The sequence below is a fragment of the Phacochoerus africanus genome, chromosome 5 (genome assembly GCF_016906955.1).
Source record: "Phacochoerus africanus isolate WHEZ1 chromosome 5, ROS_Pafr_v1, whole genome shotgun sequence".
In the NCBI taxonomy this organism is placed as follows: Eukaryota; Metazoa; Chordata; class Mammalia; order Artiodactyla; family Suidae; genus Phacochoerus; species Phacochoerus africanus.
Window position 1 is genome coordinate 62,401,837 of NC_062548.1, and position 144,179 is coordinate 62,546,015.

At 42.1% G+C, this 144,179-nt stretch overlaps 2 protein-coding genes across 3 annotated transcripts; one reads left to right on the plus strand and one right to left on the minus strand.

The window, feature by feature from the left end:
- Positions 1-14,443: 14,443 nt before the first annotated feature.
- Positions 14,444-22,601, plus strand: CD8A (CD8 subunit alpha). 2 transcript variants are annotated; one of them, XM_047781581.1, is made up of 7 exons: positions 14,444-14,796; positions 15,402-15,782; positions 15,892-16,254; positions 16,829-16,936; positions 17,112-17,222; positions 18,494-18,524; positions 21,255-22,601. In XM_047781581.1, the coding sequence occupies exons 2-7, from the start codon at positions 15,734-15,736 to the stop codon at positions 21,304-21,306; spliced, it is 714 nt and encodes a 237-aa protein (XP_047637537.1). In that variant the 5' UTR covers positions 14,444-14,796; positions 15,402-15,733; the 3' UTR covers positions 21,307-22,601. The 2 variants fall into 2 exon arrangements, with proteins under 2 accessions (XP_047637537.1, XP_047637538.1); XM_047781582.1 differs by lacking the exon at positions 14,444-14,796 and having other exon boundaries at positions 15,197-15,782; positions 17,115-17,222.
- Positions 22,602-30,874: 8,273 nt separating this feature from the next.
- RMND5A (required for meiotic nuclear division 5 homolog A) lies at positions 30,875-89,929 on the minus strand. The gene is made up of 10 exons (XM_047781583.1): positions 89,496-89,929; positions 69,850-69,992; positions 54,215-54,349; positions 52,406-52,506; positions 42,641-42,807; positions 41,465-41,630; positions 39,011-39,113; positions 37,135-37,289; positions 35,539-35,626; positions 30,875-34,966 (listed from the first exon to the last, which is right to left on the minus strand). The coding sequence occupies exons 1-9, from the start codon at positions 89,635-89,637 to the stop codon at positions 35,563-35,565; spliced, it is 1,176 nt and encodes a 391-aa protein (XP_047637539.1). The 5' UTR covers positions 89,638-89,929; the 3' UTR covers positions 30,875-34,966; positions 35,539-35,562.
- Positions 89,930-144,179: the final 54,250 nt, after the last annotated feature.

The following is a 144,179-nucleotide window of genomic DNA, read 5'->3' on the forward strand; positions in this document are numbered from 1 at the left end:
GGGCTCCCTTTTCTCCAAACACCCTCAGCAACTCTTGTTATATCCTATCTTTTTTATAATAGCCATTCTAACAGATGTGGGTGATATCTCATTATGGTTTTGATTTGTATTTCCCTAATAATAGTAATGCTGATCATCTTCTCATGTACATATTAGCCATTTGTGTATCTTCTTTGGAAAGGTACCCATTCAGTTCCTCTGCCTATTTTTTAATAGGATTGTTCAATTTTTTTGCTCTTGAGTTGTACGAGTTCTTTATTATTTATTTATTTTTTTATTTTTGTCTTTTTGCTTTTTCTAGGGCCGCTCCTGCTGCACATGGAGGTTCCCAGGCTAGGGGTCTAATCAAAGCTATAGCTGCCGGCCTACGCCAGAGCCACAGCAATGCAGGATCCGAGCCACATCTGCAACCTACACCACAGCTCACGGCAACCTCATCGTTCCTAGTCGGATTCATCAACACTGAGCCACGACAGGAACTCCCTCTATATTTTTTGTCTATTGACTCCTTATCAGAGATATGATTTCCCTGGATATTTTTATTTTATTTTATTTTATTTATTTATTGCTTTTTAGGGCCACACCTGTGGCATATGGAAGTTCCCTGGTTCCCTGGCTAGGGGTCAAATTAGAGCTACCCCTGCTGGCCTACGCCACAGCCACAGCAATGCCAGATCCAAGCCAAGTCTGTGACCTACACCACAGCTCAAGGCAACATCAGATCTTTAACCCACTGAGTAAGGCCAGGGATCGAATCTGTGTCATCATGGTTACTAGTTGGGGTCATTACCGCTGAGCCACAATGGGCACTCCTGCCTAAAGTTATATTAAAAACAACCATCAATTGAAAATTCAATGGACTCCAAAAGCATAAATACAAGCCACATTCTCAGACCATAGAACAAGAAAATTAAAGCAAATGGGGATCAACCTATTTACTTAAAAAAAGGGTAACTTTTAGGAGTTCCGGTCTTAGCGCAGTGGTTAACGAATCTGACTCGGAACCACGAGGTTGTGGGTTCGATCCCTGGCCTTGCTCAGTGGGTTAAGGATCCGGCGTTGCTGTGAGCTGTGGTGTAGGTTGCAGATGCGGCTCGGATCCTGCATTGCTGTGGCTCTGGCATAGGCCGGCAGCTACAGCTCCGATTAGACCTCTAGCCTGGGATCTCCATATGCCGTGAGAGTGGACCTAAGAAAAGGCAAAAAAAGACAAAAAAAAAAAAAAAGAAAGAAAGAATCTAACTGCAGTGGCTCTGGCTCCTGCAGAGTCTCAGGTTCAGCCCCCAGCCCAGCACAGAGGGTTAAAGAATCTACTGCCTAATGTTGAACATCAGATTCAGTCCCTGGCCTGGAAACTTCCATATGCCACAGTGGTGGCCATAAAATTAAAAAAATAAAACAAACAAAAAATTATAGTTGAAATTACATACCATTTAGATACCACCACATCATAATGAAAAAGTAGACATAACCTAAATGTCCAACTAAATGAGCAAAATATAACAAAATATTATGCAGATGTCAAGTGAGACTCGTGAAGAACATATCATAAGAGAAATGCATGTGAGAATTTATAAAAGCAACCTGGAAACCTGAATAAGAAATAATGGTGACAATGAAAAATTAAATGCATAAGTATAGGATTCAAGACAAAAAAAATACTACAAATGCACCAAAATGTTAAGAGATATTATAGTTCCATATTGGCTCTATGAGAGATTATGTTTTCTTTTCTATTTCCCAAATTTTTTAACCTGAAAAACAGGTAGGGAGTTCCCATTGTGGCTCGGTGTGTTAAAAACCCAACTGGTATCCACGAAGATGCGGGTTGGATCCCTGGCTTCGCTCAGTGGGTTAAGAATCCAGCGTTTTGGTTATCTGTGGGCTGGGTTGCAGACGTGACTCCCATCCCGCCTTGCTGTGGCTGTGGCTCCTAATTGGAGCCCTGGGAACTTCCATATGCCAGCAGGTATGGCCATAAAAACAAACAAACAAAAGCAAAACTTCTTTAGGTTAAGTAATTTTTGTTTAATTTTTATTTTATATTGGAGCATAGTTGAGTTACAATATTGTGTTAGTTTGAGGTGTGCAGCAAAATGATTCAGTAACACATATACATGTATCCATTATTTTTCAGATTATTTTTCCATATAGGTTATTACAGACTATGGAGACGTGTTCCCCATGCTATTTTTAGGTAAATATTGATTGTACACATCTGAGGCAGAGAGGAATTTAGGCATTTTCTAAAGTCACAAATTCAGGTGCGGGGCAGCAGTTGGGGGAGGGGGGCCGAGGCATTCACTGCGGTCCACACCACCCCGGCCCCCTACCTCCACTGCTGTGTTTAATCAGCCCAGGCCTCATGTGAACAACCAGAAATGGTGATTCACATCATCCCAGAAGAAACTGCCTAGGCCTACTTACTTGCTAGTGGCTGACAGCAGGGCAGACACGTTTTGACCAAGGGGCTCTGGTTCTGAGCACCGCCAGGGTCAGTGAAGGGCTGGGCCTTCCGGGAAAACTAAAACCAAGAGCAGAATGAAATCGGTGAATGTGAAAAGGGAACTTCAGAGAAGTCCTATCGCCTGGAACCTCCCACCTCAGTCCCAGGCTTTCCCTTCTCCCAGACCCGCCGGTCCGAGGCCAAACCTCTGCCGGGACCTTTCTCTGCACAGCGACCTCCGCGGAGACCAGGGGCCGGCCGCTGCATCTGCACCCAGGACCTCCCAAGACCCCCGACCCCCGTGCACTTCCTGCTCGGTGTTCGTCTCCCCCTTCCCCCTGGGCCCAGGGCCCCCTCTAGGGGCTGCAGGTCTGGATGAGCGAGCGGGAGGACCCCGCCTGCCTGCCCTCCGCTCCCGGGCCCATCAGACTGCGACCGGGTTAGCTCCGGGCCCAGGATCTCCAGTCCCATCCCTTTTCATTTTCCTTTGAGGGAAGAAAGTTGGGAGAACGCACAGCCTGGCCCAAAGAAGAGAGGTTCTCAAACTGGGGACTGGTACCCACCATGAAAGGGTTGACATTCTATTTCTACCGAAGATGCATTGCACAGAGGGCTTAGGACAAATTGGTAGAGATTGAGGAACTGGGGGAGGTTAGGGGTCTAACTGAGACATCTCCTGGCCCTTTCTGGGACCTGAAATTTCATCTTTAACCAGTCTTTTGGTCCCCTGTCAAATGCAAATCCTGCCCTCCATCCTCCTCCACTCCATCCCCCTACATCCTTGGGTCGCCAAAGAAAAGAGGAGTTCTAGGGGCCTGGAATAGGACTCTGGGGAGTCGCGAGTCGGGATGGAGATCCTGAGAAAGCCGAGGCCCAAAGCCACAGCCAGGGAAGAGCTAGGTGGAGTCGTTGAAGAGCGCAGGTGGACGGCTGGCTGAGAGGGAAGGAGCACCAGCTTCAGTTTTGCACGTCAGCTGGGCGAGGGCGCGGACTGAATTCAGAATTGCTCCCTACCCACCCAACCCCCTGGCCCCAAAGAGGCCAAAGCTAGAACAACATCGCCCCCTGCTGTTGGATTTGATTTAAGTCTCAGTCCCCACCGACCTCCGGAGTTACTTCCAGTAAGATAAGCACCCTTCTTGGGCCTCTGATTTTCTTTCCCTGTGAAGTAAATGTGTTGGACTGGATCTTCTCTGAGCTCACTTCCAGGTCCGGATCCCTCTTTTTTCCCCAACCAGGCCCAACCAGGGGCCATCAGGGTGCTTTTTTCATCTCTCCTTCCTCCACCCCACCCCACCCCACCCCACCCCAAATGGTCCTGCACACCCACCATGGGTTCCCAGTTTCTGCCCCTGTGTTGCACGCTGAGCTCTCATGTGGGTAGCTGCATAAAGCCAGGACTTGCCCCTCGTTTGGAGCTACTGTTTTTTAGGGTTAAGAGTGGGAAATGTGCTGACTGCCTGTGATCAGGGCTGGCTGTACCCAGAAAATTCCTGTGAGAAATGGTGGGCTCGAATTCAGGCTTTGGATCCACCGGCATGGTATTTTAGACCTCTTCCAAGTCTGGCCCAGAGAACTGTACAGATCGAGTGACTGCGAGGGAAGGGAGCTCGTGAACAGAGTCCCACCTCGTTTCCAGCATCATCTCTGCCTCAACAGCCCTGCTGGGTGCTGTCTTCCCCAGACACACGGAGCGGCTTCTGGCCATCGTGTCTTTGCCACGCTGTCTGGCTGTCTGCCTTCAGCCAGGCTCCCCATCCAACAGCCTGGCTCCCACCACTCCTGCGTCTTTGCCTCCAGAAAGACTGAGTCTAGGCACAGCCGGCTCTAGTCGCCCTGGTCGCCCCACCCAACCCCCACTGGCTGGCAGGAGGCTGGTCTCCTCTGCGCCTGTCCGTGGCTGCACCCACCACATCCTGGCACCCTCATTGCGGTATCATGTGTTCCCTTGTCTGTCCGCGTTGCTGAGCAGGCATCCGTGCCCAGAACGGCAGCAGACCAAGAAGCTTGACAGCAGCTGCAAACCCTAGTGGCACCCCCCCTCCCCCTGTAGCCCCTCTCCACTGCACAACCACGTATGTGGGGAGGTGGGGGGTGTCTCTACCGTTCAAGTAAAATGACTGGGGACTGGGGCGGGGCGGGGCGGGGGTGAGATCCTCTTTCATGCCTCTGGTTCTAAGCATATCAGACATATTCCTGAAGGGCAGTTTATCCCAGTGTCTGGGGTGTGGAGGAAGCAGCTCATTTCTTCTGGTTTAATTGAGAAATCCTCCAACCCTTTTCATTCCGCCTCCATCAAAGGAGGGGGAGGAGCGGGAGAAGGAGTTAGAGGATTTGTTCTAGAGGAAGGATGGGAAAAGACTTTGGCTTCCCTCCTCTTCTTTTCTTTCCATCCCTAGCTTGGGCTTTTCTCCCTTCCTCTGTCCAGGTGCACACCTCCCTCCTCCTCCTCTTCCCAGAGGAAAACACTGCTATAAAGTGGGTACCATCTACCGGGGGTTGGAGGCTTTGGGGCCCGCCCTCGGGTTCTGGTGGTTAGCTGTGGAAACAGTCACTCTCTGCTCTTGCGATGTTTCCATTGTTGCTGTCCTCAGCTTCCACAGCTCACCCCAGCAGGTAACCAAAGAGAACAATTCAGATCCCCTCGGAAAGTTGGGGGCCGGGGGAGGGGGGGATGCGGGGCTGCCCACTGGCCAAGTCATAGTTTGTAAAATATGAGCTGAAAAGCATTATGGGCCAATTGAGATTACTTCATATATGCTCCATCAGCACTCAAATAAAAGAAGTACCTGTGTCAAAAGAAAAATTTCCACTGACTTTTCAAAGTTTCTATTTTGGGTAAACTGTTTCCAAGACAAGACAACAAATTGTCTCACCAAAAAAGAAGAAAGAGGGGGAGGCAGAGGAGGGGGAGGGGAAAGAGAGGAGACTTTTGATAGTTTATTTTGCTTCCCCAATTTTTTTTGGCAGAGCCTTAACTATGAATACTGTTGGACTCGGGACAATCTGTGAACGGACAGAGCCGAAGCCTCCTTTGGTTTTTGAAATTACTAATGAATAACTAGTTGGAAAGAAATCAAGTTCTTTAAGCACCAACAAAATTTATACTTTAAATGATGCGAGTCCTGGAAGGCTGGGACAGCCCCTGGTGTGTGGAAGTTAAACATTGTTGACACTAAAATAAGGGAAAGAGGAGTTCCCACTGTGGCGAGCAGGGGATTAAAGATCTGGTGTTGTCATCCAAGTAGCTCAGGTTGCTACAGTGGCGCAAGTATGATCCATGATTTGAGAACTTCCACATGCTGCAGGCGCAATCAAAAAGCAAAACAGGAGTTCCCTTCGTGGTGCAGTGGTTAACGAATCTGACTAGGAACCATGAGGTTGTGGGTTCTATCCTTGGCCTTGCTCAGTGGGTTAAGGATCTGGCATTGCCGTGAGCTGTGGTGTAAGTCAAAGACATAGACATGGCCTAGATCTGGCGTTGCTGTGGCTCTGGTGTAGGCTGGCGGCTACAGCTCCGATTCGACCCCTAGCCTGGGAACCTCCATATGCCGCAGGAGTGGCCCAAGAAATGGCAAAAAGACAAAAAAAAAAAAAAGCAAAAGAGAACCAAAAAAAAAAAAAGGAAAGAAAGCAAATAGGTGCTTTTCAGAAAAGGCTGAATGGCCAATATCTGACAAAATGTACAATCCCAACCTTGTTTAGGGAGATGCAGGTTTAAACAGCAATAAGATACCAACTCACACCTATCTAATCCGCAGAACTGAAAAGACTGGCAAAGCCCAGAATTATAAAGCATGTGGGTATAAATGGAACCACATTCACAGCCGGTGTGGGTATAAGCAGGTACCATTGCTTTGGAGTAAAAATTGCCAACAGCTCTGGGGGTAAAAGAAGCTGATGCTTCAGGTTATCCTTCCCCTCAAGGTCAACATCCTCCTTAGGTCTTTCCTCGTCCAGGTTGACACCCTAGGAGAAAATCTTGTACTCAAAGGACTTTAGGGAATTTATGTATGTGGATGTCCTCTGTAGTGTCGTTTACAATGACAAAAACTAGAAACAGCCAAAAGGTCCATCAACAAAAGACTAGAGAAATAAACAGTGGCATTGTCATCAAATCTTATTTCTTTTGTATCCCTCCCGTCCACCAAGCATGAAAGACTATGTAATCCACTTATTCATTTTAAAAAATTTTGTAGTTTCCTTATGGCACAGCAGGTTAAGAATCTGGTCCTGTCACTGCAACAGCTTGGGTCACCACTGCGGCACTGGTTTTATCCCTGGCCCAGAAACTTCTGTATGCCATGGGCAAAGCCAAAAAAAAAAAAAAAAGGCTTTAAATTTTGTTTTCATCAGAACTTTGTAGCTAAAGGTTTACCTCATTTGATTCATGAAAAATAAAAATATTTCCAACTAGGAGTTCCCCTTGTGGCTCAGCGGTTAATGAATCTGACTAGGAACCATGAGGTTGCGGGTTCTATCCTTGGCCTTGCTCAGTGGGTTAAGGATCTGGCATTGCCGTGAGCTGTGGTGTAAGTCAAAGACATAGACATGGCCTAGATCTGGCATTGCTGTGGCTATGGGGTAGGCCAGCAGCTACAGCTCTGATTAGACCCCTAGCCTGGGAACCTCCATATGAAGTGAGAGCGGCCCTAGAAAAAGGCAAAAAAAGGCAAAGAGAAAAAAAAAAATTTGCCAGCTAATCTCATTGGCAAAGGCTTCAGTGTCAAACCAATTAGCAAATCAGGCTTACTTTCTGTTAAAAAAAAAAAAAAAGCCTGAATCCTTTTGCAGTCCTAACAAACATGTTAATATGCATCCCTTAATTACAGTCTCGCTTCTGAATGCCAGCTCAATACCAGAGAGATGGGTAGAGTGGTAAGGCCCAGGTGAGGCCATGAGAAGCTCTTCTCATGCATTTCTCCCAGATGCCCTCTTTGCCAGCATCTCCTGGACATTTCTCAGGAGAAACGCATGGTTTTGAAAATTTCTAAATGAATGGACATTGAAAAATTTGGGGGTATTTCCTTTTTTTTTTTTGTCTTTTTAGGGCCGAACCCTCAGCATATGGAGGTTCCCAGGCCATGGGTCAAATCAGAGCTACAACTGCTGGCCTATGCCACAGCCACAGCAACGAGGGATCTGAGCCGAATCTGTGAAATACACCATAACTCACTGCAATGCCAGATCCTTAACCCATTGAGCGAGGTTAGGGTTTCTGCTGAGCCATGACGGGAACTCCCCTGCCATTTTGTTCTAGAGCAGGAAAAGAGCACTTATGAAAGGAGAAGGAAATTCAGTGTGAAGACTAGCCAAAGGCATTTGTTCTTGGGCAGATCTGGACCAATGGGGTTTGAGGATTGGTGAAAAAAAAACTCTTAACATGATGTGTATCCTTAAGGACAATCTCCACGTCCCCCCAAAGGTATCTAGACTCTGGTTTGAGAACTACAGAACTGTGGTATATTCACCAGATTATTATTATATTATACTAGGTAGATTATTATTATACAACACTTAAGAAAAATGAATTAAATTTATGTCTCAGCATAACTCAGACATATAATATTTCTCTGTATTGAAGTATTCTCAAAAATAATATATATAGCTAATACATGTATACATATATGGTGAAGGTATTAAAACAGAGAGGGGCAAATCAAAAGTAACAGGATAGAAAAAGATAGTATTCAAACAGAAAACATAAAAAAGCCAGAGTGGCTATATGAATATCAAACTAGACTTCAAAATAAGGTATTACTGGAGTCCTCTGATGGCTTACCAGTTAAGGATCCAGCACTGTCACTGCTGTTGCACAGGTTCCATCCCTGGCCTGGGAATTTTCACATGCTACAGGTGCAGCCAAAAAAAAAAAAAAAAAAACCCTCAAGACAAGGTATCAATATTTTATAATAACTTTTATGGGAAAAAATCTGAAAAAGAATAGATACGTGTATATGTAAAACTGAATCACTTTTCTGTACACATGAAACTAATACAACATTATAAATCAACTACACTTCAATCAAATCTTCTAGAAATAAAAAAATAAAATAATAACTACCTTTCTACATTACAAAAAAAAAAACAACAAAACAAAAAGTATCACCAGAGATAGAGATATTTTGTGATGATAAAAAGGTCAATCAATCAAGAAGACCAAATAATCCTAAACGTTTATATACCTAATAACAAAGCTTTAGAATACACAAGGCAAAAAATGGACAAAGTTAAAGGGAGAAAGGGAAAAATCCAGGATTGTGGTTGGAACATAACATCCTTCTTTAATAACTGATAAACAAAAACCCAAATTTTGCTTCTAGGGAAGGAGGCAGGGTGTTTGGACATGGTACAGTTGTATCTGTCACCTTCATCTGAAGCAAATATGACAAAATGCTAGCAGTTATTAGTTCTTTGTTTTTTCCCCCCCAGGGCCACACCCAAAGCATATGGAAGTTCCCAGGCTAGGGGTCAAATTGGAACCACAGCAGATGGCCTACACCACAACTTACAGCAACGTCGGATCCTTAATCCACGGAGCAGGGGCCCTGGGATTGAACCCGAGTCCTCATGGATACTAGTCAGGTTCTCTTCCACTGAGAGAGCCACAGCAGGAACTCCCTAACCCTTGTAGTTCTGAAGGGTGTTTTCTGAGGAGCATATGGGTGTTTTATATTATTTACTCTATTTTTCTATGTTCAAATGCTTTTATAACATTTTTTTAAAAACAGTGACTAGAAGAAACATTTAAGTGACTAAACAATAAATGAAGTTCAGACATCAACATCACCACATCCAACATCACTCCCACTCCTTCCCCCACCCACCCTAGCCTCCCTCCTTACCTGTGAGTCTTCCTCATCTTACCCCCGGTGACTGAGAAACACGTGGGCGTGGGTGTCCTTATGTGAGCCAGGCACTGATCACAGGCGTAATTACAATCTCTTCCTGCCTCAGGCCTGCAGTCCCAAATTTGAGTGCCCTTGCATAATTCCCTTAGAACCCAAACCTGCACCAGCCATCTCTCCATAAAGGCTTTCCACCTTCTCAAGCCCCATCTCGAAGTTCCTACACCACCTCAATTATTGCCAATATTTTCTTCCCTCTCCTTAAATATGAGCCTTCCTTGAAGGTTCAATATCCTCTCCTGCTTCTCTCTTCCACTCTACCTCTCTTTGCAGTCAGACCCTCTCCCAACTTAAATTACTCCTCCCTTGCAGCCACTGCTTCCCCAGCTCTGGCCCCTCCCTTGAACTCAAATCCTGGCTCTTCAGTTGCATTCAAGAGGCGCCTGTTTGAATGTTCTTGACCTTAAAGATCTGTAGCAAGTTGACCCAACCCAACTTTATAGCAAGCTCGCATCTGTGCCAAGAAGGGAGAATGACATAGCATCAACTCGAGTTGTCATCAGACGTGTGGGTTTTTCCCAACACAGATCAGCTTCTTACTCTCTCTGCCCCATCCGAGCTGTGATTAAGGCTCCCCCAAACATATTTCAAACATTATTCTAGATTCTCCTGGCATCCTGGGATGCCTTTCTCTCTTTGCTCTTAAAGTCTTGTGGTTCATCTTGATCTATGCAGAGATGGACATATTTTTATTTATCCTATTTGGCATTCTGGGAGCACTTTTTTTTTTTTTCCTCATGGAAATATTTAACAGAATTTTTTTTTTTTTTTTTGCTTTTTAGGGCCACACCCTTGGCATATGGAGGTTCCCAGGCTAGGGGTCTAATTGGAGCTATAGCTGCCACCGGCCTACACCAGAGCCACAGCAGCGCCAGATCTGAGCCACGTCTCCATCTTTGACCTACACCACAGCTCACGGCAATGCCAGATCCTTAACCCTCTGAGCGAGGTCAGGGATCGAACCCGCAACCTCAAGGTTCCTACTCAGATTTCTTTCTGCTGCACCATGATGGGAATTCCTCCTCTTGGAATTTTAGTAGCCTCTGACTTTCTAGGCCCATAGTCATAACCAATCCATGTTCTGATAGCTCTGGGTTCCTATCCAGTGGTGACACAGGGAATCAGGTAGCTCCAGTGTCTGGTCTGCCCTTCCATCACTGTAGGGGAGCAGCCCCATATGAGCCATGGCCATGGAGAGGCACACAGATTTCTCCCGGTGTTTCTCCAAGAGAAATCCTGAACCAAGCCCCTGTTTCAAGCAGAAAGCCTGGCTCCAGCCTCTCTCCATAAATGAACCACCTTGGGACTCTGTTAGCTGAAGGAGTCAAAGCCTCAGTGCCTCTGCTCCAAAAAAGGATACTCAAGATACAAACCCAAGAACAGCCCCAAAATCTGGCCCCTGGTTTCATCCCTGGTTCCCCATCTACATCCAGAATGATATTCATCTTACTTTTTTTTTTTTTGTCTTTCCTAGGGCCGCACTCTCAGCATATGGAGGTTCCCAGGCTAGGGGTCTAATCAGAGCTATATCCACTGGCCTACACCACAGCCACAGCAAGGCCAGATCCAAGCCACATCTGCAACCTACACCACAGCTCACGGCAACCTTAACCCGCTGAGCAAGGTCAGGGATGGAACATGCAACCTCATGATTCCTAGTTGGATTTGTTAACCACTGAGCCACGACAAGAACTCCCTCACCTTACTTTTGAATGCACTTCTCTTCTCCCCTTCTTCTTTGTCCTTCTTTTACTTTCAACCACACCATGATTACATATGAAAAAAGTGGTATCAGCACCATCTTGATCAGAAGTCAAATGCCCCATTCTAACCAACTTCTCTCCAAATTTCTTACTTTATCTACAAACCAGCCACTTTGTAAAGCCTTTCCTGATCACTCTTACCTTAAGTGAACTATTTCTACCTCCTCTGGTCTGCTCCACTCTGCTTTTGCTTGCATTTAGCTTTTATCAAACAAGGTTCTTGAAGACCAGGTGCATGCCATGGCCTGTTAGGCACCACAATATAAAAATGAACAAGACAAGTTCAGCTGCCATCCTGAAACCTTCCACCTCATAGTGGGGGCCCTCCTCTCATTTCTTCAGGGTCTTCCCACTTTGAATTCTACAGTTGGTACACCTCACGCTCTTGCTGCTTGATTCTAGAGACACGTCATCCTTAAAAATAAGGAGCTTGGGAGTTCCCGCTGGGGCTCAGCAGTTGTCAACCCAATTAGTATCTTTGAGAATGCGGGGTCAATCCCTGGCCTCACTCATCCGGCATTGCCATGAACTGTGGTGTAGGTTCAAGACATAGCTTGGATCCTGCTGTGTTGTGGCTGTGGAATAGGCCAGCTGCTGCCTGGGAACTTCCATGTGCCTCAGGTCTAGCCCTAAAAAGCCAAAAAAAAAAAAAAAAACCAAAAAAATGAAATAAAAATAAGGAGCTTGGAGTTCCCTGCTGGCCTAGCAGGTTAAGGTTCTGGTGTTGTCACTGCTGTGGCTCTGGTCACTACTGTGGCTCGGGTTTGATCCCTGACCCTGGAAATTCTGAGTGCTTCAGGCCAAAAAGAACAAAAAAGAAAAAAATTTAATAAGAAGCTTATTTGACAGCATGCTGCTGTTCCCATTTCTTCATGCTGCTCCATGTGAAGGCCACAGTGTAGCAGAGTGTGGGAGCTTACCTGGCAGAACTATGCACACCTGTCCAGACAGCAAAGAGCATCCCCAGAACTTGCACAACTGCATCTGTTCTCCTGTCTGCTGCAGGGCGGATGTCGTTGTGGTTACATTGAAAATCCACCAGTTCTGTGAAAAATATCATTGGGGTCACAAAGCCTCCTTGGTGGGTTTGACATGTTGTCTTGACATCCCCTCAACCCTCTGCCATGCTCTGCACAAAGGGGTTGCCACCCCCATGGCTGACACTTTTCTTAGCTGCAAGGCTGGAAGACCTCCAAGCCAGCTGCAGCTCACTTCCAGGAGATGGGGATAGGATGATTCTCTTTTCAAGCATTGCACCCCAGAATCTGACCATCATTGTTCTTAGGGACCTGGTTCCCAAGATCCAAATGTCTGCAGGTTGACTCTGGTTCTTCTTCCATGGGCCGGGTGACATTCATGGCTGGTCATCCTCTTCACCACCCTCCTGATTGCATCCTTTGGTCAGAAGGGCCATTTAGGAGTTCCCGCTGTGGTACAATGGGATTGGTGGTGTCTCTGGAGCATTGAAACGAAGGGTCGATCCCTGGCCCAGCACAGTGGGTTAAGGATCCTGAGTTGATGCAGCTCAGATCTGATCCCTGGTCCAGGAATGCCATATGTTGCCAGGTGGCCAAAGATAAATAAATAAATAAATAAATATTTAAATAAATAAAATAAAGAAGGGCCATTTAACACTCTTCTTGCAGTGGGAACAGAAACAAAACAAAATGGGAAGCAATCCAACATGAGATTGCCTTCTCGGTGACCTATCTGGGGTTGGCTGTTTCCTTGTCACCCCCATTTATGTGAGTTAAGGCATAGCGCTATGTCTACACAGCCAGACACAGATACACACACACATACACACACATATCGATATGCCAGGGCATCATTACAACGGGTTTTCCTTCCCCAGCCTCCCTCATCTTCCATTTGGAAATGTTGCATGTACACATGCTGAATCCTCAATGATACAGATGGATCGTATTGACTACAGCCTTACTGGAAATTGCAAAAATTCAGATACTGCTTAAATGACTATTAATAGGAAAACTCAGTTATGAAATGCCCATAAAAAATGCCGCCCTTTACACTATCCTGACAAAACTCTACTTAAAAGAGACACGTGCACCCGCATGTTCATTGCAGCACTATTCACAATAGCCAGGACATGGAAACAACCCAAATGTCCATCGACAGATGATTGGATTCGGAAGAGGTGGTATATATACACAATGGAATACTACTCAGCCATAAAAAAGAATGACATAATGCCATTTGCAGCAACATGGATGGAACTAGAGAATCTCATACTGAGTTAAATGAGCCAGAAAGACAAAGACAAATACCATATGATATCACTTATAACTGGAATCTAATATCCAGCACAAATGAACATCTCCTCGGAAAAGAAAATCATGGACTTGGAGAAGAGACTTGTGGCTGCCTGATGGGAGGGGGAGGGAGTGGGAGGGATCGGGAGCTTGGGCTTATCAGACACAACTTAGAATAGATTTACAAGGAGATCCTGCTGAATAGCATTGAGAACTTTGTCTAGATACTCATGTTGCAACAGAAGAAAGGCTGGGGGAAAAATGTAATTGTAATGTATACATGTAAGGATAACCTGACCCCCTTGCTGTACAGTGGGAAAATTAAAAAAAAAATGCCACCCTTTAGAAGTACGCAGCAGCTCTACATGTGATGACATGAAAAGCTTTCTCTCTTCCATCATTAGATAAGAAAGGCAAGTTTCAAAAAAAAACATGTGCATAGTACAACCACGTGTCTAAAGTGATGTATTTACACTTAGATTAAATCTGAGAGACACACTTAATTGTAACACACATAACTGTTTTTCTCTAGAGAATGGAAGACGGTGAGGAGAATTGAGACAGGGAAATTTCCCCCATTCTCTTTTTTGTATTGTCTGAAGTTCTTCAGAATACATAGCTTATGTAACTTAAAACATACTTTAAAAAACATTTCTAGAAGTTCCCTGGTGGCCTAGGAGTTAAAGGATCTGGCATTGTCACTACTGTGGCTTGGGTCACAGCAATGGCAAAGGTTCAATCCCTGGTCTGGAAATTTCTACATGTCATGGTGTAGCCATTAAAAAATTAAAATAAAAAAATTCTAAATATAAAATGTTAAATGGCCCATGTTAAATTAAAGTAAGCAACTTAGACACTTCGGGTGGGTAGGGTGGGGCAGGGCATTGAAGTCAAAGTGAAAAAAAAAAAACAAAACCAAAAACCCAAAGCCCATCCAACACTGAAGTTTGGATCCCACAAGGGTGGTGCTGTTCTGCATACAGAGCTCAGCCCAAGCTGTGTTTGTGACATGTGGCATCTGGGGGGTGTCTGGGACACAGTCCTTGTGGGGCAGAACTGGGGCAGGCACGTGGAGCAGATAATGCCAGGTGGCGTGTCTCTAGAATCAAGTCCCAGCAGCGTGAGGTGTGCCCACTGTGGGATTCAAAGAGGGAAGACCCAGAAGAAATGAGAGAAGGGCACCCGCTATGGGGTGGAAGATTTCAGGATGGTGTCAGACAACAAGGAAGGGGTCACATGTGTGCCAGGGTGGGACCAGGAGAACTGTGTCCACCCAAGCTAGGGATACAGAGGAACAAGGTCAAAGGCCCACAGTGAAGGAACTGGTCCTGGGGCTCAAACAGAACAGACGGTACAACAAAAGCAAGAGGAGCCCAGAGTTTGGATCATCTCAAACGCTGTCATGGGTAAATGGGAAAGACCAGGGCAGGGAACTGGGCAGAAGCTGGGAGGAACCAGCACCCAAAGGCTCTGAAACAAGCCAGGGTTGAGCTTCCAAGCAGTCCTGAAGGTCATGAGTGGCTGAGGGAGTGAACCCATCAGATCCCCTTTAGGAAAATAATGTTCACAGCAGGGTGGCTAGGGGGTTGGCCAGGAGAGGGACAGGTGTAGAGGCTGCTGCAGTGGCCTCAGGATGGAAGGAGGCTGTGTGAAGGGGCTCAGCTGCTGGGGAACAGCCTGAAGGGTGTGGGCAGCAGAAAACTGCAAGCTAGGTGTAAGGCTTGAGTGGCTGCTGCCTGGTGGAAGTTGCCCTTCTGTAGAAGGGAGAAGGTCCTCCCTCCGTGAGCACCCCGGACTTCCCTGCCCCAGTCCCCGAGAAGTGAGCGAGTCACTAACTCTTCTTCTCAGCCCTCAGGGCCGGGTTTGTAGACCCAAGGTCCCAAAGGTGTCCGCGCTAGGGCCAATTCGGGTGAGGGCAAAGGAAAGGGACACTTCTCTCTCCTTTCCTGCTCACTCTCCCTCACTTCTTTCAGTCTCTCATCTCTGTCCTCCATCTCTGTCACACCCATAGGAGAGCTATTCCGAAGGGCATTTCCAAGCCCTTTTCCTGGTCCTCAAACCCACAGTCCTCCACCGTCCCCAGCTTCCCGGCAAGGCTGCTTCGACGGTCCCCATTCACCGACCCCAGCCCCCTCTCTGGGCTGAAAGGTGACAACGACGAATAGGAGGGCGACTCTCATATCAGCAAGGCTTGAGGTGACATCACATCCTCCGAACGAGAAACCGAGAAACCGGGCTCGGTGGCCGGCCGAAGGGCGCAACTTCCCCCGTCGACGTCCTACTAGCTCTTGCGCGCCTTCGGGCTTCGAGCTTCCAGCGGAGCCGCGCCGCGGGGAGCGCGCCATGGCCTCGCTGGTGACCGCTCTGCTCCTGCCGCTGGTCCTGCAGCTCCGTGAGTTTGCGACCCTCGATGGGGGCAGGGGAGGGGCTGGTGGGGGGCGCAGGGCTCCAGGCTCAGCCTCGCTGCTTGCTCCCCCGCCCACCCCACCTCCCCCCCGCAGATCCCGCCAAGGTCCTCGGGTCGAGCTTGTTCCGGACGTCGCCGGAGATGGTGCAGGCTAGCCTGGGAGAGACTGTGAAGCTCCGCTGCGAGGTGATGCACTCCAACACACTGACAAGCTGTTCCTGGCTCTACCAGAAGCCGGGGGCTGCCTCCAAGCCCATCTTCCTCATGTACCTCTCCAAAACCCGGAATAAGACAGCCGAGGGGCTGGACACTCGTTACATCTCTGGTTACAAGGCCAATGACAACTTCTACCTCATCCTGCACCGCTTCCGCGAGGAGGACCAAGGCTACTATTTCTGCTCGTTCCTGAGCAACTCGGTTTTGTATTTCAGCAACTTCATGTCCGTCTTCTTGCCAGGTCCGGGAACTGCCTACAGGCACGGCACCTCTCTAATGTGGGGTTAGGGGCTTACGTCTGAGTCCGTTTTTCACTCGAACGGTCGGCTTTCCAGCTTCTTAGCGCCCCTGGGGGCAACTAAGATATTGTTCCCATTTCACAGACGAGGAAATTGAAGCTAGGGTGAAGCTGGGTAGGAACCGAAGATGGCTTTTTAGGTCCTCGTGATCTGGGCTCGAGTTCGGGTGCTTGTGTGATCCTGGACAAGTTATTTAAATTTTCTAAGTCTCCCTTTGCTTGTCAGTAAAATGCAGGTATCACCCCAAGCCCACGAGTTTCTGGTGGGGCTTTGGAGAAAGGCTGGGCGGAGGGGAGCGGGCTCCTGCGTTCGCGTCTGAGGCGCCGGGTGCGCTTCGCAGAGCAGGTCTCACCCCACCTTCCCAGCCCTGAGCGCAGAGCTCGCGCGGGCGGCGGTCTACGGCTCTTTCCCTGGAAAATCTGGAAGAGGTGCCGGCTGGGCAAAGGCGCGCGCAGCGGTAGGAAGGGTTCGCGCGCACCGCCTCAATCCTGCCTCCAACCACTGTTGCTCCCGCAGCAAAGCCCACCAAGACGCCGACGACGCCACCACCCAAGCGGACTCCCACCAAAGCGTCGCACGCCGTGTCTGTGGCCCCAGAGGTGTGCCGGCCCTCGGGCAGCGCAGGTGAGGCGGGCGCGGGAATAGCCCTAGCCAGGGGCTACCCTGATCCTGGCGGAACAGCCCAGGGCAGCCGAAGCGGTGGGGAAACCGAGAGCGGGAGAAGGACGTGCCTGCGCGGGCGGGGTGGGGTAGGGGATCCCGGCCCCCTCCTCAATGTTGGCTTCTTCTGTGTCGTCAGTAGACCCGAGGAAGTTGGACTTCGCCTGTGATGTGTACATCTGGGCGCCCCTGGCTGGGACCTCCGGCATCCTTCTCCTGTCACTGGTCATCACCGTCATCTGCCACCGCCGTGAGTCCTAGGGAATCCGTGGCGGGGAGGGTCTGCCCGACTCCCGCTCTTTGCGCGGTTTGTTCAGGACCGCCCTTATGGGGAGTTGGGCTTGGGATTTCTGGGACTCTGAGCTGCACTGCAGGGCAGGACCTGGCCTTTTTCTTTTTCTTTTTTTTTTTTTTTTCTTTCTTCCTCCTCAGAGAACGCGGGAAAACCTTTTCGCGCTGCTCCTTCCACTCTCCTCTAGGCTTTTAGAAAGACAGAGCCCTAGTCCAGGAGCGACAGCTGCGGGGGGTGGGGTGTTCCATGGGCAAAACCCGCATCTAGCGCACAGGTCTGGGTTTATTACCAACATTCGGGCCCGGGGACGGGGGAAGGAAAGAGAGGGTCGCTGTGGGACCGGTGCCCAGGAGAGCTGGGTCAAAATCAAGACAGGCAGTGGTTTATCATTCCTCCCTTTCCCGAGAGCCCCACCCTCACCCCGCTTTGGATTCCACACAGGTGTCTGTACTAAGCCACTGCTCACTCACATCTTTATTTGCAAAGTTTTTAAAATTGATGCGAAAATTTAAATCACTTTGCTGTACACCTGAAACTGACGTAGTAGTGTACATTGACTGTACTTCATTTTTATCATTTATTATTTATTTATTTAGTCTTTTTAAGGTTGCACCCTCACCTATGAAGGTTCCCAGGCTAGGGGTTGAATGGGAGATGTAGCTGCCGGCCTACACCACAGCCACCACAATGCTGGATCCTTAACTCACTAAGGCAGGCCAGGGATGGAACCTGCATCTTCACAGATACTAGTCAGACTGGTTTTTGCTGAGAACTTCTGTAGCTATTTCTTTGTAATATAATCTTCTTTACTGTGTCAATCATTACCATGCACTAATGTCATTTTACAGGCTTACCTTATTATGATAAATCTTTTTTTATAATGTCAATGTAGTTATTGTTTGCTTTAAATAAAAGAGTCACAGCTTCACCAGGGGGGAAAAAGAGTTATAATCCTAAATAAATAGGAAGGAGTCCCCATTGTGGCTCAGTGGGTTAAGAACCTGACTAGTTCCATGAGGATGAGGGTGTGACCCCTGGCCTCGCTCACTGGGTTAAGATCCTGCATTGCCACAAGCCTGGGAATTGATCCCTGGCCAGGAAACCTCCATACACTGCAGGTGCAGCCCTAAAAAAAAATAACATAAATAGGTAAAGTGAAAGAGAAAGTATGTTGGGGACTATTGGCCATGGTGAGGCAGTCCATTTACTTCTTCTTTCTCCTTATCCAGGGAACAGAAGACGTGTCTGCAAATGTCCCAGGTGAGTCTCCAATAACCCCTGGGCCTGCTCATCCAGGCAGCCTTGGACAAAGGTCCTGGCTTCCCAGGCAGCAGATGGTGGGAACCTTCCCCAGAGAGTGGCTATGGCAGTGGAGTCTGGGCCAGGGGGTCAGCATGACGCCTGAGGGAGAAGCAGAAGGCTGCCTCTGAGGAGAAAATGGAGGCCCAGGTTAGGCTGAACGGGAGAAGCAGGGTGACTTTAGGAAAAGTTGTCTTATTTGGCCTAGGGCCAGAAAACCCATCTGAAGAATTTTCCCAATTCATCCTAGCTCCTCAAAAGATCTGAGGTCTCTTTATCTGGTCTCTTCCAGCTGGGTTTTGCTGTTGTTGTCTTAGGGCTGCACCCGCACCCGCGGCATATGGACGTTCCCAGGCTAGGGTCAATTCGGAGCTGTAGCCGCTGGCCTACACCATAGCCACAGCAATGCCAGATCCTTAACCCACTGAGCAAGGCCAGGGATTGAACCCGAATCCTCTTGGACACTAGTCAGAATCGTTGTCACTGCACCATAACGGGCACTCCTATTGTTTTCTTAAGAAAATTTTCTCGGTCTGGCTTTTTTTTTTTTTTTTGAGAGAGAGAGAGGCAACCAACTTTATCACCTGAACCAAAGAAATAATGGCCTCAATGCCTAATTTCCTTGTGGCAGTTCAGGGCCTTGACTCGCTGCCAAGGACTGGAGTGGAAGACAGGAGGACCAGAGGTAGGGGCGCTTAGCTCTCTGGCAAGTTCAAGTGACTTTTTCCATCTGATTCCAGCCCATGATCATGCAGAAATGGTCAGGAAACAAACAATAAAAACAGGATCTGGAAGACAGTCCTCAGTCTCCTCTCTCCTTGGAGCTCAGACAGAGGCAGCCCTGCACTAACGCCTAACGACAACCATCCCCACCCCCACCCTAGCCAGCCTAGCACTGTGATGGGAGTTACTCAGGATCTTGCTTATCCTTGAAAAACCCCATGGGGGAGAGATCATGGTGCCATCTCACAGCTCACTGGCTCAGAAATCAGGAAACCTACCCAAGGTGGCAAGACACGATTACACTCCAGTTATCAATAATAATAATAGCCATTTGATGAAATCTAAAGTGTACCAATTACTTGCAAACTGTAAAGCAGTTATTGTGACCATCATTTTACAGATGAGGAAACTGAGGTCTAGGACATTTAGTGACTAGTCCAAGGCCATACTGCTAGCAACCTACAGAGCTGCAACTTCTATCCAAACCCTGGGTTCCTTCCTGTGGTCGGGGACTGGGGCAGGAGCGGGTGAAGGAGAATCAACTGTATTCATCTGTTCCTTTCAGTAGATGAAAATATTTAAAGTTCCATCCCTGGGGTTTGCATTTCACAATCCCTGAGAGTCCTCTGTGGGAACCCAAGTTCAGTGTCTCATACATCATTATTTTTAAACAGTGAAAATGTAAGAATTTCCAGTGCATATGCTAGAGATGATATATCAAAGGAATAAAGACTATTCCTATTTTATTTATTTATTTATTTATTTATTTATTTTTATTTATTTTTTTTTGGCTGAGCTGGTGGTCTGTGGAAATTCCCCAGGCCAGGGATTAAACTCACACCGCAGCAGCAACCCAAGCTTCTGCAGTGACGATGCTGGGTCTTTAACCCACTGCACCACCAGGAACTCCCAGAGATAAAGACTCTTTAAAAGCAGAGAAGGATTTTTAGCAACTTCAGTATCTGGAGTATAGTTGGGGCTTCTGGAGAAGTGTCCCTTTTCTTTATCTTTTCTGACAATCCTGACTTTGAAATGAATAACCGAGACTAAAACCCTCCCCTGAAATACAAAGCTCTGCAGATTAAAAATTAGAGGAATTAGCCCACCTGAGTTAATGTACTCAGTGATGATCCAGGGCTGTTCAGCTTCAACAAAGAGGTTTTAGAGGGTGGCATGTGTAGACATGACACTCACAATGAATCAGCCCATTTAAGAGGTGTTAGCCTAGTCCTGAATTAACACATTTTTAGTGTGATATCAAATTTGGGTTGTCAAAGGGACTCTTAAGCAAAGTAGCTCTGCTTGGCTGATGGTGGTAGTTCGTTCACATCCTCCCCATGACTGTGAGCCTCCCGAGGGCTGAGAATCAGGTCAGCAGAAGGCTTTGAGCTTCTCTCACCTCCATGGAGACCTTGACAAAGACTCCAAGAAGCTAGATTAACCAGGTCCAGATCCTGGTTCCACCACCTCCTAGTTATATGACCTTGGGCATGTTCTCTAACCTCGCCAGTGGCTACCATTTGGGTTGCCATGAGGGTGAAATAAGATGGCACACTGGAGTTCCAGCTGTGGCTCAGCAGGTTATGAACCCAACTTGCATCCACAAGAATTTGGGTTCGATCCCTGGCCTCGTTCAGTGGGTTAAGGATCCAGCATTGTCGTGAGCTGTGGTGTAGGTTGCAGACATGGCTCTGATCCTGTATTGCTGTGGCTCTGGCGTGTGCAGGCAACTGAATTTGACCCCTAGCCTGGGAACTTCCATATGCTCCAGGTGCGGCTCTAAAAAGAAAAAAAAAAAAGATGGCACAGCCAAGGGCATGTTGCTGAGGTCATTCACCCAGTCCCATGCTGGTGCCCCAGGAACCCATCCTTGGAGCCCATGCAAGCTGGGAGGCTGGGGTTAGGGCGGGGTGGACATGCATCGCACTGCAGGGGCTCTTGCTGCAATGACGGTCGCCTCTCTTCCAGGCCCATGGTCAGACAGGGAGGCAAGGCCAGCCCTTCAGAGAGATTCGTCTAACATGGCAACATGCCCCACGAAGCAGCCACTACAAGACCTCAAACTGAGACCTCTCCGGGCAGGAGAGCAAGGGTCCTTTCCTTTCCGTTTCCCCAGCCTTCCTTCCTTCCTTAAGTATTCTTCTCATTATTATTATTTCCATGGGGGTGGGGTGGGAAGGGTGACTTTTTCTTTAGGTGTTTACTTTAATTGACACAAAACGAGACTCTATCACGTCTTTGGTACACCGCAGGGGTTCGAACACCGTTGTGTTCACACACACGACGGTGAAGGGTGGGCAGGCCAGAGCTACCACAAGCTGTGTTCTCAGAACCAGGCTGTGAGAGCTGGTGGGGGGTGGGGAGGCCCTCGGCACCCACTCAGCCCAAACCTCTCCCCCTGCCCCCCATTTTACAAAGGAGTGAGGCTGAGGCCCAGAGATGGCTGGGGAGTGGCTGGATCAGAGCCCCAGCAAGGCTCCAGGCTCATCCTCCACAGCATTTGGGCCTCTCTTCCAGGGGACTCTGTCTCAGCTGGGGAGCTGTGTCTCCCACCTCAAGGAAACAAGATTTGCTTGGGCACCTGTGATAGACTCTGCACTGTGCCCAGAGCTCCGGGGAGGCAATGCAGTAAGTCAAGGGAACGTGACAGAGTTCTACGGTGCAGTTGAACAGGATCAGATATATTTTTTTTAATAATCCAGCATGAAGTTATATAGATAACAGGAATTCCTCAAATAGAGTGGAACGGCTGAACTGAATCCTGGAAAGTGAACAACATGACCTCTAAAGGAAATCCAATGCAAAAAATCCCTAAGTGGAGACACAGTGGCTCTCCCAGAGGACCCATGAAAGAGGGGAAGCCGCCCTTTGCAAATATGATTTGAGCATCGCGAATGTCGAACGGAGGTCGGCCCTCTCTAAATGTGAGATCTGATATTTGAACGTGCTCCTCAGATCATTGATGGTTTCTTATGGTTTGTAAACGCAGAATTATGACCGAGTAGCTGGCCTCCCCTGGACCAGCAGCTGTGGATATGGGGCAGACTCTGATGAGGAGGCTAGGAGCCCAGACTGCTGCCCTCTACGCGCATTTCCTCTCTTAACCATGTTGTACAAGAAATGCGTGCTCGCTGGAAGAAAAAACTAAATAATAAGAATCACCCATAATTCTTTACTTCTGGTATAACTCATTGTTAATATTATGGTGTACATTCTTCCTGATTATTTTCTATGCACATATATAAAATGTATACTTTTTAAAAATGGAATTGTACTATGCTTTTAGAAGTAGTTTTAATAAACATTTCTGCTATATTTTTAATGGCAAGATCGCATTCCATTTTTGGTTGCGCCATAACTATGACTCAACATTTGATTGTTTCCAATTTTCCACTACAATAATAACAAATACTTCTAAAAGACTGCACACATTTTTAGGATAAATACCTAAAATCACCAGGTCACTGCCGCCTTTCACCTTGGACTCCCCATTTTCTCATCAATCAAAACCGATTTGTCTCTTCCTGTATCATGTTCCTTTCCTTTTCTTTCTTGGTAACAGATGAGCTGATACTCAGCTCAGCGTAAATCACAAAATCTTCATTTTGTTGTTCAGGAAAAATATACATACTGAACAGTGTGGTAATCGTTAGGCTTACGTACAGCACCAAGCCTTACCATGAACACTCAGAGAGCCAGCCTCAGGTCAGAAATAGAACTTTCCCTGCCCTCCAGAAACTGCCTTCCATGACAACTTTAATTGCTAGAAACTATCTACTTTTAGAGGAGTTCCCCCTGTAGCCCAGCAGGTTAAGGATCTGGTGTGTCTCTGTGCTGGGGTGGGTTTGATCCCCAGCTTGGGAACTTCCGTAAGCCTTGGGTACAGCACTTAAAATATATATATATATACTTTTAGAGAACAAAAGTCAAGAGGAAAATGTGGGAGTTCCATTGCTCAGCAGTAAGGAACCCAACGTGTATCCATGAGGACTCGGGTTTGATTCCTGGCCTCACTCAGTGGGTCAAGGATCCAGTATTGCTGTGGCTATGGTGTAGGCCGGCAGCTGCAGCTCTGATTTGACCCCTAGCCTGGGGACTTCCAGATGCTGCAGGTGCGGCCCTAAAAAAAAGAAAAAAAAAAAAAAAAGAGGGACTTGTATCCCAAGAGTGGGAAAGCAGACGTGAAACCTGAGGAAATTCCTTTGCTACAGAATCTGGCTCTTGCCCCCTCCTCCCCAACCTATGAAGCTAAACAGAACAGTGGGTGAGGGTGACATCCCAGGGACCAAGGTCCAGCTTGGAGCAGTGTCAAGCTCTGGGCTGTCTCTGGGTTCCCTGGAAAAGGTGAGGAGAAGCATCCAGCCAAGGGTTCTCCTTGTGAGGATGGTGAAGCACCAGTCTCAGAGAATCTGAGTCAGGGGTGAAGCCAGGAAAAGGGCATTTCCTCTCCAACCTGCAGCTCAGGTGGCGAGCAGCTGGGGAGAGCACACAGGAGGCTCCAGAGGAGGTTTAGAGGGTTGAATTGTTAAATTTTTTTCATACCCTATACAAAAGGATTCCACTTAACCACAAATAAAATGGTAAATAATAATTTGGAGATTAAAACTATCAACATAGGGAGAAAAAACATTCATCAGCCTGACCCTCAAGACCAGGAAGAAAACAGAAAGCCTATCTGCGGTCCATGAGGCTTAAGGCACACTGGGGTGGGCTGCAAATCTAGGCTCAGGGCTTGCCAGAAACCACAGACCTCCAAACCTCTTGTTCTATGCAGACGGAAGGAGCGCCCACAGCACAAAGCTGGAGGCCTCAGGTTCGAACAGCAAAATTTTACTTGTCAGTCCCTAGCCCGAAGCACTTTTTTTTTTTTTTCTATTTTTCTTTTTTTAGGTCTGCACCTGTTGCATATGGAAGTTCCTGGGCTAGGGGTCAAATCGGGGCTGCAAGTGCTGGCCTTCACCACAGCCACAGCTACGCCAGATCCCCATTGCCTCTGTGACCTATACCACAACTTGTGGCAACGCCAGACACTTGACCCACTGAGTGAGGCCAGGGACTGAACCCACATCCTCATGGACACTAGGTTGGGTTCTTAACCTGCTGAGCCACAATGGGAAATCCAAGCACTGCAGGTTTTTTGTTTGATTTTTAAATTTTCCTGTGTGAAAGAGGCTCACAATACATTTTTGGACCCTGAAAAACAGGAAGTAGAGAAACAACTTCTGTATTAGGCAGTAAACTTGATTATCAGCTGGCTGGAATCCAGCCTCAGTGTGGTTCATTTAACCAACATACATTCACTGAACAAAAATATATCCTACTTGTGGAAGGAAAAAGATAAATTGGCTGTTTCTTTCTCCAGCTTTTAAACTGCTTGTAAGACAGCCCATCCTGTGCATGGAAATCCCTTGTGATTCTTCAACTATTGGGTCAGAGAGAATTCTCCCCCCATTTTTTTTTTTATAACAAGAAGGTGCCCCTCTCTCCTGCCCTGGGTCTGCATGCAAATCCTCCCTGCACAGGATATTCAAGACTCAGGGGCAGGCCCTCCTTAACCCACTCTGAAAAGTAGGCTTGAGCAGTGCTTCTGCACCAAAGGGAACTGACTGAGGCCACCATGGCCTGAGATTAGGTTAAGTGCAGTGGCTAGGAAAGCGGCTTCCTGGCTCTGCTACTTATTAACTGTGTGTTTTCCAGCAAGTGACCTCTCAACACCTCAGAGTAACAAATACATGTACGTTGAAAAAATGAACTTGCACTGAATTTCTCAAAATTAATGTAGTACCAATTACATTCTGAGTACAGCCACTCATTCTCATTCTTCCAGTTTCTATTCCCAAAAAGGATACATGGCAACAATTCCTGATGTATCCACGTGCTACATATACCTAGGGTCTCAGCCCCAGTGTGCGGGGGACCACAGCCCCTCAGATACATGTCACAAGAGCTCTGTCCCAGACAGATGCATCCTCTGCACTGTGAGCTGAAGGTCTCTGGAGGCTGGCACCACCCCGTGTTTCAGGTAGGGCTTATCCACTGTCCTAGAGAGCTTTACCATCCTTGGAACCATTGGATGTGGCCAGCAGAGCAGGAAAGGCATGTGCTTTATCACTGGTCTCTTTTCAGCAAATTCCAACTGTTATTCCACTTTACAGATGAGTAAACTCAGGCACATACAGGACATTTCCATCAGTTGCCCAAGATCATACGACTATAATCTGGTGGGATCAGGTCTCAATCCACAGCATAAAATTCTTAACAGCTCTGCTATATTGAATATTTTATAATCTGTTTTTAACCTTAAAGTTAAGCAAATACAGGCCTCAGAAATATTGTGGATTTGGTTCCAGACCACCACAATAAAGCAAGTCATGAAAATTTTCTGGTTTCTCAGTGCATATAAAACTTATGTTTACGCTATACTGAAGTCTACTATGTGTACAATAGCTTCGTGTCTAAAAAATGTACATGGCTTAATTAAAAAACATTTTTTTTAGGGCCACACCTGAGGCATACGGAAATTCCTGGGCTAGGTAGGGGTCAAATCAGAGGTGCAGCTGCCATCCCACACCACAGCCACAGCCAGGGCAATGCAAGATCTGAGCCGCATCTGCAAGTTACACTGCAGCTTGTGGAAACAATGGATCCTTAACACACTAAGAGAGGCCAGGGATTGAACCTGCATCCTCAAGGACACTATGTCAGGTTCTTAACCTGCTGAGCCACAACTGGAACTCCTGAAAATTTTATTGCTAAAAATGTTAACCATCACTTGCACTTTCAGCACGTCGCAGCAATAACATCAAAGGCTACTGCTCACAGACCACCAAAACAAGTATAATAATGAAAAAGCTTTGAAATATTATGAGAATGACCAAAATGTGACAGAGACACAAAGTGAAAAAATGCTGTTGGAAAAAAATAGCACCCATAGATTTTGCTCCACGCATGGTTGCCGCAAACCTTCCATTTATAGAAAACACAGTATCGGAGTTCCCGTCGTGGCTCAGTGGTTAACGAATCCGACTAGGAACCATGAGGTTGCGGGTATGATCCCTGGCCTTGCTCAGTGGGTTAAGGATCCGGCGTTGCCGTGAGCTGTGGTGAAGATTGCAGACGCGGCTCGGATCCCGCGTTGCTGTGGCTCTGGCGTAGGCTGGTGGCTACAGCTCCAATTAGACCCCTAACCTGGGAACCTCCACATGCCGAGGGAGCAGCCCAAGAAAATGGCAAAAAGACACACACACACACACACACACACACAAAGAAAGAAAGAAAACACAGTATCTATGAAGGTCAATAAAGCCAAGCGCAATAAAACAAGGTCTGCCTGTAGAGCACCTAAAAATTCTCTCAGCCCAAAGCCTCTCTTGGTGGCATAGCAGGTTAAGGACCTAGTGTTGTCGCTGCTGTGGCTCTATTCACTGCTGTGGCACTGGTTTGATTGCTGGCTCCAAAACTTCCTGATGCTGCGGGTGTGGCCCAAAAAAATTTCTCTAAAAGTCTATAAGCACCTCAAAACCAAATTTATTTTTTTAACTATGCAGCCACAGATAGAAAACGAAGGTCACCACCTGCTCTGAAATGCGACAGATGGGAAGAAGAATGTTCCAGAACAAAAGTAGAACAGTCTCTGAAGTCAGAGTGAGGTTCCTGCTTCTACCATGAATACCACGCCGAGGGGCCAAGAAATGCAGCTCCGGGAGACATTTCAGTGACAGCTGACTCATTTGTCTGAGATGAGATGAGCAAGGGAAAGGCTGCACTGACTACTGGTGCTGATGACTTCATTCCATTCTGTGAATGAAATTTTACCCGTTTCCTGCCTGAGATGCACAGATAAGTGTGGCAGAGGCTGCAAGTTGCTGTCCGAACAGCCATTCTCCCCTTCTTGCTTCCCAACGGAACCTTGATTTTATGACAGGTGCAATGTGCCTGGCCCAAAGACTGCATTTCCCAGGCATCCTTGTAGCCAAGTGTGGCTAGTAAAGACTTCGAAGGGGCTAACTCAGCAGGAAGCTTTTGCTCTTTCCACCCCCCTTCCTCCTCCTTCCTGCCTGGAACAGAACGTGATCAGGGGTAAAACTGAGGCCACAGGTCCAGGATGTGAAGCCGAATGACAGAAGCCTGGGTCCCCGGATGACATGAAGCCTCCACACAAACCCCTGGACTGCCTACTGCACCCGTGCAGCTAACCAATACACACTAGCAAAGACCTGGGTCCTCAGCCCCAATTTCTAGAACCACCTCTCAAAGCTCTCGAGGCAATTTAGTAAATTGCTATGAGATTCCTCTGTAGGGCTGATGAGCACACTCATCTAAAATAACTAAAAGCAGACTTCCCGTCATGGTTCAGTGGTTAATGAATCCAACTAGTATCCATGAGGAGTTGGGTTCGATCCCTGGCCTTGCTCAGTGGGTTAAGCATCCAGTGTTGCCCTGAACTATGGTGTAGATCACAGATTCAGCTTGGACCCCGAGTTGCTGTGGCAGTGGTGTAGGTCGGCAGCTGCAGTGCCAATTCAACCCCTAACCTGGGAACCTCCATATGCTGTAGGTGCGGCCCTAAAAAGAAAAAAAGACGAAAAGTAAAACAGCTAAAAGCAACACAGTCTTGTGTTGAGAATGAAAGGAAACCTAAAATGCACCTCTAATATGTTCAGAAGGGGAAAGCTCCCAAAACAGTCATGAACGCCAACAAACAAGGTGTTATCCTTTTAAGGTACATTTTTGCTTTAGAGGGGAAATGACACCAAAGTCCCTTGTTTGAAGGCAGCCCTTGATCAGTGGCTGAATGCAGTCTTCAAATGGAATAAAAAGACCAACGCTGACAGGAAATTGGCAGAGTATCACACAACCCACATGGTGTAGGAGACCAACTGTGGAGAGCAGGAGGTCAGAAGCTCACCTAGAAAAAGGAGACAATGGAAAGACGTGGGAACTCCTTTCAGAACCAGAGCAAGGAGCACCATCACTTGAGAGACAAGAACACCTCAGCGGGTCTCCGTAAAAGTACTGTGTGTGGCCTAAAAAACTTCACCTTGCTGTATTTTCATTACATTCCTGCCTCAGAGCACCCTGAGAGTAGATTTTTTTTTTTTTTGACTTTTTATGGCCACACCCGTGGCATATGGATGTTCCCAGGCTAGGGGTTGAATTGGAGCTACAGCCGCCAGCCTATGCCACAGCCACAGCAAAGCGGGATCCAAGCCATGTCTGCAACCTACACCACAGCTCATGGCAATGCCAGATCCTTAACCCACCGAGCGATGCCAGGGATTGAACCCGCAACCTCATGGTGATTAGGCGGATTCGTTTCTGCTGTGCCACAACGGGATCACCGAGTGTAAAGTCTCTCTTGTTCACCACTCTACCCGTGGGACTCAGGGCTCAATAAAAATTAAAAGTTCTCAATTACCTACTCTACTGGCCTGTCCCCTCTCCCAACCACTTTTTATCCCATTGTGGCCAGAGTGGTCTTAAAACACAATTCATTTGCATCTCCCCCTTCCCCTCCCCTCCCATCACTCTCCAGTAATTAGGTCACGGGTGGGCATTAACCTCACTATAATTTTGGTAATTTTTTACTTTTCTGTATCCACCAACAGTCTATAAGGTCCAGGAGGCCAGGACCCTGCTCCTTCCCAGTGCCTGGCACTTAAAAATTCCATGAATGGTTGAAGGGGGCATATCCTGCTACGTTAAATACCTTTTGCTTTTATCATGCACACATATGCTTAAATTATTAACTAGCATGAAGCACTTTGCACTTTTTTGCACAGGCAAAATTCCCTCACACCCAGGAGCCTATGCTTTATTATATTTGCTAGACGATGCACAGGAGTGTAACACTTCGGGGCAAGAAGTTTTTTGGAAAAAGAAAAAAAACCTTTCTATCGTGTGTATATTGACAGAAATTCCAATATAGCTTTGTGAATGGATTATTCTATCACTGTCCCTTAATGCAAACAGTTTTTGTTTTGTTTTTTGCTTTTTTAGGGCTGTACCCTTGGCATACGGAAATTCCCAGGTGGATCGGAGCTGCAGCTGCTGGCCTACACCACAGCCACAGCCTCAGCAACGCAAAATATGAGCCACATCTGCGAACTACACTGCAGCTCAGGGCAACACCAGATCCTTTAATCCACTGGGTGAGGCCAGGGACTGAACCCGAATCCTTGCGGATACTAATCAGGCTGGTTACTGCTGAGCCACAACAGGAATTCCAATGCAAGCTGTTTTTAAACTGTTCATCTCAACTCATCAGCAAGTCATAAAACCAACTGTCTTGATGAGCATGAACCAAATAATCGAAAGTATCAGTATCAGAGTACAACACATAGGCATTGGTTTGTAAAACTTGTTTCAGAATTAGATACTTTATGTGCATAAAGGGTAATATTCTTACTGGATACCAGGAAAAAAAAGGAAAGCATGCCATCTGCGAAGCGCTGTTTCTATTTGTTGGGATGTTGTTTACCATCAAGTCTCTACTAGGGGGCAAGGGGCATCAAGCGGTTTATTTGAAGGTGCATTTTCAGTCTTTATTTTGCCATTACAGAATTCCATTATTTTACTTCTTTCGTGTTTTCTATCTTTTCCCATTTTGGGTGGAAAATGCATCTTGCCACTCTGCAAATGTAACAAACCTCAATTACCTGGATGCCTAAAGAAATACACCGATTAAAAAAAAAAAGTACACTAACAGAGTTCAAAGCACACTAAATTTAACTTTTCTTGATGACTCAGGACTTAGTCATTGGGGGTAAATTCCGTTCAGTATCCGAGAGATCCTTATCTGCCACATTTAAGAGGGAAGGTACTTCATAAAATAAGGAAGCATCCAAGAGGCTCCTTGGGAGGGAAGCCAGTTTTCTCAGGAGCACATAGGTGTTGCTTCAGAGGCCTAAGAGTCTGCATTTCTCACAAGCTCTCAGGTGATGCTGATGCTGGCTAGAGACCACGCTGTGATTCTGGAGAGCCCCAGATGCTGCAAGGATAAGCGGTGATGCCAGGCCTCGTCTACAACCCCTGGACGAATGGCTCCAGATGTGGCTAGTGGGACCCACAGTGAGGACCCATGGGTAGGAAACATTCTAAAACCTCCGGTAAGAGTGAATCTCTCTGAAAATATACCAAAACAGCACAAACGGATCCTTGGTCTCTACCACCTTAGCTTGTTGTGGAATAAGACAACCCATCCCCCGTTCCTCCTTGGCAGAGCTGAGTATACACACCCCACTGCACCAGCAGCCTGGGCAGAGCTGTCTCGGGGGCCCCTCCTCCCAGTCACACACTATTCACTTCGTCAGAGAGTCCCCGCCATCCTCAGGGTGAGCATAAGGGGCGGGAACCGGTAAACATTAACCCAACTCCCCCCCCCTTAAAATCTGGGGACGGTGCCCACCTACCTCTGCTTCTCATCCTACTGGTGACACAGGAACAGGATGAGATGGTGACAGATATTTTCTTACCTTCTTTACATGCAGACCCTTGGCAAATGCAGACGGCCACGTTCTCTTAACTCCACATTCCCTCCCCTCATACCTCTGGCACCTGTCACATTTATACAGACGGGTTCCACAAAACACTTTTCAAATGTGCATTTCTTTAATTTTTAAAAATATACACAGGAGAAGCCATGTGTTTTACATAGGAATACACACATTAACAAAGCATTTCTTATAGTTTTCCAAAACTCTATTATATCAGTCTGAAATTTATAAATTAAATACATCAGAACCTTTTAAGTTAAAATGAAATCCCTGAAACTACTGGATATGCTAGATTTTTCTCAAGATCAAATGAACAGAGAATGTGAATATGGTTTGTGTTAAATAAGGTTTATTGTTAGCTTTATTGCCTATAGTCTATAAGATGCAACTTTTATTGTGCCTTTGCAAACAGGGTACATTTCTTAAAAAACTGATCAAAATTTTCCATACATATAGCTCTATATGATAGATTACAGTGCAACACTATTGTTACATAATTATAGAAATACTATAGAACCCAAGAGCACAGGGTAAGCAAAAGAAATACAATCCTGAGCCATCTGAACAAGATGATTTGATGAATTCTTTTAAGTTTAGAAAACATGGATGGGGAAAAAAAATACATGCACACTGCAGTCTTGAGCAAAATACATTAAAGACCTGTTCCTTGCTAGACACAGGTGGGGGTTAAAGGGTGAATTTCAGACCCATGCACACTCACTCACGCTGCCGTTTTCTTCTCCTGCTTCCCTCCCATCCCCAGTACATTCACTCCCACCCCTTCCCCAAAGATCAGGCACTACGTCCTAGTGAACCCCCCCATCTGCCTTGCTGGAGAATAGTAAGTGACTGTTAAAATAAGAGTGTAGGTCATCAACCATAACATGAAACGAAGCATGTGCTCAAAGCCAATGCCAGCTGCTTCTGCCTCTTTGGAAGTCAATGAAGCAGACACTTGCTACAGTTTAAAACTGCAGAGGAAAATGTTTTGAAAATGAACTTGTTTCTCTCCCTGTGTCGTGACGTAAAATCGACAGTGGGAAAAACTCACCCTAAAACTAATCTGCCTCATCTGCTATTAAAATACATCTGTCATTCTATTTTTGGTATCTATTCAATTATAGTTTAATAAGAACAGTTCATGAAGCTTGTACTTTCCCAAGGTAAACACCACTGTGCTAAACCAAACCTGCCACGGCCGGACAGGCTTATGAAGCACCATCCCTTCCGTGTATCACGCAAGTGTGCTCACATCCCCTCAAGACCACAGCCTTCTAGTGTTACCGAAGGTCATGTACGTAGAGTTAAGTAATGAAAGGTATTTGGTTTGTGTTTTCACCTTACACGTTCTGGCGATGAAATGAACCAAACATGCCTCCAGGCCTTCCCTGAAAAGAACCTGAGTCACTGACTAAGCAGACTGACCAGCCTGACGGTCAATCTACTTCATCAGAGGTTGAGCTGGAAAACCAGAGGGCTAACGTCTACCAGCAGCTTGTCTCGTGCAGATAAACCAAGAGTTCTTGGTTTCTGCAGTATTTACTGTCCCAGAGGCTAAAGCCTCTGAGGCGGAAATAACTCACGGCGTAAGACACACTGAACTTAAACTGCACACCCCGCGGGACTACCTGGAGAGAAAAAAGGATCCTCGTTCCCCACATAAAGTGGTGTGGGTTTTAGTGTCTCTGTACACATCAGCTGCTTCAGAAAAAAAAAAAAAAATCAAAAGATTGACTTCATTAACTTTCTTAGTTTCAATTAAATGCTCATACACTCACAAAATACACACCCTATGAAGATGAGGTGGCTCTTTTCTTCAAAATTTTAAAAATTAAGAGGCACCAATACCCGTTCATTTATGGATTAGAAATGTCAAATAATCACCACTAAAACAACAGAAATGGCATCATCTGTGACAATCACAGAAAGGAGAAGAAAGACTGAAAGACAATCTTAGCCACCGTGCTTCAGACTGTACTGGGAAGCACAGATGCTCTTAAAGTCAGAATCTAAGGATCTGATACGGTTTCATGGGTTTAAGCGCAGTCCCTTGGCCTTTGTCCACAGCTGATAAGTGGACATGGTTTCCTAACTGGAAATTTAAGGAACCACTCTGAAATTCTGTTTTCAACATACAGTTACGACTGTATAAATCTTTTGCTCTCTCACAAGCTTTTGCAAGAGGGCAGAGTGTGGCACAACGCCTCCTTCCACACTGCAGACTTGCAGCCTCAGCACTGATGCGGTCCTAACACCACCGGCAAAGGTATTTCTAGGGTAGAAAGGACAGCATGCTGAATTTCAGCATCTTTGGTTAAGGTCTGGCCTCTTCAAAGCCACCTGTCTCCTTCACATTCAGTCACCAGTGAATCTGAAGTTCATGCATTTAAAGAAGGTCGCAAGATAACATGTGCCTGTTAAACTGTCACATCAGTAGAGTTTCAAATTGGTGGCCCTACCCCTACCCTTGCCCAGTGAGACCACAGAGACCTGGCAAAGGAAGCTGTAAAGTCAAATGCTTCAGGTAAAGTATGTTCTTTCTAAGGTTTCATGAACTGCACAGAAAACCGTCAACAGGATTCCCAACACCGGGAGAGGGACAGAGCAGAGCTCTCTCAGGCTTCTGTCCTTGAAGGTGGCCCGAGCCAGCTATGTGAAGTGTCTGGCCACCAAAAGCATTTACCACCAGTCTAGAGCAATGTCTATACTGTTCGAACCTTACATAAAGCCTAAATGTTGTGTAGGTGTTTGAGGTGAAAAGGTAAGAACAAGTTGTGATTAAAACTAAATCTGGCCTAATGAAAAAAAAAAAAAAGAAAAAAGGTGGGTGGGGGGGGAAGATCACACTCTGGGTTTTAATACAAAGGAAAAAATATATAATAAACCGGTCTTATATCCTCAACCAGAGCGCTGCCTGGAATTTTCTACCTTCTCCTTCTGGAGTCCAAGGAGCTTCTCTGCTCTCTTTCTTCAGTGAATTAGTGGGGAGAGGATTCTACCAGGAAAGGGGAATCACGGGGCAGAAGTCACTGGGCAGCCAAGCCAGAGATGGGGCAGAGTGAGCGCTCTGAGCCAGGCCCATCACCCCCTAGCTAAGCCCCATGGCACACGGGAACCTCAGCAGAGGCCTGATCACACACCGCCACCAAACAGTCCCCCCTCCTTCACCAAAAGACGCCCGCTCTCCCAGGTCAATATCTCGGGCTAAACCATCCAGGCCTGTCCATCAGAGCAGATGGTTTCCAAATGACTTAGCACCAAGTCTGTTATCTCCCTGCCCGGCAAACCAAGTCAGTCCACAGTTTGAAATGCCAAGTGTCCCATTTCTCTTTGCTTCAGTGTACTCTTCTTTCTTCATTTTCTCATGGAAGGTTCCTGGATTTGATATTCAGTTTCATGTCAGATGAAATCGAGTAGTAAAGTATTTGGTGATTTCCATAAGACAGGCTTCTCAAACTGAAGTAACTTCATGGGTTTAAGTCAGAATTATGTCCACAGGAGTCTTTTTCCATGCAGTTCGTGATACAGAGAAAGACTCGTACACATGGCTGTTTTTGGACAGTGCATTACATGAAGGTACCTCACAAGAGAAAAGACCATTATCTGTATCCATTAGAATAATATACAGATTCACAGTCAATGAGATGATACACTTTGCAGAAAAGAGGCATTGAACAGTATATTATTCAAATACAAAAAGGGCAATAAACATATTCTGCACTACAGAAAATCCGCTAGCTTCTATCTTCAAGGACTGAAAGCGATGAGTCTGGAAACTGCGTCTTAGGACTGGAACATGCTTCTTCCCTTCCAGATACACAATGTTTGATGCTGGTGCACATATACACACGCGCACACACAACACTGTGTCTGTAGTGATATACAAATGCAGGAGACAGCAAGTCCTGAAGGCAGATTTCAGAGAAGAGGGGCCACCAAGACCAAGAGAGCAAACAGCCACTGAAGAACATTCTAACTTCGGAATTTGTTTTATTGAACACACTTTTAAAACGAGCACCTCTTGGCAAGAAAAGCAAAGAAACAACGGTACTGCTTCCACTCTGTTCTAGTGGAAGCCTTCTCACGCCGACCTGCTAATAAATTTGTGATGGAATTTTTTAACGGGCAGCCCACTGGGGCTACAGGCAGAGCACAGATGCAGGTCTGCTGACTTCTCGGCGAGAGCTGGAGCAAAGGAAAACATCAGAAAGCAAATGTAGAATCTATCACAGCTTTCTTTCATAAGCCAAAAAAAAAAAAACCACAAAAACAAAAAAAAAAAAACCTGGCAAATTCGTTTCAGAACCACATTTCAGTTTTTCAAACTTTTTTTCTGAAGAATTTTCATTTAATTATGTATACGTAACAGGAAATAAAACCTTTCACAAACATCCTCAAGGCTTACAGTTACCAAGAAAATGACAAAAAGTAAAAGCAGGAGAAATATTAAACACATGGCGGGGAGGTCAATTTCTGTTTCTGCTCTTAAAAAGTAAAAAAATCACCATATAATTAAGTACAAAAACCTGCATTGAATGACAACTGCTGGTGTATTTACTTGATCAGAAATGAAGACCAAGAATATAATAAAGCCCTATGATAATATTTATCTGGAGCACACTCCCCTCCGTGTGTACACACTAAAATGTTGGCAAAGTTTCTGGAGCATTAGCTTATATAAACATGGGAGTCCTTGGTTAGCTGCATTAAATGGTACGTTCTCTTCTGAAATGCGCCCTCGATTCAGTTTCACTTACAAATTGCAAACTAGAGTTATTTCTTCAGAAAAATATCTGTTTGGCATCTCCTGGACTTTGTTCCATTGGGCAATATGGACATTTTAATCTAAAGACAAGAAAGAAAACATCGAATCAAGGAATAGGATCAGTACCGAGCATTCAATTTTCATCTAGGTATAGCAAACCTTTAACAATTACACACACACACACACACACGTGTCTGTTTTTTCCTTCAAGCGTAAAAAGTGTGCTTTCCCTTAATGTAACAGCCAAGTTTGAATGGTCACAAACACACACTGTCCAAGCAAAACTCTAAACTGAAAGGCTCTTTTTCAGTGAACGAGTGAAAATTATTTTGTGAACAAAACAAAGACAACTGTTCTGAAAATTGCTTTGGGGGTTTCAAAACTAAATCCAATTTTTCTTGTCCAAGGCTTAGCTTGCACCTATCTCGAAAAGACTTTCAGATGCATCGGTGTCACAAGCCACACCCATGCAGTAAATGTGACACCAGCTGCTAAGCCGACAGGGCATGCAGCCTATGTGCCCCATCGTGGCACACGATGCCCTGGAGTGGCGCACAGAACCAGCATGGTCTGAACCAAGATCAAGCCTGGAGCCTAGGCACCCCACCCCCTGCACCCCCTGGGTGCTTTAGTACATGCCAGTTCCTCCTCTCAAAATAAAGACTTCGCCATAAGGGATGTGAAATGAACTCCAATGTGAAACTGTCTCGCTGTCTAAGGTAGAAATGGCGGGGGGAGTTAAAGCTCTTTTTTTAGGGCTACACCTACAGCATATGGAAGTTCCCCAGGCTAGGGGTCAAATTGGAGTTGCAGCTGCTGGCCTACACCACAGCCATGGCCACAGCAATGTGCAATCTGAGCCACATCTGCGACCTACACCACAGCTCAGGGCAACGCCAGATCCTTAACCCACTGAGCGAGGCTAGGTCAGTCCAATACTGCAGAGCCATGACAGAACTCCTACAAATAAGGTTTTAAAACTGTTTTGTAAAAGTTGGGTTCCTTACATATAAAAATCATAAATGTATATACGCTGTGAAGTAGTCATTCCAATTCTACAAATTTATAAATCACATATCGGTAAGGTAATTCACTTTACATTAACAAAAATTAAATGTTCATCATCAGGGAACTGGCTATGTAAATTGTATTTCATATGGCAGAACACTCTGCAGCTTTAAAAAAGAACGGGGGCTCTTTCTATATCACAAAGAGGACCTTCAAGATGTATCACAAAGTTAAAATCAAACAAAAACCAAAAAAAAAAAAAGATGTGTCACTAAGTGACAAATGCAAAGTTCAGAAGAGTATATATAGTACGTTACCATCTGTGTAAGTGGCAGGGGAGGGGCTGGGATGACAATGTACCATTCACCCAAAAAGTTAAGAGTTAAAGACCATGCTTATAAATCTAATCAATAAATCCATGAACAAATTTAAGACTGACAAAAGATATACCGCCCACTATGCTAAATGAATAGTTAAATATATTTTTAAATTCTAGCTATATTTATTTATCCTTATTACTTATCTTCTAAGTTCCAAAGAGTATTCTTTTAAACTCATATTTAAAAAGTCAGACACTTACTTGCTACCATTAAACATTTTATTCAGGGCATCTCTTGATATAATATGACCACAGACCAATTTCATGGGTGGATTGTTATCTGTTGTTTGCTGACGAAGAATAGGACAGGCAAATATCGAGTGATACCAGCACTTTTTACCAAGGTCCACTTCAATCTGTTATTTTTTTCAAAAAAGTTAAAAAGCTCAAGTTATATTTCAGAAAACCATCTGCAGGTTAATAATGCATTCTGTAGCAAAGAACATTCATTAAGCCTACTTATCTGAAGGTAACTTTTAAACTCTTCTAAACTAGATGGATGGTCTCAGGGATTCAAAGTAGTAGCTCATAATTCTAAGCTAACCCTCACAATTATCTGAAATAACACTCCATAACAACCAAATTCTGATGTCTTAGAGCAAGAGTCAAAAGCAAGGCAGTGCCCTAGAAGTCACACACTAGAAAACTCAGGATGCGTGGGAGAGTAAATCCGCCAGAAATCCCGACTGTTTTTAGGACACACTTAGCAAGGTGATGCAATTCAGTGTGATAATTCCTTTAAAGGCAGACAAAACATCGTGGGCCTCAGATCTGTTTTCTGTGGAACTGTCCAGAGAAATCACCTGAAACAAGGGCTTTCAACTAAAGTTCAGCAGGACAAGTCACAACCCATCCATCTGAGCCCACCGCACTTGTATCACCTCTCTTTGCAGTGAACAAAAGCTGTGAAATCATCTTAGCAAAGAGGTTAGCACGTTACAGACGCCATGATGTCAGTTCATTATTTTTCCTTCTAAATCTAAGATGGCTATTAATATGAAAGACTGTCACCCAGACTCTTTTCTATGAGTGCTATTCATTGCTTGCATGAGCAGCAGCCACACAGGGCACTGCCTGTGTCCTGACCTCTCTCAGGACTGGGAACACACCTGCGCCTTTAATTATAACAGATCTCTGAGAAGCTGGGGCAACGTGACAGTTACCAGCTGGAAGAACAAGGTAACTACAGACAAAGCTGCTCACAGGGTGGTAGAAAAAAGCAAAAAGCCAAATGCGAATTAGCCTTTCAGGGTCGGTGACACAGCTGTGACAAGAACAGTAATTCCCATTAAACTGTCAGAGGCCCAGTGCAAACACACACATGATGACCTCTGACCTCTGTTATTCCATGTCATGACTACTACTTGATGACCTACTACACGTCCCATACTATTATTCTAAGCAAACCTCTATCATCTCTAGCATTTAACAGCCCCATAAAGAGAAGGATGGTCCCCATTTTAGAGATGGACAAACTACTGCTTTGACAAGTTAGAGCTAGCAAGTGACTGGAGCAGATATTTAAAACCATGGCCCGTTCCTCTACAACAGTGGATGCGCAGCACTGGGGGTTACTGATGACCGCAGGTGTCACTGGGGTGACCTTTGACAGCTACATACTTATTTTAATTGGTATTAGAAACATAAAACTGGCACAAGCCCAAGAGCTCATAAATATCAATGTCTAAGACAAACTAAATCCAATCAAGTTGACTCATCACTTTTAGATTTTAAAAAATTAATGTTACGAGTGTGATTTACCAATTGCGCCGTGGAACATACCACGTGCTCCAGTATACACCACCCTCCTCTCTTCTAATACTCTCCTCTTCCGAGGTTTCCTTTCCTCTGATGCCTGTCACTCTAAGTCTGAAAGGTGAGAAAACTCCAGTACCTCCAGAATGTCCTAGCTGCCCACTTCCACTGTTTAGTCATGTCTACATGGACATAAAAGAATCCCTGCCGTATGGTTACAATAATGCTCCCTGAGGAAAAGGCAAGACAGACATTTTAAATCCTTAACATCTATTTTCTTCTAACGACAGGAGAGGTAATAACCAATAGAAATGGAACTCACGGGTAGTTCATCTTTCTGGTTCCAAACTCCAGTGCACTGCCTCTGTTCAATCACAGCTTTGATATTAATTAAAGCTGGCAGTGCCACACAACCTGCAGAGAAACTGGGAGGACAGGAGAGGAAATGTTAATGCTAGGCCAGGCGTCAGGAAGCTTGGTCCCAGGACAAGACAATTCTTCCAGATTCCGTGCTGGGTGTAGAGGGCCCTGGTCACTGGACTCAGAGCATCACAAAGCCCCCTATTTTGCTAAACGAGAGCACATCCGTGTGCACACACGCATGTTTACAAAACACAGTTTACAAAACCACTAGACTGAATAAGCTCTGTTTACCAGTCATTAGTGGCCTTCGACATTCATGCTACTCTGACACATTTTCTTGCCCAGTTCTTTCCACACCCAGATCACCTCTGTCCAGGGCAGAAGCACACACTGCTCAGCTCTGCAAATGCTGGCTGTCAACTCTCCCTGTAGGACTGTCCTCAGCTGAAGACAGAGACCTGACGGGGGTCACGTTCGATGAATGCTCCACACGAGGACACAACTCCAGAGGCTACCACAGCTGCAGAGCTCCCTGGGGTGGCCTGAGGCCTTCGATGACTCATCACAGTCCAACCTGTCCCTCTGCCTGACCTGTAATCCTGGCGCTCGTTAGAGTTAAGGGCACCGGTCTGTCTCCATGTGCAGATGGGCTGCACCTTATTCACCTCTCTGTCCTTCATAATGCCTAAGGCGCAGCAGAGATTCAAAACACTTGAGGAATTAAATGAACACTGGAAAAGTTATTTCTTAAAATGGGGTTTTTTTGTTTCGTTTTTTTGCTTGTAGGGCTGCACTGCAGCACATGGAAGTTCCTAGACTAGGAGTCTAATCACAATGACTACTGCTGGCCTATGCCAGAGCCACAGCAACGCCAGATCCAAGCTGTGTCTGCGACCTACACCACAGCTCATGGCAAGGCCAGATCCTTAACCCACTGAGTGTGGCCGGGACAGAACCCACATCCTCATGGATCCCAGTCAGGTTCGTTAACCAATGAGCTACAACGGGAACTCCTTAAAATAGGTTCTTAAACTTTTTGATTTCAGGACCTCTTTACAGGCTTAAATATAAGGATCTCAAAGAGCATGTGTTTTTGTGGGTTGTATCTATCATTATTTATTGTACTAGAAATTAAAACGGAGAAATCCTTAAAATATTAACGCACTTAAAAATCATCAAATCATGTTATCATAAATAACATTCTCACAAAATACAAGTCTCTTTTCCAAACCAAAATTAGACGAGTGGCAATGTAAACATTTTCACAAATCTTTCTAATGTCTCCCTTAACAGAAGTCAGGTGGATTCTTACACCTTCCTCTGCATTCAACCCCCTGCAATGTCATCTTTTGGCTGAAGTGTAAGTGACAAAAATCTAGCCTCACACACATATGCAGTGTTTTAATCGCCTTTCCAGATAACTGTGGATATTGTTCTTTAATGCCTCACCAAAACTCAACAAGAAGCAGTTTTTCAAAGGTTATGTGCAAAGTGGAATCTGAGTCTTGCCACTGGAGTTCTGTACCCTGCTCCACTAAAACCCAACAGTCTTGTTCTCTGAATGAGCCTTTTACCCATGCGTGATCTTCTAAGATCACAATGATCTCCCAAGTGGTAGCACATTTCATTACATAATATAAAATCCAAGTTCCTTATTACCACCATCAATCTCATCAGAAATGTTCTAAAGCACTGGGAAGCTGCCCAGCTCACAGAGGCAGGGGGCCCACATTTTCCCAAAGTCTATTTTAGCTTAAAATCTTGAATGTATCACTATGGCAAAAGATACTACCAGTTGCCTTCCCAACGTGACAGGCTTATTACTTTACTCATCTGACAAAAACCTGAATGTGAATAACTAGAGTCTGTCTTTTAGTGGTTTTTCAAGTGAAACCTATGTTCCAGGGAAAAAAGCAACTATTTTTTTAGCTCATAACCCAAACATCATACAGATGCTTTTCTTGAGACAGTGTCCATGCTGCCTCAGGATATGGCGTGAAGCTTAAGGGCTTCATCTGAACTTCCAATTTGGGCAGAGTATTCAAAAGATGTGTATTCAAAGGCAGAGTAAAACTAAAACATCTGCAAGTGTGTGGGGGTGAGGAGCACAGCAAGCTCCTGTGGGGGTTGGGACCACCGCCCCCATCTGCTGAGGCTGAAGCAGTTTAACCCACAGCGTGAGCACAGCGGAGAAGGCTCTCAGAGACCCTCGAAGGATCAGAGACCACACTGGTAGCTGCTGCTCTAAAGCTCTGTAATACCAACTGTGACAATCTCTTGAAATACCAACTATACTTTTCCTCGGAAAAACAAATGTTCTACCAGCTTTAAACATCAAGAACTAGACAACAAATTAAGCAGAAATGACCAGTGCGGTGCATATTTCAAGAACGGACAGGGCCAAGCTCCATACCTGACGCTGAGTGGGGACTCCACAGAGAGCCCCAGAAGGGCACAGGCATCCCGTGTGAAGATGTCACAGATGTCAGCCCACTGGTTTGCGTCAAGCAGGTGAACATACGGTGAGTTCTCAATCCCTTGTCTCAGGTACACGAGGCTTCCCATCAAAACCTGAATGTCTAAACAAAAGCAGCAGCAATTTGGGGGCGTGAATGTTCACCTAAAATACAACCTTCGAGTAATACACTGAAAAAGGCAAGAATTCCCCCAGCTGACATGGCCTAAAATTACTTATCAGTAACACCTTTTAAAATTCTGGGGGGGGGTTCTTGGAGTTCCTGTCGTGGCTCAGTGGTTAACGAATCCAACTAGGAACGATGAGGTTGCGGGTTCGACCCCTGGCCTCGCTCAGTGGGTTAAGGATCCAACGCTGCTGTGAGCTGTGGTATAGGTTGCAGACGTGGCTCAGATCCCGAGTTGCTCTGGCGTAGGCTGGCAGCTACAGCTCCAATTTGACCCCTAGCCTAGGAATCTCCATATGCCACGGAAGCGGCCCTAGAAATGGCAAAAAAAAAAAAAAAAAAAATCTGGGGGGGTTCTTGCTGTGGCACAGTGGGTTAAGAATCTAACGGCAGTGGCTCAGGTCAGCGCAAATGTGTGGGTTTGATCCCTGGCCCAGCGCAGTGGGTTAAAAGATCCTGCATAGCTACAGCTCAGATTCAACCCCTGGCCCAGGAACTTCCATATGCCATGGGTGCAGCCATAAAGAAAAAATTCTGGTCCTTAAGCTTGGTTTCTATTAAAGAAACAGCAGAGAGAAAAAGAAGAAGAAAAGGAAAGCACTAAATACTGAACCTATAATTATTTTATTTTTATACACACAGCACAGTATAATTACCTTTATCTACAGGAGTAACAATTATGTCATAAAGGGGGCCATCACATATCTTTGGCTGTTAAACCAGCCAGTGCTCCCACCCTGACACTTGGGGTTAAATTACTGTCACCCTGCTGCACCTTTAGACACTCTGTGTGACAGTAACAGCAGCATGGGGGCAGGAGGACAAGCAGGGACTTCAGTTGTTTTAGTTTATTAGCAAATATACAGTAGATCTACTTAAGATAAACAAATTCCAGTGGTGGCTATAGGCCTGTTTCAAACATTAAAAACATCTGACTCCAAACTCACCTTTTTGATGATTTAGGGCAAATGGCTGAAAATTTTTAGCATATTGTAATGCCTCTCGCTGATTTGTAGTGCCTCCCATTAACAAGCTAATAAAGTACAGTCTGTGTAGCTTAAACTCCAAGGAGCTGTTCTGGGCTATGAGCATTTCTCGGTTTGATACTGCCCATCTAGAAAAAAGCAAAAAAGATTTTAACAATAATTAAGAGCACAGACATGTGTGTTAAAAATGGTTTGAAACCTCACACATACCAAAAAAAAAAAAAAAAAAAAAACAAAAAGGGCCTAGGCTGCCATCTTGTGGAAGTTGGTGGTATCATCAATTCCCAGGCCCAGAGACTTGTAAAGAAACAAACTACACTTAAAGACACTCTTTAACCAGTGAAAAATCATTAAGTTAGATGATAATTACGTATTTAATAAGGCTTTACACCAAGACAAGATGGATTCTGACACATCTGGAACTGCACAAGGCTACACTCTGAAGCGAACATCAGCCATGAGACTAGTCTATTCCTGTTAAACTGGCATGTTTATAAGTGAGTCACAAGATTCTGAAGGGAAACCAGCTATCTTTAAACTTTCACTGGTGTGAGACTTGGTGCTACTTGCTTTGAGGTTAAAAACAGTAAACTCAGGTATTTACCCTTAAGGTGCTTTCAGACTATCAGAAGGATAAAGCTATATAAACACCATATAGCATATCATAAAAAGATTTGTACAAACAGTGCCAATGAGGGAAATACGCAGTTTTGAATGATCCAAAGCACAGTGACGCAGGCCTCAACAGCACAAATGATAGGAATAACCAATCCTGAGCTGGGACTACCAGTTAAAAAGGTGAGCACTAAAGCAGAAGTCTATCAGCCAGCTGTTAAAAGTCAGATTTGTAAGCAAGTGGTAAGAAGCACTGCTTGGAGTTCCTGTTGTGACTCAGCGGGTAATAATCCCAACTAATATCCATGACAACGTAAGTTCAATCCCTGGCCTCGCTCAGTGGGTTAAGGATCAGTGCTGCCATGAGCTGTGGTGTAGGCTGCAGATGTGGCCCAGATCTGGTGTTGCTATGGCTGTGGCACAGGCTGGCGGCTACAGCTCCAATTCCACCCCTAGCCTGGGAACCTCCATAAGCCACAGGTGCAGCCCTAAAAAGACAAAAAAAAAAAAAAAAAAGAACTGCTTTATTTCTCTACACATATTAATGTGTAGAAGATGTTAGTATCACATTCTTCTTTAATCTGATCTTATAAATATTCCCCACTGAATTCAACTCACCAAGGACCCCTCCGAACCTGAACTACTGATTTCCTCCATGGACTCTTACAAGTAAAATGCTTCAGGTTACTCACAATGAACTGGCTGGCTGGTGGGATAAGACTTTACAGAGCTGCACTTTCACTGGATCCTACCCTTCCCTAAAGAGGCCTGCACACCCTTATGAGTATTCTAATCAACTTGTTGATGTATCCACATCTTGGAATCAAGTCACGAAGCATCTCTGACCTCAAAATCAAAGTGATTTCTAAAAATACTAATCACTTGGACCTTAGACATTATTTACTAACATTTAAATAAGCCTGGGACCCGTACCTGGCACTAATTTAATGATGCTGTTCAGCTGGTAAATCCTTCTGACACCAGCAAAGGGCCTCCAGGGGCTGTCTTGTATGCATGCCCAACAGCAGCCACCAGCACCAAAAGCACTGTGCTTGTGGCAGTCTCCGGTCTGCCAGGTACCTTCCTGACTTCCAGATCCAGAAGTGTCTTTAAATCAGGCCACTTACATATACACACACATATGTATCTATAAAATAGAGATGTAACAAGAACCTACACTGTATAGCACAGAGAAATCTACTCAATACTGTGTAACAACCTATGTGGGAAAAGCATGTGAAAAGGATGGGATATATGTGTACCTATATGTAGAACTGAGTAACTCTGCCGTACACCTGAACTAACACAACTTTCTAAATCAACTATACTCCAATAAAATTTAATAAATAAATAAATCAGGTTACTCACCATTACCCCCTTCTCACTCATTTGCATGAGTATGTTTTCCCACTAACAAGTAAGAAGAGGTGGTGAGCTTTTTCTTTTTTGTTTCTGACATGAGGTATGTGTGTGTGTGTGTGTGTATCAGTTTTCAAGAGTTAAAGAAGGGAATTAACAGAGAGTAGCCACAAATTTTAGTAAATGATGAGAGCCAACAGAAAAGGGCGAAGTCCATAAGTGGGCAATTCACAGAACAAGAAAAAAAATCTATTTCATTTTTAAAGGCGATGTTCATGATAAAATGTTAAAGGCGGGGGGGAAGGTGTGAAAACAAAAATTTTCCTTCCAGTCATCAGAATTCTTAACAGCAATGATTCCAGGAAAGGGGGATTTCATGCATCAACTGCTGTGGTGTGGGCTACGATCAATCAGAACAGGGCACCAACTGTTAGAGCAGCACCAACCAAGAGGATGCACCAAGGAAGAGCAATTAGCCCAGATGACAGTGATTTTTAAGAACACTGACCTATATGAGTTCCCGTCGTGGTGCAGTGGTTAACGAATCCGACTAGGAACCATGAGGTTGCGGGTTTGATCCCTGGCCTTGCTCAGTGGGTTAAGGATCCAGCGTTGTCGTGAGCTGTGGTGTAGGTTGCAGACTCGGCTCGGATCCCAAGTTGCTGTGGCATGGGGTAGGCCAGCGGCTACAGCTCCGATTCGATCCCTAGCCTGGGAACCTCCATGTGCCATGGAAGCGGCCCTAGCAAAAAGGCAAAAAGACCAAAAAAAAAAAAAAAGAACACTGACCTATAATGGCATATATTACTGTCATACCTAAAAAGCTTAATAACTTTTAAAGCTACTGCAAAAGTAAACAAAATTTCTTAACTTTCCTTTCTCATCAATGAGCTAACAGTAACTGCAAATTACTTTTCCTAAAAGTAATTCAAGCTATGAATATGAGTTCACAGCTTTCCAAGTTATATATATATATTTACCTTGATTTTTAACTTAAAGAGTCATTTATTTAAACAACGTAATTCCTAATTTACTACTTGAATTTATGTTTACTACAATCAGCAAGCTAAATGTAAACATTCAGTTAACTTCACCATGGTTTTTAAAAGAAACTCTGCTCCCAATTTCCAATGTGGGCCACAAGAGAACGAACTGATGGCTTTGGAAACTTGTTTAAAGAAACACTGTAGAAAGACCAAAAAAATGACACCCAGTAAGGTCACCTATGTCACAATTCTCTTTGTTCACTACCACGACTACATTCTCCTAAAGAAATCTTCTGGACCTCTTCGATAAAAAGGCCCCAAACAACACTACTTACGCAGGTGACTAAGTTAGAGGCAACCCACGTCTAGGCAATTATCTCACAGAAACAGGAAGCATTAATTATCCTCACTGTCAGGCCTCCAAAAAGACTTGGCCCTAACAATGCTCCATATTTAGAGTTTCCATATTATTCCAAAAATAATTAAAATAAGATTCCACTTTCATAGTTAGCTGTTCTTTCTTCCCCAGAAACCTGACAGCATCAGTCTGTTTCTCCCTCTGCTCTCACCATTTTGCCAGTCTGAGCTGGTGTCTGTTTCTGGTTAACAGTGAATAAAAATGCCTCCTGCCAGTTCCTACAGCACACTCCACCACAAGCTTTCCAGCATTTTTTTTTTTTTTGAGAGTTATAAATATCTTGTTTTTTTAATCTATCTTAGGGCTATCTTTCTTGTGGTTAAAAGCTGAAGTTCACAGGTATGGACTTGGCTAAACATTATTGGTGACCAAACCAAGTGCTTAAAAAATCCAGACTGGGAGTTCCCGTTGTGGTAATGAACAGGATTCAGGGGTAATGAACCTGACTAGTATCCACGAGGACGTAGGTTCAATCCCTGCCCTGGCTCAGTGGGTTAAGGATCCAGTGTTGCCATGAGCTGTGATGTAGGTTGCAGATGCGGCTCGGATCTGGTAATGCTGTGGCTGTGGTGAAGGCCAGCAGCTGTACTTCTAATTCAACCCCTAGCCTGGGAACTTCCAGTTGCCACGGGTACAGCTCTAAAAAGAAAAGAAAAAAAAAAAAACATCCAGACTGGCAAAAGTCAAAGTGCAGAAAATAAAAAATTTTTTTAAAAAAGAAGAACCCTATAACTTTGCTTTGGATAGCTAACATTTCATTTCTGATATATTTTTGAGTGGTAATTTCTCAGATAGGAGTTGAGTCCATTGCTAGAGCTACTAGCATTTTACTCATCTCAGAGCTGGGGTGAGTATCTGTCCTTCTTAGATGCCATTTAATAAATCACACAAACAACAGCCTTTACGCCTCAGCTTCACAGGGTCTCAGGAAGGCAGAGCTCAGTATGTGGCCAAACAACAACACATGACAAGTGGCCACCATGTCAAACAGCGCAGTTCCACAGATTAGTGACCTTTTACTGCTGGTTTCCCACCCACAAAACCAAGGGTTTTATAGCCTAAATTAGTAACAGGTCAGCATTTTATAAGAACAAATTCCAGAGTCCCCTTTAGCTCCCCCTCCTGGCCTAGTTTAGCTCCTTATTCTCTTATTTTATTTATTTTTTTTAGGGCTGCACCCGAAGCATATGGAGGTTCCAGGGTAGGGGTCGAATCGGAGCTGTAGCCGCCGGCCTACACCACAGCCACAGCAACGCCAGATCCGAGCCGAATCTGCAACCTACACCACAGCTCACGGCAACGCCAGATCCTTAACCCACTGAGTAAGGCCAGGGATCGAACCCACAACCTCATGGTTCCCAGTCAGATTTGTTTCCACTGCACCACATTGGGAACTCCCTTAATCTTTTAAATGCTTCATCTCAGGAATAATTTGTTTCAATTTTCCCTTTTCAATTTTTTTAATGGCCACACCCCAAACATACTGGAAGTTCCTGGGCCAGGGACTGAATCTAAGCCACAGCTGTAGCAATGCCAGATCCTTTAACCCACTGGCCAGGGATGGAACCCACTCCTCCACAGCAACCCAAGCTGCTGTAATCAGGTTCTTAACCCACTGTGCCATAGGAGGAACTCCCAATTTTCCCTTTTTTTAAAAGAAGAGTCTCAATCTCTCTACAGTCATGGCTTGCCCACTCATTTCCCAGGATGCTCAAGTCCTTGGTGAGGCTGGATACAGGTAAGAGACAGGCATGTTAACCTGCTCCCTGAGGGGTAGCCACTGCCTTGGAACTTCATACACACTCTGGCCAGCAACAAACACAAAACAGACAATGGAAAATGATGACCCTAGATACTTTGCTCCCTTTGGCTTGTATATTCTTTTGCGTTTTCTTCTCCACTGGGCCCCTCTCTCCATTTTCAACTGGCTTCTTTTTCACACAGTAGCTCTTCTCGCATGAGACTCGGTGTGTGGGTACAGTGAGTTAAGAGTGGATCCCTCATCTCTTCTGCCCACTCAGAATTAAGAACCTCCATCCCTCAACAAAACCAAAGGAGAAGAAAACAAAGGAGAAAACCCTCACACGGTGGGGAGAACAGTCAAACTTGTTTGAACCTTGGTTCCTTTCCTCCAACGGTCCATCTGTCAGTGTTCTTTATTCGGGGGTTCTATGTGGCTTTTAAAACTGCCTGCGTCAGCAAGACTGCCTGCCAGGAAGACGGACTAACAATGAGGGGACACATACCAGAAACCGGCTAATCACTGCCACCCACTTTCCAGTGGCAGTCAAGGCTCTACGACCAGGCACCTTGGCTTGTTTCCTTCATTTCATTTTCTAAAACCTTTCTCTACTTATGAATTGTGTTTTTCACAATACAACAATTTCTCGAAGTCCAGCAAGCATTTTTTTCTCCTCAGAGAGAACACACACACACTACCGAGAAATCACACGTACCACCAAGAAATCACAACAGTAAGCCCATGTCACATCCCTCTGTGGTTTTTATTTCCAGCCTCATCTAACAGCTAGGAGACGACTCCTGAGGGTGGAGTCCTCTCCTATTTCAACAGCTTGCCTGAGACTGTTCATGGCCTATCCAATCAAAACTCTTCTCTGGTCGAGACTAACAAAATAGTTTCTCTTCTGTGAAAAATCCTGCAATGTTTCTCTCTCTCTCTCATAACCACTCATTAGTTTCTGTTCCCTTACGGTATTCTACTGAGGCTGTGCAAACAGAACTGCAAACTCCCCTAAACAAGTTCTATGAGGTCACTGGGCCGCTCCGGGTGTTGAAAAAAATCAGCTTTCCAAGTCTGCTAGGTTGAAAGTCAGATCCTAGACTATGGAAACCCACCAAGGCAGTATTACTCTTTGAAACACCTTCAGGAAGGCAATCAACTGGCTGCCCCTCAAGACAGCACTTTCAAAATGTCAATAACTGGCACAGAGTTACAAGAACAGTTTTTATTTTTCTAATTTCTCCATCTTCCCATATTAGTTATTGTTACTTTCTTGTTGACACTAGTTTTTTTGGCTCTGATTCTATCCGCCATGTGAAGGAGGAAGTCATGTTTGTTCAATGTTCTCCTTCAAACTATTCCATCATTTATTGAGTGCCTACTACAAAACAAGCACTATGATAGGTACCAAGAGGAATTCAAAAAGCAGATAATGCAGAGATCCCATTGTGGGGCAGCAGAAATGAACCCAACTAGTATCCAGGAGCATGTAAGTTCCATCCCTGGCCTCACTCAGTGGGTCAAGGATCCCGTGTTGCCGTGAGCTGTAGTGTAGGTCTCGGACACGGCTTGGATCCCATGTTGCTGTGTCTGTGGTATAGGCCAGGGCTACAGCTCTAACTGGATCCCTAGCCTAGGAACTTCTATATGTCGTGGGTGCGGCCCTTAAATTAAAAAGGGGGAGGGGGGAACAGATAAAGCAATCTAGATGAAGAGAAAAATCTGCACACAAACTCAGAAATACAGGGGCAAGAACAAAAGAACAGGCAGAGTCCCAACCAGACCCGTATATAAAATTAGCTGTTCTGTCCCCTCTCTCTACCACATCCATTACCATTCTTTACTGCCTTCTTTCCACTGTCTCATTATCTGTAGTTAAGAGCTAATGCTCATCAGACTCTCCTCTCATCCAATCTTCCTATGGCCTCTGTCCACAGCAATCTTTGTGGCTGGCCTCTGCCTCAACTGCCTAGGCTGCCTGGAGGACCTGCTGCGGCCTTTCACCTTCTTCCCTCTCTCCTGGGTGGTTCCATGAGGCTTCCTCCCAGGAGACGCCTCACATGAAACACGAAAGATACTTCCCCCCTTGGATCTAAACCAGAATTCTCCAAATTCACGCCCCATATCTTTCAACTTTTGGTACAAGTTGAGTACAATGGATTTTCTGTACCTTGCCCACAAAAGATGTTCAGTAATTACTGGCTTTGCACTCACCAGTAATAGGCAGGAGCTGGAAAAGTTTGAGTTGCTGTAATGGAGATTTCTACTAAACTAACATCTTTCAAACTTATGTTTTACAGAACTCCAATTCTTTGAGTTTTAAGGTGTTACTGGGAGTGGGAGGAGACCAGGATTCTTTGGTTAAATATGCAAACACTGGGTTTTATAAAGTCAAATGAGTTCCTTTACTGTGGGACTGTTGATGGCCCATCTAATATGCTACAGTGGTTCTCTCAGAGGAGAGTATCAGGGAATATCACACAAAGCATTTCTTGACTAACCTTCTGATTCCACATTCTTTTTCAGGGAACATCTTCCAGGCCTTAATTTCTCCTTTATCAAATGAATACTTACTTCATAGGACTATTACAAGGATTGAATAAGCTAATACATGTAAAATGCTTAGAACAATGGTAGGCAAATAATAAGCAGTCAAGAAGAATTAATTGTAATTATCACTAATTTTCCCCCCATGCTGATATTTAACATGGCAATATTCCCAGAAAGGTGAGACAAGAAACTTTTTACTGTACAGTTGGTCCAACGTATCCATGGATGCAGAACCTACGGATATGGAGGGCCAAATGTACCAGGGCATTTTATATAAGGGACGTGAGCATCCATGAATTGTGGTATCCACGGGGCTTCCTGGTACCATGTCCCCACAGACACCGAGGCACAACTGTACAGTAACTGCCATTGCTGCTGCCAAGTAGATGGAAATTAAGGCATGAGAAGCACTGCTTGAGGCTACAAATAAAGAAGACATTTAGAGAAATAATTGATAGATATGGCAGAGTTAAGCTATCAGTAAGACACTTAGATCTTACAGGAAAAGCACAAAGTTAAAAGGATCTTATAAATTTTCTTCATTCCAAAAAGGAAAGGCCTTGAGTATTTTAAAGGCTAAGGCAGTGCAAATACTCAGTACAGTCTCCAGTACAAAGTAAGCACTCAATAAAACCTTGACGAAAAACCTGAAAGATTAATGGATAAATGAATAGTACCTCAAATAACTCATATATTACTTCTAAATCGCTATAAAACAACACTTAGGTGGAAGATGAAAGTAGAAAGAAGGTTGCCATATTCTGTTTAAGAGGTGTTAGAGGCACTTGATTACATTTAATCCTGCAGGTAAGTCGCAATAAAATCTGCTAAAAAAAAAATCAAATATACTATAAAGGTAATATTCATAGTAGACAATGGTGCTGTTTACATGACATTTATCTTTAATAAACTAAAATAGTTACCTCACATTTATAATTTATATAGAAATTTGTAATTTATAAATTTACACCGGAATCTCTACCTGTTCACCTGCGCTCGTTTTAGAACTTTGCAAAATTTTATAAGAACTGAGAAATATCAGAAACAGAAAACTAAACTATGAATAATTAAATGGTTTAGTGGAAGGAAAAAAATGCATTTTATAAAAATCACCAAGGCTCTTCCCAACAAATTTTTTTCTTGGTAACAACAATCTCAAACACTCTGGGTTTTTAAAAAAAATCAAGATTCTAAGGCTATGACCTCACAACAATATCCCTGCTTCTGTCTTCCAGCTTCTTCCTTTTGATAACTCTCCTTCCTTCCTCCCCCTCTCTCTTTCTTCCTCTTAGAAACAAATAACCTGATAATGTTCACATTAAAAACTTTCAGCAAACTATAGGCCAAGGCCAAATGTGGCCTGCTGCCTGTTTGGTATGTCAGATGAGAGACGATTTTTTGTTTTTTCTTTTAACAGTTTTAAAGGGTTGTAAAATAAAAAATAAAGACAAATACGAAATGGAGATCTTAAGTAGCATGCAAAGCCTAAAACGTTTACTATTTGGCCCTTTATTGAGTGCTGACCCTGCTCTAGGACAATATTTAGCAGCGCTTACTCAGCAATTTCAGATAATTCACATCAATATAAGTTCACAGTGAATCATTCAGTTTTACAAGGGTAATTGGAGTAAAACCATAACAATATTTGTTCTCATCATGTATACCACTTAGTTCCAATAACCAACTACATTTTTTTGCTAGCACCAAACCCAGGAAATTATGGAAGTTCACATACCAGACTCAGACCACCCGGACAACAATACTTCAGTTATAAAGCTAGTCCAGGGGCTGGGGTAGCCTGGACACAGGAAACCCTTTCCTCTCATGGGAATTCAGACCAGCTGATAAGGGAAGTATGTTCTAACCATTTTCTCCTATTGCACATTCCCCCAAATCCACTTAGCTAAAAAAAAAAAAAAAAAAAAATTCTCGTTTCTCTGAAGTCTACCCCAGTCAAGATATGTATACATTTTGAAATCTCCACTGTACTTTCTAATTACATTTTCTGACAGAGTTCTCTCAAAAGTATTCAAGAGAAAACAAACTCAGTGACTCACTCCAGAGCAGGTCTCAGAACTCTGACTTTTAATGCTTCTAATATTCGATTTAACTCCACAAATGGTTCTTTCTGGCTTGGGTCCACAGAAAGACCAGATTCCTGAAAAAAACAGAACTTTTGTTAGTAATCAGAGTAAAGAGGTATGGTAAAAGCATATTCTAAAGTATAAAATATGAGGAAAGACATTAAAGATACCTTCTTTTCATGGGTCTATGCATAACTGATTCACCTGACTATATACCTGAAACTAACACAACATTCTAAGTCAACTATACTCCAATAATTTTTTTTAAAAAACATAATTTCTTTTTAAATGTGTTTCTCTTGATGATTGAGCCCTAGTATCATTCTTCCTCCTTTTTCATAACAGTAAAACCCCAAATTTCAACTGGGCACAGAACCGTATGGAATAAAGCTGGGCATGGCTTCACAAGGTATTAAGTCCTAGCCAGCGAAATACAAGCATATACTCTTTGCCCCTTCTTGGAATACAGTACAGCTGGAGTTCTGGCTATCCTGGACTATGAGGACAAGGGACACCTGAGAAACAGGAGAGCTACAAGGAGCCTAGGTCCCTAAGAGCTTCATGGCGCACAGCTACCATATGTGCTGTGGGTGGCATACTACCTCCTATTTCTATGTAAGAAAAATAACTTCATTTTTGTTTAAGCCACGGGTATTTGGGGTCTCTGTTACTTGTAAAAAACTTAATCCCAAATGACACAGTTTACTTTAGGAAATTCATATGGACACACACACAAAATCCCATAAGATACAGAGAAAGACCCGAGTTCTTTCTTATCTGAAGTGCTTAATACTGAAAAGACTTAGAATAAGTTTGGTTTACACACTGGCTTTAAATTATTTAACCCTATGGTCTATGTTTTTCTAAAAAGGAAGATACAACAGCACCCAGTGCCTCAGGAACAGAATTTGAAGACACATGAACTGGAACTGAATCTTACTTAGTTCCTCCACTATGGCTTGTAGGTCTTGGGCAGGGGGCTTCTCCAGACCTCAGATTCCTCATCTATAGAGCAGGAGCAATAATTGCTTCCTCTCAGGGTTGCAGTGAGGAAGAAAAGCACAGCTAGGCTGGTGGTAAATACTCAATACAGGGCCACTGCTAATATTCTGATCACGTGGTATTGGTAAACTGTTCTGAGATCCCTAAGTTCACATCTAATAGAAATAAAAGACAAATGCTACTCACTTGAAGTAAATTTTAGCTTGAATTCATTTGAGGAACAATTCTTTCATCTGGGCCAGATAAGAAGAACAAATATAAACCTCTTTGTCCTTTTCTTCATCTTTGCTATACTAACCTTCCCTATCAAAGGGAAAAATGTTTCAAAAAGTATTATCACTTCTGACCCTTCACTGGGACGAGTGTTCTGGGGCAGGAATAAGGACATAATCTGAGTAACAAGTTCTAGGCCTATCATTTTCACCAACTTAAAAAAAAAAAGAACAATTCCTGCTGTGGTGCAACAGGATCCAACAGCACCTCTTGAGTGCTTGGATGCAGGTTCAATCCCCAGCCTGGCACAGTGCATTAAGGATCCAGTGTTAACACAGTTGTGGATTAGGTTGCAACTACACCTAGGATCTGATTTCTGGCCCAGAAACTCCATATGCTGTGGGGCCTCCAAAAAAGAAAAGGAAAAAAAAGAAAGAAAAAGATATACTTCCTAGTAAAATGAGGTCAGCCCTGGTGATTTAAATACTAAAAATCTACCTACGGCTAGAGACTTAAAAATGGCACAGCTGCCTGGTTTGTTTCAGCCTCTTGAAGTTGGCACGTTACCTGGCAGAGCTCCTCAGCTACATCCAGCATCCCTTGTCGAAAGAAGTGCTCCACCATCACCTCATTGAGGAGCCTCTGGCTGTCTGCCTGCCAGCAGCCGTCTATTCCCACACTGCTAATGTCAGAATCAAAATTCTGAAAAACAAGAAAGTGCATCATGAATTGCCCAGGATACACACTTTATACGTTTTCACCCCACTTACTTAAACAGAAAGAATGGCACGCGTTTCACTCTGAGACACCTCCAGTAAGTACCCAATTCCAATTTATCTGAAGCCTCTGACAGGATGGAATTTTCTCAATGCTCTTTTCTAAACCTTGTCACTCTCATTGATTACTGCTGGAAGTGTAATAAACAGGTGCATTTTTTGAGGGTATTTGGGGAAAATACATAACCTTATTACTGATTTCTGTGAATAAATTGATTTCCAGGCATTATACGATAGCAGTGTTTTCAGAGGTGTGCAATGATGCCTGTAAAAGCATGTTCAATGCAGCATTGTCTGAAAGGGAAAAAGAAAACCCATAATGTCCAGCAGAGGATTATTAACCCATGGCACATCCCAACAACTGCAGAGCCAAGGTGGGAGTTGGGGAAAGAGGAATGGCCAGACGGTTAAGAGAGCAGGATCTGGGACCAATGGACCTGGGCCTGAATCCTGGTTTTATCTTATCAGTTGTGTGATCTTGGCCAAATTACTCAAGGTCTTTGCACCTCAGCTTCCTTATATTTAGTAAAGAAAATAACAGTACCTCCCTGTTATGGGCTGAACTTCATCCTCTCACAGTTCTGAGGCTGAAGTTCTAACTCCCAGTACCTTATAAAGTTAAAATGACATCATTCGGGTGGGCCCTCATCTACTAAGACTGGTATCCTTATCAAAAGAGGAAATAAGGGAGTTCCCTAGTGACCCAGCAGTTGGGGATCTGGCGTTGTCACTGCGGTGTGGAATGCTGTGATGTGGGTTCAATCCCTGGCCCAGGAACTTCTGTGTGCCATGGGCACAGCCAAAAAAGGGGCGGGGGGGGATTAGGACACAGACAGGTAGAGGGGAGACCATGTGTTACAGACTGGATGTCTATGTGTCTCCCACCCCACCCCCCAAATTCCTACACTGAAGCCCTAAAAACCAGTGTGTATTTGGAGACAGAGTCTGGGAGGTGATAAAGGTTAAATGAAGGCATAAGGGTGGGGCCCTAATCCAGCAGGGCTGGGGCTCTTATAAGACAAGGGAGAAACCCCAGGGCTCCCCGTCTCTCCACCACATGAGGACACAGTGAGAAGATGGTCATCTGCCAGCCAAGAAGGCGGCTGTCTGCCCTCAACAGGAAATACAGTGGCCAGCCACCCTGATCTTCCCAGTCTCCACCAACACGGTGACCCGGAACTTCTACTCTCCAGAACTGTGGGAAAATACATGTCTGTGAGCCGCCCGGTGTGCGGTACTTTGTTAAAGCAGCTTTAGCAAATCAACACCTCCCTACTGGTTCCATGAAATGGTAGTTGCTACTGTGCTAGTTTTTGCTATTCACAATTAAAAAGTGAGGCTCACTGCTCTGTATCTACTGGCATGGAAAAATGTCCATTAACACTGTAAGTGAAAAAAAGCTACTTCTATATAACTAAATGCCATTTCTCTAAAAAAAAGCAAGAGAGCAAGAAAGAAAAGAAAACTTGCAAATGCTTATAGAAAAAAATCTGAATGAATAAATACACTAAAGTATTATTAGCAGAGATTATCACTGGTGATTATCACTCTCCACGCAAAGAGCCAATATTCCTCTTAGGTCAAGCTAAAAGATTTTGTAAAGCACATGTGTGGATGGTTTAGGTTCCAGGTAACACAGATCCCACCCAGTCTCTCCCACCAGATGCAATTACAAAATCAGGACTGAGCGGATAAGCTATGTGAGGAAACTACAAAGTTAACAGTATGAAGTGGGTTGGGAAAGAAGGCGAACTGGTGGCGAGTTCACTCCTTTTCTCCCTCCAACATCTCTCAGCCTGGATGCAGTGTAGCCAAAACCCAGAACTGGGCGCCCAGAATGTGGCCGGAGAGCTCCAGGAGAAGCTCCAGTTGTGGCACATGGATCAGGAATGGGTTCTCCTACCAAGAAAGAAGGGGAGGAGTTCTGTGAGGCAGCAGGTTGATGATCTAGCATTGTCACTGCAACAGCTCAGGTCACTGCAGTGGTGAGGGTTCCATTCCTGGCCCTGGTACTTCCACATGCCTTGGGTGAGGCAGAGGGAAAAGGAGGAGGAAGGGACAGAGGGAGGGAGAGAAAAAAGAAAAGAAAAGAAAAAAAAAGGAAAATCACATGCTTTTTTACCTCCACTTTCTTGCTCAAGTCAGTCTGCAGTTAAATGAGTTTACATTGTAAATAAGTCCCTTCCCAGCAGTACCTAGATTATGTTTGACTAACAACCAGGGGGACAAGAATCTTGGGAGACCTTCAGAACTGTCTACACAGCAGGCAACCTAAAACTCTGAGAGAAGGGATCCTTTCTTTCCAGTCAGGGGAGCTATGGTCCCAGGAGGGAGGGACAGGACAGTGCAGTGCTGGTGGGATGGTGGTGAGCTGGTGAGGACAGCTGCCTACCAAGAGGGAGGGACAAAAACCCCCACTGCATATTTTCTGTTCTTCTACCTACCTTGTAGCCCAAGATACACAATAAATGTAATAGAGAGCAGGGGTATATAAAGAACCAGCCGCCAGGCAGGATGATGAAAAGACAGCCCCAGGGAACCATTAAGTATCAGGGGAGGGAGATCACAGAGAGGAAGGAACTCAGAAAAGTAACCCCCTTCCCCACCTAATGTAGTTTTACTAACTCCTGGGCTCAGCCTCAGGTTGACTCTCACACCACAGCCTGAAAACTGAAGGAGGGGATAGACCTAGTTCCTAGGTCCCACAGTGGCTGCTGTTTGCACACAAACAGGACATATCTCAATAGCTCTGTAATGGCTTTGCAAACGAAGCTAATATTAACATGACGACAGAGAAGACTGATCAGAACTGGAGCCTGAGCCCAACCTGGTCGAGTGCCCACTAAAACAAAAGCACTCGTATTTCTGTAGAATTTAAACAGGACTCGGAGTCTCAAAACACACTATTAAAAATGTCCAAAATACAATCCAAAATTTTTTGGCATATGAAGAACCACGAAAATCTAAATTTATGAGAAAAGATGTTCAACAGACAACAATACCTAGATGACACAGACGTTAGTATCATCAAAGACATTATAAGTTTATTCAAGTTGCAATTATAAAGTTAATTTAAGAAGGAAGAGCAAATACTTTCAAACCAAAGACAGAAAGTCTTAGCAAAGAAACAAGATACAGAAAATCACAAGTAAAAACCCTGTGGATGGACTCAATAGCAGAATGGAGGTGACAGCACAAGTCAGTAAAGACACATAAAAATTATCTAATCTGAACCACCAAATAAAGATAGGGAAAAAAAAAATGAAAAGGGCCCCAGGGACCCATGGGACAATAACAAAAGATCATGTCATGTTACTGGAGGGCTGCAAGAAGAGTGTAGTGTTGAAAATTTTTTTTTTTTTGTCTTTTTGCCATTTTCTTGGGCCGCTCTCGAGGCATATGGAGGTTCCCAGGCTAGGGGTTGAATTGGAGCTGTAGCCACCGGCCTACGCCAGAGCCACAGCAACGCGGATCTGAGCCGCGTCTGCAACCTACACCACAGCTCACGGCAACGCTGGATCGTTAACCCACTGAGCAAGGGCAGGGATCGAACCTGCAACCTCATGGTTCCTAGTTGGGTTCGTTAACCACTGTGCCACGACGGGAACTCCGAAAATTTTTTTTGTAGTATTTCCCAAACTTGGCAAAAGACATAAATCTACAGATTCAAAAAGCTCAGCCAACTCCTAAAGGGATAAATTAAAAGAAATCCACAATCAAGACACCTCACAAATCAAACTGCTAAAAACTGAAGACACAAAAAAACTCTTAAAAGTAGTTAGAGAAACATGGCACAAGGCTTACATGGGAACTGTGAGTCTTTGCTTTTTTTTCCTTCCCTTTTTTAAGGCTGCACCTGGGGCATTTGGAAGTTCCTGGGCTAGGGGCCTAAGCCACAGGCACAGCAACACCAGATTTGAGCCACATCTGTGACCTATACCGCAGCTTGGGCCAATGCCGAACCCTTAACCCAATAATTAAGGCCAGGGATCAAACATGTGTCGGGTTCTAAACCCAATGGGCCACAACAGGAACTCCAGAACTGTGATTCAAATGACTACAGATTTCTCAATAGAAACCATGGAGACCAGAAAAAAGTGGCACATTTTTCAAGTATTAAAAAAAGAACTGTCATCCCAGAATTTTAAATTGAGAGAAAATATCCTTCAGGAACAAAGATAAAAACATTCTCAGATGAATAAGAGCTGAATTTGTTGCCAGAAGATCTGCTCCAAAAGAACTGCTAATGTTCTTCTGACAGAAGGGAAACTGTACTAGAAGACAACCTGAAGGAGTTCCCATTGTGCCTCAGAGGGTTACAAACCCAACTAGTATTCATGAGGATGCAGGTTCAATCCCTGGCCTCGCCCAGTGGGTTAAGAATCCAGTGTTGCTGTGGCTGCGATTCGACCCCTGGCCTGGGAACTTCCATATGCCTCGGGTGCGACCCTAAAAAGAAAAAAAGAAAAAGAAAAGACAACCTGAAATATCAAGAATGAAGGAATAACCTCATGGTCTCAAAGTTTTCCCTGTCCAATTTTACTTCCACCCCATTATCTTTCATAGGCATTAATCCCCTTAAACCTCTTGCATTTCCTTTTTTTTAAGCATATAAATTTAATTAGATGAGATCATTTATATTTTAACTGAAGTTACAATCTCAGATGTCACTGCTTAAATACAGCCCAAGCAATACATGGTTATTTTAAAGCACCTACAGGAACAGGCAGTAAGTAATCTGTAGTAGAGATTACATACTACCTACCATTTACAATCACCACAACGCAGGACAGCTCTCCTCTCCACTCCAAAATTCGGCACATTTTTCTTTAAAAAGCTATCTACTCTTAGATGTCAAGTCAGTAGCCTAAAACTAAATATATACATTAACATTTGGAATTGCTCAGACAAAAATGAAAATGCAAAACTCCTCCCAGAGTCTTAATTTTTATTCATTTTCTTTTGACAGACCCCTTTCTTGGCCTCGTACTTTAAGAATGGAAACGATACACAGGACCTGGATGCTAAAGCAATAATAGCACCCATGCCCTCAATGAAGAGACTGTATCTAGCGTGGAAGAAAAGTCAGAATTGCTAGGATAAGGTTTGCTTATCAGATTCTGCTGGCTGAGAGATGACTTTTTAACAATCATCAACAATTATTACATCTTTATGCCGCCTATGACAACTACAACACCAGAAGTAAAGACGGTGCTACTTTGCTTCTCTTCTGGACTAGGACATAGGCCTAGAAGCGTGATTGATGCCACAGATACTCTCCCACATTTTATTCCCCCAGACAAATGGCCATTCAAATGAATAAAGGAATGGGTTTCTGAAGATGACAAGAATTTATTTCAAACTCAAGAATCTGCCTATAACTCTCTGAATGTCTGAATGTACCCGATAAGCAAGAATCATTGAGACTAATTAAGATTCCTCCCTGATCCATCAACCTCATTCAATCCAAATACAACCTTCAGATTTCTACTCATTCATTCCATGATTATTCCCCTATTCCATCAACTCCCAACAAATTCATCAGTTGTCCATTCTGCAGGAAAGAAACAAAACAACTTCGGAAGACACAATGGTCAGCTCAAAGCACAGAACATATTTTTTTTTCTTTCTACATTAATTTTTAATTTTTAAATTTCTATACAATTTTTAAAAAGTTTTTGTCTCCCAGTAGTTTTGTTTTGTTTTAAGAAGTATGGTTGATTTATACACGATTTTAAAGGTTACAGGACACTTAGAACAAAATGTTGGCTATATTCCCCATTGTACAATACATCCCTGTAGCCCTTACTACACTGAATAGTTTGTACCTCCCACTCCCCACCCCATCACCCTCCTTCCCACTAGTAACCACTAGTTTGCTCTCTCTGTGAGTCTGCTTCTCCTGTTATATTCACCAGTTCATTGTCTTTTTTTGATTTCACATATGAGGAATATCACACAGTATCTGTCTTTGACTTATTTCACTTAGCATAACACCTTCCAAGTCCATCCATGTTGCTGCAAATGGTATTATTTTAGTCTTTCTGTGGGTAATATTCCATTGTGTCTATGAACCACATCTTCCCAATCCATTCCTCTGTCAATGGACATCTAGGTTGCCTCCATGGCTTGGCTACCGTGATCAGAAGCACAGACCATATTAAGACAGACAATTTTTTCGGCAGTACATAAATACTGGTCATCTAGAAATTTTTTAAACGTTAAGAGTCTAGCATTTAAACAAATTTAATAGTTTGGTAATAATGCTCTCCATGTAACTTTATTTCTATAAAGGGTTCCAGAGTCACCACAAAATAGGTGCTAAGAATAATCAAATACCCTTACTCTTAGGATATCACTACTACATTCAAGTTTTATAACTTATTCCCTAGTATCAGAAAATACAACTAAGCAGGAATAAGCAAGGCATTAGATGAAAATTTCTGAGCTCCCTTCTACCATTCTGATTTTCCTGTTTAAACCACTGAGGTGATAAGTAAACTTTTTCATAGCTTATTTTCTGCTCACATGTAGTAAAAATTAAAGCTAAAATTTTATAAAAAGAGGTTGAGGAAATGCAGAACAGCCTTTTGATATAACTGCACGTTCTTACTGTTGCATCAGAGCAAGGATCAGTTCCAGCCCATGTTGCTAGGTGACCAAATTCATTTTCGTGGCTGCCCAGGAAACTGGCAGCATAGCACACAAGCAGCAGCTAGTAAAGAGAAATATCTGACTAGTAGCACTTCTGTCTTACTATACTTTTTCCTTTACATATTACACACAATTTTTTTTTTTTTTTTTAGGCTGTACCCACAGCATGCGGAAGTTTCCGGCCAGGGACTGAATACCCACCACAGTGACACAAGCCATAGTAGTGACAATGCCAGATCCTTAACCCTTCCAACACCAAAGAATTCCTCTTTCCATATTTTTAGACAAAAAAAAAAAAAAATGCAAAGACGTTCTTAAATGTGAAGACAAGATTCAAAAAACAATCAAAAGCAAAAAAACACACATTCAAAGGTATGCCTGCCTAGAAAAGATGTTTGAGGTTAAGACGAGAAATCCAGGAGTTCCTTGGTGGCTATGTAGAGCTATGACTCTAGTTACAACTGTGGTGCGGGCTGGATCCCCAGCCCAGGAACTTCTACATGCCACGACCTAGGCCAAAAATTAAAAAAAGGAAGAGGAAGAGGAAGAAGAAGAGGAGGAGGAAAAATCCAGGACACACAAATTCATATAACATCTCATATACTTTTAGTATCATTCACTTTGTTTTTTGCTTTTTAGGGCCTCATGTGTAGCATACAGAAGTTCCTAGGCTAGGGGATCAAAACAGAGCTACAGCTGCTGGCCTACACCACAGCCAAAGCAACACAGGATCCTTAACCCACTGAGCAGTGCCAGGGTTGGAACCTGCATCCTCATGGTTACTAGTCAGGTTTGCTACCGCTGAGCCACAACGGGAATCCAATCATTCACATTTTTGATGGATTAAGTTTTTTTAAAATCTGAAAGCTAGGCAGAGAAGGAGTAAATAAAACATTGTCATGAAACTATGAAATCTAAACAAACTATCCTACCTCTTTGCCACATCATGAACATGCTTACAAATTGGTTAGGATTTAAGGACTGGCCATCATTGTTCACTATCCAAAACCAATCCATTTCTGAAATACATTTTATGAAGCTGTAATTATTGGGCAGGTAGTGATAAACAGTACATGACAGAACTCAGTATTTGTTTTAATTCCTAGGTGACAATTCTTTAATAACTGTTAATTTTTTTTAAGACTTTTCCATCTATTTTTGAAGAAAAGTTGGCATGTGAACCTAACAATGTACCTACCAGGAATCAATTTCCCTTCTAAACGTCCAATGAATCTGGTTTAGCAGTGAGAGGCAGACTGCAAAGGATACTTAACAGAGGAGTTCCTGTCGTGGCTCAGTGGTTAACGAATCTGACTAGGAACCATGAGGTTGAGGGTTCGATCCCTGGCCTTGCTCAAAGGGTTAAGGATCCAGCATTGCCGTGAGCTGTGGTGTAGGTCACAGATGCAGCTCAGATCCTGAGTTGCTGTGGCTGTGGCGCAGGCCGGCGGCTACAGCTCTGATTAGACCCCTCGCCTGGGAACCTCCATATGCTGAGGAAGTGACCCTACAAAAGGCAAAAAGACAAGAAAAAAAAAAAAAGGAATATTTAACAGAGAACAAGGAGACCTGGATTCTGGTTCCCTGCAGCCTGGGAAAAGATAGCTACTTCACTTACAATCCAGGAAAGATTAGTATCCAAAAAGGTCTTATGTTTTATTTTTTAGCCGTACCCACAGCATATGGAAGTTCCTAGGCCAAGGACTGAATCTGCGCTGCAGCTGAGACCTACACCACAGCCACGGCAACACCAGATCCTTAACCTAACACTGTTGAACACTGGGAATTCCTAAAAGAGGTTTTTTTTTTTAAAAAAAAAAAATCCCTGCTGGAGTTCCCAGTGTGGCTCAGTGGGCTAAATACCTGATGTAGTCTCTGTGAGGATGAGGGTTTGATCCCTGGCCTCACTCAGTGGGTTAAGGATCAGGCAGTACCACAAGCTACAGCATAGGTCGCAGTGGGGCTTAGATCTGGTGCTGCCATGGCTGTGGTGCAGGCCTCAGTGGCAGCTCTGATTTAACCCTAGCCTGGGAACTTCCATATGTCTCAAGTGCGGCTGTAAAAACAAACAAACAAAATCCCTACCAATCTATAAAAAGGACAAATAACCCAGGAGAAAAAATGGGCAAATAACCAAGAAATTCACAAAGGGGAAAATTCTAATGGCCAAACATATGAAAAGATGCTCAACCTCAAAGATGATGAAGGAAATGCAAATTAATACAACTGGATACTATTTCACATCCATGTGATTTGACTGACTTTTTTTTTTTTTAAGTCTGATAATACCAAGTGTAGGCAGGAACTGAGGAAATAGAAACTGCCACATATGTTCAGTAGGACTGTAAGTTGCTATCAACCCTTGGGGGGAAAATGCTAAATTTTTACTAGCAAACTTAGTAAAGGTGATGATGAGGCACATGCCTTATGACAAAATCATTCGTATTTAGACATATACCAGAGAGCAGTGCTTTGTCAACCATGAGTTGGAAAATAAATGCACTAGTGTCCAATAATCAGCATTTACAGATGTCGCTCCCTTTTGACACATTCCAGTCTCTCCTCTGCACCTCTATTTTAGATATCAAAAGTTAAGAGATGTGTAGATTGTGCCAGATCAAGGAAGGGGCAGGGACTTACCCACCCTGGTAAGTCCTTAATGTCATAAACAAAGGGGAGTAATGTCATATGGTCAGACATACGCCAAACTACTCTGCCGGGCTTTTAAAAATTTTTAAGATCCTTAAAATGCCCCACAATCTATCTACCTGTCTATCTCTCACAATTATTTTAACTGTTATTTCACATACCTTTCTACTCCCGTCAAGCTGCTTCCTTATCTGAACCAGCTACAGAAATCTGCGTGATTATTTTACCAATTCTCCCAAAGACAGTGCACAGCTCTTACAATTCCAGACACACAGGAGAAAAATCCATACATACAGTGGGTGCCCTTAGGGCACTAGAAATTAATTCTTTCAAGGAACTCTAGTTGATAAAGGCTCCTCACAGTCTTAAAATCTGGGCTTTTATCCCAGCTCTTCCATCTGCTTTCCAGTTCTGTGACCCCAGGAAGGTTATCTAATAAGTCTTAGTTTTCACATCTATGTATGCCGACCACAGGTGCTACCTTATGAAGTATTGCTCAAGACTCAACTAAACAATGTACATGAAAATATCTATTAGTACCTATCCCAGTGGTAAGCTTTTGATGCACACTTGCTGAATCTGAGAGCCAGGCCATGCCACCAAACCTTCTGATTCCACATTTAAAAGAGCTTCATTTTTAAAATTTTATTTATTTTTTGCCCCACCTGTGGCATATGGAAGTTCCCGGGTCTGGGATCAAACCCGCACCACTGCAAAAACCCAAGCCGCTGCAGAGACAGTGCCAGATACTTAACCCACTGTACCACAAGGGAACTCCAAAAGAGCTTCATTTTAGAAAACATAAGTTCAGAATCACATTAAAAGAGGATTGGGGGAAGACGGCAGAGTAGAATGACTTAAGCTCACCTTCTCTCACGAAAACACCAAAATTCAAACTAACCACTGAACAACCATCAACAGAACAGACTGGAAACTACCAAAAAAGATATCCTACACCCAAAGACAAAGAAGAAGCAGGCACAACAACAAAAAAAAAGGCAAAGAAAAATGAGCCCTCCCTATTTCTTGTCCCTACTTCTCTCAGCATGTGGGTTTTGTTTCCCACAAAAGACCAGATTCTTTCCATGTGGGCTCACACGTTTCCAGCCCTTTTTCCATAAGTGCCCTGCTGAGAAAGATGCTGGGGAAGAAGGGTGTTAAGGTATCCACCTGGAGCAAACAACGGTGACCAAGCTGGATGGGTCAGACTCATCCTCAGACCATGTGCTGTGGGCAGAGTAGACACGGTACTGAGAATATGGCTGCTCGTATTCAAATCACATGACTTAAAAAGGAACGTCCTCTGGGAGTTCCCACCGTGGCGCAGTGGTTAAAGAATCCGACTAGGAACCATGAGGTTGCGGGTTTGGTCCCTGCCCTTGCTCAGTGGGTTAACGATCCAGCGTTGCCGTGAGCTGTGGTGTAGGTTGCAGACGCGGCTCGGATCCTGCGTTGCTGTGGTCCTGGTGTAGGCCAGCAGCTTAGCCTCAGCTCCAATTAGACCCCTAGCCTGGGAACTTCCATATGCCACGGCAGGGACCCAAGAAATGGCAAAAAGACAAAAAAAAAAAAAAAAAAAGGAACGTCTTCTATCCTGACCATAAAAATATGAGGTTTTTATTAAATGCCTGGCTAGCAATTCGAGGTGGGGGTTGATTTGATATATATTTTAAGGAATATGTCCCTAGCTGCTTCTTATTTCTGTCTTTTTATGACTCTGTTTACCATTCCTTTTCAGTAATTCACCCAAAATATAAATCAAATTTTAAGTCTATTATTTCAGAATTCAACTTAGTTCTTTCTATTCCTGTTCAAAGTAAGTTTTCTACCCTTTTTCATGTCCTTTCTTCCTTCATAGTAACTTCTCTCTACTACATAAAGATTTATCCATGACATAATAAGAGAACTTTACAGCTAGTACTTATCTGACCTCACCCACTCTACTGAAACTACTGTTAAAGGCTAACCTCCCAAAATTATCTCCCATAGGTATCCTTTTCTCCTCTCATACCGCAGTCATACCTACAAAAGACAGTTCCAAATGGCTCACCTTAAAATATTCTCTATTTCACTTTTTATAGCCTTATTCCATTAATTTTTAATAGTCACCATTTCACCTCATCTATGAATGTAGATGCTCCATCTAGTGGCAGAAGATTGGCTTAGGCAATGTGGTTTCAAAAAAAATTTTTTTACCATTATTTTCCCCCTTAAACAATACCACCCCTGCAAAGGCCTAATGGATTTCCTAGTATAGCACAGTGTTTAAGAACAAAGTCTCGAGTGAGACCTTTCCCCAAACCTTGACTCACCACTTCCAAGCTGTACACCTGGGGTATGTTACTTAATATTTCTGAATATTAGTTCCCTCATATGTAAAATGAGAATAATGTACCCGCATCGTGGGCTATAAATGTATGCAAAGCTCTCAGTTCAGTACCTGGAACATGGTCAACATGCAATAAGTGAGAGCTATTTATTTTCCTACTCTTGACTTCTCCTTAGTCTAATTTCATCCTATTTAATGAGGGCAAGCAAATCCTCAAATGCTTTTATCATTCCCCAGCTTTCCCCCCGATCTCCCTGGACCAAATCCCTAGGCTTTCCATCACCTGCCTTTCCCCAGCCTGGTCCTGCCCTGTTCCTGACAGGGCAGCCGCTCCAAGCAAGTCAGTCTCCGAGAGACTCCGCTCCAGACCCACAGAAGACCACACCTCACAGCTCTGCTGCTGGAGATCTTACCCATTCTTTCTTCCAAGTCAAATTTAAAATATCAACTCCGACTGACAGAACATTGTAAATCAACTACACATTTTTAAAAAACTAAAAAAATAAACTGTCAGCTCCACAAACCTTAACCAAAAGTACCATGATCTTCCTTTACTCTTGAGAGTAAGCAGAGCCCAGCCTGTGCCAACTTATTTTCTGTTGCCTCAGAATCTTCCCAGTTCTTCTGTGTACACGAAGCACTCTTATCCAGCCAAACTAGACCATAATCTCTCAAAGAACATGTGCTATGTTTCACCTTCAACTAACTGTCCCACAGCAAATTTTAGACACTAAAATCTTAGCACTCTTTCTCTCTTGCTCTCTCTCTCTCTCACACACACAAGTCCAAAGCTGCAACTGTTTTAATTGACTTTTCTTACTTAGGAGTTAAACTTAAAAAAAAAAAAAAAGTCAAAAAGACTACATAAAACACTAAAAAAAAAATACTCTAAACAGGAGAGAAGTCTAGATTTTCTTAAAATAGACAAAGAAATAAATAATCCAACACATGATTTGTTTTTACTAAAAAAATTTTTTTTTGCCATAGAACCGTAGGGTCGGTATTACTTATTTTAAATTGCGATTTTACTCTGGGCATCTGAAAACAGTCAACACATTAAAGCAGAAATCTTCAATAACTCTTTATGTTTGCAACAATTAAAACCCAGAAAATGTCTTGGCTAAGGTCATAAACTTCTTTTCTGCATGTGTTTTCAGGGAAGTGATGACTGAAGAGCTTTCAAAGAAGCATTCAGACATTCAAGGAAAAAAATAAATCATTTAAGCATGTCGAAAATGTACTGAAGTTCCTTACTCAAAACCAGCTCATACAAGAGTCACCAGCTTCTGGACTGTCCTCCTCTCAGCAGGGTGGGAACATGTGTCCATGACACAGCGCTCAGAGGCTGCTGGACGGCATTCCAGTTTATTACTCAAGGCTGTTCGCTTGTGGTACTTAAAGGCTTGAGCCACAATGGCTTGACCTTCATCCTGTTTGTTGACAATCCACACAAGTCCACCCAGCCTTTACATAGGTGGCCCAGTAAGCCTGCACAAATTTACCAGGTGCAAACCAGAAGAGCAGGAAGACTTTCCCAAGTCAATGGAGTCTTAAATGACAATGGCCAACACAGAATCCCTCATGTGTGTGAGACGCTCATGAACAAGGTCTAGGTAGTTCTGAGGGGTGAGAGCTTCCTAAGTAAATCCCCCCACCAAAAAAAAAAAAACAAACAAACAAAATAAATAAATAAATAAATAAAAACAAAAAAACAAAACTGGAAGAAAAAATGCACTGAAAGATGTCAAGAGACCTGGGCTAAGACAACCAGGCTTTCTGCTGTGCCCTAGGACCATAATCCAATGAGTACCACCAGTGTCAACTTAATGATGTAGTTTCATATGACAGATCAGAAGAATCTAGAATCCAGGTCACCTAGAACCTCAACTACTTTCAAAGGAACATAAAACTACCAAAAAAAAATTACTTGAAAAAGCCCTTAGAACTTCCACGTACATGAAAAATGTCTTCGAAAGAGAAATGAGTAAATTAAAATATCAGCAACATTCACCTCAAACACTGACCCACCAAAAGAGCCAGAATATAGATTTCTAGGTGTTGCCTTATTATCCATTCTCAAAACAAACTTCCACTTCTAACACCGAATACACTTACATGCCTTGTCTCAAAGAGTAGCCAAAATACTCGACAATCAAAGACTTGCTAGATGGGAGGAAGACATGCTCAGCAGGTCACCAGCAGCTGGGGGACAAGAGTAAAAGACTGCAGAGGCCCATCGCCACCTATTCGCAGAATCTGGGACCTTTCCTCAGATATTCCCTCTGACCAGCTGCTTTGGAAGCTTCAGCTGTTCTCACTGTCAGGGCATCTTCTGGTCCTGCTGTCCCCATGCTCTGCCATACCGGAGGCAGCCTGGGGGTCTGAACCATCACTAGAATGCCTCGGTCACTGTCAGCCACCAAAAATCTGAAGCTTCCTAAATACCAGCAGCGGTGACTTCACCCTAAAGAAACTGAGGGTTTGTCCCCCACAATGACTTCAGATCATCTCTGAAGTGCCCCCACCACCATTCCAGGGGGTCCTTAAGCTAGTACACACCAACAATCACTTCAGGTACTAACTGGAATCATCCAGCGCCACAGGCCCCAAAGGGCTAATGCCAAAGCCACTTGCAAAGTTGTGTGCACCCTCTTGGAGCTAACAAGCAGGCCTCACCATCTCAGAACTATTTCAGGAAACACTCACAGCCTTCCCAGCCTTCGCTGGCAACTGCCTTTGCTGAGCCAAAAATGGGGCTGCTGCCACCAACACCACTTCTCTGGCCTCTTTTGCTCAGTCGAAGCCCTCAGCACTATGGCAGTGGTGAGAGCTCTCCAAAAGGTCATTAACACTTCTGAAGGCACAGTGACCCAAACAGTCCCCAGAGCCCTGCCACTCAACATCCACCCTGGACCTACTGGTTAATGACATCTCCCTACAAGCACATAGTTCTCACTTCTATATTCCATTAGTTTCTATCTATTTACAGCTGTTGTTCTCATGCGTACAAATGAAGCAGCTCCTAAGCCTGGTTTTGGTACAAAGAGCTCTCCCTGGGAGTTTACAACGTGTGAAGAAAAACGTCCATAACCAGTAACAAACTCCCCGATGCCTGAAACAGCCAGAGGTATCACACAGGAACTTTAAGCCACTTCTCTTAGACCCAACTAAGACTATGAATTCCAAGGGCCAAAGTGGCCTGGTGTTAAAATGGTAACTGCTTTAAAGTAAAGCACTAAGTCAAAGATTTAAGAGATGTCACAAGAAAAATCACCCATCACAAGTGACCAGCCTTGGTGGCTAGCAACCAACCCACTCACACACAGAAGGCAACACTGGAGCAAAGTGACCACCATGCTCACAGGATGACACAGGGGAGATAGACTGCAAGGGTGTTACCCTAGTCACCCCACAGCAGAGGCCAGGTCACAAACCAGGGAACTACTCAGGAAGTAGGAAAAGTTACTTCAGTAAGCAAACCCTCCTCAAAGGACATTAAAATTTCTTTGGAAATTTACTCATCCTGACACTGGGAGCAGTAGTCACATAAGCAAATGGGTACAAACCAAGGCTGTAAAAAGAGAAGGCTTTTTTGTTTTGATTTTTGTTTCTTAAGGTTAAGACGGACAGGAAACTTTCAGAATAATACAGTAAAACCAGATCTGCAAAAGTTATTAAAAGCAAGGATGAAAGGAATAGCATAAAATAATCTGCAAAAGCTCACATTCTCAAACCAGTGGTAGGAGATGAAGGATGCTGCTAAAGCCAGTCACACACTTCCTTCAACACCATACCTTATCGATGGCTTTTCCAACCCGAGAAACGCTGCTGTGGATGTCTTTGTGGTCTGAGGCCAATTTTTGAACAGTGTCCTTTATTCTTTTACAGCATTGTGTCAAAACAAGTGAAAGTGTCCCTGATAATTCAGCGTCTTGACCTATAAAAAAAGAAAGAAGACTGGTTATTCACAACAGCAAACCCAAAGATAGCAAGTTTCAAATCAGCCCTTGGGACATGAAAGATGGAAGAAAAGTGAAGAAAACTCAACGCCGGCTTTGAAACAGATGGTCACATTCATAGATAATATTTTTCAAGTGAATACTAAGAAAGCAATTTTAATTATTGTTTGGAATAAGTTTTAAAATTTTACTATGAAATAAATCAATTTTATAATTAGTAAAATTAGAATAGACTGAATAATAATAGTGCCAAGGCATTTTTCGGAAAATACGTCTAAGTGAATAAACTCATTTATTCATCAATTCACTTACACTGTCCAAGTCATTCTCAAAACATTTTGATTACTAAATTTTCTAAAGAGAGATAAGTCTAAATGCTTTGTGTTTTACATAAAGAAGAAAAAACAAACTTGTTTGGATACCATGATGGAAATAGTGAGCAGAGGAGAAAAGGGGGACCATATCCACACCTGAAACAGGGAGGCGTTCTTACCAGTTAAGAATGCTGGGAACCCCCTCGCCCCAAAATCCAAGTTCCCAGACACCAGCCAAGGACCAGCCTTGCAAGCAGAACTTTCTAAGGATTAGCAGTCTCAGGACTGCTAGCAAGGTTGGTTCTTGGCTGGCATCTGGGAATTTGGATCTCAGGAGGGGTCCCACCACCTGAACTGGTTAAAAATGGCTCACTGGGAGTTCCCGTCGTGGCGCAGTGGTTAACGAATCCGACTAGGAACCATGAGGTTGCGGGTTTGATCCCTGCCCTTGCTCAGCGGGTTAACGATCCGGCGTTGCCGTGAGCTGTGGTGTAGGTTGCAGACGCGGCTCAGATCCCGAGTTGCTGTTGCTCTGGCGTAGGCCGGTGGCTACAGCTCCGATTCAACCCCTAGCCTGGGAACCTCCATATGCCGCGGGAGCGGCCCAAGAAATAGCAACAACAAAAAAGACAAAAGACAAAAAAAAAAAAAAAAAGGCTCACTGTGCCTAAACTGTATAATGTGGTTTATGCTGAACAGCTTCCTTCTGGCAGTCTGGCATTTTTGGTATCTACAAGACAGGGGGTGCCTACATGGCCAGTACCCAGTAAACACCTGAATACTAAGTCTCTAATGAGTAGATAACACCTCACACTTGTTACAATTTGATTCCAGAGGAATTAAGCATGCCCTGTGTTGACCCCTGGAAGCTTTCTCCCAGTTTCCTCTGGACTATGCCCACGTGCCTTTTCCCTTGGCTGACTGTGCCTTGTACCCTTCTGCTATAATAAATCTTAGCCATGAGTATGACCACCTGCTGAGTCCAGTGCATCCTCCTAGTAATCACTGGAACCTAAAGGTTGTCTTGGGGACCCTGGACACACATGATCAACCACTGAAGTTACCACAGTTTATATCCTCTGTCCCTGTGCTACTTCTCAGGAAAAAGGGAGAACAAAGAGAACAAATTAGGTTATACTTATCAATTACTTCAAATACCTACACATCCACACCTGTAAGCAAGAGACCTGGCTCCATAAATCCTACTCAATATTATACAGCAGTAGTTCTTAAACATTAATTTACATCAGAATCACCTGGAGGCCTAGTTAAAACAAAATAGTTGAAGCCCTATCTCCAGAGTTTCAAATTCAAGAAGTCTGGGATGGGGGCCAAGAATGTGAATAAGAACCATCCCAAAAGTACAGTAGCCCTAGGATGTTCATTCATTCAACTATTTATTGAGCACTCAATTATGTGCTAGGTATAGCAGGGTCCAGGCAATAACCCCTGCCCTAAAACTCACCTTGTGGTGAGCAAGTAAACAATATACAAAATAAGTCAATTAGACAGTATGACAAAAGACGATTTGGCTGTTGGCAGGGGTGGGACGAAGCTGAGTCAAACAAACAGGGGCGGGGGCTGAGGGCTAAGCAACTGTAATCTGAAACAGGTGGCTGTGGTAGGCCTCCCAGAGAAAGTGACCTTTGGGCAAAGACTTGAAAGAAGTGAGGGAATTAGCCATGTGGGGGTGAAGGATAGCAGAATATGCCATCCCAAAATAGCTTCTTTGGCATAAGGATTATTTTGAGCTGATTGTTTTGAGAAACAGCAAACACGGGAGAAGATGTGAAAATAGAGTAGAAATTACCCTTCTGTAAGAGAAATTTAAGTTTATAAAACAACACTCCATTTGAAGGGTGTCTCCCTCTCTGAAATCGTAAGAAATTTTTATCAATGATGAAAGCTCACACTTAGATTTGCATAACAAGCCTTACTCCAGTTTACTACGCTTCTCGCTTCTCCCGGTGTCTCCCCATTACTGGCCTCTCCCACACCTACCTTTCTTTTGTCTTTGGCTGAAGATGGTATTTAAGCCTGAATTGTAAGCCACCTCTTTGACTCACTCATTTTTTCCTGGGAATCTCCCACATACACATGAGGTACACATGTTAACAAACTGTCTGTTTTTCTCTGATTAATCTTGTATTATAGGACTCTAAGTCAAGAATGTGAAAGGGTAGAAGGAAAATTCTTTTTCCTCCCCTACAGGGGAAAGCATTCCAGACTAAGGGCGACAAGGCCCTATTGCAGAAATATACCTAGACTATTCAAGAACTAGCCAAGAGGCCAGAGTGGCTACAGTAGATTTCTGGCAAAGGAAATCAGGAGGAGACAAAGTCTAAGAGACAAGTGGGTCCAGATCTTCCAGGGCCTTTCTGGCATGGTAAAGACTTTGCCTTTTACTAAGTGCAGGAATATCCACTGCAAGACCGTGAGCAGAACAAGTACATAAACTGATATAACATTTTAATACCGTCATTCTGGCTGACAATAGGAGTCAAAGAGCAGAAGCAGGGAGATGAGTTAGGAGGGGTTGTGGCAGCAATCCAGACTAGAGGACAGAGGCTCAGCCCATGGTGTTAGGTGTGGAGGTGGTGAGAAGGTGGACTGGATTCTGGATATATATATTTTTTTGTCTTTTCTAAGGCGGCACCTGTGGCATATGGAGGTTCCCAGGCTAGGGGTCAAATTGGAGCTGCAGCTGCGGGCCTACACCACAGCTCACGGCAACGATAGATCCTTAACCCACTGAGCGAGGCCAGGGATCAAACCTGCATCCTCATGTTTCCACTGAGCCACGAGAGGAACTCCTGGATATATTCTGAGGGTAGAGCTAACATCATTTTCTGACTGGATATTGAGGAAGAAAAGGAATCATGACTCCAAGTTTTCAGCCTGAGGCAACCAGAAAGATACAGCTGTCTTCAATTAAGATGAAAAAACATTAAGGGCTAAGGACGTATGGGGGGGAGCGGGGGAAGTGAGCTCGAGTGCTCAATTTGGGGCTTGCTAAAGCTGAGATATTGAGGAGTGACCCTAGTGCATATGTGGAGGAATGAGCCAGATATATAAACCTGGAATTCAAAAATAAGGTCAGGGCTGCACATACAAATGTGAGTTACTAGCGTATAGATGATACTAAATGAAATCACCAAGAGAGTCCTGAAGACACAAAGGAGTGGTAAAGGAGGGAGTCCTGGGAACTCCAAGTTTAAGAGACGAAGATGGAGCAGAACTGGAAAAGGAGACTAACAAAGACTACTGAAAGGCCTACCGTGATGCAGGAGGAGAATCAGGGAAGTGTGGTGCTGGGGAAACCAAGTGAGAAAGTGTGTCAAGGAGGATGGTGTAACCAACTGTGTTCTACGCGCTGCTCCGTCAAGTAAGATGTGGACTGAGAGCTGATCACTGATCTGCAGTATGGAAGTTATCAGTGACCATGACAAGGATAGTTCCTCTAGAGGCTCAAGAAAAGAAATCCAGAAGGTTGCAAGGACTGTGAAAATAAGTGTTTCATCCACAACCACTAAGAGAAGTAAATAGATATGTAAACAGAAGATAGTGCTGATAAAGTGCCCAATTCAATGTGGGGTGGCCAAAACAGAAACTGCCCTTATTTCCATTTTTTTAGATGCCCACAGCATGTAAATGTTTCCCGGCCAGGGATCAAAACTGCACCACAGCAGTAACCAGTGGCACAGCAGTGCAGCACCGGATCCTTAATCCTCTGAGCCACCACAGAATTCGGAAACTGCCCTTATTTCTAAATACAAGTGCACAAAGTATCTCTCAGATGCCTCCAACTTCTAATAACAATTTAAGCTAAGAGAATACTTGGTAATTCAGGAAAATTTCAAAATCTGGCTAAGAGGTATTCCATACATACTTTGGAGCAAAAGATATGAATCACTTCAGCAAGCTCTGTTCTGGCTATTGCTGGTCTTTCTGTAACTAGACCTTATCTAACCTCTATGAACTTCTCTGCTTAGACTCAGTCTTCTCAATGCCTGATCAACTCTTTCCTTTCACACTACTCCTCTGGCACAGAATCATATGGAATTTAACAATTTCGTAAGACGCAAAGGGAAGTCAAGTTCTTACTGTAAACTGTATAATCCACAGCCTTATCATATGCCTTGCACATCTGCAGGCACTATTAATATAAGTATTTGGACTGATGGTAAACAAAGCAAGGGAAAAATAAAAACAGTCAAAAACAAAGTCATATTCAACAAATGGTGCTGGGATAAGCAAAAGAATCATACCCGAGAGAAAAATTAACTCAAAATGGAATGAAAACCAAAATGTCAGAGCTGAATTTATCAAATTCGTAGAAGAAAATGGGTGTATTCTTGTCCTTGGCTCAGGCAATGCTTTCCTAAATATGACACCAAAAGCAAAAGCAACCAAAGAAAAAATAATTAAATTGGACTTCATCAAAACTAAGAAACAGTTGTGCTTCAAATATTACCAAGAAAGTGAAAAGAGAACCCATGGGAATAGGAGAAAATATCTGCAAATCTTCAGATAAGGATCTGGTATCTAGAATACATAAAGAATGCCTACAACTCATCAATATCAAGATGGATAACCCAACTAAAAAATGGACAAAGAATTTGGTAGACATTTTATTCCAAGTAAGATATATAACCAATAAACACAGGAAAAGATGTTCAACCTCATAATCAATAAGGAAATGAAAATCTAAACTGCAGTGAGAAACTGCTCACATCCACTGGGATAGCCATAATGAATAGACAACAGTAAGGGTTAACAAGGAGGTAGAGACTTTAGACCCATATACATTGCTCATGGAATGTAAAATGGTGCAACAGCTGTAGAAAACATTCCTCAGAAAGTTAAAGTTACCGTATGACCCAGAAATTCCATTCCTAGGGACATACCCAAGAGAAATGAAAACATATGTCCACACACAAACTTGTACATGTTCATAGCAGCATTTAATAGCCAAAAAATGGAAACAATCCAAATGTCCAAATGATGAATGGATAAGCCAAATGTGGCAAATCCATACAACAGAGTTATTTTTCAGCTATAAAAAGGAATGAAGCACTGATACATGCCACAACATGGATGAATCTTGAAAACATTAAGTGAAATAAGCCAGACACAAAAGGCCACATATTGTTTGATTCTACTTCTATGAAATGCCCAGAATAGGCAAGTAGATCCGTGGTTCCCGGGGGCTGGGGGACAGGTGGAATGGAGAATGAGCTGAAGTTTCTTCTGAGAGTGATGAAAATGTTGTGGAGTTAGATCATAGTTACGGCTGCACAACTCTTAATATACTAAAAGCTAGGAATTACACACTTAAAAGGGTGATTTCTGTGGTATATGAACTTTAAACTCATTTTTTTAATAAAAACCTAAAAAATGCAACCCTAACTCCCATCCATCCAGACATGTCTGTCTCTATACTCAGTAGACAACAAAGTAAACCAAAGGTTAAGACACAAAAAAGCAGAGCCCAAGCTGTAGAGAGGTCATTGGAATTTACCTACTTGAACTTTTATGACCCAATCTCAAAATTCATTGATATTTTCAAACCTTAGCAACTTAGTTTGCTAAGTTTATAAATGATAGATACTAGTAATATAAGGTCAATTAATTAACATTCAGAGTTCGGAGTATGCCCCAAGGAAAAATAATTTCTATAAAGTATTTGGAAGCACAACTATAATGGAATAACATGAAAAAGAATGCTGGAAAAGCCCTGTTCAGAGAGAAAGATTCCACTAATGCATTTTCAAATGGATTCAGTGGAAAGCAGCCAAAGGTAAAAACAGGTCTGAAAATCACTATAATAACCAAGCTGACTGAGATCAAACATCTAAGTCCTAAAGGGAGAGTCCTAATGTTCTTTTGATTTATTTGTCTGAAAACAAAACCTGCCTCTAGGAGAACCCTTCTATGAAAAAAATCTAACTGGATTCAGTTCCTAGAAGTGAAGCTGGGCAATTCCTGGGATAGCCGTCTTTACCATAACTAAGCCAGGTTTGAGGGTAAACACGGAACTGAGGCTGGCCACTGGAGTGGTCACTTTTTACCCAGGATGAAACCCTCTGCCAACTGTGTATTGCAACACAATAAACGTCCCTGGACTCAAGACCCATACATAAGCATGGAAGAAATTGTTCTGAGACAGTGCCCATCATTTATAGTCACCACGAGAACCTTTTTTTCAAAGACTTTTTTTTTTTTTTTTTGGCCAGGCCTACAGCATATAGAAGATCCCAGGCCAGGGACTGAACCCAAGCCACAATTGTGACCTGAGTCACATCTGTGGCAGTGCCTGATCCTTAACCCACAGCACCACAAGGGAACTTCTAAAGACTATTTTTTGAGAGGAGATTTATGTTTACAGCAAAACTGAGAGGGAGGCCCTGAGCTTTCCCATACATACCTTGCCTCAACCCCTAGCCCCCCATGTGTACAGTTTGATAGCTCATTTCTTTTTAGTCCACCGTCTGGACATAACCACACTTCATTCACCCATACACCTACCAAAGGACATCTTGGTGGTGTCTAAGTTTTGGCAATTACGAATAAGGCTGCTATAAACCTCCATGCAGGTTTCTGTATGGATGCAAGTTTAACTCCTCTGGGTAAATACCGAGGAGGATTGATTGCTGTATCTTATGGTAAGAGTAATGTTTAATTTTCTAAGAAATCGCCAAACTGTCTTCCAAAATGGCTGTACCATAAAGGTACCTTTGTTTTTTGTTTGTTTTTTGTCTTTTGTCTTTTCAGGGCCGCACCTGTGGCATATGGAGGTTTCCAGGCTAGGGGTCAAATTGGAGCTATAGCTGCCGGCCTACAGCACAGCCTCAGCAGTGCCAGATCCAGGCCTCGTCTGCAACCCACACCACAGTTCATGACAACGCCGGATCCTTAACCCACTGAGCAAGGCCAGGGATCAAACCCGCATCCTCATGGATGCTAGTCGGGTTCGTTAACCACTGAGCCACGACGGGGACTTCAAGGTACTTTCTTTAAAGGACACTTTTATTATTGGACTTGATTCAACAAGTAAAATAATTAGCGTGTCAGTAAGAGATTTTAAATGCAAGCAAAGAACCAAAACACACAGTTGATCTAAGTTAAAGATAATTCTTCTTTCAGTGCAATAGAATAGTAGCTTTTATAAAGGAATGTTAAGCATGATTTTCTCAGAAACTGGAATAGTCATGATCTCCTCCAAAATCAGACATGTGCCAAACCAAACGAAATATATTTGCATTAACTCCGAAACTGTTTTTATAGAGCCCAACTCAGACTTCAAGCTCTGCCCTTCAGGTTCACTGCCTAGCCATTTCAGGATTTATGTCCATTAGTTTTACAAAAACAGTAAATTAGAAAAATGTTTGTTTGCACAGCTTCCTGTACTGCTCTATCAGGGTTTCACACTGCATTGTAAATATCTATCACCCCCACGAAATTACTTGAACATAGAAAATGATTGTTTAATCTCCTGCGTTTAGCATCACAACCAGCACATATTAGGCATTCAGTAATTATTTACCAAATGAATAGAAAAATAATAGGTCATGTATTACAGTCTCAATTTCAAGCCCAGCACTGGAGACTCTGGCACCACTTCGCTGTAAACCAGTGCCCTCTCGCTGCCACCACTTCACACTCAGCCGCTCCTGGGTACTCTGTTCTCCCCTAGGTTGCTTAAGGTGTACTACGCAATAGCATCACACCCTAAATTTCCCAAACACCAAATAAATACATCAGTCAATACACACACACCAATTTTCAAATAAAACAAATTCACAAAATAGTCCTTGCCCCAGTTATACGTTCCTTCTCTTTTTCAAGTAACACCCACCCCCCCCTCGCAAAAAAAAAAAAAAAAAAAAACCTTAAACATGTAGGTGAAGATCTGGAATAAGAACTCAAAGGCTTGTGTTTTGAGCCAGTCTCCCAAAGCTTGTCAAAGAAGTGAAATACATCGTAACCTTGGTACATTATGTATTCCTATTACAGTGTACCCCAAGTCAGTCTGAAGAAAAGTAGAACAAATTACACATTAAAAAGGTTATCTGGGGACTTTCATTGTGGCACAGTGAATTAAGGATATGGCGTTGTCACTGCAGCAACTCAGGTGGCTGCTGTGACAGGCGTTCAACCCTGGCCCAGGAACCTCCACCTGCAAGGTCACAGCCCCCCAAATTAAAATGAATAAATAAAACTAAACTAAAAGAGTGTCTAGCTCCCTCGAAGCAAAAAAATTACAAAATTCTCAATTCACCTAGGTTTTACAAATAACTTTCAACACAGTTCTATCATTTTATTCATATATTTGTTCCATTATTTTCCTTCATTACTAATCACATGGCTTAAGGCAACGAAGTGTCCCCCTCTAAGACTTACTCATCATTTTGGGCCACTTAATACAAGCAAGACAAAGATATTTTTAACATGGAAAACTAAGTTTTCATCGCTACTCAGTGTTTACATTTTCAATTTTATTTGCCACTTCTCTTTTTGGAACCCTGGGGGGAAAAAAAATCTCAAAAAATTGTACCCACACTGCTAAGGAAAGAAAAGTTTAGTGTTGCTAAAACTAAACAGCTGACTGGTAGGAAGCACTACAATGCTGCTGCTTGATATGTCTGCTCCTTGGCAGATAAAGTTTTAATTTAGTCTATAAAAGGCCCTTTGGAAGGGTCAATGACACCACAAAGAACCTGCCACCTAAGAGTCAAACATGGGAGAGATGAGACTCCTGATAACTGACAGCACCCTATAAAAAATGGCAAGGCACGACACAGGAAGGTATTGCTCTGATGGTGATTATTCACATTTCCCAAAAGGCTGAGCACCTTACCACCTAGAAGTAGAACATTTTGGTAAAAATAAATAGTACTCACCTGAAATCACTTGGAGGAAATAAACAGGCCTCACCAGAAATCACTAAGATTTGACTTAACACGTTTATGAGTATCATGGAGGCTAGAAAAATTTCAGATATCCAAGTTTATAAATGTTACATATACTGCAATTGAGCTCTTGAGTTATTAAAAATAACCCCAGGGAGTTCTCCTGCGGTGCAGCAACTTAAGGATCTGGCGTTGTCACTGCAGCAGCTTGGGTCATGCTGTTGGCTCAGGTTCCATCCCTGGCCCGAATTTCTGCATGCCATAAACACAACAAAAAGTAAACTACAGTTTCATGAAATGGACAGTTATCTTAAATTTGGAATTAAGTGGAAAGCAACATGTCACATGAGTTTTGCTATACAGAGAAAGAAGTCCACTGAGTAAACATAATCCTAACTGTACCTAAATGAAAACTCAGACCTCACAAAGCTATACTCCAGAATTCATTCTAGATTAGTTCCTCTAACAAAGCAACTGAAATAGAAAAAGTCAAAAGGAGACTACTGGAAGAAAAAAAAAAATCTACATTATCCCACTCTTATTTTAAAAAAAAGAAACTTGGAGTTCCTGTTGTGGCTTAGTGGTATCAAATTCGACTAGTAACCACGAGGATGTGGGTTCTATCCCCGGTCTCTCTCTTCAGTGAGTTAAGTAAGGATCCAGCATTGCTGTGAGCTGTGGTGTAGGTCACAGACATGGCTCAGATCCTGCATTGCTGTGGCTATGGTGCAGGCTGGCAGCTGCAGGTCCGATTCAACCCCTAGCCTGGGAACTTCCATATGCCACAAGAGTAGCCCTAAAAGCAAAAGCAAAACAAAACGAAGAACCCTAACTGCTTTAAAATAAGCACAATGAAACCAAAGACAAAACAGGAGGGGGAAAAAAAAATAAAACTAACATCAAAAAGGGAGGAAGAAATTATGACATTCAGATTCAACTAACATTTTTGGAGCTCTGAGTGCCCTGTGTCAGCAGAGTTTTGTGTACGGATTAAGCGTCCTACACAGATTAAGAAATTCGGGATGCAAATAAAAGGAGATGAAGGCTAAGAGCCCAATATTGATTCTAAAGCGGTTGACAAGGTGAACATGGATGTACTTGCAAGATACTAAAACAGAAAAGCCTGGAACTTGAAATGTTTAGGTTGGTATTCAATACAGTAACAAAAGGACTGGTTCATTCTGTGAGTAGCAAACTAGACTGTGGCCTATTGAAGTTTTCAGCTTCTTATGAGCTACCTCAGCCTAGGACATAGCAGTTGCTCAACAGAGAGTTACTCAGAGAAAGAAGAAAAAGGCACAAATAGAAAACACTCATTTTTTTCTAGAGTCAGACACACTGAAAACAAAACAAACTTTGTGGTATATTAGTAGCTGGCAAAGGTACAAAGAATAGTATTTGCTGGTCAAGCCCTGACCTTTCTGAATAGATTTATAGATTCACAGAGAGGTGTTCTGACCCACTGCACCAAATCACAGCCCAGCGTACTGCAAAACCAAGCACAAGAAGAAACAAAAACAGAGATCAGCTTTAAGAGCTAAGTGACAGGGCCAGGTGCTCCTGGAGCAGAGAGCTAGACCTAGTGATGGCAGAGGGGAAAGAGGCAAAAGCAGGATGTGAAGTGAGAACCGGCCAGCGAAAGGGAGGACGACGTAGGCACAAAGTTTTACATGTCTGCTAGAACAGTCCCACGTTAGAATTGGTTTACTCCCAATGTGAAATACAGAGAACTAATCTCTAGACATCCAGGTATCTCTGAAGTGAATGGCTGAACTAAATAAGGTTTCTTTCAGCATTTAAATGTGGGCTTCGTATTTAAAAATCAAACGCTAATTTCTACCTTCCTCTCTCCTAACCTTCCAATTTTCTGCCTGGTTCTATAATTATCTCCTGTCACTCAAGCTCAAAACCTGGGATTAACCTTTGATTTTTCCAACCCTTCTCTCCCACTGTGCACCAAGTCCTGGTAATCTCTTCCCTCAGGAGATCCCATGCAGGGGTCTCTTTACAACTCTACCACCTCTAACCCCAAACAGGTCCCTAATTTCATCGCTCAAAGTTAAAAGGGACTTTTAACCTTAACTTGTCTTGTCTCTAACCAAACCTCAATCCCAACTCCAATCAACCTAAATGCTAATTGGTCTCAGATCATGACCCTGTCCCTTCCCTGTTCAAAATCCACCTGCTTCTCTGTCATTCAGTATCTTGCCAGTCTACCACTTTCTCTGATATCCATGACTCTTTAAAACCTGATTGCAATTTAATTTTCATGTTTTTATCCCATTTCTCCCCGCTGTGGTCCTTCCCTGCTCCCAGGTTAGAAAAGTCTAACCTGGTCTCAAATCCTACCCTATCATCAGTACCATTCAATCAGCGTTTGGCCAACCCTATACATATGGCCATGAACTGTAAAAACACATTGGGCTCATCTCCCTAATGAGATAGAAAGTTCTCAGTGCATAAGGACCATCACTTGTCCCCTGTAACTCCCACAAAATTTAGTCTAGTTCCACATGTAATTGACCATTAATAACTAGTGACTGAGTGCTCTACAGTTCCACTCAAACAGCTGACCTTCAAGCAGTTCTAAGGGCTCTTTCTCCCATTTCTCTGAATTGCTAGTATTTATACCAATCAGAAGCACTGTTACATATTTTTTAATTGTCTATTGTGCCCTGGCCATGGTTTTTTCCCTTCTCAAATGTAAAAGTCTGGCCTCATTATGCAAATAAACTTCCTTGAAGACTCTGTCTCTTATACCTTTTGAATATTCCTTATTGTGTTAAGCAGACCATTGGGCAGTTAACATACACCAGTAATGAAAATATCTAAAGAGTAAAGGTGTCTCAAAATTACAAGACTGCTTAATACTGCTTAAAGGTACAGACCTTAAAAATAACAAGTAAGCCCTGTCTTTCTGATTTCAAAGCCAGTTCATATTATCTATTTAACTCCTGTAACTCTGTAAGTTACTGGTTTACTGAAGAGTAAGAGAGGCTAAGCAAGACTATATAACCAGTGAAGTGGCAGAACAAGGACTCAATCCGGATCTGAGCTCAAGGACAAAATTCTCTGCTCTTCTCCACAAGGGCAGACTCATCTTCTTATCTCCTCAACTAGCCTCTGAGTTCCCGAGCATTGGGGCCATGTGTACAATGTTTCTTTTTAAAGAAGCATCTCCTTATCTCCTCCCAAGTGTCTTCATATACCAAGACTAAGATATTAAATCTGTATGGACTCCACAGATACAGCAAACTCATCAAAGATAACACACTGTGTCCCAGGCCTCCAAGTGGAGAAGACCTGCCCTCATGGAGACCTCAAACCATGTTCCCTAAAAACCACTCTGAGCTTAGCATACAACCACTACACCCAAATAGGGTGAAAGCCTCAAGTTCTGCTAGAGATTCTAGTCTCTGATCTTGGAGGCTTTAGACCAGCACATAATCTAAGACTAAGGCCAGAAGTTTCTGCCGCTTTTTTACAAACTGTTAGAGCTTTCAAAGAAATGCCCAGTTAAGAGCATCACCTCCCTGGTATGCATCAATGTCTGGGAGTTACATGGAGTACCACCAGGGCTCCCAGGACACAGCTCAAAGCCAAGGCCCCCCCTCACCATTCTCCCCTCAACTGCACTTCGGGGTCATTTTCAAAGATTTTACAGATGAGGAAGCAGGGCCCCAAACAAAAACAAGTCACTTTTAATATCCCAAGTGAGTAGTAGTTTGCTTAAAGCACCACTTTCACAATCCTAACTACTAAGAGACTAAGACATGAAAACAAAAATTTCTCTATTAATTCTAGTACTATAGTATCACAAGTGTTGTTGGCAAGTCTCTCCCTTACTAATGTTCTAATCCAGAGTTAGAAACTACGTAAGAGATAAAATAACCTTAGGAAAATGATTTTACTATATCAAGCATTACAGCAATTTCAAATAGGTTCCCAAAGGTAACATGAATCAAGCTGCAGTCTCTATAGATTAAATCATACCAACAACTCAGTATTTGAATTATATGAACATTACAGCTAGGAGCTAAGGCAAAAGCTGAGAAATGAAGGCTGGGCTCGTCAAGAACACTGTTATTGATGTAACCTGCAGCTGCTCAACTACAACAGACATCTATCACGTCTTTCTGGGTACAAGTCGTCTTTTCTAGAACTCTCTCTCTGAGCAACAGTGGATCACATGGCCATACATCTGACTTTCAGTAGCCCAGCCTAAGGTGGCTAATGCACTCCATGCCACAGCCCCAGTTACTAATTCAGGGAGAAGCTTATAACCCAAACCAAGACAAAAAAGACAGTCTCCGGTAATTCTGCTGGCATGATTCTGTCTCTGGGATCACAGGCAGTATAAGGGTGACATGAGTCCACTGGCCATCTCGACTTCCATGTGGCAAAAGCTCTGCTGAGAATGAAGCTAAGCATGGCTGAGAGACGAAGAGAACAAAACCAATCCTCATGACACCTCTGTGTCCCTGGAGTCAGTTGGCCTAACTTCAGCCTATTTAGTTATGAGTCAACAAATTCTATTGTAATTGAAACTATTGTGCCACCTGCAACCAAAGATCCTGAGTAATATACTAGTTTGATGAATAAGGTACCAAATAACAAAGAATCATCTCCTAGATGAGCCTGGAAAGGAACGGCTGACAAAGTTAAATCTACTTCTAAACCCAACTGGAAACGCCAACACTAACCTCTTATTATTCTCACCATCTACAAAATAGCCCAAGTAGCTTGGTAATTGGGAGATTCTCTTCTTTGAGTATCTGAACAATGGCTATCTTGACCCACACAAACTTTTCGGACCTACTCAGATGCTACTTTTCAGACTAGATATTATAGGTAGGTATCAAATTTTATTCAATTCAAAACTTTAAAGTCTTTATCCTCTTGAGTGTCTTGTTTGTATTTAGCAAAAGTTTGCTTAACAAATGGGAGACCATGCTATGTAGCATATTCCACATAACACCAAAAACTAAGGCTGAATAATTAAATAACAAACCACTATTCCATTGAACCCTGATCTTTTTACATTCATCCAACACAATATACTCAACATTGGTAGGCTCTCAAAAGCAGAGTTTATAAAGAAACATACTTTTCAATATGTATGCAGTATATACAATTCAAATTCTAGGATGGAAAGTATACCTAACTCACCACCCCTAAACTGCTGGGTTTTGTCTACTGATGCAATACTATATCACAGAAATCAGTTTAAAAACATAACCATCTAATTTGTTTTTTCTCTTATGTTTACTTGCCTCCTTCTCCTTTGTCACCTTCAAATTAAAAAAAAAAAAAGCAATTTTGCAAGGAGTAATTCTCTTTGATTCACCAAAGAGATAATAAAGGTAGACGATCATGGCTTAAATGAGTTTTGTTACTGGGAGTCAGACTACACATACACACACACAGAGTTTAAGGTGGTAGTATGTACTGATCACTCCCACAAATGAAGCTATGCTCACCAACTTGCAAACTAAGATGATACTAAGCCTAAAGCATAATAAGTAGAACTACATGTCCAATACTTCAGGAAAAAGCAGTGATAAATTATTCTTTCCTTGAATTCTCTTAAAAGTTTTTTCTAGAAACTAGCATCTTTGGTTGCAAGGCAGGCAACTAGGTGGTCCAGGAATAAGAAAGACTGGGAGCAAGATTTTCTTACTGGGTATCCTTTTAATCATTCGACTTTACACCATTTAAATGTTTTATCCACTCAAAATACACACAATTTTAAATTTAGAAAATTCCTGGAGAATCAATTTCAGAAACTATATTAGAACTTTTAATAACAGCCTAAAAACAATAATTTTTAAAAATACTGTACATCCTTAGTTTTTTCAAGTACACTACATACAAGTCACAGAACTGTTACCCAATTGTTTCTAATTTTCTATCACCAAATGTTAATTTAGCATATCAGCAATACATGATAGTTATTTTATGTTCTCCCTTCCACCACAGAAATGTTAATGAGAAAAGAGAAGCATACTTGACAAAAAAAAAAAAAGATAAACAAAAAAGCTAAAAATAATTAATCACAAGTCAAAATGTATCCATACCATTTATCTGTTAATCAAGGGCTGTCCAAAGTGTGGCTGCCATACCATTGATGTGAATGGTGACTTTAGCTGTATGTGAAATAATATTTAATAGATAGGAATTTATTTTTTAAAATTTTATTATTATTTTTTTAACAGCCACATCTACGGCCTAAGGAAGTTCCCCAGCTAGGGGTCAAATGAGAGCTGCAGGAGTTCCCGTCGTGGCGCAGTGGTTAATGAATCCGACTAGGAACCATGAGGTTGCGGGTTTGGTCCCTGCCCTTGCTCAGTGGGTTAACGATCCGGCGTTGCCGTGAGCTGTGGTGTAGGTTGCAGACTTGGCTCGGATCCCGAGTTGCTGTGGCTCTGGCGTAGGCCGGTGGCTACAGCTCCGATTCAACCCCTAGCCTGGGAACCTCCATATGCCGCGGGAGCGGCCCAAGAAATAGCAACAACAACAACAAAGACAAAAGACAAAAAAAAAAAAAAACAAATGAGAGCTGCAAGTACCGGCCTACACCACAGCCATGACCACAGCAGATGCCAGCCAGTTCCAAGCGGCATGTGCAACCAACGCCACAGCTTATAGCAACGCCAGGTCCTTAACCCACTCAGCAAGGCCAGGAATCGAAGTGCATCTTCCCGGACACTCCATCAGGTTCTTAACCTGCTGAGCCACAATGGGAACTCCAGATATATATATATATAGATATATATATATCAATATATATATATTTTGTCTTTTTAAGGCCACACCCAAGGCATACGGAAGTTCCCAGGCTAGGGGTCAAATCAGAGCTGTAGCTGCTGGCCTACACTACAGCCACAGCAACGTGGGATCTAAGCCAAGTCCGCAACAGCTCGGCTGTCAGCCTACACCACAGCAATGCCGGATCCTTAACCCATTGAGTGAGATCAGGGATCGAACCTGCATCCTCATGGATACTAGTCTGATTCGTTTCCAATGAGCCATGACAGGAACTCCTATAAATTTATTTTTAATAAGTAGTTTATTATACCTAACATACCAAATCTACAATTTCACAAATATCATTGCTTAGAATGAGGATAAAACTACTTAAGTAAAACTGAAAAATAAGAGTGCACATGTGTGAGTGAGGTTTGAGAAGAACCCAGGCATTATCTAAATTAGATCAAGGGCACACTGGGAAAAATCACCAAACAGCATCAACTGTATGGAATCTCAAGTTAGACCAAACCTCCCGCTGACAGGGAAACTCACTGAAAGGCTGATACAACTAAATGACAAGAGTGCTCTCCTCTTCCCTCAGAGTTGGGGCAATGCCACACAGAGGCAACTGAGAGCAGATGAGAGAAGTTTCAGGGCTCACTGCAGGACTACTTCCAGGCCAGGTGCCAGACAAGCCCCCCATGAGCAGTTTTCACAATCTGGAGTAAGGATGGTAAGCGTGGACTAGGGCTGTCAACGGCCTCACTGAGCATGATGGATATCTGGTCCACTTCTACCACAAACCATCCTGACTGTCTTCACCTGGTATAGCTGTCTGCTCACAACTTTAGAAAACGGAAATTTAAACATAAGAAAATGTAATTCAACCGCAAAAACTGACCTGATCCCTTGGCCCTCACCAAAGGACACTTCTGGATCAGTCATGCACCATCAGTGTGGTGCAATGTTGGGGGACTGGTAAAGTGCCCAAGATTCTACTCTATTGATATCACATTCTCACAAGAATGTCACCACAAATGAGCGCAGAGAATGAGATCCAAAGCCCTAATAGAGGGTCCCAGGTGGCGTCCCTCCCTCAGGTCATAGAAGCCCACGAGATCACTTGCCCAGACAGGTACATTCAAAGCCTTGGAAATTTCCCATTAAACTTGAAAATGGAGTTCCAAACTCAGATTTCAGTAGATATAACTTTCAGATGGGTATATCTCAGATTCAGCGTAATACCCACACTGCCTGCAGAGGATTTTATCTGCTTTGAAAATATCATAACCCAGATACCAAAGCCTGATGTTTACTGACTTCGTACATAAGAACACCATAAGGAAGGTTTTATTTTGAAAATGAGACTTGGCATTTAAGCAGTATTTTTTTCATATTTTATAGTTGCCTTTAGTCATGTCATCCTATTAGCAAAGAATTGGAGAAAATCAGAGATATCAATATAAGACTGCAATTTGGTAGACAAAGTAAAAAGCAGGAGGCTGAAAAGAGAACATGAGCAATTCATCACATCAGACTTTTTGAACAGCCCAGCAAACTCTGTGGCTAATATCCTACTGGCTGTAAATTCCTTGAAAAGTTCCCCAATAACAAGCGAGGAGGTCTAAAATTCCCACTTTAGCAATTTCTCCAAATTATTTTGTCCACCCGGGATGGACCCCAAATCCCCCTACAACAAGGTTCACAACCACATCCCCCTTCAATTAGCATGCCTCTCTCTCTCTCTCTCTCTCTCCCTCTGGGAAGAAAGGGATTTTACTTTCCATCTTCTCTCTCTCAAGCTCTGCCTAACCCAGCCCTCAATCTCTGACCTGGTCCGTAAAACTGAAATGTTCCTTCTGCCTCTCCAAGTCTACACTCTTCACTCACTCCTTCCCTTTCAGTCTTTAACAAGACCAAGATTTCCTCCCCAGTGGAGGGGGAGGGGCACTCCTTCAGTCCCTTTACTGAAGCAGCCCCCTTCACCTTGATCTGCACATTCTTCTTACCTCTCTGTCACCTAGTTTAATTTAACAATTCTATGAAACTGCAAGTAAAGAGGGTCACTGACTCCCAGCAGCCACAAACCTTGACCAACCTCTCTTTCCCTAAACCCGTCCTTTCTGCTGGCTCCTCCCGGCCTTCCACGCTTCAAGGCTATGCTTAGATCCTAAAGTCTTTCCTCCCTGTGGCCTAAGGGCTCTCCTTCCCTCTCCTGCAGAAAGGACACCAGGAAACCATCCTAGACCTTACCTCCTCCCAAACTCCACCTATGTACCTTCAGCCACCAGAAAATATCACTGAGCTCTTGACTCAATCTTCATTAGCCCTTCAGCTTCTCACTTGTCCAAAACCAAGTTCACCAGCACCTCCCCAGGAGTCCCACCCCACTCTAGGTCTACTTCCCCTTCAGAAGCTCTAACTCTCAGGATAAAGCAGTCTGGGAAAGGAAGGTGTGCAAGAAAGAAGGAGCGGTGGAGAGAGGCTCAACTAGGACCACTCTCCTCAACCTCACCTGCCAGTGTCTACACATCCCCCCAAACCTTCCTTTTCAAAAAAATTCTTTTCGGCCTCCAAGTTGAGAAGGCCTCCGAACAGCTCTTCAATAAATCCATCACATAAAGTCCTTTACTTCTGGCTCAGAAGGAATCACCACTGTGGACATTTAAATTCAAACATCAGACCTTGAATGTTATTTAAAAAACAAAACAAAACAAACCCTTCCCAAGCAGCTTCCACAAATTAAACTTTGGCAAAGTATCTGCCCCCAGGGTCTAGGGCAGTAACCATATAGAAAAAACACCTACTATAGAAAATATGTTTTCTGAAAGGAAAACAAGTTAAAAACTTGACCAGTTAAGCAAGTTAACTACCAACTTGTGCCACAATGTGTTTCTGGAGAGTTCCTCCGTCTCATCACCGGCTCCAGGAGGAGAGCTGAACAGTTTGGTTCAGCTAGTTTCCTAGCAATCAAGTCAGTGCCGCTGCCGAATTAAAAACTGCTTCCACACAGAGTTAAATTATGGAGTTGCAGAAGCGGCTGTTCTGTTAACCCACAGCTAAGAATAACACTCAACTTTCTAATTTAAAAAAAAAGAAAAAGAAAGAAAAGGAAAGACGAGAAAAGTAAGTCTCTGCGCTAAGAGTTTGGGACAGAGAAGAAGGAGGGGGCTCCCTGCACTGACTCTCTGTTTACCCAGACCCTTATGCCCAAGGCAACTGACCAGGGGAGCCCAGCCCGGGAGGGCGGCAGTTTGCAGGTGCGACGGACGGCCCCACCCCCGTTTAACCTGGGCTGGAGCCCCAGGCTTCAGAATTGGGTTTCCGGGTGGGTTCGGGCTCACTCTTAATTAACAACGAGGTCGGGGTAAGTTGGAGACAAAACCGGAGAGAGAAGCAGGAAAAAGCCAAAAGGACCGCAGGGAAGGAGGAGCCGAGGCCCCCGGAGGCCACCCTTCCTGGCCCGCCGAGGCCTGGCCCCGCGCGCCCACCCGGGCCGCCCTACCGTGGCTCTGCAGGATCTCGTGCTTGAGGCCGCCCGTGTAGTCGATAAGCTCCTCCAGGCCGCGCTCGCACAGCTGCCCGTAGCCCGAGAACTTGTGCAGCACCTTCTCCAGCTCGCGCTCCACCGTCACGCACTGATCCATCCCGGAGGCGGTGGCGGCAGCGGCGCTCGGCTGCCCAGCGCCCGGGTGTCCGCAGCCGTTCGGCCCGGGCCCGGCCGAGGCCGCGTCCTGCTCCTCGTCCCCCAAGCGGGCGGCACGGGCGACTGAAGAGGCGGACGCGCTAGCCCCGGCGCCGAGGGAGCTCCGCGCAGCCCGCGCCCGCCTGCCCCATGGCGCCCCGACCCCGGCGCGTCGCCGCTGCTCCCGCTCGTTCTTCCCACCCGGCCCCGAGCCCCCGCTCGCCGCGTTCGCTGTCCGACGCGGCGCCGCCGATTGTTTTTGTTTTCACGGGAACCGACCGATGACCTGGTTCTCCCGGGCGGCACCAAGCGCCGCCGACCCGAGGGGGGGGCAGCCACCCCAGCGAGGGATGGAGGCGGCGGGGGCCGTACCAAGCGCACGCTCGTGGCGGGGGGAGGCGGCCGGCGAGCGCGGGCGGAGGAACGTGACGAGCGTCCGCTCGCGCCGCCGCTCTAAAGGTGTGGGCCCTACCACGCGGGAGGCGTGCAAGGGAGCGGGAGAGGGCGGAGCAAAGATCCAATTGGGCCGAGGAGCTAAATAGGGAACTTTGGAGCCAGCCCCAGAGCTCCGAGAGCGCTACAACTACGCGCTCCGTAAACAAGAGGGTGGAAACCGCCCGTCACCACTCCGCCCAGAAACGGAGAAAACGAACCAATAGGCGCCGAGAATACGTAAGGAACGAACGTCCTCCAATCCCTGGCCGAGGCCTAATCCTTCAGCCAATCTGGGACTAGAGGCCAAACCAATAGTCTCGCTGTTGGAGGGGTTGATTTGGAGAGCATCCTGGGAAGCAAGTCGTTTCTGGAAAGCCGTGAGGGAAAACAAGGCAGAAATAAAAAGGTCTATTTCCCATAGGACTTCGCCCCAGCCCTGAGTTATTTCATCTCCCTGTCACTCCTGAGGGTACTGTCTTCTCCAAGTTTTGGAAAGCAGACTCGCCGCCCTGAGGAAAAATCCAGCCAGGCCAAGCGGAGTGGGTGGTGCTGCGGGCGGGGGTCGCTAACTGGAATAAGAAGAGGGGGGATTCTGAGGTGGGAGAAGGGGGCTGCTTGTTGGCCGGGCGTGGCCCGCGATCCTGCCTCGATTCTCGATACACCGGGAGGTCACAAGCCTTACACCTCCACCCCCACCCCCGCGGGCCTCGGCCCTTTGGCCCCTGGGACCCTCCTGACGGGTTGCCTCACCCCGGGGGCAGCATCACGGAAGGGAAACTTGCGTCGGACCTCGGGGCAGCCTGGCTCCTGCCTCTTCGGCTCGTTATTCCATTGCTTCCGATGGAGTTACCCCCTTCGCGTGAATCCTTCCCCTGACTTGCCATGGCGCCTCCTACCTTGGCCTGTACCTACTTGTTCACTAAGCTGTGACTGCCCCGACCTTAGCTTATCGTTCCTCCTAGAAGCCAATCTGATGCTTGCCTCAGGACCTCTGTACTTAGCCTTTCTTTGGACTAGAAAACTCTTCCATCGTGTCATCCTAAAATTTTCGGCTCACTTGTACCACAGAGGGTCCTCCCCTGACCACATTCCCTCCTCCATTACTACACCATATTTATTATGGTCAATCATATCCGTTTTACTATTTTCTCACCACTTATTAAAATCCGAAGTTATCTGATTCAGTTATTTTCATTCACTTTTCTGTCTGCATTCCTTCAATAAAGCGCTAAGGCAGCCCCCTGGCCTCTGTTTTCTGTGCCCAGAACAGTGATTGGCAACATAGTACCTGGTCTTTTTATTATTATTATTATTATTAAGGTAAAACCTTTTTGAGCCTCAATGTCCCTTTTTATAGTTTGGTAATAATTAGAACTAATAATACTTCGATCTATTGTTAGGAAAATGAAGATAATTTAGGTAAACACCCAGTAGCACATAACTACATGATAAACAGTGGTGGTTGCTACTAGTGTCAGTTCCCAGGAGTAAATATGAGATGGCAACTTAAAAATCATGGAATCACGTTGGTCCAGCACCTAGTCGTTTTATTTAGTTCTCCGTGATACTCAAGGGCAGCCGCACTGTTGCTCTTACACATGGCCTTTCTCTTCCCCACCTAACCTGTTTTCCTTTCTCCTCTCTCCCTTGACAGGTGGCCCTGATTCCTCCTTCACTGAGAAGGTAAAAAAATTCAACTCCAGCACCTTCTGTCACCCTTCTCAAAGTGTGTCCATCTGTTGTATCCATTTTATGAACTGTTGTCAAGTACCCAACAGAAAAGGAGTGCCTTCTCCCTTTTTAAGTGGCCAGCTGACCTGAGGATGTGGGGAGAGCCTTCATTCAACCCTCCTTAGGCTGTTTCCCTTTTCTGCTCAGTCTTTTCATGGCCAGGCTGCCCGAAAAAATCCTCCACTCTTTTTCCTCCTGTTTCTCCAAGGATCTTCTTGATAAGCTCTGTCATCCTTTTCTCAGTCTTTTTTTTTCCACTTGACCTCACTACTACATTTGAAAGTTGTGACCCACCATCACAACTTTAAAATTCTTCCTTGACCTCCAGGGCATTGCCACGGTATGGTTCAGTCACCCCTTCTCCCCTCCTGGCTCTTTTCTCATTTAGCCACCTTTGTGGATCGGTATTTGCCCCAGGTTCTGTCCTCAACGTTCTCTTTTCTCTTTACCCGCTGTCCTTGGAGAACACATTCAAATTGCTTCTCTCTAGCCCTGATCTGTCTCATAAACTAGCTTCACATTCCTCCCCCCAACTAGCAAGACATCATCATTCAGAGGACTCCTACTTCCAGTCAGTTCCTCAAAAACAGAATCCATATTTCCTTTCCCAAACTGACTCCTCCTCTTGACTCGGTTTTGTTGGCATTATCTTAACTCTCCCATGTTCCTCTACCACTGCTTCTTCCTCAGCTTTCACTTACCTGTAGGATTCTTGAAAACTTTTTCTCCATTAGATTCCTTGACTCCAGTAACCTGTTTCCAGTGCAAACTACATCCTTCTCAAGATCCCTTTACCAAATCAGTTGCCTTCAACTGAATTATTGGTGCTTCCCAAGATTTTGTCCTCATCGGTATCTCTAGGGATACAAATTATCTCACTCCCTTTGCCATTCACCCTCCACGTGTTCTAATGAGTCTCATTACTTAATGTCTTTTTTTTTTTTTTCCCCAAACCCTCAGCATGCAGAAGTTCCCAGGCCTGAGATCAAACCCATGCCACAGCTATATCCAGAGCCACAGCAGTGACAACACTGGATCCTTAACCACTGAGCCATGAGGAAACTCCCCTAATGTCTTAAATGAGGCTTTTAAGCTTCTACATTCCTCACCTTCTTAGTACCTTTGACATGTTTCCAAGATTGCAATTGCTTCTCTTAACCTGCCTTTATCTCTTACCTCTACAGTGCCACCAAAGAATCTTCATTCCCCTCAAAGGGTTTTTGTAATAATTAAGTCAGACAACCCATGTAAGGTGCTCAATATAATACCTGGTACATGATAAGAGCTATTCTACTGATAGAAATAATCAAGACTCCCCATTACCTACAGCTGCAGATCCTAATTTCTCAGCTGCATGGTCTGCCCAGCATAGCAGGGCATCGCAGTCCCCCATCCAAACACCAGGCACTTTGATACTTTCCAGGTGAGTTGAGCACAGTTTATTCATGCTTTTCTTCTAGAATGCTTTATCTCATTTATCTTAGCTACTCAGATCCTCCCCAAGTCCTATTACTATTGATACCTTCTAAGTCCTGGCCTGCCTACTCTTCAGTATGGTAGTCACCAGCCATATGTAGCTGTTTAAATTTTAAATTGAGAAAACTTGCATTCATTTTCTCAATGGTGCTAATAACCACAGTTCACCTACTCAGTAACTGCACGTGGCTAGTGCCTACTGTGTTAATCAGCAGAGAATGAACATTTCCATTATTGTAGAGAGTTTGGTTGAATAGTACTGATCTAGACCATGTTCATTGTAGTTACCAGCTGTAGGACTTCCCTGTTAAGTCATTTACTGCTGAAGTGCATACTGCCCCCATATTTTTCATTAACTTTTCAAATATGTACCTTGTTTACCAGATTGCTAGCTCTCAGGTCAGGACTGACTCTTCTTTTCTCTCTCATGATTTAATCAATGCTCGAGGTATTTCTTAAAGGAAAGAGAATAAACAAAGGAAGAGGCCTCAAATTTAACCAAGAAGAGAAAAATAGAACTTCTAAGGGCAGAGATCTTTATGTTCCCTCCTTAATTTATATTGTCTCTCCCTACCTTCTGCACAATTGCTTTAAGCCTAAACCTTGATTTCTCAGAGAAGGGCGTCTAGAAGCAACAGAGAAAACTTCCATTTTCAGAACAACTGCAGGTTATTATTCTGTGATTACATTTTTACCACACAACAAAGAATTCATTCACACACAAATACCAACCAACCAGCAAACAAAACCCCACTCCAATATCAGTGCACTCCTGCCTCCATATTTTTTCAGTCTGGAAAACCTTTCATTTGTAATCATTCTGTACTTTGCACTGGTCCTTCCCTCTACTCCAAATTCCATTCTCCGTAACATTTAAGAAAAGAAAGGGAGGGAGGGAGGAAGGAAAGAAGGAAAAAAACCTTTGTCTTCTGGCCAAAATACATATTCATCGTAAAAAAATTAGAAAATACAAATAGTATACAGAAATAACCATCCCATGAAATCTCATGAAATCTAAGACCCAGAACAAAATTCATCAGTTTTAACATTTGGGGTGAATTTCCAGAGTTTTTTCTGTGTGTACACACAGACCCATATGTGCAATTTATAAGGTAGCTCTCATTATATATAACTATCTTGTAAACTACTTTTGTTGCCTACTTAACGTTTCTTTAACAACAAGAAAAGTTTTTAGAATTGCTTATTACATCTGTTTGAAATGTTTAATAGCTGTTATACATAACTATAGCTTATCACTCACCCTTATTCAGTATATCTCATGTGTTCTTTTCATTTTGACTTAAGCTTAGAAGCTTGAAACTAAACAGAGGCAAGATAGAAAAAGTCACAATTTCATCTTTCAGATTTGAGAATATATTAAAAAACTGCTTTTAAAATATGTTTTATGCAAAATACACGTTCAGAAATGGGTAAGAAAGACTCTAATTATAATTGTTTAAAAAAAAAAAAAACCTTGTGAAACAGGCCTTGCTAATTTACTGACTATTCTAGCTGACAGTATGAAAGTAAGGTTAAATTGACAGAATGTGTTATTATGAAATACTGGATTATGAAAAATAACATTCCTTCTCATCATTTCTTTAAAAATAAATTTTCATCATTTTCAAGCTAAAAAAAAAACACCACATGAGACATTTCTGGAAATTGCTGTTAAGACTAATTTAAGAAATGTGTGAAAGTGTAACTACTAGCAAAAAATATTGATCTGAATGTTTTTCACTTCTTTTATATCTCCTGTGTGGTTTGGGGCATTTTGCCTCCTACATGCTTGTTTGCTAGCTGGCTGGATGATACTTGCCTGCCATTATCACCTATTATTAGGAATTGGAGAGGCAGTACAACAGTAATGCCTTTCCTTTCTATCCATCATTGCCTTCTTTCAGCACCATTAATATCTGTAGAAGATAGCCTCTCTCACCAGCAAAGCCCTCCCAATGTAGCCTTCACCCCTCTTGAGGCCAGGGCACTTCTCATTGGTTGCCCTCTAGTTCAGATACACCCTTATAGATCTCTATGAGGATGATATGCAGGCATTGCCCTCGTGTATGATGCCCTGTTGGGGAGGGTACTTAACACCTTTTAGATCTGCTCCCTCAGGTTTTATTGGCCTGAATCTTTCTTTCTGGAATCTAGGTTATCCTCTATACTTTTTACTTGCTTACTCTTTTGTGTCATATACCAGGTGTGGCAGGAAGGGTGCCAGAACTCTAACTCTGAGGTAATTCATTCAACCCCTCCCAATCTCAGTTTCCTTATCTATAAAATGAGAAGCTTGAAATAGATGACCTTTAAGTTCCTTCCAGTTCTAAAATTACAGAGATGCCAGTATCTATTAAGCAACATGTGAGGTACTATACAACCAAACAGGAATGGATGGATGTATCCTCCTTGCTTTTAAAAGCTTTGAGTCTGAGTCATTACTTCCTCATTATGGAAATGCAATGGGTTTTTCTTTTAATTTTGGCTTTATTTATCCTAATAATAATAATAGCTACCATTATTGAGTGGTTACAACATGCCAGGCATTTTACTTTTGTGTGTGGGTGGAGGGGGTTACTTTTTGGGCTATGCTCCCAACATATGGAGGTTCCCAGGCCAGGGGTTGAATTGGAGCAAACAGCTGCTGGCCTACATCACAGCCACAGCAACGCCAGATCCCCAACCCCAGGGATCAAACCCACATCCTCGTGGATACTAGTCAGATATGTTTCCACTGTGCTACAACAGGAATTCCCAGGCACTATTCTTTAAATTTGTGATTATCCAAAGCAGTCTTTTGAAATAAACATTATTTTTATCCCTGTTTTACAGATGAAGAAGCTGAGGCACAGGGGTTAAGTAATTTTTCCAAGATTACACAGCTAATAGCTAATATGCCATGGAACTTTGAATTTGAATCTATCTGGGTCCCAAACCCATAAGCCATTGAACCTCAAACAAGCAAAATTATGCTCCATGATTACTTATTAAACATGGGATTTCTAATTAAACAAAGGATCATTTACCCTATCTTGTGTGGTAAGGTAGCAGGAGTCTAGAACTAAAACTCCCCAAAATTCTAACACTTCTACTTACCAGCTTTTCAGACTTAGGCAAAAACCTTAACCAAACAGACTTTTTTTTTAAAAAATAACAATATCTATATAACAATACCTACCGTGTAACATTGTTCAATTATATACATTTATTTATAAAGTAATATAAATATATTTTATATAGTAAATGTATACATTTAATTAGTAAATGTATTATATGTGCATATATATGTAGAAAGTGCTCTGTAAACCATGAAGCCCTGTAAAAATGTAGGGTGCTGTTATTTCCTATTATTACATATGCATTTGACTCATTGTTTATGTAACTTACTGTGCATCTATTCAGGGCAGAGTCTAGGTTGTAAGTTGCTGAAATACAAGATTCATGACTTTTGACAACCTGAGGGAGACTTCAGGTAGTAAACTAAGCAAGTGCTTGAAAAATGGCCTTTTAAGGAGACTTACAGTTCCATTAACATGAAATAATGCCATTCCTCCAGATTATTCCTTTAAAAACAAACAAACAAACAAAAAAACCTAGACATAGCACAAAAAACAAACACAGGAATATTTTGAAAGGTAGAAAGAAGTTGGGCTGCATGGGGATCTTGGGACTTGAGAAATGGTGGTAAGTTCACAGGTTTCCTCTCATATCTCAGATAAGGCACTGCGAAAAGCCTCCAACCCAGCACCGCAAATAGACACAGAAAATAAAAGCTCCAAGAAAAGCCTGTTTTCCCTAACCAAAGAATGGAAAAAAGGATGGCCTAACCATGAAAATTTTGTTGGCAATATCCATCCTACTCCACCCAAACACAGAAAAACAGCACCTTCTCCCCACAGCGTGGTTTCAGTAGAGCTGAGCAGGGACTTAATTTTCTACTCAACCGTCCCTTAACCCACGGACATAAGAGGCAGTAGTACACTTCCTCTGCAGGATGGATTTAACAGAGCCAAGTGGGGAGCTGACCTTCCATCTCCTGCCTGGCAAAAGCAGGTAGTGCTCTAAGGTAGTATCAACACACTGAGCAGGGAGCTGGGTTTATACCCCCATTTAGAGGTGACAAGACAGTGGGAGCTGGTGCTCTGCTTTCACTGAAAATTTGTCAGTGGAACAAGGAGAGTGCTGAACTCCCACCCTACCTATCTGCAACAAGGCAATTCAAGTCAATGCTCCACTTTTGCCAAGGTGGTATTGTCACAGCTTAGAGAGAAGCTACACATACATACCCAGTAGCCCAGTACTAAATCTCAACAAGGGATTGCCTGCATAAAAAAAGTAAAAAGAAGATTAAATATGATCCAGAGCTTTGTAATATACTATCCAGAATGTTCACTATACAATTAAAAAAAAAAAAAAACACTCATCTTACAACCAGGAAAATCACAGCATGAGTGAGAAAAGACAATCAATAGATGCCAACAATAAGATGAATCAAATGTTGGAATTATCTGATAATTATGTTAAAGCTAGCATAAAAATACTTCAGCAGTCATTTACAAATTTTCTTGAAAGAAATAATTCAGCAAAGATAGAGAAATTATTATAGAAATGAAAAATACACAAAATTAAAAACTTTGTATTTTAACTTTGTATTAATAGAGTGAAGATAACAGAGGATAGAATCAGTGAACTTGAGGCACAGACCAATAGAATTTACCCAGTCTGAACAACAGAAAGAGAACAGTCTAGGATAAAATAAACAGTCTCAGGGCCTGTGGGATTTTTTTTTAAAGTAACAAACATGTCATTGCAGTCACAGAAGGAAAAGAGAATGAGAGGAAGATTGACAAAGTATTCAAAGAAACAATAGCTAAAAACTTCTCTAATGTGACAAAAGATGTAAACCTACAAATTCAAGAAGTTGAACAAATGCCAAATAAGATTTCCACATATGACAGTTGAACTTCTAAAATATAAAGAAAAAAAAAATAAAAAATAAAATATAAAGAAAAAGAAAATATCTTGAGAGCAGCCAGAAACAAATGACACTGTTATGTATAGGGAAAAACCAATATAAATTATAGCAGATTTCTCACTTAAACCATGGTGGCCAGGAGGAACTGGAACAACATTTCTCCTGTACAAAAAGGATTAGCAACCCAGATTTCTATGTCCAGTGAAAATATTTTTCAGTAATGAAAGAGAAATCAAGTCATTCTCATTGAAGGAATTAAATTAAGAGACTTTGTCACCACCAGACCTACCAAAAAGAATATTTTCCAAACAAAGAAAAAAATACATAAAATTGAAACACCAGGAAGAAAAAAAGAACACAATATACAAAAATATTTGTATGTACAATAGATTTTTCTCTTCCTCTTGAGTTTTCTAAATTTATAAATTGACAATGGAAGAAAAGTTATAACACTAACTGATGTGGTTATAAATTTATGTAGAATAAATATGTAAGACAATTATATAAACGGGGGGGGGCAATGACATAAAGGGAGGTAAGTTTTCTATACTTAACATGAACTGGTAAAATGACACCAGTAGGCTGTGATACATATATATATAATATAATACCTGGAGCAGCCACTAAAAAAATTATACAAAGAGTAAAAATAAAAATACTGTAGATAAGAGGGAAATGGGGAGTTATTGTTTAAGGGGTGCATAATTTCTGTTTGGAATGATGAAAAATTTTGGAAATGGATAGTGGTTATGGTTGCACAACATTTTGAATGTACTTAATGCCACTGAATTCCATACTTAAAATGATTAAATATGGTAACTTTTTAATTTTTATTTAATTTATTTATTTAATTATTTTTGCTTTATAGGGCCATACCCATGGCATATGGAGGTTCCTAGGCTAGGGGTTGAATCAGAGCTGCAGCTGCTGGCCTACACCAAAGCCACAGCGACACAGGATCCAAGCTGCCTCTGGGACCTACACCACAGCTCACGGCAACACCAGATCATTAACCCACTGAGCGAAGCCAGGGATCAAACTTACAACCTCATGGTTCCTAGTTGGATTCATTTCTGCTGTGCCACAACAGGAACTCCTAATTATGATAAATTTTATGTTTTGTATATTTTACCAAAATATTTAAAACAGGTAATTAAATCCACTAGGTAAAAAAAAAACAAAACAAACAAAAAAATACAAAAAACTGTAGCAATGGTAATCATTTTGCAATATATAAGTATATCACATCAACAGTTGTACCCATAGTATGGCTGAAAAAAAGGAAACTAGAGAAATAGAAAACAAAGAAATACCACAGAAAGCAAAACCTAAGACGGCCGACTTAAGCTCTAACATGTCAATTACATTAAATGTAAATGATCTAAATACACCAATTAAAAGACAAGATTAGCAGAGTGGATTAAAAAAACATGACCTAACTGTATGATGTCCACTATAAATTCATTTCAAATATAATCATAGGCTGAATGTAAAAGAATTTTAAAAGATAGCCCACAAACATTAATCAAAAGAAAGTAGGAGCAGCTATATTTGTATCACATAAAGACAACTTCAGAGCAAAAAAACCACCAGAGATAAGAGTAAATCCATCAAGAAAACATAGCAACTTGAAATATGTATACACCAGGGAGTTCCCTTTGTGGCTCAGTGGTAATGAACCCAACTAGTATTCATGAGGGTGTGGGTTTGGTCCCTCACCTTGCTCAGTGGGTTAAATATCTGGTGTTGCCATGAGCTGTGGTGTAGGTTGCAGATGCGGCTTGGATCCTGCATGGTTGTGGCTATGGCATAGGCTTGCAGGTGCAGCTCTGATTCTACCCCTAGCCTGGGAACTTCCATATGCCACACATCGGCCCTAAAAAGACAACAACAACAAAAAAAGTGTATACCAAACAACAGAGCCTCAAATTTTGTGAAACAAAAACTAATAAAACTAGAAAAAAATATAGTTTCACAATAGTAGTTGGAGACTTCAACACCCTTCTCTCAGCAATTAATAGAACAGCTAAGCTGTAAAAGAAAATAGAAAATAAGCAAGGATATAAAAGAACACAACACTACTGACAGCCAGAAGGATCTGATCAACGTTTGTAGATACTCTACACAATAATAGCAAAATATACATTCTTATGAAGTATCCAGATAGATATATCAAGTAAGATCATATCCTGGGCCATACGACAATCCTAAGTTTAAAAGAATTGAAATTATACTGAATATATTATTGAAGTACAATAGAATCAAACTAAAAATAAATAACAGAAAAATAACTGGACAATCTCCAAACACTTGGAAACTAAACAACACACTTCTAAATAATATATAAGTCAAAGAAAAGTCTCACCTCAAGAAACTAGGAAAAGAAATGCAAAATAAACTGAACAAAGAAAATAATAACTATAAAAGCAGATATCAATACAATTGAAAATAAGAAGACAGTAGAGAAAATCAGTAAAAGAAAATTAACAACCCTCTAGCAAGATTGATCAGGAATAAAAAAAGTCACTAATTACCCTTATCAGGAATGAAACGATATATCATTCCAGACTCTGCAGACATCAAAAAGATAAGAGGAGTTCCCTTCATGGCTCAGATGAAACGAATCTGACTAGCATCCATAAGGATGCAGGTTTAACCCCTGGCCTTGCTCGGTGTTTTAAGGATCAGGTGTTGCCATGAGCTGTGGTGTAGTTTGCAGACAGGGTTTGGATCTGGCGTTGCTGTGGCTGTGGCATAGGCCAGAGGCTACAGCTCCAATTCAACCCCTAGCCTGGGAATCTCCATATGCTGCTGGTGTAGCCTAAAAAGACACACACAAAAAAAAAAATAAGAAGAAAATACTGCTGTAACTCTATACATATAAATTTAACAGCTTAGATGAAATGAACCAGTTCCTTGAAACAGACTACCACAACTTGCTCAATATGAAACAGACCATTTAAATAGCCTTAGAGCTATTAAGGAAATTGAATCCTTAAATGTTTACATTTCAAAAAAGAAATCTCTAGGCTCACATGGTTTCTGAAGAGAATTCTTCCAAACCTTTAAAGAACAATGAACACCAATTATATACAATCTCTACCAAAATATGTGAGGAGAGAATACTTCCCAGTTCATTCTATGAAGCTAGTTTACTCTGATACCAAAACCAGATAAAGACAGTAAGCCAAAAGAAAACTGTAGACCAGTATAACTCATGAACTTGATTGCAGAAATACTCATGAAATAATAAATTCATTCCAGCAATGTGTAAAAGATTTATATACCATGATGTACAAAGCATACAAGGCTGGTTCAATGTTTAAAAATAAGATAATATAATCCATCCACCAAATCAGCAGGCTAAAGATGAAATATCATATGATCTTATCAATTGATGCAGAAAAGGCATTTGACAACATCCAACATCTGTTTGTGATTAAAAACCCTCAGTAAGCAAGGAATAAAGAGGAACCTCCTAATCTACAGCTAACATTATAGTTACTGGTGAAAGGCTGAATGTTTTTCCCCAAGGTATCCTAGAATGCCCGCTCTCACCACTATAGTAAAGTGGCTTCAAGTTCTAGCCTGCTCAATAAAGCAAGAAAAAGAAATAAAAGACATGACATACATATTAGAAAGGAGGAAATAATACTGTTCCTATTTGCCAATGACATTTGTGTCTCCATAGATTATTCCAAGAAATCTGCACACACACACTCTCACTCACACAGACTCAGCCCCAGAACTAATAAGTGAGTTCAGCAAGACCAAAAGATACAAGGTTGATGCACAAAACCCAATTGCATTCCTGTATTAACATGTGGAAACTGAAATTTAAAATGCAATGCCATTTACGATTGCTTCAAAGAAACATACTTAGGTATAAATCTAATAAAACTATGCATATCTGTATTCTGAAAGTTAAAAAATATTTATGAAAGAAATAAGACCTAAACAAATGGAGAAGCATATTGTGTTCATACTTTGCTCAGCATAATAAAGACATCAGTTCTCCCCAAATTTGATTACTATGGATTTAATGCAATCCTGATCAAAATCTTGGCAAAATATTTTATAATATAGACAAGCTTGCTATAAAACTTATACATAAAAGTCCAGAACCTGGAATAATTTTAAGTTTTTTTGAAAAAAAAAACATTAAGTAGGAGGAATCACAAAACTATATGGCATTGGCACAGGGATAAATTGATAGTTCAATGGAATAGAATAGAAAATCCAGAAATAGGCCCACACAAATATGCTCAAGTGATTTTTTAGCAAAAGTATAGGAAAAATTCAATAGAGCAAGGATAGCCTTTTCAGCAAATAGGGTTAGAGTAATTGGGCATTCATAGGCCAAACAAAGGTGAGCCTCAACCTAAGTTTCACGCTTTTTACAAAAATTATCTCAAAGTGGATCATGGGCTTAAATGTAAAACAGGTAATATAAAATGTAAAACTTAAAAAAAGAACACCTTGGCAAAAATCTTTGGGGCATAGGGTTAAGCTAAGTATTCTTGTATTTGACACTGAAAGTATAATCCATAAAATAAAAAATTGTTTATTGAACCTCATGCCCTGTGACAGATCTGTGAAGAGGATTAAAAAAAACAAACTATAGACTGAGGGAATATAATTGCAAACCACATTTCTGACAAAAATGTGTCTAAAATATATTAAAAAACTCTAAAAACCTAACAGTTTAAAAAATTCCAGTCAGAAAAAGGGCAAAGGGCATGAACATACATAGCACTGAAGAGGATTTACAGATAGCAAATAAGCAAATAAAAATCTGTTCAAAAATCATCAGCTGTTAGCACATGTAAAGTTAAAACACAATAAGAGCTACCACTAAATACCTATCAGGTTGGCAAAAATAAAATGTTATGGCACACCAAATGCAGTGGAAGATGCAGAGAAATTGGATTACTCACACATTGCAGGTGGGGATGTAAAAAAAATATAGCCATTCTGGCAGTTTCTTACAAAACTAAACTTGTTACTTACCGTGTAATTCAGCAGTTGTACTTTTGGGTATTTATCCCAGAGAAATGTTCACACAAAAACCTGTACACAGGAGTTCCCATCGTGGCTCAGCAGAAACGAATCTGACTAGTGTCCATGAGGACGTGGGTTCAATCCCTGGCCTTGCTCAGTGGGTTAAGGATCCAGCGTTGCCATGAGCTGTAGGGTAGGTCACAGATGTGGCTCAGATCTGGCCTCGCTGTGGTTGTGGTGTAGGCCAGCAGCCACAGCTCTGATTTGACCCCTAGTCAGGGAACCCCCATATGCTGTGGGTGCAGCCATTAAAAAATAAATTAATAAATAAGTACCACCCCTGTACACAAATGCTCACAAAAGTTTTATTTATGATAACCCCAAACAGGACACAACCCAAGTGTCTTTCAACAGGTGACTGGTTAAAGAAACTTGTACATCCATACCATGGAGTATTACTCAGCAGTTAAAAGGAATGAACTATTAATACATGTGACGACATGGATAAATATCAGGGAATTACACTGAGTGAAGAAAAGCCCGTCTCAAAAGGTTATTTTTATATACATTCTTGAATGACAAAATTATAGAGATAGAGAACAGATTGGAGGTTGTTAGGGATTGGGAATAGTAGGAGGGGCAGGGTGACTCTACAAAAGAATAACATGAGGGACCTTTGTGATAGATCTTTTGTATCTTGATTTTGGTGACCAAATGAGCCTATCTATATGATAAAACTGCATAAAAGTAAGCTTGAGCAGCTTGAGCATCCTCTCCGTCCCCCCCGCCACACGTGAGTGCATGTAAAACTATATAAATTCGATGGGCTCTCCCAGTGTTAGTGTCCTGGTTGTGATATTACACTGTGTAGGATCTCTCTGCATTATTTCTTACAACTACATTCATCTTAAAAAAAAACCTTTACCTGGCCTTTTGAGGATAATTGTGATAATGAAAGGAAAAGCAACCATTCTTTATATCCCTAATTATCATATCTATAATCTTTTCTCTTTGTTTTTAGGTTTACCTGATTACTTTTTACAGGGGTTAATTCTGTCTTCTCCATTTTTCCCATCAAATACCCAATAGGTTATTTGAGACTGATGCAAAATTATTTAAAGTTTATTTTAAATATGGAAACTATGATCCTCTTTCTTAAACTTATGACTGATTTTCCTTACTGTCTCAAGGACAGGGAGAGCATTATACTGTTGGGCACTCCCTAGTGAACAGCATGTGGGAAGTATGTAGACTGAGCTTCTGTTGCTACCAAAGACAAACGCCCCCATTACTAATCCTCTAAATCAGCTGATATGCTGAAACAAGTGAGGGGATTTTTTTTTTCCTGCTCAACTCATTCTGAGCTCCTGCCTTTGCCTTTGGTCAAGAACCAGGCATTACTCTTTTTGAAAAAGACTCAATTTACTAAAATTCCAAGAGGATAATATTTACTGATAAAAATCAAGGTCAGAATATAAGGAAGACCACATAACTGATTATAAAATTTGAAAGGAAGAGTAACATGTCCTTGGCAGGTACCATGTGGTTTTGCACCCCATGCCTCAGCATTTGCCTGCAATGCCTTCTTTCCATCTTTTGAATCCTGCTTAGGTGTCTGAATCCTTCTGACCCCTCTCTTTACCCTACAGGTACAATCATTCTCTGTACTATACTACCTCTGTGAGGTGTACATACTTCTGTTGTGGCATATAAAATGGAAAGAAGCTGAGCAACACAGTGATTAAGAACTTGGACTCAGGCACCATACTGAGTTTAAATCACAGTTCCACTAGCTGTGTAACCATGACCAAGATATTTTACCTCATGTCGCCTTAGTGTTCTCATCTATAAAATGGTGATAGTAATAGTTGTAAGGATGAAATTAAGCAATGTATGTAAAATGCTTAGAAAAATACCTGGCATATAATAAGCACTCTGTAAATGTTAGCTCTTCTTTATTTATATATTTATTTCATGTGATTAGACCAAAAGGTTTTGAGGGCTGTGTAAGTTATCTATTGCTATAGCCAGATTATTCCAAAACTAAAACAAAACATCTAGTGATTTTGTGGATCAGGAATCTGAGAGCACTTGAGTGGGTCCTCTGGTTTAGGGTTTGTCACAAGGCTATAGTCAGGGTGTTGGCTAGGTTGGCAGTTATCTGAAAGCTCAGCTAGGGGAGGATCATGTGATCATTGGCAGGATTAAATTCCTCATGGATTGTTGGGCTGAGGTCTCAGTTCCTCACTACTCATGGTCAGAGTCCATCCTCAGTTCCTTTCCACTGGCCTCTCTATAGGGCAGCTCACACCATGGCAACTGGCTTCCACTGGATGAAGAAGCAAGAGAAGGTGAGCAAAAGAAGTCATGCTATTTGTATAACCTAATTTCAGAAGAGACACCCCTCCTCTTTCCTGCATTCTGTTTTTTAAAAGCAAGTGACTATGTCCACTTCACATTCCAGGTGAGGGGATTACACAGGAGCAAGAGTAGGAGTCAGGGCTTCCTGGGACCCATTGTAGAGGCCTCTCCCCAGTGATTCACATTCCTCCCACATGAAAAATACACTCATTGCCTCTGAAAGTCTCATCTCATTATAGGCAGGGGCTCTAACTACAGACAGACAAAGGTCACATTCTTTGTTGTGGAAGAAAAATACAGGCTCTCTTGTCACTAAAACTTAAGCTATATGAACAAAATTCTATAGATAAAAATTAATAAGGACCAAGATTTTTCTTAGCTGTTATGTTGAATGCCCTGAAATCTTTTGGAGAATTTGATAACTACACAAATTATAAGCATTCATCATTTTATTTCATTTCCATGTTTGGTTCGAGTGTGAAGATATTCCAAGAGATTAGGAGGTAAAACTTTATTTTACATCTTAAATTTCAATAAGCACATCCATGTAATGCTTATCCTGTCTATTTATAGTTGTTGGTTTCATAAGGCCAAGGAATGTAGATCATTTAAACTCCTTTTTCCAAAATAACTGCTTTGTCATGGTTGTCCAAGACGGTACAACAAACTAAAACACAGTACTTCATTCAAATAGAACCCTTCTCATTTAGCCATCTCTAGGGCATTTCCCCAACCTAGCTGTAGGTCCATTCACCTGTGTTATGAAAGAAACTCCAAGTAGGTATATGCCATACTTTGCTCTCTATCCCTCTTCTTATGAGACCTATTTTCCAGAGGCAAAAGCAAAAGCCACCTGTTTTACCATGGAGCCTCTGGTTGGAACTATAATAGCTGGTTGGAGGAGGGTGTTTGGAGAAAGGGCAGAGGGAATGGGATTTCTCCTTATGAAGAGCTGACTTCAGTACCCTGAGACAAACTAGAGGAATTGAACCTGAAGCTGACAGGTCTGCTCAAGGGGTATATGTTGATAGCGTAATAATTAAAATTTATTTTTTTGTGTTCCCAGTCCAGTGGGCCAGACAACTTTTTTTTTTTCCCTGTTTTAAAACTTTGGGATTTTAAGACAAACTTATAGATTTAAATTGTCAATATAAAAGGAGATTTTTCAAGTTCCTTCATCTATCATGGCTGAAGATCCTGATACCCTGTTCTTATTTGCTTCTGCCAAAACATAGGAATAAAAACCTCTAGGAATCTTCAGAATAGTAGCTTTATTTTTCCTGAGAAGCTATGAAAGATATAATTTATTAAAAAATCAAAAATTTTTTTATAAATAATAAGTGGTTCTCTCTGTGGACCACCTGTCTCCTGAAATAGCACTTCTACGGATCTCTGAGCAATGCCCACTTACTAAATCGAGTAACCTTTCTGTCCTGCTTGCTACTTACTCATTTGTTCTCGAAACTCCTTCCCAGCATGAGCCTCCAGTTCTTATCTAAATCAGTTTCCTCATTTTCTCTGCTCACAGTGTCCTTGCTTCTGCCCCCACCCACTGCTAATCTAATGCTCTTTTCTCAGTCCCCTAAAGTCTGACCCTACCCCTTAGAGCCCAGCTTCCAATTTTTCCTCGAAGCTTCCCCACACCATGGGCACCATCTTGGGTCTCTGCCTTCTGTGGATTTCTCTTGCAGATAAAATTTGTCACTGCTCATTTGTTTGTTTGTTTGTTTGTTTGTTTTGGTTTTTTGTTTTTTGTTTTTTGTCTTTTGTCTTTTTAGGGCTGCACCCACAGCATATGGAGGTTCCCAGGCTAGGGGTCAAATCAGAGCAGCAGCTGCTGGCCCACACCACAGCCACAGCAACATGGGATCTGAGCCACATCTGCAACCTACACCACAGACCACAGCAACGCTGGATCCTTAACCCACTGAGCGAGGCCAGGGATCGAACCCACCTCCTCATAGTTATTAGTCGGGTTCATTAACCACTGAGCCATAACAGGAATTCCCTTATTTGGGTTCTTAACCAAATAAACATTCTCTTTTTAGTTATCATATAACTTTTTCACGAGTGAGCATCCATCGCAAAGCTGTCATATCATGACATTTTTCAATTTTCAAAGACCTGTGGAGATGAATAGGTTGTAAAGTGGGAGTTACTCCTACGATGCTGTACAATGCTGCCAGGTGTTGGTAAACAATGCTGCATATTCTTGAGACTAAAGGGTGCAAGAGCAGAAGAATGTGTCTTTCCTGAATTAAGTGGTGGGTTTCTGCCTAAAATATCAAACTTAGATGTCCAAATCATGGTACAGAAATAAACTCAAACAACTTCAAATTTAGCGGTCACCTAAAGCTGATCTTCTTTAGAATATCTTACTAAAAATATGATATGTGTATATGTACATGCACATACATTTGTATGTCTATGGATATGGATTCTATGATATATATGGAATTCTTTCTTTGTGGTTTCTTAATTTCTGAAACTCTAATTTTCAGATTTTCCTGAATCTTTACTTTAAGTCTTTTTGTGTGCAGTTGGTCAAGTTTACTACCTTTACTAGCAAGAATTTTTTGAAAATTTTTTTTTTTTTTTTTTTAGGGCTGCACCGGCAGCATATGGAAGTTCCCAGGCTAGGAGTCAAATTGGAGCTGTAGCCACCAGCCTACAGCACAGCCACAGCCACACCAGATCTGGGACACGTCTGCAACCTACATCACAGCTCACGGCAACACCGGATCTTTAACCCACTGAGCAATGCCAGGGATCGAACCTGTGTCCTCATGTATGCTAGTCAGATTCATTTCCACTGAGCCACGATGGGAACTCCAGCTGGCAAGAATTTTTTATATGACTACTCCTGGGCTCAAAAGTAAAACCTCTACATGCTTCTGAACTAAACTGTAGTAATGGTAACATATTTTATTCACCCTTCTTGGGAAGCTTCTCACAGAATTTTCCGATTTCTCTCTTACACTTTGCCCTCCAGTCATTTCTCCATATACAACATATAGGACACTTTTATAGTCAGTGGACAAAACATATATTTTCCACTAAACAGAAGATAGTATTTAGCCACTTCAGAAACTTCATCTTAGTTTTACCCTCTCCCATGGCTATCTTACACAGGGAGTCCTTTTGGCAATTTTTATTTACTGACCTCAGTTACCAATTTAAGAACTCTTTCGCCAGTTTACTTTGGCAAATTATAGTGTGTGTGTGTGTGTGTGTGTGTGTGTTATAATGGTTTGCTTCGTGTTACGTTTAAAGTGACCATATCCCTTTCAGGAAACAAAAAAATATCTGGCTTTATCATACTCCATAACTAAATTATAGGTTTCACTTTAATTTTCTCTTTCCTGGACCTCTCCTAACTTGGCACAAGTGTTTAAGTAGTATAGTGCATAGTACTAAGTTAAAATTCTGTTTAAAATTCAAAAATTAGAATCTGTCAGGGCACTACTACAAAAATTTCTAGTCCTCCTCCTATGCCATTAACATTTACCCCAGTGTTATAAATTTCATTTATTGGAAATGAAATTTTTATTTTTAAGACTAATGATAATTAGCAGTTTAACAAATTACATTTAATATTTGTTGATGAAAGTTTAAGACAGTGAAATTGCTTAATTTCCCAACACATTACCTTTATACACACACAAAAATGGGAAAAATACTCTCTGTAAGAGACCCCATGTGCTTGCTGTGATCAGAGTCCTGGTTCCCTCTTTAGAATTAAGGGAGTGCCTAAAATCTGAGACTCAATATATTATAGGAGAAGAAGTGATAAAACATTGATCCAACAACTCCCAGAAATGAAAGTTCTGTAACAATTTCCTGGGCTGGTCTTCCTCTCCCATTACCCAACCTTCTGGACTCAGAAAGAATTGGGAGGAAATGTCATGATAGAGTTGCTGTATTAGTTACCTATTGCTATATAACAAATTATCCCAAAATTTAAAAGCTTAAAACAACAAACATTAAATATCTCACATAATTTCTAAGGTTCAGGAAACCAGGTGGGGCTTAATTGAGTGGTTTCAGCTTAGGGTCTTAAAAAGATATGACTCATGTTCATACAGATATATATAAATGTATATATATGTGTGTATATATGTACATATAGATTAATATATAATTTATATATAAAATTCAAACAAGTGAACACATTTTGTTTTATATGAACATGACTTTTTTTTTTTTGGCCCCAGGCACAGCATGCAGAAGTTCCCGGGTCAAGGATTGTACACGTGCCCTAGCAGTGACAACACTGACTGCATCGTTAACCTGCTGAGCCACCAGGGGACTCTACATGAACATTACATTTAATCAGAATGTGTCATGTCTTTCATTATAATTTCAATTGATTTCTCTGTCTCTCTCTCTCTCTCTCTCTCTTTTTTTTTTTCCCAGCTGCACCCATGGCATGTGGAAGTTCCCAGGCCAAAAATCAAAACTGAACCATAACTGCAACCTATTACCATAGCTGCAGCAATGCTGGATCCTTAACCCACTGCACCACAGCAGGAATTCCTGATTTTACTTTTTTTTTTTTTTGTCTTTTTGCTATTTCTTTGGTCCGCTCCCGCGGCATATGGAGGTTCCCAGGCTAGGGGTCGAATCGGAGCTGTAGCCACCGGCCTACACCAGAGCCACAGCAACGCGGGATCCGAGCCGCGTCTGCAACCTACACCACAGCTCACGGCAACGCTGGATCGTTTAACCCACTGAGCAAGGGCAGGGACCAAACCTGCAACCTCATGGTTCCTAGTCGGATTCGTTAACCACTGCGCCACGATGGGAACTCCTGATTTTACATTTTTTAAAAGCAGCTTCTAGAATGTGGTTCTGAGAAAGGAATTTGAGTATAGTAATATACCATGTGCCCCCACAAAGCAGCATTTAATTTAACTGTAATATACATGTAATTATTCTTTATATTTTACTTTAAATTCAACATTAATGAATTAATCAATAATACTAGTTAATGGATAATTGTGATACTCATGGTGTTGACGATAATATATGTCATTTGGCCAGTATTTTTTTTGTTAAAAATTATTTTCATGTTCCTTTTTTTATTTGAGCTTACATCAGTTTTGTTTGCAGTGCCTGGTAAGAATCAGTCATCATAATAGGGAAACAGATGTTTCACTACTTAAAGTCAGATCAGAATCACCATTCCAATTTTTACTCATGACCTACTTTATGTGATAGTTAGTAATTTATAAGCAGGAATGCTCTGTAAGGAAGATGGAATGAAGATGAGTGTTTTGAGAAAACTCACTAAATTAACAATAGGAATGTAGAAACTCAGCAAAGTGAAATTAAGACTTGAATTAACAAAGCAAGGTGGGGATCAGGGGAAAGGTCTTTTTATCCTCCTTTTTCTTCCTTTATCCAAGGAAGAAAATTTTAAAAGATCTTAATCTAAAATGTAACTGATAAAAAAATCTATAAATGTACTTTCAAATGAAAAGACTCACATGAATCCTTTATAAGAACTACATGACTGAAGTTCCCCTGTGGCACAGCAGGTTAAGGAAGTGGCATTGTCACCGCAGTGGTTTGGGTCACTGCTGTGTCTCAGGTTCAATCCCTGGCCCAGGAACTTCCATATTCTGCAGATGCAGTTAAAAATTTTTAAAAGGAACTACACGATAAGCATAAAGAATATCAATTATAGGAGTTCCTGTCGTGGCTCAGTGGTTAACAAATCCGACTAGGAACCATGAGGTTGCAGGTTCAATCCCTGGCCTTGCTCAGTGGGTTAAGGATCCGGCATTGCTATGAGCTGTGGTGTTGGTCGCAGACACGGCTCAGATCCCACGTTTCTGTGGCTGTGACTGTCTAATACAGCTCCGATTTGACCCCTAGCCTGGGATCCTCCCCATATGTGCGGGTGTGGCCCTAAAAAGAAAGAAAGAAAGTATTAATAAATTCTTAATAAAAAATCAAAAAAATATTATTTTCCATCACAGTCTATCCTAGGACACTGGATATAGTTCCCTGTGCTTATGTAATAGTTTTTATCTATTAACCCCAAACTCCCAGTCCATCCCACAGCAATATATTTTTTGGTCCACTTCCTTGAGGTGAAAACAAAAATAAACAAATAGGGCCTAATTAAACTTAAAGGCTTTTGCACAGCAAAGGAAATCATTTTTTTGAAAAAGACAATCCAAAAATCTTTGCAAATGAAGCAAACACCAAGGGATTAATCTCCAAGATATCTAAATATCTCGTATCTTTATATCAAAAAAAGTACAACTGGAGTTCCCATCGTGGCTCAGTGGTTAGCAAACCCAACTAGCATTCAATCTCTGGCCTCACTCAGTGGGTTAAGGACCCAGCATTCCTGTGAGCCGTGGCTTAGGTTGCAGATGAGGCTCAGATCCTATTTTGCTGTGGCTCTGGCATAGGCCGGCGGCTATAACTCCAATTGGACTCCCTAGCCTGGGAACCTCCAAATGCCATGGGTGCAGTCCTAAAAAGACAAGACCAAAAAACAAACAAACAAACAAAAAACCCCATACTATCCAATCAAAAAATTAACAGAAGATCTAAACAGACATTTCTCCAAAGAAGATGGACAGATGGCCAAAAAAAAAAAAAAGAAAAAGAAAAAGAAAAGATATTCAACATCACTAATTGTTAAAGAAATGTAAATCAAAACTACAATGATACCACCTTACACCAGCCAGAATGGCCATCATCAAGAAGTCTGCAAAGAATGAATGCTGGAGGGGATGTGGAGAAAAGGGAGCCCTCATACACTGTTGGTAGGAATGTAAATTGGTGCAACCACTATGGAAAACAGTATAGAGATTCCTCAAAAGACTGAAAACAGAATTACCTTTTTTTTTTTTTTGTCTTTTTAGGGTTGCAGCTGTGGTATATAGAGGTTTCTAGGCTAGGGGTCTAATCGGAGCCACAGCTGCCAGCCTATGCCAGAGCCACAGCAACGCCAGATCCAAGCTGCATCTGCGACCTACACCACAACTTATGGCAACACCGGATCTTTAACCCCCTGAACAAGGCCAGGGATTGAACCTGCAACCTCATGGTTCCTAGTCATATTTGTTTCCACCGCGCTACGATGGGAACTCGAGAATTACCATTTGATTCAGCAATCCCATTCCTGGGTACCTAGTCAGAGAAAACCATGACTTGAAAAGATATATGTACCCCAATGTTCATTGCAGCACAATATACAACAGCCAAGACATGGAAGCAACCTAAATGTCCATAGACAGAGGAGTGAATAAAGAAGATGTGGTACATATACACAATGGAATATTACTTAGCCATAAAAAGGAATGAAATAATGGCATTTGTGGCAACATGGATGGGCCTAGACATTATCTTGCTAAGTGAAGTTAGTCAGACAGTTAGACACAAACATCAGATGCTTTCACTTATATGTGTAATCTAAAAAAATGATAAAATGAACTTCTTTGTGGAACAGATACTGATTCACAGACCTTGAAAAGCTATGGTTACCAAGGAGACAGGTTGCAGGAGGAGGGATGGGCTTGGGGTTTGGGAAGGAAATGCTATAAAATTGGATTGTGATGATCGTTGTACACTATAAATATAAAATTTATTGAGTTAAAAAACATATGAAAAAAAATCTATGAGATATCACCTCACATGAATCGGAATGGCCATCATCAAAAAGTCTACAAACAATAAATGCTAGAGTATGTAGGGAAAAGGGAATCCTCCTACACTGTTGGTAGGAATGTAAATTGGTACAACCACTATGGAGGACAGTATGGAGTTTCCTTAAAAACTGCCACATTGGGAGTTCCCATCGTGGCTCAGTGGTTAACGAATCCGACTAGGAACCATGAGGTTGCGGGTTCGGTCCCTGCCCTTGCTCAGTGGGTTAAAGATCCAGTGTTGCCGTGAGCTGTGGTGTAGGTTGCAGACGCGGCTCGGATCCCGCGTTGCTGTGGCTCTGGTGTAGGCTGGTGGCTACAGCTCCGATTGGACCCCTAGCCTGGGAACCTCCATATGCTGCGGGAGCGGCCCAAGAAATAGCAACAACAACAACAATAACAACAACAACAACAACAACAACAACAACAAATTGCCACATTGGAGTTCCCGTCGTAGCTCAGTTGTTAATGAATCTGACTAGGAACCATGAGGTTTTGGGTTTGATCCCTGGCCTTGCTCAGTGGGTTAAGGATCCGGTGTTGCCATGAGCTGTGGTGTAGGTTGCAGACACAGCTCGGATCCTGTGTTGCTGTGGTTCTGGCGTGGGCCAGCGGCTACAGCTCTGGTTAGACCCCTAGCCTGGGAACCTCCAAGTGCCGCGGGAAGCAGCCCTAGAAAAGGCAAAAAGACAAACAAACAAAAACCAAAAAAAACTTCCATATGATCCAGCAAATCCCACTCCTTGGCATATATCTGGAGAAAACCATAATTCAAAAATATACTTTGGCATGTTCACTGCAGCTCTATTTACGATAGCCAAGATATAGAAGCAACCTAAATGTCCGTCAACAGAGGAATAGATAAAGAAGTTGTGGTACATATGTAGAGTGGAATATTACTCAGCTATAAAAAAGAATGAAATGATGACTTTTGCAGCAACATGGATAAACCTCAAGATTATCATACTGAGTGAAATATGATAAAGACAAATATATCACTTAGATGCAGAATCTAATTTTAAAATGATACAAGGCAACTTGTTTGTAGAATAGAAACAAACTCACATATTTCAAACCAGTCTTATGGTTGCCGTAGGAGAAACCATTGGGTAGAGAGAGGATTTGGGAGGATAGAAGTAGCATATACACACCACTGTATAAATAGTGTAGATAATTAGTAAGAACCTACTGTATGGCACAGGAAAATCTACTCAGTAGTTGGTAATAACCTATATGGGAGAAAATAGTGGATATATATATTCACTTTGATTTTCTGATTCACTTTGCTGTATACCTGAAATTAATACAACATTGTGAGTCAAGTTTACCCCAATAAATTTTTTTAAAAGAGTAACAATTCTATAAATGACTTTATACAATTAAAAATAACTTTTTAAAGTAACTAACCATAAGAGAAAATTGTGAAATCTTATTTTTTTAAAAAGATTTTCTTCGGGGAAGAAATACATGGTATAATAGTGGATTTTTAAATTAGCTGTTTTGAGGTATGCTTAATATACAATAAACAGCACATATTTAAAGTGTAAAATTTGTCAATATTTGATGTATGTATACACCCATGAAAACATTACTAAATCCACACAATGAGCACATCCACCCCTCTCAAAATGTTCCTTGAGCCCTTTGGTAATATCTTCCTGCATTGCCCTTCCTCCTGCCCATCCACATCATCTACTTTCTGTCATTAAAAATTACTTTTCATTTTCTAGAGTTTTATATAGTGTGTACTCATTTTGCCTGACCTCTTAGCATAATTATTTTGAGATTCATCTATGTTATAGCATGTATGAATCGTTCATTCATTTTTGTTGCTCAGTAGTATTCTATTGTATGGATATACCACAATTTGCTTATCCATTCACCTGTTGATGGACATTTGGGTTGTTTCTACTTTGAGGCTATCATAAATAAAGCTGGTATGAATATTTGTGCACAAGTCATTGTATGTATATATACTTTAATTCCTCTTGGGTAAATGCCTAGGAACAGAACAGCTAGGTTATATGGTAAGCGTATGCTTAAATTTTAAGAAACTGACAAGTGGTTTTTCAAAATGGATGTAGCATTTTTCATCCTTACCAGCAGAATGTAAGAGTTACAGCTTCTCCACATCGTTGCCAACACTTGATAGGGACGGTCTTTTTTTTTCCTTCTCACGCCCATGGCATGCAGAAATTTCTAAGCCAGAGATGGAACCTAAGCCACAGCAGTGACAATGCCAAATCCTTAACCTCTAAGCCACCCGGGAACTCCTGACAGTTTTTTTAATTAAACACATTGTAAATGGGGCATTGCTATATCTCAATGTGGTTTTAAATTTGCATATCCCTAATGCTAATGATTTTTGACCATCATTTCCTAAGCTTATTTGGCGTTTGTGTACCTTCTATAGTAAAGTGTCTTTTTTTTGCCAATTTTTTATTGGGTTATCAGATTTTTAAAAAATTTTTTATAAGTTCCCATTGTGGATCAACGGGTTCAAAACCCAACTAGTATCCATAAGGATGTGGATTCAGTCCCTGGCATCACTCAGTGGGTTAAGGATCCAACATTGCCATGAGCTATGGAGTAGGTCACAGACATGGCTTGGATCTGGCATTGCTATGGCTGTGGTATAGGCCAACAGCTGCAGCTCTGATTTGACCCCTAGCCCAGGAACTTCCATATGCCACAGGTTTGGCCTTTAAAAAAAGAAAGAAAAATTAGTGGTTTTAAGAGTATTTATATATTCTGGACCCAAGTCTTTTATCAAATATTGCTCTAAGACTGTTTCTTGTGTTTTCATTTTCTTACCAGGGGTTTTCAAAGGGCAGGAGTTCTTGATTTTGATAAAGTCAATTTTTTTCCTCTATGGATTGTTCTTTTGGTATTGTTTCTATGAAATCTTTGCCTAACCCCAAATCACAAGATTTTCTTATAGAAGATTTATAGTTTTAGGTTCTATATTTTGTTCTACAAACTAACTTCAGTTTTTCTATGTAGTGTGAGTTATGGATCAAAGTTCATTTTATTTTATTTTCCTTTTTTTTTTTGTCTTTTTGCTATTTCTTGGGCCGCTCCTGCGGCATATGGAGGTTCCCAGGCTAGGGGTCTAATCGGAGCTGTCGCCACCAGCCTACGCCAGAGCCACAGCAACGCAGGATCCGAGCCGCGTCTGCAACCTACACCACAGCTCATGGCAACGCCGGATTGTTAACCCACTGAGCAAGGGCAGGGACCGAACCCGCAACCTCATGGTTCCTAGTCGGATTCGTTAACCACTGCGCCACGACGGGAACTCCTTTTTTTTTTTTTTTTTAATCTTATTTTCCTCTTTTTTTTACATTTGGATATCTGATTGTTCAAGCAAAATTTGTTAAAAAGAAATGGAATTTTTTTGACGTTTGTAAAAAATCAGTTGTCTATATATGTGTGAGTCTATTTCTGGGCTCTGGTTTCTTTCCATTCGTCTATTTGTCAATCTTTATGCCAACTCCATGTTGTCTAGATTACTATAATTTTACAATGTCTTTAATTCAAGTAGTGAATGTTCAACTTTGTTCACCTTTCACAGATATGTTTTGGCCTTCTAGATACTTCATATTTACATATGAATTTTATAATCAGCTTGTCAACATTTACCAGAAAAGCCTATTGGGATTTTTGTTGTGATTGCATTAAATATATAAATCAATTTGGGGACAGTTGGCATTTTAACAACATTAAGTCTTCCAAACCCATGAACAGGATATATCTCTTCCTTTATTTAGGTCTTCTTTAATTTTTTCAGTAACATTTTATAGTTTTTAGAATACAGCTCTAGTACATTTTTTTTCAGGTTTACCACTGATTCATATTTTTATGCTATTATTATTGGCCTTTTAAATTTTTCCAGCTTCCAGTTGTTATTTGACCTATGGAAATAGAATTGAATTTTGTATATTGACTTTATATCCTACAACCTTGCTTAACTAGACCTCTAATCACTTACCACTTCTAACATCTTTTGTAAATTCCATTGGATTTCCTACGTAATCATCTTGTCTGCAAATAACAGCAGTTTTACTCTTTTCTTTTCAATCTGGATTTACTCTATTTTTTTTTCCTTGCCTAATTACACTGGCTGTACTAATTGTCCCATATGTATTTTGTTCTTCATTTTCTTTGGATTGAGTATATTTTATGATTCCTTTTTATATCTCATGTTGGTTATTGACTATTAGTTTTTTGTTCAGTGGTTGATTTAATGTTTATAGTATATTTTCTTTAGTGTATCACAATCTACCTTGAAGTAATATTATGCCACCTTATATATAGTATACTAACCTTATAATAGTATACTTCTATTTCTTACCTCTTGACTTTTATGCTGTTGTTATGTATTAAGAGTTATACATGTGTTAGAAACCCCACGATACATAATTGCTCTTATATTTTCTTGAACAGTCAGCTGGTCTTTTAAAGATATTTAGAGAAAAAAAGGAAAATATTTACCCATATTTTTACTATTTCCAGTGTTTTTTATTCCTTTACATAGATCTATACTTCCATCTGATGTACTTTTCTTTCTGTCTCAAGGACTTCCTTTAACATTTACTTTAGGCTATGTCTGCTGGTGATGAATCCTTTCATTTTCTATACATACGAAAAATTTTCATAATCGCCTTGTTTTTGAAATGTATATAATTGTTGGGTATAGAATTCTAGACTGACAGATTTTTTTCTTTCAGTATTTTAAGCATGCTGTTCTCTGCCATCTAACTTGCATTGTTTCTGAAGAGAAATCTGATGTTTCTTTGTTCCTTTCTATGTAACTTTTACCTTTTCGCTGGTCTCTTTTATCATTTTTTTTTTTTTTGTAAACTGATAATGATGTACCTTGGTGTAGTTTTTGCTATATTTCTTGTGCTTGGGATTTGTCAAGCTACTTATCTTTGAATTTGTAATTTTGATCAAATATGAAAAAAAGTTTGACCATTGTTTCTTCAAATATTTTACAAAACCTAACCCTATATCTATTGAAGATTCCAATTATATTTATATTAGGCTACTTGAAGTTGCCCCAAAGATCACTGATTTTTCTATTGCTTTTTTCTTGAATTATTTTTTAAATCTATGCTTCAGTTTAGATAGTTTCTATTGCTATGTCTTCATGTTCACTAATCTTTTCTATGTCATTTATAATCCATTATTAATGAAATCCAATATATTTTTCATACTATACTATATACTATGTGTGTATATGTATAGCATAGTATATACTATACTATAGTATTCATCACTATAAATTCAATTAGGTGATTTTTTTAATGTATTTTATGTTTCTATTAAAGTTTTTGGTTATATGGAATACAATTATAATAACTTTTAATGTCATTGATCACTAATTTAACAGCTGTATAAGTTCTGAGGGGGTTGTTTTGTTTTGTTTTTTGGCTGCACCCATTGCATGCAGAAGCTCACAGGCCAGGGACTGAACTGATGCCACAGCCGTGGCCCAAGCCACTGCATGATACTTAACCTGCTAAGCCACCAGAGCAGCCCAGTTCTGATTTAGTTTTGATTTATTGATTCAGTCCTCATTATCGGTTATATTTTCTTGTTTCTTTGTATGTCTAGTAATCTTTGATTTGATGCTATATATTGTGAATTTTCCCTTGTTGGAAGGTGGTTATTTTTATTCCTATGAATATTCTTGAGCATTGTTCTGGAATGCAGTTAAGATAATTGGAAACACTTTGATCCTTCCAGGTCTTTTCTACAATTGTTAGGTGAGATCAACGCCATGTTTAGTCAAGGGTTAATTATCTATTATTACTGAGGTAAGATCATTTTGAGTACTCTACCCAATGCATCATAAATTATGAGGCTATTCAATTTGGCTAATGGGAAAAAGTCCTATTCCTGGCTCTGTGTGTGTTCCTGTGATCCTTTCAGATGGTTAATTCCCAAACCTTGAGTAATTTCCTTACACATATGCCCTAATTAGTACTTTGCTCAATACTCAAGGGGGACCCTCTATAGATCTTCAGAGTTCTCTCTCTCTCTCTCTCTTTTTAATATCTATGGTACTCTATCCTATGATGAATAGCCATCTTGGTCTCTCCAGACTCTGTACATTTTCTATATCCAGGGAGTCCAGTGAATCCACTTGAGATCCCCCCTTCCAATGCTATAGACTGGAAACACTCTAAATGCAGAAATCTGGGACAGTTATACAGCCTACCTCATTTGTTTCTTATCTCTCAGGAATCACCTTCTTTCATTGCCAAAGTGCAGTGTTGAAAATTATTGTTTCAAATACTTTGTCTGGTTTTGATGTTATTTCAGGTGTGTGTATGTGTGTGTGGGGGGGCGGTAAATCCATTTCCCATTACTCCATGTTGGCCAAAAGTCAAGTCCATTAATCTTTTTTTTTTTTTGGTCCTTTTTTTTAGGGCCACACTCACAGCATATGGAAGTTCCCAGGCTAGGGGTTGAATCCGAGCTGCAGCTGCTGGCCTACACCATAGCCATAGCAACACCAGGTCTGAGCCACACCTGTGACCTACACCACAGCTTATGGCAATGCCAGATCCTTAACTCACTGAGCAGGGCCAGGGATCAAACCTAAGTGCTCATGGATACTAGCAGATTTGTTACCACTGAGCCACAATGGGAACTCCCCATTAATCTTTTATAAGAACTACATAGTAATCTTAAGCTTAAATTATACAGAAAATTATATATTTATACATATATATAAACATACTAACATGAATAAATGACAAACATTATGTTAAAAATAAGTATTTTCAGAGTTCCCATCATCGCTTAGTGGTTAACAAATCTGACTAGCATACATGAGGACTCAGGTTTGATCCCTGGCCTCATTCAGTGGGTTAAGAATCTGGCATCGCCATGAGCTGTGGTGTAGGTTGCAGAAATGGCTTGGATCCTGCATTGCTGTAGTGTGTAGGCTGGCAACTGCAGCTCCAATTTGACCCCTAGCCTCGGAACCTCCACATGTCGCAGGTGCGGCCCTAAAAATAAATAAATAAATAAATAAATAAATAAATAAATAAATATTCTCTTCAGAAAGTCTAGATGTAATCATGGCATATTTTCAAACAATGAAAATCCTAGACAAAACTTTTTTTCTGTTCATAATTCAGCAAATATTTATTGTGTAATTGCTAAGTGCTGACACTTGCATGTGCTAAAATATGATGAAAAGTGAAGAATCTTTGCTCTTATTGAACTTATATATTTCATTAAGGTTTTTCTTTTTTCTATTATAGTTGATTTACATTGTTCTGTCAATTTCTGCTGTACAGCAAAGCGACCCAGTCATACATATATATTCTTTTTCTCACACTATCTTCCATCACGTTATGTCACAAGTAACTAGACATAGTTCCCAGTGCTATACAACAGGATCTCGTTGCTTATCCACTCCAAAAGCAATATTTTGCATCTACTAACCCCAAACTCCCAGTGCATCCCACTCCCTCCCCTCCCTCTCCCCCACGGCAACCACAAGTCTGTTCTCCAAGCCCATGAGTTTGTTTCTTTTTAAAAAAAAACTCAATGAATTTTACTACATTTGTAGTTGTACAATGATCATCACAACCCAATTTTACAGCATTTCCTTCATAAATTCTCAGCCCATCCCCCCACCCCCCAACCTGTCTCCTTTGATAACCATAAGTTTTTCAAAGGCTGTGAGTCAGAATCTGTTCTGCAAAGAAGTTCTTTTTATCCTTTTTTTTAGATTACAATATAAATGATGAGATGTGACATTGGTGTCTCACTGTCTAACTTCACTTAGCATGACAATTTCTAGGTTCATTCATATTGCTACAAGTGCCATTGTTCCATTTCTTTTTATGGCTGAGTAATATTCCATTGTGTATATGTACCACATCTTCTTTATCCATTCCTCTGTCAATGGACATTTTGGTTACTTCCATGTCTTGGCTATTGTATATAGTGCTGCAATGAACTTTGGAATACATATATCTTTTCAAGTCATGGATTTCCCTGACGAGATACCCAGGAATTGGATTGCTGGATCAAATGATAATTATGTTTTTAGTTTTTTGAGGATACTCCGTACTGTTTTCCATGGTGGTTGCACCAATTTACATTCCTATCAACAGTGTAAGAGGGTTCCCTTTCCTCCATACCCTCTCCAACATTTATCGTTTGTAGACTTTTTAATGATGGCCATTCTGGCTGGAATAAGGTGGTACCTCATAGTAGTTTTGATTTACATTTCTCTAATAATTAGCAATGTTGAACATCCTTTCATGTGTTTTTTGGCCATCTGTCTGTCTTCTTAGAGAACTGTCTGTTTAGATCTTGTGCCCATTTTTTTTGATGGGGTTGTTTGTTTGTTTGTTTTTGTTATTGAGCTGTAGGAGGTGTTTATATATTTTGGAGATTAATCCATTGTCCGTCATTTCATTTGCAATTATTTTCTCCCATTTTGTGAGTTGTTAGTTTATGGTTTCCTTTGCTGTGCAGAAATCTTTAAGTATAATTAGGTCCCATTTGTTTATTTTTGTTTTTATTGTCATTACTCTAGGAGGTGGATCTGAGAAGATATTGCTGTGGTTTATGTCAGAGAGTGTTAGGCCTATGTTTTTCTCTAAGAGTTTTATAGTATCTGGTCTTATATTTATGTCTTTAATCCATTTTGAGTTTATTTTTGTGTATGGTATTAGGGAGTGTAATCAGAGCTAATTTCATTCACATGGATCAATACAGATAAATCTCATTAATAATGAGTAAAAGAAGCAAGTTGCAAAAAGATAAATACAGTATGAAATCAATTTATTAAAAGTCTTATATTCTTGGCTCAGAGTTCCCAGGTGGTGCAATGGGTTAGGGACCCAATGTTTTCATTGCAGTGGCTCGGCTCACTGCTCTGGCATGGGTTCAATCCCTGGCCCTGGAATTTTTGCATGCCACAGGTACAGCCAAAAAAAAGTCCTCAAAACCCGTAAAATAATGTTGTAATTTAGTTATGGATAATACCTTCTAAATGAAAATACATTAGCTGTTTGGGAATGACATATTGCCACCTTAGGACAGTACTTACCTCAAAGTAAAAAGGGAGGGAAGTGAGATCAGGAATTCAAATATATTAGTAATATTATATTTTTAAGAGAAAGAGAACTAATAAAAAATGACTTTTTGCCATTAATTAAAACATTGAAAAACTAGAAATTATCATAGTGATCAACCATAAGAGAATCCAGCATTCCACCCATACCTGTGTTGCTGAAATCTTCTGGGACAAACCACATCACCAAGCAAGGTGGTGTCTCTCAACTTGATGATTGACTCTTTGAGGGGAGAGGGTCTTACTGCTCTTCCTTCAATCTGTCTCTCTTCCTATCCAATCTCTCTGTCTCTACATGTAATCTCCATTTCCTAGTCCCAATTCCATGATCCTGTTTCATCAACTATTGCCTCCCTCTCATGAGTCTTCAATTTCTTGCTTTTTTTTTTTTAATGGCCACATATGGGAATTCCCAGGCTGAGGATCGAACCCACGCTGTCATAGAGACAAGACTGGATCCTTAATGTGCTCTGCCATAGTGGGAACTCCCAATTTCTTGTTCTTGATAGCCTGTAAACATTCTCAGATCTCTGTCAATTTCAAAAACTGACCTTGGCTTTCATATGTCTGTCATCTTTCTTATCTGCAACTAAATTTTTCAAAAATTAAGTCTAATTACTAACAACTGTTTTCTCAGCTCTGGAGCACCAATCTGGAGCCCACTGCTAACACTCTTTTGAAGCTGCTGCTATGGCAAACTCCCCAACAACCTAGTTTCCAAATCCAGAAGTTACCATGCAGTCCATATCTCACTGACCTCTCTGTAGGTACCCTCCTTTTGAAGAACCACATCTTTCCCATTTATCTTGAGCTGCTCTTCTGCAGGCTTCTTCTTTGGATTCCCTTCCCATTACCCACCCCTCCACCTCAATGAGAATCCTAGCTAACCCTATCTACTTTCCAGGCTCTTCTTCTGCCTATGTGCTGGTGATCTCCCAAGTCTCCGCCTCTAGGAGGACCACTTCCAGAACTCCAGACCTATGTACCCAACTGACAAATAGTTCTCCCCACTCATATTTTTTCCACAAATAGCTCAAATTCAACAAATCGAAAATGAACTCATCTTTCCTAGGATGCTCTCTTCTCCCACTGCCCATCTGTATTCCTTGTCTTAGTCAATGCATCTACCGCCACCCTAGTTTCCTAGCAGTTAGCTCCTCCCACTTCCTCATGCCCCGAATATCAATACAAACTGCTATTGCTGCTAGATTAGTTCAGGCCCAATTCATCTCTCTCTTGTGCTAGTGTCATAGTCTTCTGCCTAGAAATCTACCTCTAAGCTTTCCCTCAAACCATCTATTTCTTCTCTACCGCCAAAGTCATTTTTCTAAAATGCAAGATTGATAAGTTCCCTCTCTTGCTTCAGATCCCTCAGTGACTTCCCTCTGTCCATGCCGCAAAGTTCAAGTTCCTGAGCATGTCTCTCCAAGTCCCTCATACTCTAGCCCTGTTCATTCATTCAGACTCATCTCTAGTCCCTCCCCTGTTATACCACAACAATAATTAAAGAAATTGAAATACATCTGAGATATCAACCCACATCTGTTGAACTATTAAAATAAGTGGGAAAAGTTTCAAGCACTTTGTGTAATATCATCAAACTGAAATTACTGAAATGTTTACCAAATGAAAAACGAATAAAGAAATTGTGACAGATTCAAGGAATAACATTACAAATAAAAAAGAATTAGCCTCTGCCACACACAAGAATATGTATCAATTTCACAGATGTAATGATGAGCAAAAGAAGACAGACACACAGGAGTACAATCTGCATGATTCCAGGAGTTCCTATTGTGGCACAGTGGGTTAAGAACCCAACTAGTATTCATGAGGATGCGGGCTCAATCCCTGACCTCACTCAGTGGGTTAAAGGATCTGGCATTGCCACAAGCTGTGGTGTAGGTCACAGACATGGCTCGGATCCAGTGCTGCCATGGCTGTGGTGTAGGCTGGCAGCTGCAGCTCCAATTCAACCCCTAGCCTGGGAACTTCATATGCCACAAGTGAGGACCTAAAAAAAAAAAAAAAAAAAAAGATTGGACAAAACATATTTATGGTTATGGAAATCAGAATCTGGTTACTTCTGGAGGTGGTGTTGACTGGAAAGGAGCACAGGAGAAATTTCTGGGGAGCTGAAAGTGTTCCAGATCATCATCTGGGGTGATTCAGGGAGTCTATCTCTTTATCTATATCTATATCTGTCTAGTATCTATCTTTCTACTTATCCATCTCTGTAACTATTAATCAAGTTATACAGTTAAAGTTTGCATTCTTTATTGTATACATGTTACATCTTAATTTTAAAACTCCTAAATATTTACAAAATTTTCTAAGTGTATATGGGGAAATAGCTATATTGCTGGCTGCACTATAAATTGATAACAATCTTTTGGGAAGCAGTTAGGCAATATGTAATGAGAATAAATATTTGACATCATTTCACCCCCTAATTCCACCTTTTGTCTTAAAAAAAAAATTCCTGGAGTTCTCTTGTGGTGCAGTGGGTTAAGGATCCAGTGTTGTCACTGCAGCAGCTTGGATCACTGCTGTGGCATGGGTTTTTATTCCTAAACTGGGAACTTTTGCATGCCACAGGTGTAACCGAAAAAAGAAAAAAAATTCCTAAGAAAATAACATGGAAACATTTAGGAACCACTTGTAAAAAGATGTTTAGAACAATATCATCCATAAAAACGGAAAACTGTGTACAGACCAAATGTCCAATTATTAGGAAAAGCTTAAGTAGACTGTGGTAAAGGAATACAATAGAATTGTGTCTAGGAATTTCAAATTATTTTGCAATTTGTTCAAATACATAAAACATTATATTCAAAATAGTGATAATTTCAAAATTAGGATGTGAATATTATGTACCCATATTATTATTATTATTACTTTTTTTTTACAGCCATACCTGCAGCAAGCAAGTTCCCAGGCTAGGGGTCGAATCAGAGCTGCAGCTGCCAGCCTATCTCACAGCCACGGCAACACCAGATTCAAGACACATCTGCAACCTACACCACAGCTTGCAGCAATGCCAGATCCTTAACCCACTGATAGAGGCCAGGAATAGAACTTGCATCCTCACGGACACTATGTCAGGTTCTTACCCTGCTGAGCCACAACAGGAATGCCTCATTATATCAATTATCTATTATTCCATATGAACTACCTAAAGTTTAGTGGCTTAAAGCAGCCATTTCATTTGCTCACAATTCTGTGGGTTAGCAATTTGGACTGGGTTTAACTGATCAGTGTTTAGCTGGCCTGGGATCACTCATGTGACTGCAGTTATCTGGCAGCTTGACTGGGGCTGGATGCTTCTCAGATGGCTTCATTCACATGGCTGGAGTTTGGTGCTGGCTGAAGGGTGGGCCTTTCACCCTACATGGTATCTCAAAGCAAAGAGGCTAAGTCAGGCTTCTTCCCATGATGGTGGCAACATTGCAGAGGGCAAGGGCAGAAACTGCAATCTCTTAATCAAAGCCCATCACAAGGCCAACCAGAAATTCAAGAGGGGAGACAGTAAACTCCGTACCTTGATGAGAAGAACATCTAGGTCACATTACGGAGGGCATTATGAACAGGGATGCTGGAATATGTGGTCATTAAACAACTGAGGCACCATTTCAATGATTCACAGCCAGTCCCACAAGGAACATTTTAATCATATGTATGTACACCGATAAAGATGGAGAAAGAGCCAAAGAGCTGTAGCAAGTTATTTTATATGTATGATTTTTTTCTATAAAATTGTTAGCAAATTTTTTTAACCTGAGGAAAGAAATTTACATACTAAAATATATTCATTAGAAAAAAAATTTTAAATAGATTCATTTGACCGCATTAAAAGAGAACACAGAAGACTGTTCTGTGTACAAGCAGTGCTTATAAAAGTTATCAGAAAAGTAACTCCAGCATTTCAGATTCTATATCTAACGACAGAGCAGACATGGCAGGGACCAGTTCAACTTTCCAGGAAGCTTCAAAAAAGATTTTCTGAAAGATTTCCCCCAGTTTGTTATAGAAGAAGAACAGCTAGAACTTCTTAGCAGCACTGCCCTCCGCTACCAAAACAGGTCCCCCACCCATTATGTCAGATATCTTCTACTCAGTGAACACATGTCCTTACATTCCTATTTCCAAAAATGTTGTCCTTTATATCAATATTCCTTTGATACCCATTATAATATTTCTTTTACCATTTTGTTCTGATTTCTTCTTGCCTTGAGAGACACCTAGGATTTCTCCTAGCTGTAAGGATGTACAGCTCCTAAAACTTAGTGTGGCTAAACTGAACTCACTCTTTCTGCCTCTCTGGGTTAACAGCATCTTCCTCATTCTAGGTACTTCCAGGCTCAAAACTCTGGAGCCACCTCCATCTGCTCCCCCTCCCTCTCCTGCTAACATCCAGTTGGCTCCCTCAGTCAGTGGAGCTGACCTTTAAAAAACCTCTTATGGCCGCTTCTACTCTAATCAGAAAGGGCCCCCAGGTCAGGCCCTTATCGACTCTTGCTTAATTATAGTTGTCTCTCATCACGTCATGATTTTTCTCCATGCTTCATGCTGACCTCTGTATTATCTTTATAAAATAGACCAGTTCAGTTACCCTGATGAGGAAATTCAAGTACCACTTTTCTTCTAGGTTATAGACAGAAGGGGATATTTACCTCCCCTCCTGTTCTTAGCAGCCAAGGCTTTGTAAAATCAAAGTTAGGACACCAGGTTTGAGCTCTTGGAGAGTTAGGAAGAGAGGCTGAGGGTTGAAGATGAGGTGAATCTAAGATTATGGGGTAAGGCTTTGTGGATCAAAGTGTGGTCTAGGAGTCCCAATGTGGCTCAGCGGGTTGGGAACCTGACTGGTATCCATGAAAATGCAGGTTCGATCCCTAGCCTTGCTCGGTGGGTTGAAGGATCCAGCACTCCTGCAAGCGGTGGTGTAGGTGGTAGATGCGGCTCAGATCTGGCTTTGCTGTGGCTGTGGTGTAGGTCAGCAGCTGCAGCTCCAATTTGACCCATAGCCTGGGACCTTCCATATGCTGTGGGTGTGGCCCTAAGATGGAAAAAAAAGAAAAAAGAATCAGACTGTCAGGGCTTAGGTTGCTGCAGAGGCATGGGTTAAAGGATCTGGAATAGGTCAGAGCTGTGGCTCAGATTCAGTCCCTAGCCCTGGAACTTCCATATACCTCAGGTGTGGCCATTAAAAAAAAAAAAAATGTGGTCTAGGAGTTCCTGTCATAGCTCAGTGGTAATGAACCTGACTAATATCTGTGAGGATGAAGTTTCTAGCCCTGGCCATGCTCAGCAGGTTAAGGATCTGTCATTGCCATGAGCTGTGGTGCAGGTCACAGACATGGCTCGGATCCCGAGTTGCTGCAGCTGTGGCATAGCCGGCAGCTTCAGCTCCGATTAGACCCCTAGCCTGGGAACCTCCATATGCCAAGGGTGCAGCCCTAAAAAAGGCAAATAAATAAATAAATATTAAAAAAATAAAGAGACCACACACAAAAAAAATGTGGTCTACACAACAGCAGAACCAGCAACAACTAGGCGTTTGCAAAAATGAAGAATTTCCAGAGCTACCCAGACCTACCTCCAAGTCAGAATCTGCATCTCAGTGTAATGTGTATGCACCTGAAAGCCTGGGAAACATTCTAAGGGACATGCCTTGTGCACCACTTTAATCCTCTTGGCTTCACTTCTTACTCCAATGGAGACTCCTGGAGTTTAGTCTGGCAAAGAAGTGTATCCCACAGAGGTTGCCAGCCCTCAAGGCAGGGCCAGCTTTGTGGGTTCAGGATGGGTCTGTGCATCACACACAGAAGGGCCCCACATTTGGTTTAATGCTCTGCTGTCGCCATATTTTTTTTTTTGCTTTTTTTTTTTTGCTTTTTGCTTTTTAGGGCTGCACTTGTGGCATATGGAAGTTCCCAGGCTAGAGGTCCCAGACCTCTTATACAATTCTAATGGAATTGGGAGGGTGGAGAGAAGTGCTCCCACCACCCTCATCCCCAACGGAACTGATTTTTTGCCAACTCTGACAAAATAAAGCAAATTTGATTGGTTTTAGTTTTGGAACACAAGAGAATGTAACAAACATTACTTGCATTTCAGGTGTTACAGAGTAAGTTCTTACCCTTTCCATGAAGACTTTACTATGTCGGTCTTATGTTTAAGATTCTGTGGCTCTCCATTACCCTCTCCTACTGTCCAGTAAATAATTTCTTGGACCTCAAACTCTAGTTCCAGGATCAAGTCTTCCCTCCATTCCTGTCCCCTGTCCAACCAGACCGCATACCTGACTCCAAATAGCCACCCCCTAATATCACCCCCTGATATTAGGTTCTTGTGAGTGTACAGAAACTTTAAACACTTACACAGGTAAATAATACGTACTTTGTTTTCCTTTTCTTATATAAAAGGTAGCATATTGTGCTCACATTCTCATCATTATTTTACTCATGCTATTGCCCTTGACCTGGGATATTTTCTATCTTATCTCCGTCATTACGTCAAGTGATCTTCAACACTCATGGCAAACACCTCTCCTGGGAGCATTCCCAAACCCCACTAGTTGCAGTTAAAGACAATTAAAGATTATATTTCTAGGAAATTAAAAAGGAACCTTATAACATAACTGTAACTAGCTGTTTAATATCTCAGAAGGTGTCTTGATTTTAACTTAAAAATGCAATTCACATAGATAATCAGATAGATTTAAATCTAAATAGAATTTGTCTTGAGAGTTCCCGTTGTGGCTCAGCAGTAATGAACCCACTAGTAACCTTGAAGATGCAGGTTCAATGCCTGGCCTCGCTCAATGGGTTAAGGATCTGGCATTGCCACGAGCTGTGGTGTAGGTCACAGATACGGCTCAGATCCTGTGTTGCTGTGGCTGTGGTGTAGGTCGGCATCTGCAGCTGCAATTCAACCCCACGGAACTTCCATATGCCACACATGCGGCCCTAAAAAGCAAAAATAAATAACATAACATAACATAACATAACATAACATAAATAGACTTTGCCTTCACTTCTACAGATTTCTATAAGATTCTTTGCTTACTGAGAAGCATAGCATTTAATGACCTATATTCTTTTATTCCAACACTTCCCATCAATATTAACCTTGTATGAATCTAAGTCTTTCTGGATTTATAAGTGTCTTTTATTTCTGTGTTACAAGTAGCTCTTCCTTAAGAGTAATGACTTCTTTCACTACCCCAGTCTTTATCACTAGTACAACTTGCACACTTTTTTTTTTTGTTTTGTTTTTTAGGGCTGCACTTGTGGCATATGGAGGTTCCCAGGCTAGGGGCTTAATCAGAGCTACAGCGGCTGGCCCATGCCACAAGCCACAGCAACGCCTGATCAGAGCTGCACCTGCAACCTACACCACAGCTCAGGGCAACACCAGATCCTTAACCCACTGAGCGAGGCCAGGGATTGAACCCAAAACCTCATGGTTCCTAGTGGGATTCGTTTCCACTGCACCACGACAGACACTCCAACTTGCACACATTCTGATTAACTTTACAACCCAATGCTTTGATAAGCAAAGCATAAAGTCCCTCAGACGTTGTAGCTGGCAGTCCTTCCAAGTTTTTTTTCTTCTGCTCTGCTTGGAGTTCTGGATGAGGTTGTAACGACAGTTGGCACATCATGCAAATTGTGTTCTCTAATTAATCAATTACCTCATAACTAACTCGAGTTAGGAAAACCTGTGCTAAAAACCTTCTCTTCAGGAGTTCCCTTCATGGCTCAGCGATTAATGAACCAGATTAGGATCCATGAAGACAGGATTGATTGATACCTGGCCTTGCTCAGTGAGTTAAGGATCTGGCATTGCCATGAGCTGTGGTGTAGCTTGCAGATACAGTTCGGATCTGGCATTGCTGTGGCTGTGGCATAGGCCAGCAGCTACAGCTCCAATTTGACCCCTAGCCTGGGAACTTCCATATGCTGCAAGTATGGCCATAAAAAAGCAAAAAACTAGAATATATAAACAACTTATACAACCCAACAGCAAAAAAACCAATCAATCAATGGACAAATGGGCAAAAGACCTGAATAGACTGTTCTCCAAAGAAGATATACAGATGGCCAACAAACACATGAAAAAATGCTCAACATCGCTGATTATAAGAGAAATGCAAATCAAAACTACCATGAGATATCACCTCACACCAGTCAGAATGGCCATCATTAATAAATCCACAAATAACAAGTGCTGGAGGGGCTGTGGAGAAAAGGGAACCCTCCTGCACTGTTGGTGGGAATGGAAACTGGTACAGCCACTATGGAGAACAGTTTGCAGATACCTTAGAAATCTATCCATAGAACTTCCATATGACCCCGCAATCCCACTCTTGGGCATCTATCCCGACAAAACTCTACTTAAAAGAGACACGTGCACCCGCGTGTTCATTGCAGCACTATTCACAATAGCCAGGACATGGAAACAACCCAAATGTCCATCGACAGAGGATTGGATTCGGAAGATGTGGTATATATACACAATGGAATACTACTCAGCCATAAAAAAAGAATGACATAATGCCATTTGCAGCAACATGGAGGGAACTAGAGAATCTCATACTGAGTGAAATGAGCCAGAAGGACAAAGACAAATACCATATGATATCACTTATAACTGGAATCTAATATCCAGCACAAATGAACATCTCCTCAGAAAAGAAAATCATGGACTTGGAGAAGAGACTTGTGGCTGCCTGATGGGAGGGGGAGGGAGTGGGAGGGATCGGGAGCTTGGGCTTATCAGACACAACTTAGAATAGATTTACAAGGAGATCCTGCTGAATAGCATTGAGAACTTTGTCTAGATACTCATGTTGCAACAGAAGAAAGGCTGGGGGAAAAATGTAATTGTAATGTATACATATAAGGATAACCTGACCCCCTTGCTGTACAGTGGGAAAATTTAAAAAATTATAAAAAAAAAAAAAGACCTCCTCTTCAGATGGACCCTCCGTACCCAGCAGGGAACCTGCCCTCCAATAGTTCTAGGAACAGTTCTGGGCCCACAGCCACAAAATTCAATGACCAAAATGGAAGAAAAGAAGACCAGTCCGGTCAGAAATTGTTTGCATAAGAATTCTGATTGTTCTGGCTGGGTTCCTATGCCCATCCTTGGACCAGTCACTGTGGCCAGGAGGATGGAATAATATTATTTTCCCACTGCTGTAACAAGGACCAGATTATAAAAAGAAGAAGCTGGGGAGGTGAAGCCATCCAGTATAGCCCAGAACACTAATTTCTTTTTAAAAAAATTTTATTGGAGTATAGTTGATTTACAAAGTTTTGTTAATTTCAGGCGTACAGCAAAGTAAATCAGTTATATCTCTACATATATATCTGTTCCTTTTCAGATTCTTTTCCCACATAGGTTATTACACAGTACTGAGTAGATTTTCCTGTGGTCTAGAGTAGGTCTTTGTTACCCATATATTTTATTTATTTATTTATTTATTTATTATTTTTTTGTCTTTTTGCCTTTTCTAGGGCCACACCCGCGGCATATGGCGGTTCCCAGGCTAGGGGTCAAATCGGAGCTATAGCTGGTGGCCAGAGCCAGAGCCACAGCAATGTGGGATCCGAGCCACGTCTGCAACCTACACCACCGCTCACAGCAACGCCAGATCCTTAACCCACTGGGCAAGGCCAGGGATCGAACCTGCAACTTCATGGTTCCTAGTCAGATTCGTTAGCCACTGAGCCACGACGGGAACTCCACCCATATATTTTATATATAGTAGTGTGTATGTGTCAAGCCCAACCGCCCTAACTTATCCCTCCCCCAACATTTCCCTTTTGGTAACCATAAGTTTGGTATCAAAATCTTTGAGTCTGTTTCTGTTTTGTGAATAAGTTCTTTTGTATCATTTTTATTAGATTCTACATATTAGTGATCTCATATGATACTTATCTTTCTCTTTCTGACTTAACTTCACTTAATACGATAATCTCTAGGTCCACCCAGATTGCCGCAATTGGCATTATTTCATTCTTTTTATGGCCAATTAATATTCCACTGTATATATGTACCACAACTTCTTTATCCAATCCTCTATTGATGGAAATTTAAGTTGCTTACATCTCTTGGCTATTGTATATAGTGCTGCAGTGAACATTGGGGTGCATGTATCTTTTCCAATTGTGATTTTCTCCAGGTAATTCCTGGAAGTGGGATCGTTGGATCATATGGTAGTTCTATATTTAGTTTTTAAAGGAACCTCCATACTGTTCATAATGTTCTCTATAGCAGTTGCACCAGCTTACAATCCCACCAACAGTGTAGGAGGTTTCCCTTTTCTGCACACCCTCTCTAGCATTTATTGTTTGTAGACCCTTTTTTTTTTTTTTTCCTTTGGGCTGCATGAATTGCACATGGTAGTTCTCAGGCCATAGCTGTGACCTATGCCACAGCTACAGCAATGCCGAATCCTTAACCCACTGCGTGGGGCTGGGGATCAAACCCATGCCTCAGCAGCAGCCCTAGCCACCACAGAGACAATGCTGGATCCTTTTAACCCATTGCACTGCTGCAGCAGAAACTCCCTGTTTGTAAACTTTTTGATGATGACCATCCTGATTGGTGTGAAGTGATTACTCACTGTAGTTTTGATTTGCATTTCTCTAATAATTAATGATGTTGAGCATCTTTTCATGTACTTTTTGGTCATCTGTATGTTTCTTTGGAGAAATATCTGTTTAGATCTTCTGACTTTTTTAATTGGATTGTTTGGTTTTTTGATATAAAGCTGTATGAGACCTTTGTATATTTTGGAGATTAATCCCTTGCCAGTCACTTCATTTGCAAAAATTTTCTCTCATTCTTTGGGTTGTCTTTTTGCTTTTGTTTATGGTTTCCTTTGCTGTGGAAAAGCCTTTAAGTTTAATTAGGTCCCATTTGTTTTTTGTTTGTTTGTCTTTTTATTTTCATTATTCTAGGAGGTGGATCAAAAATATTGCTGTGATTTATGTCAATGAGTAAGAACGATAATTTCCACTCCATGTTAAATTGAAGCAGATTCCCCTACCTGAACCTCTTGTGTTATATACAGCATAACTTGTTTTAATTGTGCTTTGTAGATAATGCATATTTTTTTTAACAAATTGAGGGTTTGTGGCAACACTGCATGGAGCAAGTCTATCAGCACCATTTTTCCAGTAACATTTGCTTACTTCATGTCTCTGTGTCACATTTTGGTGATTCTCACAATTTCTTCATTATTATATTTGTTATGGTAAACTGTGGCCTTTGATGTTGCTATTTTAGAGTGTCATGAACCATGCCCATATAAGATGATGAAATTAATAAATGCATAACTCTGACTTGTCCATTAACTGGCCATTCTCCCCACCCCCATCTCTCTCCCTCTCCTCAGACCTCCCTATCCCCTGAGACACAGTATTGAAAATAGGGAAACTAACAACCCTACAATGGCCCCAAGTGTTCAACTGAAAGGAAGAGTCACATGTTTCCCCACACACACACACTTTTTTTTCTTTTTAGGACCACCCCCACAGAATATGGAGGTTCCCAGGCTAGGAGTCGAATCAGAGCTGCACCTGCCAGCCTATGCCACAGCCAGAGCAACACAGGATTCAAGCCATGCCTGTGACCTACACCACAGCTCACAGTGACCAGATTTTTAACCCACTGAGCAGGGCCTGGGCTTGAACTCGTGTCCTCATGGATTCTAGTCAGGTTCATTACCACCGAGCCACAACAGGAACTCCTCATCTCTCTCTCTCTTTTTTTTTTTTTTTGTCTTTTGTCTTTTTAGGGCCGCACCCGTGGCCTGTGGAGGTTCCCAGGCTAGGGGTCTAATCAAAGCTAAAGTTGCCAGCCTACGCCAGAGCCACAGCAACGCAGGATCCCAGCCATGTCTGCAACCTACACCACAGCTCACGGCAACGCCGGATCCTTAACCCACTGAGTGAGGCCAGGGATTGAACCCACAACCTCATGGTTCCTAGTCGGATTCGTTTCCACTGAGCCATGATGGGAACTCCATCTCTCACTTTAAATGAAAACCTTGAAATGATTAAGCTCAGTGAGGAAGGCATGTAGAAAGCAGAGGAAGGCCAAGAGCCAGGCCTCTTATGGCAGCTAGCCAAATTGTGAATGCAAAGGTAGAGTTCTTGAAGGAAATTAAAAGGCTACTCCAGTGAACACTGATGAGAAAGCCAAACAGCCTTAGTGCCATGTGGAGAAAGTTTCAGTGGTCTAGAGAGAAGATCAAGCCAGCCACAACATTTCCTTAAACCAAAGCTTAGTCCAGAGTAAGTAAGGCCCTAACTCTCCTCATTTCTGTGAAAGCTAAGAGAGGTGAGGAACCTTCAGAAAAAAAGTTGGAGGCTAGCAGAGGTTGGTTCATGAGGTTTAAGGAAAGAAGTCATCTCTATAACATAAAAGTGCAAGGGGGAGTTCCTGTCATGGTGCAGCGGAAACGAATCACCCTAAGAACCATTAGGTTGCCGGTTCAGCCCCTGGCCTCGATCAGTGGGTTAAGGATCCAGCATTGCTGTGAGCTGTGGTGTAGGTTGCAGATGTGGCTGGGATCCTGAGTGGCTGTGGCTGTGGCGTAGGCCGGTGGCTACAGCTCCAATTAGACCCCTAGCCTGGGAACACCCATGTGCCGCAGGTGCGGCCCTAAAAAGACAAAAAAAAAAAAAGTGCAAGGGGAAGCAGCAAGTGCTGATCTAGAAGCTGCAGCAGCTTATCCAGAAGATCTAGATGAGATCATTCATGAAGGTGTCTAGACTAAACAGCAGATTTTCAGGTAGACAAAATGCTTTCTATAGAAAGAAGATGCCATCTAGTTTCATGGCTAGAGAAGGGCAAATACGGTCAGAGTATAAAATGAGAAGATGTGTTTTTTGAAGACACACCTCCTTTTCCAGAGGGGCAGACTTACCCACAGTGGAATATTGACTTTAGCCAGCCTGAGACAAGCAGGTGAAAAGGAAGGAAGGGCCAGACATCCAGGAAGAATCCAGCAGTGCGGTCACTGGCTAGAGAAGGGAAGAAACAGGGAGGACAAATTAACACAACATATTTGAAGGTTTTCTTGTAGAAAAGAGATTACATTTATTTTACATAATAAGTACTTTACAATTATTTACAGGCATATCTTGGAGATATTGTGCATTTGGTTCCAGACCACTGCAATAAAGCAAATATTGCAATAAAGTGAGTCACATAAATACTTTGGTTTCTCAGTGCAAATAAAAGTTATGTTGGAGTTCCCTGGTAGCCTAGTGGTTAAGGATCTGGCATTGCCACTGCTGTGGCTTGGGTCACGTCTGTGGCATGGGTTTGATTCCTGGCCCAGGAACTTCTACATAGCACAGGGGAGGCCAAAAAAAAAAGTCATGTTTACACTATACTGTTGTCTATTAAGTGTTCAAGCATTATGTCTAAAAAACAATGCACATATCTTAATTAAAAATATTTTGTTGATAAAAAATGCTATTATCTGAGCCTTTAGCGAGTCATAATCTTTTTGCTGGTGGAGGGTCTTGCCTTGTCATTGGTGGCTGCTGACTGATCAGGGTGATGGCTGCTGAAGGCTGGGGAGGCTGCAGCAATTTCTTTCTTTCTCTCCTTTTTTTTTTTTTTTTTTTTTGGCTGTACCCATAGCATATGGAAGTTCCCGGGCCAGGGATCAAATTTGAGCCACAGCTTTGACCTACACCACGGCTGCAGCAATGCTGGATACTTAACCAGCTGCATCACAGCAGGAACTCCAGCAGTTTCTTAAAATAAGACAACAATGAAATTTGTCACATCAATTCACTCTTCCTTTTTGGATCTATTTCTCTGTTGCATGCAATGTTGTGGTGGTGGCATTTTATCCACAGTAAAACTTTCAAAACTGGAGTCAATCCTCTTAAACCCTATTGCTGCTTTATCACTTAAGGAAGAGCTACTTGTAACATAGAAATAAAAGACAATTATAAACCTAGAAAGACTTAGACTCATACAAGCTTAATATTATTGAGGGGAAGTGTTGGAATAAAAGAATATAGGTCATTAAATGCTATGCTTCTCAGTAAGCAAAGAATCTTATAGAAATCTAAAGAGGTGAAGGCAAAGTCTATTTATGTTATGTTATTTATTTTTGCTTTTTAGGGCCACATGTGCAGCACATGGATGTTCCGTGGGGTTGAAATGGAGCTGCAGCCGCTGACCTACACCACAGTCACGGCAACACAGGATCTGAGCCAAATCTGTGACCTACACAACAGCTCATGGCAATGCTGGATCCTTAACCCATTGAGCGAGGCCAGGCATCGAACCTGCATCTTCAAGGTTACTAGTCAGGTTCGTTACCACTGAGACACAGTGCAAACCCTCAAGACAAATTCTACTTACATTTAAATCTATCTGATTATCTATTGCCATTCTTAAGTTAAAACCGAGACACTTTCTGGGATATTCAACGACTGATTACAGTTCAGTTAGAAAATGACTTTGGGAATAGACAAGACAGGAAGAAAATTACTTTAGCCAGGGTAGCCAGGAAAGGCTTCTCTGAGGAGGTGACACTTGAGCTAAGCCGTGAAGAAGGAGACTCAGCCAACCATATGTATTAGTTACCTATTGCTGGGTAACAAATTACATCAAATTTTAGCATCTTAAAACAACAAACATTTATTACCTCTGGTTTCTTGGCTCAGTGATCCAGGCATGGCTTGGCTAGTTGTCTCTGGTACAGGGTCTCCCAAAAGGTTAAAATCCAGGTATGCTCTGGATCTGCATCAACTCAGGGTTCTAATGGGGAAGATCGGCTTACAGCCTCACTTATGTGGCTGTTAGCCTGAGACATCGGTTTCTTGCCATGTTGGCCTCTCAGTAGGGTACATCCCAGCAAGCAGCTGACTTCCATCAGGGTAAGTTCATCAGAGCCGTGGGGGAGAGAACATATACTCAAACGGGAACCATCTTCTTTTTTGTAACCCCTCACGTGTACTGAATTCTATTTGCCAAAAGCAAATCACTAAATCCGAACCATATCCCAGAGAAGAGAATTACCAAAGGTGTGAGTACCAGGGGGCAGGGGTGGCTGGGGCCATCTTACAGGCTGCCTACCGTATCATGCAAAGAGCAGGGAAAGAGTGTTCAAGGCAAAAGAAAGAAAATGCAAAGGTCCCGAGTGGGGGAAACACGAGCTATGTTTCAGGAAGTAAGAAGCCGCTGATGGAGGTAGCATATACTGAACAAAGTAAAACAAACAAACACCAAAAAAAAAAAAATGATGGTGGGAGATGAGGTGGTCAGAAGGCAGGCTATGCAGGGTCTGAAAAGAAGTTTTGATTTTATTCTAAGTGCAGTGGGGATCCAACAAAGGGTTTTTAAGCAAGGGAGCCAGTGATGTGATCCAACAACTTGACATTTTCCAGAGCTCGATGGTGGACGGAGTCCCACCAGGACTTACTGGAGTAAATGGGGCGGGTGAAGGAAAATAACTTGTGTGCTCAAAAAAAACCTCAATGGCACCTAAATGCCCACTCAGCTAAGTATAAAGACCTTAGAGTCAGAGTTCCCGATGTGGTGTAATGGGATCAGTGGTGTCTCTGCAGTGCCAGGATGCAGGTTCAATCCCTGGCGTGGCACAGTAGGTTAAAGGGTCTAACATTGCACCAGCTATGGCGCTGGTGGCAACTGTGGCTGGGATCTGATCCCTAGCTTGAGAACACCATGTACTGTGGGGTGGTCAAAAAAGAAAAGAAAAGAAAAGAAAAAACAAAACACCTCAGAGTCCTATAAAATATTCCCCAAGCTGTCCTTCTGGCCTTATCTCCCACTTCCCTCAACTTCAAAGTGAAGTTCCCCAAGCATCCACTGTGCTTTCCTGTCACGGAGCTTATGCTGTTTCCTCTGCCTGGAGGACTTCTAAATAACACATGAATGAAAGAGGAAATTAAAATGGTAATTTAAATTTATTTTGATAAGTTATTTTTAATGATAAACTTAAAAGAAGTGAAAGACTTGTACCCTAAAACTACAAAATGTTACTGAAAGAAACAAAGACCTAAATAAGTGGAAAGATATATCTTGTTTATGGATCAGAAGACTCAATATCATAAAGATGTCAACTCTCCTCAGGTTAATCTATAGATTCAATGCAATTCAAATCAAACTCCCAACAGGATTTTTTTGTAGAAATTGACAAGATGATTCTACAATTTTTATGGAGGTGTTCCTATTGTGGCTCAGCAGGTTAAGAGCCCAACAATAGTGTTTGTGAGGATGTGCGCTCATTCCCTGGCCTTGCTCAGTGGGTTAAGGATCTGGTGTTGTGGCAATCTGCAATGTACAAATGCAACTGGGATCTGTGTTGCCATGGTTATGGTGGAGACCTCACCTGCAGCTCTGATTTGACCCCTAGTACAGGAACTTCCATTTGCTGCAGATGCAGCCATAAAAAGAAAAAAGAAAAAAAATTTTATGGAAATGCAAAGAATCTAGATCAGCCAAACCACTCAGAAAAAGACATACAGATTTGAAGGTACAACACTGCCTGATTTCAAGAATTATTATAAAGCTACACTAAAGATGACAATGTGGTATCAACAGAAAGAAGGAAAAAGAAATCAATGGAAAAAAATAGGAAGTCCAGAAATAAAGTCGTATGTCTATTTGGACAACTGATTTTTGACAAAGGCATAAGGTACAAGGAAAAATAAAAATAAATTTGCTATCTTTTTAACAAGTTCTGCTGGAACAATTGCATATATATATACATATATGCAAAAAAAAGAACTTAGACCCTTATCACACCACATACAAAACCTAACTCAAAATGAATTGTAGACCTAAGTGTAAAAGCATAGATCTATAAAACTTTTGGAAGAAAACAGGAGTAAATATTTTTGACCTTGAGTTTGGTGAGGGTTTTTTTCAATATAAATTTAAAATTTCTACTCCAAAAGACGCGCTCGAGATAACGAAAATACAAGACACAGACAGTGAAAATCTTTACAAAATATATATCTGATAGAAGACCTGTATCCAGAATATATATTCTCCAAACTTGAAAATAAGGTAACAAGCAAACCAATTTTTAAAACTGAATAAAAGATTTGAACATGGAGTTCCCGTCGTGGTTCAGTGGTTGATGAATCCAACTAGGAACCATGAGGTTGTGGGTTCAATCCCTAGCCTCGCTCAGTGGGTTAAGGATCCGGCGTTGCCATGAGCTGTGGTGTGGGTTGCAGATGTGGCTGGGATCCCGAGTTGCTGTGGCTCTGGCGTAGGCCAGCGGCTACCACTCCGATTATACCTGTGGCCTGGGAACCTCCATATGCTGCGAGAGCAATCCCAGAAAAGGCAAAAAGACAAAAAAAAAGAGAGAGAGAGAGATTTGAACAGACAAGATACATGGATGGCAAACAAACATAAAAAAGATGCTCAAAATCATTAATCATGAGGAAAATGCAGATTAAAACTACAATGAGCTAACACTGCTTAGCTATTAGAAAAGCTAAAATTAAAAAGACTTATACCAAATGTTGATGAGGATGTGGAAAAATTAAAACTCTTGTGAACTTATGTGACAATATTAATATTGCAACCACTTTGGAAAATAATTTAGCAGTTTCTTAAGAAGTTGAGCATACAATGACCATATGATCCACCCAATCCACTCATATAAAGACTTGTACACTAATGTTTACAGAAGCTTTATTTGTAATAGACAAAACCAGAAAACAGCTCAACTCTTTATCAACAAGTAAATGGATAAAGAGACTATGGCATAACCATGAAATGGAATACTACTTAGCAATAAAAAACAGGCCATTGCTGCATATAATACATGGATGATCTTAAAATTATCATGCAGAGTGAAAGAAGCCAGCAAAAAAAGACACATATGATTAAATGGTAGAAAATTCAAAACTAATCTACAGTGACAGAAAGGAGCTTGTTGACTGCTTAGGAATAGGGGCCAGGAGGTGTGGGAAGGAGGTACTACAAAAGCCCAAGTGAAAAGTTTTGGAGGTGAGGGAGTTCCCGTTGTGGCCCAGTGAGTTAAGAACCTGACTGCAGCTGTTCTAGTCACTGCAGAGGTGTGGATTTGATCCCCAGCCTGGTGTGGTGGATCCTGCATTATGGCAGCTGCGGCTCAGATTCAGTCCCTGGCCCAAGAACTTCCATATGGCATGGGTACAGCCATTAAAATAAAAAGTTTTGGAAGTGATAGTTATTTTCACCATCTTGATTATAGTGGTGATTTCACCGGTATATATATACATGATGAAAATGGTATACTTGAAATGAATGGAGTTTATTATAAACTTTATATGTAAACTTTAGTGAAATTTATATATTATATATATACATATATATACATATATACATACATACATATACACACACACACACACACACACATATATAAACTTTATAGGAGTTCCTGTCATGGCTCGGTGGTTAACGAACTCGATTAGCATCCATGAGGTTTCAGGTTCGATACCTGGTTAAGGATCCGGTGTTGCCGTGAGCTATGGTGTAGGTCACAGATGTGGCCAGATCCCCCGTTGCTGTGGCTGTGGTGTAGGCTGGTGGCTGCAGCTCTGATTTGACCCCTGGCCTGGGAACCTCCATATGCCGTGGGAGCGGCCCTAGAAAAGGAAAAAAGACCAAAAAAAAAAAAAAAACTTCTTTTTTTTTTACCTTATGCCCTGAAATGAAAGTATCACTTTCTGTCATGTTTCATTGGCCAGTAAAAGTCATGTCTTCATCTAACTCCAAAGGAGCAGGAAAGTACATTCTTAATACACGCCTGGAAGGAAAGAGTTGAACATTTTTGTATAATCCTAATGAGTACCATACTCAGCAGTAGGCATGCTGATTGTTTATAAATGGAACACTTGTCCCTGTTGTCACAGAAAAGAATTCACATTCATTTGCAGAATGAGCAAACAACAGTAGTCGTAGAAGCTCTCACCCAAAAGTCCTGCAAAGATTCAGCTATTCTGCTTACAACAGCGAGAAACACATAATAAAAGTCAAATTAGCCATGTAACCCAGAACTTTCCCTACTAATTTTGAAATTAGTGCTTCCTGGGATCTGGGAAAATAAATAGAACTAGGAGAAAACCATTTGATCTCGCTCCTGTTCCCCAGCCAATTAAGTTTAATGTAAATCTCAGAAGAGAGATGGAGGGTCAGAGATTCCATAATGACAGATTCCTTCCCCTGCATTTATTCTCTTCATCATCAGGAAACTGTTTCCATTGTGGCTCATCAGGTTGAGAACCTGACATAGTGTCTACATGGATGCAGGTTTGATCCCTGGCCTTGCTCAGTGGATTAAGGATCCAGTGTTGCTGTGGCTGTGGGGTAGGCCGGTGGATAAAGTTCCGATTTGACCTCTATCCTGGGAACCTCCATATGCCACAGGTGCAGCCCTAAAAAGACAAAAGACCAAAAAACAAACAAACAAACAAACAAACAAAAACACTTGCAGGCCATTGTGTAAAAAAGACAAACATTTTACTTTTTTTTTAGCAACATGGTAGATTGTGTTAATACAGCCCCTGCCTCACACCTAGCAGGCCTTCTTTCTGAAGAACACACATAGAAATACTATGTCTGCTACCTTATTTTTTGTACTTTTTAATGCATTTTCTTCACTTTCTCCATGCCCTTAATTCAATTGCACTTACTTTCCAAATTATTCTATCAAAACGGGTTTGAATTTTTGAAAAATCCTTTTCTGTTTTCTCTGTTTTTTCTTTCTTTATTTTTTGGCTGCACTCACAGCATATGGAAGTTCCTGGGGCCAGGGATCAAATCTGAGCCATAACTGAGACCTATGCCACAGCTGTGGCAACAGCAGATCCTTAACCCACAGTACCACAGTGGTAACTCCTCTGCTTTCTTCTTTAAATAATCAAGTTATATTTGCATTGCATTTCACCCAAAGCATTCATTAGCCAGATTGATATTTTTTAAATGTTCAGCTAACTGTGTTCTTTTGTCCAAAAAAATAGATATATTAAGTACCTCCTATGTACCTGGTACCATGCTTGTATGTCATAGCAGAAACGTATGTGTGGGCATCAGTGTATGTGGGTATATACATGTATATATATATGTCCATTAGTGCAAAACATGAGCCTGTCCCTGGCCTTAGTGCCTTATCAGCTTTCCTTGGTTAAGTCCTCCCAACAATCTTTTGAGATCATTGTTTTATTTCTGTTTTACTGATAAGGCTTAGAGAGGGGGCTGTAATATGCCAGAGAAGAGCTGGTAAAAGCAGAAGCCAAGCCTTGCAGATGGCATCTAGGAAGGGAAGTTGGTTACCTACAGAAATAAAACCATCTAGAGCATGTTATCTAGAGCATGATATCCTACACATGTGATTTAAAAAATAAAGAATTTTCTGGACCTTCATCAGTTTCAGTAATTCTGTTCCACACAACCAGCTTCATGGGTGTGTGAACGGAACAAAGGCTCAGGACCCCAAGTTCAGAGGGACCCTGCCAGGGCTTGGAGTTTAAAGTTCTGTAGCTGCTATCTTGAAATTCTAAATAATTTTTTCTTTAAATCTGTGTTTTCAGAGTGAGGTCTGATGAACACTGAAGCATGTGCCAAGGCCTTGGAGGCTTCAGTTCACACTCAGTCTGCCTGCTGTTGGTTCCCTGCCTCCTGGCAGCTGGCCCTCCACTGCCTGGTACCCAGGGATCCTGTCCAGCCCCACCCTCTCCCTGACTGCCCTTCTCACTGGGGAGCATTTCCATGTTCTGTGCCCCCCTCTGCTCCCAGTGGGGCCCTGGGCTCAGGTCCTCAAAGTGCTGGGGTCCAGCACGCGCACCCCAGGTCCTACATGGCAAGGCATAAGTGACAGCAGCCATCCCTGCTGGGGCTGGCAACAGGACAGTTCTTGGGGTGGAGGGCAACTCAGTGGGGATAGGACCCCTGGCCACATGCAATCCAGGTAGAAGCATGCCGTGGCGCTGAGTTGCAGTACTTTTGCGGGCACACCATCTGCTGCAGAGGGTCTGCCACTGCAAGGAAGGATCCAGGCCCCTGTGAGGCCCTGCACTTAGCCTGTGAGTGTCCCTGGCTCAAGGGAGAGTGACACAAAACTGCAAATTTAAACAAAACAAAACACTGTGACATGTCAAAGCAGTGAGTGAGAAAGAAAGGGAAAAGCTTTATATAGAACCCCCAATGGTACTTTTTTCCTGCTCTTTGAACAAGGGGCTTGCGTTTCCATTTTAGCCTGTGTGGAAAAACAGTAGCAATGCCTAGCTGTGCCATGGTCAGATCACATGCCATCGTAGCTTCAGGTGATCAGAGGCAGGAAGAGTTTACTCCTGGAGGAAAAGTGACTTATTATTTGCTTGCTCTACCCTTGTTGACCTTTGTCTTCAAAGTGTTTTTCCAGAGGCTTCCTGCTTGTTCTTCCTGGTGTTGGAAGACGAGCACACCAGTGACTGCTGGCCAGCCAGAGAAGGGCTGTGTATTATTAAATGGATGACAACGTGCAAAGCAGAGCTGCCCCAGGGTGCATTCCTCTCAGCTTTGTTGAAAGCCATGTCCTGCAGGTCCATCTCTGGTGAAAAGAGGTGCCTCCTTTTGAAGATTCTACCTTTGACCTGAGTGCCGCCAAACAGTCTCTGAATACTGCTTCAGGACATTGCTTATTCCTACAGGTAACGGCCTAGTGCCCTGGAAAATGCAACGTGGTACCAACACTGTCA

Excerpts from the sequence above, each read along its gene's own strand:
- CD8A (XM_047781581.1), top strand. The coding sequence starts at position 15,734 with ATGGCCTCGCTGGTGACCGCTCTGCTCCTGCCGCTGGTCCTGCAGCTC. Across the intron at positions 16,255-16,828 it reads CATGTCCGTCTTCTTGCCAG|CAAAGCCCACCAAGACGCCG; the intron begins GTCCGGGAACTG and ends TTGCTCCCGCAG. Across the intron at positions 18,525-21,254 it reads CGTGTCTGCAAATGTCCCAG|GCCCATGGTCAGACAGGGAG; the intron begins GTGAGTCTCCAA and ends CCTCTCTTCCAG.
- RMND5A (XM_047781583.1), bottom strand. The coding sequence starts at position 89,637 with ATGGATCAGTGCGTGACGGTGGAGCGCGAGCTGGAGAAGGTGCTGCAC. Across the intron at positions 52,507-54,214 it reads TAGCTGAGGAGCTCTGCCAG|GAATCTGGTCTTTCTGTGGA; the intron begins GTAACGTGCCAA and ends TGTTTTTTTCAG. Across the intron at positions 35,627-37,134 it reads AAAATGTTTAATGGTAGCAA|ATTAAAATGTCCATATTGCC; the intron begins GTAAGTGTCTGA and ends TCTTGTCTTTAG.